Source organism: Thalassophryne amazonica, chromosome 7, assembly GCF_902500255.1.
Source record: "Thalassophryne amazonica chromosome 7, fThaAma1.1, whole genome shotgun sequence".
In the NCBI taxonomy this organism is placed as follows: Eukaryota; Metazoa; Chordata; class Actinopteri; order Batrachoidiformes; family Batrachoididae; genus Thalassophryne; species Thalassophryne amazonica.
Genome location: NC_047109.1, coordinates 50,847,444 through 50,991,622, shown reverse-complemented (window position 1 = coordinate 50,991,622; position 144,179 = coordinate 50,847,444).

The window sequence follows — 144,179 nt, the reverse complement described above, 5'->3', positions numbered from 1 at the left end:
TTTATAACACTTTGAAAATTATTATATAAGTAAATCATCTTTATAACAGCATGAAACTAAACTATTAAAGCAAAAGCAAATCTTGAAACAAAAGCAAACATAATCATAAACATAACATGCCTTTAATTTGGTACGCACAATACACAGTTCAAAAGCATACAAACATATATTTCAGAAGTATTTGAACATATAGATATCATGTAATTAAACTTAGCTATTGATTACATGTTTAATATGCATTGATAAATATTGATCACTATGAGCATATGAGTAATATACCCTTGAACAGCAACAAGCTCTATTAATATATAAATGATCACTTCCAAACATTAGAACACACTCATAAATGTAGCAATACGAGGTCTATTAGAAAAGTATCCGAACTTATTATTTTTTTCAAAAACCATATGGATTTGAATCACGTGTGATTACATCAGACATGCTTGAACCCTCGTGGGCATGCGAGAGTTTTTTCACGCCTGTCGGTTACATCATTCGCCTGTGGGCAGTCTTTGAGTGAGGAGTGGCCCACCCTCTTGTCGATTTTTTCATTGTTTATGAATGGCTCAGAGACTGCTGCTTTGTTTGATCAAATTTTTTTCAAAACTGTAAGGCACAACTGAGTGGACACCATTTGATAAATTCAGCTGGTTTTCGGTAAAAATTTTAATGGCTGATGAGAGCTTTTGGTCTAGTAGTGTCACCGTAAGGACGGCCCACGGCGCCTGACAGCGATCTGCGCTTCGAGGCGGCAGCGTCTCGCCATTTCAAGTTGAAAACTTCCACATTTCAGGCTCTGTTGACCCAGGAAGTCGTCAGAGAACAGAGAACTTTCAGAAGAAGTCGGCATGAGGAGTTTATTCAGACATTCCATTGTTAACGGACATTTTGTAATGAAAGAATGTGCGGGCAGAGTTGCATGTCGGGCTGGACCCGACCGCGGGGGGTCGCGACAGGAAAAACACCTCCGTTGGAAAACTTAAAGGGCAAGTTGGAACATACCCAAGCTGTTAAACAATTTCTCAGTTACTCACTTGTTGAAAGCCATCAAAAGCCGCCTGAATTTTACAAATGGTTTTCAACACGGAGGTGTTTTTCCTGTCGCGGTGCACACAGATTTGCCGAGTCGTCACGGAAACGACTCGGCAAATTTGCGCACACGTCTTTCATTACAAAATGTCCTTAAACAGTGGAATGTCTGCATAAAGTCCTCATGCCGGCCTCTTCTGAATCTTCTCTGTTCTCTCACGACGTCCTGGGTGAATTAAGCCTTAAATTAGGATGTTTTCAGGTCGAAACAGGCCGACGACGGCGCCTGGAAGCGCTGTGCGACGTCCCGCTCCGTGGGAAGTCCTTACACCGACAGAAACACCCCATAATCTCTCATCAGCCGTTAAACTTTTCACCGAAAACCAGCTTAATTTCTCGAATAGTGTCGACTCGGATATTCCTTACAGGTCCAGAAAAAATGTTGATAAAGCAACGTGCGCCGTCTCGAGCAGCGTGTGAAACAAAGGAATTCAGCCGAGAGGGCGGGACCACATCTCACTCAAGGCCTGCCCACAGGGAAATGACGTCACCGACATGCGTGAAAAAACTCACGCATGCGCACGAGGGTTCAAGCATGATTGGTGTAATCGCACGTCATTCAAATCCATATAGTTAAAAAAAAAAAAGGGTCGGTTTATTACCTAATAGACCTCGTATATTCTTGGCTCAATAAAAGATAAAGAATAATAGGATGATTCTGAATGGGGGGAAAAAGCACAAATGATTAATACATATTTAAGCACATTTAGGATATATTCCTTCAATTCCCCCTTTTGACCTCTGATACCAGAGGTCAACACCTTAAGGCATGGTTTCCAATTCAGGTCAATTTAATATGATAATTCAATTCCCGACAATGATCCAATACTCCAATCAAAGCAACACACTGCCAGACATATAGGCATACAGGCAAACATCAATTTTACCCCACCACAGTACCCCTATGCTGTACCTTCATAGCCAGTCCAAGTGAGTCAGAGTCTCACAGAGACAAGGTCGAGTAATCATGACTGTGCCTGCCTTAGGTTGTCCCAGGGTTTAAGATGGGATCTTACCCGTCATGGGCTATCCAGCCTTCCAAAACTCACCTGAAAAAAGGACACCTGATTCACACCTGTTTGTTCCACAAAATTGACAAACTCACTGACTGAATGCCACACTACTATTATTGTGAACACCCCCTTTTCTACTTTTTTTTACTAACAGCCCAATTTCATAGACTTAAAAGTGTGCATATCATGAATGCTTGGTCTTGTTGGATTTATGAAAATCTACTGAATCTACTGGTACCTTGTTTCCCATGTAACAATAAGAAATATAATCAAAACCTGGATTAATCTTTTTAGTCACATAGCACTACTATTATTCTGAACACTACTGTATATAGTAACAAAAATGGTGTAAGCAGTTCTTCGTTGCCAGATTTAAGAACAGCAAGCATTCTTCATTGCACAGTGCATCATGGAAAACATCTACAGTGTATATTAGTGACTCACTAAAAAGTAAAAGAAAAAATAAATAAATAAATAAAAATTGCTAGAAGAAGAGAGAAAAATAAAACATAGAACACTGTAATAGCAGTAAAAACATATCAGTCTTCTTGAAGGTCTGGTTACATTAGGAGCATGCTGTGACATTTAATAGGGGTGAGGGCCCCCCAATTTGTTATCTAAGGCAGTAGTGATGCATTTGAGAGACAAATGTCTTATACAACGGACCAGTACAGTTACTGATACAGTCAGAGAAATTAGAATTGAAACTACCAGTCCTTTCCACTTGACAAAATGTTTGTAAAACCAGTCAACTATTATGTTCTAAATTGCAGATTTTTCAGCCAGTTCCTCAGAGAGTGTCTGTTAGTCCTGTCAGGGCTCTGGTTACAGAACCGCCAAATACAACACTGTTTTAGGGATAAATGCACAGCACTTTGTGGCCAAACGTGTGGCATACCCCCCCTCAGCTGTAACAAAGTCCAAGCTAATCTCTTTGGGTAATCCATTAATGTAGCTTTTAGTTGTTCATATCATCCAGTCACAGTGTCTGGTCAGATTATTCAATTTTTGCACATTTAAGTCACTGTAAAACTCAATGAGTGAGTTACACTCAAACCATTTGAGGAAACCGATTGCCGTAAACCATTTGAGTTTGCCAACTTTGATAAAATAATTTTCAACAATTTAATTGTTAAAGTTTTAGTAGCTTAACAATTTATAGTTAATTAAATGTATTTAAATCTAATTTATGTTTTTCAATTAAAAAATGACAAATTTCTGCCTAAAAAATTGGAATTGCATTTTGGATTAGATCTTCTGATGCATTCCTTAGTTTACTTGTTGTCTCTGCGTTGTGTTGTTATGAGTCTGCCCATTCACTCCCCTCTGGATGCAAACTCACGATCTCTGGCATGGAAGTCAAACTCTTTAACCAAAAGGCCAAAACCCAGGGCTCTGGCCTTGTGACCAGAGAATCCTTTTGAGCTGTTGGGAGTGAGATTTATTAACTACATATGCACAGCGACACCTGGAATGCACTGGAAATACATCACCAACACTTAAATGCCCCAAACTTTAGATGCACTTAAAGGAACTGAATTGTTATGACAACAATTCATTTTTGAGTTAGTTTAATTAAATGAGTAACTATAACTTTTTTCATAATTTTTTTCCATTAACTTAATTATTGTATTAAAATGGAGTGTTCAGTTTAACAGTGAATGGTTATAATTAAATCTATCCACATTTTTTTGGTTATCCTGTACCCCTACCAGATGGTTGTGTTGTGTGGGCCGCCAGAAGAGGAGGTACTGCTGGCCCACCACCAGAGGGCGCCCTGCCTGAAGTGCGGGCTTCAGGCACGAGAGGGTGCTGCCGCCACGGACACAGCCGGGAGTGACAGCTGTTACTCATTATTTCCTGACAGCTGTCACTCATTCTTCATCATCTCACTCCATAAAACCCAGACGTCATCTCCACCTCATCGCCGAGATATCGTACTTCAATGGAGGTAATATCCTCAGCCATTTGTGTTTACCTATAATCTGTACATTGTGAGTGTTTGCAGGCGTACCGGTCCCTTGTTTTGTGGAGGCTGAGTGAGTGCAGGACGGCACTCTTTTCCTCTGAGGGATCACTGCAAACTCATCAGCATATTGAGTGAGAGGTGGAGGTGGCATTCCCACCGTTGTTGTTACTGGGTGTACACACACCCACACTTGACTGTCTTTGTTCTTCGCCAGCAGTACCAGATCCGACAGTCGGGGACGGTGATCACCTGGGAATTCGGGACTTGGCGGCTCCAGTATTCACCAGGTTTGGTGGCGGCGGAAATCGTGTGGTTCCGGCTCTTCTCAGGACAGACGTCTTCTATCCTCGAGCCTGCCCACACGTCACCTTTGTGGATTGACTGTAATCATATTCTGAGATTGTCTGTGTATTCGTTGTGCACCTTCACAACATTAAATTGTTACTTTTTGGCTCATCTATTGACCGTTCATTTGCACCCCCTGTTGTGGGTCCGTGTCACTACACTTTCACAACAGGTTGACTACAATTTGATCCACCAATTTATATCCATCATCCACCCCCTTTTTACCCCAGGAAACTACAGTCATCACAAGGGATACAACAATAGAAAAACACAGACATTGGATTCACTTAGTTATTTATATTTTTTTTTTTGTAGTTTCATATTCAGATTATCAAATAATAATATTCCTCTCAAGTTGTAACTGGAGTCCTTCATTTTAAACAGATTTGGAACATGTTGGAATCGTTTGTGTTTTTTTTTGTTGCTACGTATTGTACTGTGATAAACTAAGTCCATGAATTTTCAGAATGTTCCAGTAAATAAAATAATGGGTTAGATAAGGTTTTATTACTGATGGTTACCTTTTGCAATAACAATGTTGCATTAGTATTTTTTTATATATGTTCCCCAACCCTAAATGCAGTATGTCATAGATGGCGCTATTAATGAATAATATAAAGTGAATAATTAAGAATTGTAAATTCTTAATCATCACTTAAATGGATCTCCGGAAGAAGCTGAAATCATAATGGTAAGGGGACTTGGAAAGATTTAAGTCATGAGTATTTGTTTGTTAATGGTCATGCCTGCGCTGTCAAAGGAATTTGAGTATAATTTTTCCCATAGCATGCAAGTGTTTAAGTGTTTACATCATGTAGCCAGACTTAAGTTGACTGTTTTTTGTTTGTTTGTTTTTAGCCCTACTGCATATTGCTTTCTCCCAATTACATTTATTTATTTGTTCAACAAAGTCGCTTAAAGCTGCACAATTAGTTTGGGGAGGGAAGTAATTTGGAATAGTTAAAAAAAAAGCATAATCCTTTTTTTCTAAAGTGAGAGAGACTGTCTATGAATATCAGTTAAGAGCCCTGTGTCACTGGCGTTTAGGAGGATTTGCGTAAGGATTGCGCACAAAATTGGCTCATATTCGCTTAACTTCTACAATATGCGTGAAACATGCTTGTATGAGTCGGCCGACACCCGCACACGTCTGCATTTATCTGCAGAGGCACGTTTTTCCGTTACCAAGATTTTTGAGCTACACAAAATTTTGGCTGCGGATGACATCCGCCTTACATACTCCATACATACTCAATACATACACAAACATACTCAATCTATCCGCTGTATATTCGCCGTCATCTGCTGATATCCTCAACTGACAGGGATTTGCGGCTTGGCAGAGGACCAGTGTTGTATAAAGTACCGGAAAATCACACTTAAGTAAAAGTACAGATACCCATTAAAAAAATGACTTTGGTAGAAGTGCAAGTCACCAATTGAAATGCTACTCAAGTGAAAGTCTTAAAGTATCTAGTATTTATTGTACTTAAGTACGACAAGTAATGTACAACTAAATGTACTCAAGTATTGAAAGTAAAAGTACAAGTAAATATTAATAATCAAAAACAGACTGATTTTTTTTTATATTGCAAAGTTTATCTAGGCTTGTAAATGACTGGTAGTATTAGTCAAAGTACTGAAAATTTAGCAAATCACACAAAAACACTTCAGAAACAAGGTTTCAAAACCTAAACAAGAGTAGGCTACTCACTAGGTGTTCACAGGAAAGTTATTTATTTCTATATGTATTTATTTATTTTCATTGTTACATGGTTTTATCTTTTCTGTTTTGTTTCATCAGGTTCTTTTTGTATCTTTCTCTCAAACTGTATTGTAACATTATTAGTCTGTTATTATTAACTATTATTGTCTATTATGTAGACTATTATTGTTGTTGCTATTATTAATATATGAATAAAAAAAAAAAATACAATTTGACTCTTTTACAACAACGAACGCTGAGCCATTAATTATACAGAAAACAAATCAACACAAATGTGCTGATGCGAACAGCTTAATGCTAACTTTAACATTGAAAACGCCATAGACATGCTAACGCGTTAGCATTGGTCCCATTTTTAAGTTATAAAATACATCTATCAACCGTTTCAGAAGACCATAACAGGTCGGTTTAACATAAAAATATTAAATATTACTCACAGACATATGCTCTTCAGGGTTTTAGCAGGGAAAAATTAGGATAAAGCGACAATGAATCCACGAATCGTACATCGAAGCACTGCTTCGATCTGCGAATCACTGCTTCGATCTGCGAATCACTGCTTCGATTGGTTCAAGGTTCAAAGCAAAGCCACGCTGCAAAAAAGTTGATTACAGATCTGCTGCAGGTCTGTAATCAACCTGGGTACCAGCTTAATTAGTTAAAAGTGATTAAAATCGTTAAACCAATGCAATAAGTGTAGTTGATCAACTTTATTTATTTTCAACATTAGTCTGATCAAAATGTTTACGTTTTTTTTTCTTTTTATCCCCAAACCTACCCGTTAGACATACAAACCCTTTGCAAGTACAGGCTTGGGGTTTTCACACAGTAACCATTTAACAAGCTTTTTTTTTTCCTCAGAGCCCAACATAAATTCTCTCACTCACAAGCATATTTAAATAATGTATTAAAAATAACAAGCTTTAACTTCATAAAGACACAGTTAGTCAATATTATTTCCCTTTTGTATGTCTGAAACAATGTTTAGTTCGCAGGAATAAATGTGGATCCAGACGGACAGTAATTATGTGCAAAGTTGCCCAATAACCTCCATCATAGAAGGCCAAACTAAATTTGCATGCATCAGATAATAATCAATAAACGCTTCATTGTTCATTCATTCAATACAAAAGTCTGCAGCTTTTTGTTGAATTCACAGTGTGTGTGTGTGTGTGTGTGTGTGGGGGGGGGGGGGGGGGGTCAGTAACACCTCATGAACACTTACCAAAAAATAGTACTCATAAGTATATAAAAAGTAAACTGGAAGTATACTTGAAACATACTTGCATGTACTACTTTTTGGTAAGGGAAGGTTTATCTTGTACCAGGGAAAAACACAGGATGATCAAACTATTGGCTATTGGCAATGTAGAAGCAACATTTGTTGCTTCTACATTGCTCTCAATTCACCCTCAACAATATTAATGCTTCCACCAGGAGCTCTATAAACACATTATAATTGTCCACCCTTTTCTACTTCCGTCCACCTGCACACACACCCTCATGTAACCACACACTTTCCACCTACTCAAACTTGCACTTCCAACTTTCCAACATTCTTAATCCAACTTTCACCTGCACGTGCATTCTCAAAAACATTCTCATACCTTTCAGTCAGCTCCCTGTCCTTCAGCCTGACTTGAGTATTTTAATAGTTTATTCTTCACCCTCTCAAGTTTTTTTTTTTTCCTCACAGAGTCATGGTCTTTTGTGGAAACTCCTCTTAAATAAAAACTAGAAAAAGATGTCCACAGGTCAAAAAATGACCTGGGTCCTATTACACTCAACATACTCGCATAACAAATGTATACATGTAGAACTCAAAGGGACTATTTGTCGCAGGGCCCTGATAGGAGACCTGCCCCCCAACCTTCTACCAGACTTTTTAGGGCCCAGAGGACGGGAACTTGGTTAATTCACAGTCTCACAATCAGTTTTAAATAGTCCACAGAGGATCTACCCCAACCACCCACTCTATTCTATCTACCCGCACAGGCAATTCTGTCTGTTATTTCAGTCAAAAATAATTAGTTTATCAGTCAAATAAAAATGTATTTATTTATTATCGGTATTTAATATCTATACTGGGGAGTACGATTACTGAGGCAAAAATAAGCCAAATACTGCAGTGTTCAATTAAAACAGTCAATCTGAATTTTGTTCCAGACAGAAAAGAACCAACCCACACAAATTTCAATATCCCACAAGTACATTTACAGAGGACAAATACACAATCCAACACAACGTGAACATATTCACAATAATAAATCTAATCATTAATTGTTTTACCGGTATGTAATTTTGATTACCTTTTGCTTGAAATATATTGAGTAGGCTAAAGTAAGCAGCTTATCCACTAATCTGGTGCAAAAAAGTTATCCATATTTTAACCACTTTATCCAAGTTATTTGATCATTTGATATAGAAAGTAAGAAGGTAATGGTATTTATTGTTTTTGAGTCATCATCTTACCAACTGAATAAATTTATTTCATTAATAGGGTTATCTCAGAATTTTTCCCTTAAAGAATTTTTCTTTCACGTGACACACAGCCTCACACACATACACACATATGACAACAACAGACATCTGTGGTACATTTATCAAAGTCGTCAGTGATAACACCGATTCTTAAAGAGCCAGTGTTACAGTCTTTACTTATAAACAGCTGTTGGTCCATCATGTTGAGTTAGTCAAATTTACACCAAAACCCCACAATACACAATAACCACAGGCCAAGCAGATTCTTAATTCTCTCTCCTGTCTCTCTTTTTTAAATTCTTAACACAGTAAAATCACACAATTATATTTACAGCAACTACACACAATAATATTTTGTCAAATTATAAAGCTCAGCAATTTACGTCAGCTTATAAAGCTTAGCAAGGTACCAGTTGTTTTTTTTTTTAATCAATTTTTTTCACTATCTCTTATTACATACATTTTTGCCTTTGTTTCTTTCTTTTTTGGAATTTTTACTAAGAATAAGATTTATTACCAAAACCTTCATAAATCTCACTACTCTGAATTTGCACTAGGAGTATGAATTTATTACCAAAACCTTCATAAATCTCACTACACTGAATTTGCACTAGGAGTATGAATTTATTACCAAAACCTTCATAAATCTCACTACACTGAATTTGCACTAGAAGTATGAATTTATTACCAAAACCTTCATAAATCTCACTACACTGAACTTGTATTAGGAGTATGGATTTATTACCAAAACCTTCATAAATCTCACTACTCTGAATTTGCACTAGGAGTATGAATTTATTACCAAAACCTTCATAAATCTCACTACTCTGAATTTGCACTAGGAGTATGAATTTATTACCAAAACCTTCATAAATCTCACTACACTGAACTTGTATTAGGAGTATGGATTTATTACCAAAACCTTCATAAATCTCACTACTCTGAATTTGCACTAGGAGTATGAATTTATTACCAAAACCTTCATAAATCTCACTACTCTGAATTTGCACTAGGAGTATGAATTTATTACCAAAACCTTCATAAATCTCACTACACTGAACTTGTATTAGGAGTATGGATTTATTACCAAAACCTTCATAAATCTCACTACACTGAACTTGTATTAGGAGTATGGATTTATTACCAAAACCTTCATAAATCTTACAGCCTTTTATTCTCTTATCCCTATGCACATCTTTTGTTCAAGTACTTTTTAACCTTATGTACCTTTTAACCTTCTTAACCTTATGTGTGTCTTTCCCCAAATCTCACTCACTCTGTTTTAATGACAGGACATTTGCCTCACTTACAGACATCAGTTTTTTTAGAATGTCCAAAATCCACAATTTTATTAATAAGGCTTGTGCTTGCCTTTTACAGATAGTGCCCTTTTGATGTCTGAAGGGATTCAATGTCATTCACGCTGGCTCAGTCACTGTCGCTGAATCTTCATGGAATTATCTGTTGAAGCTCAATCATTGGAAACAGAGGATTTCAACAAATAATCATTACAACTTTAATTCATTAATTACCTTATTCAAATCATGTCAGGGTCACCAGTTCTTGGGATAATTCAGGGGTCTCCAGTGACCTCACCTGCCCCTGCCTCTCTTATCCCGCGCATACGTTGATTTGAAAGAAGACTTTGACCAGTTATTTAAATTTAAATTAAATTACATGCTTGACACTTTTACAGCATCCAAATGCAATTATGATGTTGACTCCAGGAAGTCATCAAAAGCCTGCAACTTAATCTTAATTGAGAACAACTGCAATCATCAATTGAGTCAAGGTCAGCAATCCTGGTGTTCCAAAGAGGTCTCCCATCCAAGTACAAACCAGATCCTGCCGGAATCAGGCTTACACAGAGCAGACCAGCTGCTGCACACACACATACATGTAAACATCCCTAATCATCCCCATCACTGTCAGAAACATCCTCCCATGTTGCTATACAGTAGTGTTCAGAATTATAGTAGTGCTATGTGACCAAAAAGATAAATCCAGGTTTTGAGTACATTTCTTATTGTTACATGGGAAACAAGGTACCAGAAGATTCAGTAGATTCTCACAAATCTAACAAGACCAAGCATTCATGATATGCACACTCTTAAGGCTATGAAATTGGGCTATTAGTAAAAAAAAAAGTAGAAAAGGGGGTGTTCACAATAATAGTAGCATCTGCTGTTGACGCTACAAACTCAAAACTATTATGTTCAAACTGCTTTTTTAGCAATCCTGTGAATCACTAAACTAGTATTTAGTTGTATAACCACAGTTTTTCAGTATTTTTTTACATCTGCAAGGCATTAATTTTGTTGGTTTGGAACCAAGATTGTGCTGGTTTACTTGTGTGCTTGGGGTCATTGTCTTGTTGAAACACCCATTTCAAGGGCATGTCCTCTTCAGCATAAGGCAACATGACCTCTTCAAGTATTCTGACATATCCAAACTGATCCATGATACCTGGTATGCGATATAGAGGCCCAACACCATAGTAGGAGAAACATGCCCATATCATGATGCTTGCACCACCATGCTTCACTGTCTTCACTGTGAACTGTGGCTTGAATTCAGAGTTTGGGGGTCGTCTCACAAACTGTCTGTGGCCCTCGGACCCAAAAAGAACAATTTTACTCTCATCAGTCCACAAAATATTCCTCCATTTCTCTTTAGGCCAGTTGATGTGTTCTTTGGCAAATTGTAACCTCTTCTGCACATGTCTTTTATTTAACAGAGGGACTTTGTGGGGGATTCTTGCAAATAAATTAGCTTCACACAGGCATCTTCTAACTGTCACAGCACTTACAGGTAACTCCAGACTGTCTTTGATCATCCTGGAGCTGATCAGTGGGTGAGCCTTTGCCATTCTGGTTATTCTTCTATCCATTTTGATGGTTGTTTTCTGTTTTCTTCCATGCGTCTGTCTTTTTTGTCCATTTTAAAGCATTGTAGATCATTGTAGATGAACAGCCTATAATGTTTTGCACCTGCGTATAAGTTTTCCCCTCTCCAATCAACTTTTTAATCAAAATACACTGTTCTTCTGAATAATGTCTTGAATGTCGCATTTTCTCAGGCTTTCAAAGAGAAAAGCATGTTCAGCAGGTGCTGGCTTCATCCTTACATAGGGGACACCTGATTCACACCTGTTTGTTCCACAAAATTGATGAACTAACTGACTGAATGCCACACTACTATTATTGTGAACACCCCCTTTTCTACTTTTTTTTTACTAATAGCCCAATTTCATAGTCTTAAGAGTGTGCATATCATGAATGCTTGGTCTTGTTGGATTTGTGAGAATCTACTGAAGCTACTGGTACCTTGTTTCCCCTGTAACAATACTCAAAACCTGGATTAATCTTTTTAGTCACATAGCACTACTATTATTCTGAACACTACTGTATATTCCATTTCCTTCTGAATGTTCACACAGTGCCTGCACCTACACACAATTCAGTATAAGACAGTTGTGCTGACATACAGGACATACATATAGCTGTTGGTCTTCACAACTCTATCAACCCTGCAGATCCATACAAGCATTGAACAAATTAGAAGCCAGAAACTCAATGAGAAGACATCAGAGATTCTGTCTCTGCTCCTCACAGCACTCAGTGTACTTGGATGTAGACCAGCTATGATGTACAGCAATGTGTTATGATTTTAGAATGCCAGGCTTTTCAGGAGAATGATCTGCTGAAATTGGTATAGACTGCAAGCAGCAGGGGTGGTGGTCAAGTGGTTAGTGCTATTTCACAGCTTTTGCCATTTCAAAAACAGTTGGTTCTTCAGTGCTGACTGAATAATCAGTCACCAGAACCCTGTCACTTGAGATGTCTATCATCCCAACAGGAGGATCAAACTTGCACAACTTCTCAACATAACAGGCCCAAAGTAACAGCACAGTAGACACATCTGTCAGGATAAATTCACTGCCTGCCTTGACTGTGGTGGGGAAGTGCTTTGACTCTTCTGTAAACAGGCTGAGAGTCACTAGACCATAGATGGTAAGTCACCCATTCACAGATTCATCTGACAAAACCCTTCTTGTGCTGGCTATGTTGGCATCAAGGCCAGCACAGCCTAGATTCTCAGCTTCCTACTCACCTTATTCAGTAAGTCAGGGTGGGTGGTTCCATTTTGGCAAGCAACCTCAGGTTTCATGATTAGCTATGTGGGAACACAATACGCTAGAAGTGTCCAAACATGAGCAACATTAATTGTTCAGTTCGTGGGTGCAACAACAACTGGACGAAGAGGAAACTATTGCTTTCAGAACGATGTTTTGGAACATGGAAAGGAGATATCTGAGTGCTTTGGACCAGCATTTAACTTGTTCACTCCTCCATGGAAAGATGAGGATCTCCAGTGCTCGCTAAAGGCGCTGAATTTGAAAAATCCACCCAAATGTTGCTATGGCCGTTCTTTTCATTTTGTGGAGAAAAAAATCCCACACCACTGGATCCTTACCCAGAGAAATGGTTGGGCTACAATGCTCCGTTGAAGAAGCCACAGCAGATCTAGTGAGACAAATGGGTAAGCTGTGTTTGTAGCATTAGCTGCTATCTAATTTACTAATTTTCTGGTGTTTGATACAATCCAGCACTGCATGAAATAACACCATACATATATTAATGTTACGTAATCCTGGCTTTATGGTGTTCTACTTGTTGGGTAGTATTTTAACTTGATTCAAGGAGATATAGATAGGCTTCGGTGCTTTTATACGAGCTGCACGTGACAAGCCCATAGTTCCTCACAGCCAAACCATCCACACTGAGTGACTACACAAAGTAGTTAAAAATATCAGCATACATAATCGAGGGCCACTTTTTCATGTCATCTTCCCACTCTGTTATGACCCGTGGGTGAGCCAGAGTCGTTCCCTTTGAGCTTTTCAAAAAGGTTTTTGTTTCTACCCATGTAATGACTTCTATTATTCTATAGTGAAAACACCGCTCACCAGAAGTGCTAAGACAAAACGGAAATGCCTCTGTTGTAAAAGTGGGCGGGGCTGAATAAGGTGAATACAGCTTGGAATTTCCCTCAAGCCATGCACCATGGCATAGCTTGATGATATTCAGAGTACCTAAACAGAATAAACACATTCTTCTGTGGACACATTTGACTCCAATACAATCCCCAGCAACAGTCAGGTTCTGTTTGTGGACAACCTCCCACATTATATTTGGATAGCCATTTGTTCAATTTCTACAAGTTTTCCAGGCAGATTACATGCGAACACTAGCAAAACAGTCTAATCACAAATTTTACCAGATTTTTCACAGATTTAATTTTGAACATTTTCAAAATTACAGTCTGAATCTGCAACTCAATCCTCGGATACAAGAAGCCTGCTATCAGAGTTCACAAACTGGGTACTTCTGTTGTTAGAAGGAAAGGTGATGTAACACAGTGGTAAACATACCACTGTCCCAGCTTTTTTGAAACGTGTTGCAGACATCCATTTCAAAATGAGCAAATATTTGCACAAAAACAATAAAGTCTATCAGTTTGAACATTAAATATCTTGTCTTTGTGGTGTATTCAATTGAATATAGGTTGAAGAGGATTTGCAAATCATTGTATTCTATTTTTATATGCATTTTCTCTAGTAATACTGTGAGAAATCTTGGAGTCATTTTTTATCAGGATATGTCATTCAAAGTGCATATTAAACAAATATGTAAGACTGCTTTTTTGCATTTACGCAATATCTCTAAAATTAGAAAGGTCTTGTCTCAGAGTGATGCTGAAAAACTAATTCATGCATTTATTTCCTCTAGGCTGGACTATTGTAATTCATTATTATCAGGTTGTCCTAAAAGTTCCCTGAAAAGCCTTCAGTTAATTCAAAATGCTGCAGCTAGAGTACTGACGGGGACTAGAAGGAGAGAGCATATCTCACCCATATTGGCCTCTCTTCATTGGCTTCCTGTTAATTCTAGAATAGAATTTAAAATTCTTCTTCTTACTTATAAGGTTTTGAATAATCAGGTCCCTTCTTATCTTAGGGACCTCATAGTACCATATCACCCCAATAGAGCGCTTCGCTCTCAGACTGCAGGCTTACTTGTAGTTCCTAGGGTTTGTAAGAGTAGAATGGGAGGCAGAGCCTTCAGCTTTCAGGCTCCTCTCCTGTGGAACCAGCTCCCAATTCGGATCAGGGAGACAGACACCCTCTCTACTTTTAAGATTAGGCTTAAAACTTTCCGTTTTGCTAAAGCTTATAGTTAGGGCTGGATCAGGTGACCCTGAACCATCCCTTAGTTATGCTGCTATAGACTTAGACTGCTGGGGGGTTCCCATAATGCACTGAGTGTTTCTTTCTCTTTTTGCTCTGTATGCACCACTCTGGATTTAATCATTAGTGATTGATCTCTACTCCCCTCCACAGCATGTCTTTTTCCTGGTTCTCTCCCTCAGCCCCAACCAGTCCCAGCAGAAGACTGCCCCTCCCTGAGCCTGGTTCTGCTGGAGGTTTCTTCCTGTTAAAAGGGAGTTTTTCCTTCCCACTGTCACCAAGTGCTTGCTCACAGGGGGTCGTTTTGACCTTTGGGGTTTTTACGTAATTATTGTATGGCCTTGCCTTACAATATAAAGCGCCTTGGGGCAACTGTTTGTTGTGATTTGGCGCTATATAAATAAAATTGAATTGAATTTTACACAACGTCCCAGCTTCATTGGAATTGGGGTTGTATATACCCTCCAGTTCTACAGAGGTCTTCAGAGTGTTCCTGCAACAACATGATCAATCAGCTTTGCAGCCCCACCAGTATTATAACACTGAACCCAAACCTGTGAGGTGTGGGTGTTGTACTCTGAGTGCCCTTTCTTGTTTTTGTTATATCTGATTTGTTCATTTGCAAAATTCATGATTCATATCAGAGTAACAAAGGGTCCACATCGAATCTGAAAAACTCTGACTTGGCAGCTTCTGTCATGGTGACTTTTGGACCGAAGTCCTCAGTCCTCAGACGTAGTTTCAGATTAAAGGTATTTGGTTCTCCAAAAAAGAATCTTCACAGGAGTCAAAATTCAGTGCAACCAAATAACAAATGTCTTTATTGTTGTAACAAGGAGAGCAGAGTTCTAACAGTAAAGAAAAAACTCTGTATGCTCTGAACTTATGATGACTTTCATACTGTTCTGCGTGCCATGCCCATAGTCAGCCCCAAACACAGTTGCTGGGCAAACCTTAATGCTAAGCCTAACCCTGGGGGTCGCACACTTGTGGTGTGTTGTGTGCTAATCGCTTAAGGCTAGGTACACAATTTACTGGTAGAAAACACTCAATGCCAAGGCCAACAGTTGTGTGCTTATATGACAAGTCAAGGCTATGCACAGACAAGATCAGACCTGTTCACCTCTCTGGGCACTGAGTACAGTTCATGTCAGGTCATACCTTTTTATAGCAATGTGGACTGTCTGTTTTTATATAAAAAAAAGTTTCATTCAAATTATTTACCTTTTTTGTTTTAGTTTTTCTTCATGCTTTTTAAAAACAATGTATTTGCCACACAGTCTCATGGTTTACATACAGTACTTTGACGAGTATAAACACTTTCTCATTTGGAAGCTCCAAATGATAAAGTTTTGCACCTTGGCACCCCTCAGGGGTGTATGCTCTCCCCACTGTTCTTCTACACAAATGCCAACACCTCAGGGAACCCCTCTGTTAAACTTCTGAAGTTTGCGGATAACGCCACCATCACTGGACTCATGAGGCTGCATACAGACAGGAGGTGGAACAGTTGGTCTTCTGGTGTGGACAGAACAACTTGGAGTTGAACCCAGTCAAGACTGTGGAGATGATAGTAGACTTCAGGAGGAACCTACCATCAGTCCACTACCTCTCGATCCTCAATACCACTATGCCTACTGTGGACACTTTCCGGTTCCTGGGATCCACCATCTCCCAAGATGTGAAGTGGACCTCCCAGATAGACTCCATCAGGAAAAAGACAGAGCAGAGGATGTACTACCTCAGACAGCTCAGGAAGTTCAACCTGCCCCAGGAACTGCTCATCATCTTTTACACATCCATCATCCAGTCTGCCCTGTGCATCTCCATTCAGTGTTTATTGTATATTTATACATGCTGTGGAGCTCAAACTGATGTCAAATTCCTTGTATTCTATGGATACTTGGTGAATTCTGATTATTTTGTGTGTAGCAGATGTTCTTTTTCCAAACAAGTGTCATCGATAATATTTCATCATTTTGCACATAAAAATCATGAGCTTGCATGTCTTAATACAACCCCTGGCAAAAATTATGGAATCACCGGCCTCGGAGGATGTTCATTCAGTTGTTTAATTTTGTAGAAAAAAAGCAGATCACAGACATGACACAAAACTAAAGTCATTTCAAAGGGCAACTTTCTGGCTTTAAGAAACACTATAAGAAATCAAGAAAAAAAGATTGTGGCAGTCAGTAACGGTTACTTTTTTAGACCAAGCAGAGGAAAAAAATATGGAATCACTCAATTCTGAGGAAAAAATTATGGAATCACTCTGTAAATTTTCATCCCCAAAACTAACACCTGCATCATATCAGATCTGCTCGTTAGTCTGCATCTAAAAAGGAGTGAACACACCTTGGAGAGCTGTTGCACCAAGTGGACTGACATGAATCATGGCTCCAACACGAGAGATGTCAATTGAAACAAAGGAGAGGATTATCAAACTCTTAAACGAGAGTAAATCATCACGCAATGTTGCAAAAGATGTTGGTTGTTCACAGTCAGCTGTGTCTAAACTCTGGACCAAATACAAACAACATGGGAAGGTTGTTAAAGGCAAACATACTGGTAGACCAAGGAAGACATCAAAGCGTCAAGACAGAAAACTTAAAGCAATATGTCTCAAAAATCGAAAAATGTACAACAAAACAAATGAGGAACGAATGGGAGGAAACTGGAGTCAACGTCTGTGACCGAACTGTAAGAAACCGCCTAAAGGAAATGGGATTTAAATACAGAAAAGCTAAACGAAAGGCATCATTAACACCTAAACAGAAAAAAACAAGGTTACAATGGGCTAAGGAAAAGCAATTGTGGACTGTGGATGACTGGATGAAAGTCATATTCAGTGATGAATCTCGAATCTGCATTGGGCAAGGTGATGATGCTGGAACTTTTGTTTGGTGCCTTTCCAATGAGATTTATAAAGATGACTGCCTGAAGAGAACATGTAAATTTCCACAGTCATTGATGATATGGGGCTGCATGTCAGGTAAAGGCACTGGGGAGATGACTGTCATTACATCATCAATAAATGCACAAGTTTATGTTGATATTTTGGACAATTGAAAGGATGTTTGGGGATGATGAAATCATTTTTCAAGATGATAATGCATCTTGCCATAGAGCAAAAACTGCAAAAACATTCCTTGCAAAAAGACACATAGGGTCAATGTCATGGCATAGGGTCAATGTCAATGAGCAGATCTGATTTGATGCAGGTGTTAATTTGGGGGATGAAAATTTACAGGGTGATTCCATAATTTTTTCCTCAGAATTGAGTGATTCCATATTTTTTTCCTCTGCTTGGTCTAAAAAAGTAACCGTTACTGACTGCCACAATCTTTTTTTCTTGATTTCTTATAGTGTTTCTTAAAGCCAGAAAGTTGCCATTTGAAATGACTTTAGTTTTGTGTCATGTCTGTGATCTGCTTTTTTTCTACAAAATTAAACAACTGAATGAACATCCTCTGAGGCCGGTGATTCCATAATTTTTTGCCAGGGGTTGTATATGCTTCTTCTTTAGTACACCACCAGTCTTATTGAAAAAATAAAATATACACAACACTTCAGCCTGCAAAGACAGATCTCTGTCACATGCAGGCAAAACAATCAGGTCCCTGTCATGTCAGTGGGTAATGTGAATAGCAGTATATCTCTGGTTGCAGATGCAAGTCTTACCCGATCTCTAGCAATATGAATGCTATGACAACAAAAGATGAAAATCATGTACAAACCTAAATACAAACAGTGCATACAAGTAATATCAGACTTGTAAATGAAAATCAGATTCAGCCTACTACAGGCAGTAATGTGAACATAGGATTAGTGACATTCATGACACATTTCTGCTGAAGTGAGAAGTTCCTCTATTTCTCCATGAGTACGAAATGATGCCTTCTGCATCCATATGACAGCAAAATGTCAAAACTGTCACTATATGCACTTCTTGCTGTCATCCTTTTGGTTTTGTGCAGCATTTCTTTGTCTTTTTTCCACTGCTGTTCTTGCTGTTTGGTCTTTTTCACTCCCAGTGATTTCACACTCATCTCTCTCAGTTTACTGTCTGGTTATCCTCCTGCCTGTTTTCTATTTTCTTATCAAGGTCGCAGTACATTTTCTCACTTCTTTCGCTCAGTAACTGATGGATCACTGTTGTTTATTCACCCCCAATAAAGTCCTTGATGTCAAATCTGTTGGGTTTTTATATAAAGTTTTCTGGACTTGGCATGTGTGCTGGAGTGTTTTCTTTCACCCTGTCAGTTGGTGAAGTTGTAGCAGGCTCTTATTGTTGACTTTTTGTCAGTACCTACAGTAAATCACGTCAGTGTTTCGCTCAGCTTACTACTCTTGGGCAGTCATTTGTTTTTTGTTTGTTTGATTTTATTTGGTGGTGGGGTTATTTGTTTTATTAGTTTGCAGTTATTTACAATTTTGTAGTAAGGCTCTAGTAATGGTAGTACTCTCTTCTCTCAATATAGTGCAGGTAAGTGCACTATATTACTGTTACTGATTTCAGATACACTAATAGGGAAGCGCAGTCTCACTTGAACCCTGTGTGATATCGTAGGATTTGACCACTTATGGGGGGACCTGTGCTGCCGTTGTACAATATATACACAGGATAACTTCACACGGACAAATGGTGTACTGTTTTGTTTTTGGCTGCAATCACCGAAGCAGTCACAAAAAGTGGGGGTTTTTCAGTACCCAGTGGAGAAAGGAACATGAGAAGCGTAGGAGACGTTGTGTCAGTAAGTTTTGGCCTACACATAAACAAACCGCAACACATGTCCACTTTCCCACCGCATCGTTACTTTTTCTTTGCATTTTCAATTTGTTTGCATGTAATTTGCCCAAAAACTCAGAGAATTTTTGGGCAATTTTTCCCCGGAATTAGAGAAATTACACCATATGCATCATATTTTACCCCTTTAGCACCCGCCTCCAAACAAGACTGCAGTGCACAATAAACACATCAGTAATAAGACAAGTGAAGTTAACCATGAATTAAGGGTTTAACAAACTGAAAATGAAAAAAAAATTAAGTTAGCGTTGATATCCACTAATGCGCTAACTGAAAAGCTAACTTTTATAACGCTAAATTGATAAACCCTTAAAAAATTTAGTGGACATTACAGCTAACCACTAACTGTTAGTACAGACAGTTGCCCAGTTCCGGATTACATTTTTTCCTTTCCTTTCCTTTATTGGGTATTGTTGTTTTGGGTATTTGGAGCTGAAAAAGTCAGGATGGGGTAGCCCTGCTACTTAAAGTGTGAAGCCACATTATGTGTGGTGCAAATATTTGCAGAAATGGATCACTTTGCCTGGTTTTGGATCACGACACTCTGTTTCACTTTGGGTTTATTTCTGGCATCTGGCTGGATCCCTTCTAATGCAGAATGATACACACTGTGCCCGAGAATGTGTTTTGAACACAAAATGATATAAATTATACTTATTAAATGAGAATTTACTTAGTTTCGAAAAGGCACTGTTATACGTTTTTACAAGCAAAAAATGAAGTGTGGAGGTGAGATAAATGAAAACTGCTTTGCCTTTTATATCACCTGCCACACGTCTGGGGCACTGTATGTTGAATGTAAATGACTTTTTTCCCCCTTTCTTTATAGCAGTCTGGTAGCCCTTCTGCTAGGGTAGAGTTGAGCTCAGCTCCTCACAGCTGCCTTACTGCTGCAAAACACACAACAGACAGGGACTAACGTATAATTTTAAGGTTTACAAATGTTTTTGACCTTTTGGTTTTACTAACTATGCCACCAAAGAAACATTAATGGAACTGAATTTAGCGGAAGCTGATTAGTCTGCTGATGGTTTTTGAATTTAGCTGAAAAGCTAATCTGCTAACAAAAAAGTTAGCTTTGCTAATTAGCGGTTAGCAGATTAGCGGAACTGTGCCCACCACTGTTTAAATGAAATACTCAATATTGAAACGGCATAATATTTACTGTTTCTCTTTTAGATGTGTTCTTGCTAGTTTAGAGGGCCACCCCACTAGAGCACTCCCAACCCAACTCATCTTCCCACGATCATGCCTGTTAACTCATTTCCATCATGCATGCGATGACTCCTGTAACAAGCCCAGGCATGTCCAGCAGGTGGCAGACAGGTACTGTATAATAGTATATTAGATATATAAAAACCCCTCACTTTTTGTATTCAACTGGTGCATCACAGTTAACCAACATCTTATCAGTTGTTCCTCATTATTTGTCAAAAAAGCCTTCGAGTAGCCATTGGAATAAAACATCCCCCCACGTTTTAATTACGTCAAGTACACGAGATAAAATTCTTTCTCACATTTTGATTAATTTGTGCACACATTTTGAATAATTCTTTGTGACATTTTAATTAATGCCTGCACATGAGATACAAATACAATTAATCAAAGTGCTGGAAAACATTTTGATAAATTATTCTAGAGTGAGATAAATAATTCAATAATTTTGTCAGTGCATTCTTTCATTCAGTCACAAATTCAATCGAAGCTCCTTACTTTCCATCCACTACCTTCTTTAAACACATGAGAGCTATGGATCGTTAAGGATAGACACTTTTTAATTAAACTTTTCATTAGTTTGGGGCAGGTGCAGTGAACTTCTTGTATTCTGGGGGAAAGTCTGGTACTGCAGTCAGATGTGTCATTAGTGCTACAGTCTTCATCAAACCAGCAGTTGTTTGAATTTTGTTGCATATCTCATTTACTGTATGGGTGCTGGAATTGGCCAAGAAGGAAACATACAGAGAGCTTATGTGTCCAGTGAAACAGTATGATTTTAAACATAGAAAACATTTAAAAAACAGCTGCTAAGTGAGAAACTGACTGCTATTATTTTTTTCTTATGAAAGTCGTTTTAGCATTGTATCCTCTTGCATTTTTATTTATTTATTGAAATTAAATTTAGTGAAATTAAATTACACTGTTAAAACAAAATTCACCAACTCTGTTGTTTTAAAACTAATTTCCTCAATACATTTGCTGAAACTTTCAGTAAATTCTGATGTTATGATGAAGGGTTTATATGGGCTCTTACAGTTTAATTAATTATTACACTCTGTAGTGTTTGGACAAGTTGAAAAAATAATAACAATAAAAAAAGACCCCTGAAATCAGAATGCATCTGAGTATTTAGATAACTGCTTCATGTTCAAACACTCATAAAAGTTTTTTCTTTATGGATTAGATGAAACTTTTTATGGGTGGTTCTTCAGAGACAAATAATACATTTTCATTTTGGTTGTGAATTTGAATTAAATATGTTATTAATCTCTATGGTAAAATGACATGAATGTCTCATAATAATAATAAAAAGGGCTTCTCTGAATGGAAATCTATTTCACCACCCATACTGGAGATGAGCAAGGAAATACACAACAACACTCAAATGATGGTTTGGTTCACACGGACTTTGGCATACAACCCCAATTCCAATGAAGTTGGGACGTTGTGTAAAATGTAAATAAAAACAGAATACAATGATTTGCAAATCCTCTTCAACCTATATTCAACTGAATACACCACAAAGACAAGATATTTAATGTTCAAAGTGATAATCTTTATTGTTTTTGTGCAAATATTTGCTCATTTTGAAATGGATACCTGCAACAACAACAATAACAAAAAAGTTGGGACAGTGGTATGTTTACCACTGTGTTACATCACCTTTCCTTCTAACAACACTCAGTAAGCTTTTGGGAACCGAGGACACTAATTGTGAGTGTCATGAATGTAAAAACATTCATTATTTGTTTTATATAACGGTTAAAATAGATCATTGTCATTTGATATTTTATTCATTCATAAACAACAGAAAAGGGACTTACATTTTGGTGTTCCACTGCTGCCAAAGTTCAAATTGTAACATGTAATCCAGTGATGCTGTGCACTGACTTCGGACTTCCACTAAAAAAAAAAAAAAGGCTGTGTAGTTCCTCAGTCCAGCCAAAAATCACATCAGCATTTCATGTGAACAGCTCTTCATGTATCCAGACAGCTTACAGCGGAGTGGATTTTGTGTGTGTGTGTGTGTGTAGCAGGGTGAGGTAGCTCAATCAAATCATCATGTCATTGGTGAGCGCGTGGGCACACACGCAGCCAGTTTGGTCGACTGTGTGCGAGGTCTGTCCGTAAAGTATAGGTCCTTTTTATTTTTTTCAAAAACTATATGGATTTCATTCATATGTTTTTACGTCAGACATGCTTGAACCCTCGTGCGCATGCGTGAGTTTTTCCACGCCTGTCGGTGACGTCATTCGCCTGTGAGCACTCCTTGTGGGAGGAGTCGTCCAGCCCCTCGTCGGAATTCCTTTGTCTGAGAAGTTGCTGAGAGACTGGCGCTTTGTTTGATCAAAATTTTTTCTAAACCTGTGAGACACATCGAAGTGGACATGGTTCGAAAAATTAAGCTGGTTTTCAGTGAAAATTTTAACAGCTGATGAGAGATTTTGAGGTGATTCTGTCGCTTTAAGGACTTTTCACGGTGTGAGACGTCGCGCAGCACTCTCAGGCAGCGTCATCAGCCTGTTTCAAGCTTAAAACCTCCACATTTCAGGCTCTGTTGATCCAGGACGTCGTGAGAGAACAGAGAAGTTTCAGAAGAAGTCGGTTTCAGCATTTTATCCGGATATTCCACTGTTAAAGGAGATTTTTTTAATGAAAGACGTGCGGGCGGATTGCAGCGTCGGCTCGCAGCCGCCGCGACGTTCCACCACAGGAAAAACACCTCTGCTGGAAGCCTTAAGGACAAGTTGGAACATCTCCAGCTGATAAACAATTTCTCATATACTCACTCCACTGAAAGCCATCAAAAGCCAAGTGGATTTTAACAAATGGTTATCAACACGGAGGTGTTTTTCCTGTGCCGCTGCGTCCCGACGCGCGGACCCGTCCGCACGTCGGAGTGTAATGGTACCAAAAGTATGGAACGAAATTTGCACTCTTCCAGAGCGTTCTTGACCTCAGACTGGGGTGATGGTTCCTCTGTCAGCAGGACAATGACCCTATGCACACAGTCAATATGTTATGTTTAACAATGTCAGAATGAACCATATATCCAGGCAGCAATGAGATGGGAGGTAACCAGGAATGAACAAAACACAAAAACTGCACACTGCAGCAAACAGGAGGTGACAATATATCTCATGGAACTTATGTACATGCGATTCCTTGGGTTGTTATTTTTAATGAACTTGCAAAAAAAAAAAACTTTTTTGTTGTCATTATGGGGTGTTGTGAGTAGAATTTCGAGGGAAAAAATTATTTACTCCATTTTAGAATAAGGTTGTAACAACAAAATGTAGATAAAGTGAACGCTGTGAATACTTTCCAGATGCACTGTATTTTGCTTTGCGTTATGTTTGTGCTAGCAAAGTGGAGGGGACAAACTCATTTATCTACCTCCATTCATTCACTGCGTTATGCAAGGGTTTTGCCAAAGCTTTGAAAAAAGTGATGCATGAGCTAGCTGAGTCAGTGCTCTCAGGCTAAAGTTGTTTCACACTGGCCAAGCCAGGCTGAGAAGGCGCAACTGGGTCAATAATGTAAGTAAAAAACAAAATAAAAAAGCATCTTTGTGGCTTTCTTTACACAGCGCAAGGTCAGTCACAGATTTATGGATTCTGAAATGGAGAAGATATGCACCATTTCCTTCACACCCACTGAGCAACAGCTACAAATGGAAGGTTATAAGGAAGCAAAGCATGTAAGAGGTGTAAAAAAAATGCCTGCTGCAACAAAAGTGTGACAAAGCACAGCAGACTGAATGTGAAACTGTCAAAAACATTGCATTCAAGGTGTTAACCTGTCATTTGCACAAATTAAGTGTAAGGAGCAGCAATGCGAAAGAGCATCAACTCTACTCCGAGCTCCCCACGGATGACCAAACTTCTCACCGTATCTCTAAGGGAGACATCAGCCATCCTCCTGAGGAAGCCCATTTTGGCAGCTTGTACTCACGATCTAGTTCTTTTGGTCATGACCCAACCCTCATGACCATAGGTCAGAGTAGGAACGATGATTGACCAGTAGATCGAGAGCTTCGCCTTTTGGGTCAGCTCCCTTTTCGTCACAACAGTACGGTAGAGTGAATGTAATACCGCCCCTGCTGCGCCGATTCTCCGGCCAATCTCATGCTCCAAAGTCCCCTCACTCGTGAACAAGACCCCGAGGTACTTGAACTCCTTCACTTGGGGCAAGGCCGTATTCCCTACCCGGAGTAGGCAATCCATCGGTTTCCTGCTGAGAACCATGGCCTCCTATGTAGAGGTGCTGATCCTCATCCCAGCCGCTTCACACTCGGCTGCGAACTGATCCAGTGAGTTTTGGAGGTCACCGGCCGATGAAGCCAACAGGACCACATCATCTGCAAAAAGCAATGATTTAATATTCATTGGGGGAAAATTCCCTGAAATCAAAATCACAAATTTACAAGAAGCAGTGTTTTCATCATGAAGCATCATCACACCATAGTTGTCTTCAGTAAACTGGCCATGCTGCGTACACGTGTTTGTGAGGAGGTGCAAAATCATGGAACATGGCTGTAGAATAATATCTGTATTATGATAAGTTGCAGGCTGTAATGTTGAGCCATCTAAACCTTGCAAACTGAATAGATGAAAATTCCCGATTTTCTTCACCCCCCCACCCCCCGTCTCTAGAAGGAGGCCACCAGTGTACCAATTCAGATTTGGCTGTATCTGCTATAGTGACCCCAAACATATTGGAATATCTGGAAGGACAATAACAACTAAGCTCAACAAACATTTTAGTATTTTATTTCCCTTTTATAAAGTCACCACTTTTGTCTATTCTGGAAAAATCCTAGTCCCTCCCACCTCTGTAGTTTTTAAAACTACAATGGACCTAACAACCATGACCAATCATGTTAACAACTGTCTTCATGAACACAATATAACAGTAAGAATGATTGTCACAAGAGCAACAATTACTACAATAATGGTCATAGTGTTAACAAACACTACGCCAGTATATTACAGTAAATACCTGTGGTATTTTAGTGTGAGTTAATGACAAATGAGCACATTATATATACATCAGTAATTGTTAGAACTTTATGACAACACACTGGTTTCCAACTGGAGTAATTGCTGACTGAACAGAAAAGACAGCATGGCTTAATCACTCCTTACACAGTATGGAAGAGTCTAATCACACAGAACTTGTACACTGAGGAAAGTAAGTATTTGAACACCCTGCGGTTTTCCAAGTTCTCCCACTTAGAAATCATGGAGGGGTTTGAAATTTTCATCTTAGGTGCATGTCCACTGTGAGAGACATAATCTAAAAAAAAAAAAAAATCAGAAATCACAATGTATAAATTTTTAATAATTTATTTGTATGTTACTGCTGCAAATATGTATTTGAACACCTGTGAAAATCAATGTTAATATTTGGTACAGTAGCCTTTGTTTGCATTTACAGAGGTCAAACGTTTGCACACACTGCAGCGGGGATTTTGGTACACTCCTCCATACAGATCTTCTCTAGATCTTTCAGGTTTGGAGTTTCAGCTCCCTCCAAAGATTTTCTATTGAGTTCAGGTCTGGAGACTGGCCAGGCCACTCCAGGACCTTGAAATGCTTCTTACGGAGCCCCTCCTTAGTTGCCCTGGCTGTGTGTTTGGGGTCATTGTCATGCTGGAAGACCCAGCCATGACCCATCTTCAGTGCTCTTACTGAGGGAAGGAGGTTGTTTGCCAAAATCTCGCAATACATGACCCCATCCATCCTCCCTTCAATACGGTGCAGTTGTCCTGTCCCCTTTGCAGAAGAGCACCCCCAGAGTATGATGTTTCCACCCCCATGCTTCATGGTTGGGATGGTTTTCTTGGGGTTGTTCTCATCCTCTAAACATGGTAAGTGGAGTTGATTCCAAAAAGCTCTATTTTGGTCTCATCTGACCACATGACCTTCTCCCATGCCTCCTCTGGATCATCCAGATGGTCACTGGCAAACTTCAAACGGGCCTGGACTTGTGCTGGCTTGAGCAGGGGGGACCTTGCTGCCCTGCAGGATTTTAGACGATGACAGCATCATGTGTTACTAATGTAATCTTTGTGACTGTGGTCCCAGCTCTCTTCAGGTAATTGACCAGGTCCTCCTGTGTAGTTCTGAGCTTTCTCACAATCATCCTTACCCCACAAAGTGAGATCTTGCATGGAATCCCAGACTGAGGGAGGTTTCAGTCATCTTGTGTTTCTTCCGCTTTCTAATAAATAATCATAACAGTTGTTGTCTTCTACCAAGCTGCTTGCCTGTTGTCCTGTAGTCCATCCCAGCCTTGTGCAGGTCTACAGTTTTGTCCCCGGTGTCCTTAGACAGCTCTTTGGTCTTGGTTATGGTGGACAGGTTGGAGTGTGATTGACTGAGTGTGTGAAAAGGTGTCTTTTATACAGGTAACAAGTTCAAACAGGTGCAATTAATACAGGTAAAGAGTTCACAATAAGAGGGCTTCTTAAAGAAAAATTAACAGGTCTGTGTGAGCCAGAATTCTTGCTGGTTGATAGGGGGTCAAATACTTATTTGCAGCTTTAACATACAAATAAATTATTAAAAAAAAAACATACATTGTGATTTCGGGGTTATTTTTTTTTAGATTATGTCTCTCACAGTGGACATGCACCTAAGATTAAATTTTCAGACCCCTCCATGATTTTTAAGTGGGAGAACTTGCAAAACCGCAGGGTGTTCAAATACTTATTTTCCTCACTGTATATAGAATACAAGGTCTGTCCAAAAAGTATTGGACCTTTTTATTTTTTGCAAAAACCATATGGATTTGAATCACGTGTGATAGCATCCGCCAAGCTTGAACCTTTGTGCGCATGCGTGAGTTTTTTCACGCCTGTCGGTTGCGTCATTCATGTTATGTGTGGGCCGCTGAAGAGGAGGTACTGCTGGCCCACCACCACCAGAGGGCGCCCTGCTTGGAGTGCGGGCTCCAAGCACGAGAGGGCGCCAGACCCAGAAGAAGTGACAGCTGTCACTCATCGCACCAGCTGTCACTCATCATCATCACCATAAAGGCCGGACTGCAACTCCACCTCCTCGCCGAGAAATCGACTACCATTGGAAAGGTAATTTCTCTGCTGACAGACACTTTGTGTGTAATAACCTGAACTTCTATTGCAGCCTTTTTCCTGGAGTGTTGCCTTATCTGGAGGATTGGCGTTTGGTGTGACAGCAACGGCTTCGCCTCACACCCCAACCCAGATAAGTGGTTGACCAGGAGCTGCACGAGTGTGTGTGATTGGAGGTGGAGGTGCTCCCTCCTAACTGTGTTTGGACTGTGGATTACTGAGTGTGCGGAGTCACACTCATACATCTTATCTCTGCTTTCTGCCAGCAGTACCAGGGTCGACAGCCGAAGACAGAGGCCACCTGGGGACTCGGGACATGGCGGCTCCGGTATTCTTCAGACCGTTGGTGGTGGAAGCCGTGTGGGACGTGGCTTCTCTCTCGTCGGGGGTCTTCTATCTTCGAGCCTGCCCACACGTCACCTGGTGTTAATTGACTGTGCAAATTCTGTGAATTTAGTTGTGTATTATCACAACATTAAATTGTTACGTTTTGGCTTACTCATTGTCCGTTCCTTTGTGCCCCCTGTTGTGGGTCCGTGCTACGACACCTTCACAACAATTCACCTGTGAGCAGGCTTTGGGTGAGCAGTGGTCCACCCCTCTCATCAGATTTTTATTGCAAATAAATGTCTGAACGATTTGGAACTTTGCTGCATCAATTTTTTCCAGAAACTGTGAGAGACCTCCAGGTGGTAACCATTCAGAAAATTAATATGGCTTTCAGGGACGATTTTATGGGGATTACACAGATTAAGGAGTGCTCCAGACAGTTTAAAGACCGCCCACAGCTGCTGAGAATGCACCGCGCTCCGAGCGCCGATCGACAGGCTCAAACCCCGCTGAAACAACCAGATCATTTCCAACGTGAAGGCTTTGTTGATCCGGGACATCGTCTGACTTTCACAAAAAGGCAGAAGACGTGGACATCAGCACTTTTTCGGCACATTCTACTGTTACAGGAGTTTTTTTCATGGAAAAAGAAGCGGAGGATTGCGCCACCGTGCCGATCTTGACGCGGGACAAAACCACCTCGGTGTTGGTCTCACAGGATGGCTTTCAGATGGCTTCCGGTTGCTTTTCAGTCGTGTGAATATCCGAGAAATTGAGCATGAGCTGGACATGCCAGGACATGTCCTGTGAGGCTTCATCACGGCGTTGCTTTGCGCCATGCGGCTCCGTCCTGACGCGCGGAATTCCTCCGCACATCTGTCTCAATGTGCCGAAAAAGTGCTGATGTCCATGTCTTCCGCAATTCCTGTGCTAGTCAGACAACATACCGGATCAAGACAGCGTCCAGTTTAGAAATGAACGGCACATTCCACTGTTACAGGAGTTTTTGTCATGGAAAGAGGAGTGGAGGAATTCCGCGCGTCGCGGCAGAGCCGCATGACGCAAAGCAACGCCATGATGAAGCCTCAAAGGACATGTTGGGGCATGTCCAGCTCGTGCACAATTTCTTGGATATTCACACGACTGAAAAGCAACCGGAAGCCATCTGAAAGCCATCCTGTGAGACCAACACCGAGGTGGTTTTGTCCCGCGTCAAGATCGGCACGGTGGCGCAATCCTCCGCTTCTTTTTACATGAAAAAAACTCCTGTAACAGTAGAATGTGCTGAAAAAGTGCTGATGTCCACGTCTTCTGCCTTTTTGTGAAAGTCAGACGATGTCCCGGATCAACAAAGCCTTCACGTTGGAAATGATCTGGTTGTTTCAGCGGGGTTTGAGCCTGTCGATCGGCGCTCGGAGCGCGGTGCATTCTCAGCAGCTGTGGGCGGTCTTTTAACCATCTGGAGCACTCCTTAATTTGTGTCCCTGAAAGCCATATTAATTTTCCGAATGGTGTCCACCTGGAGGTCTCTCACAGTTTCTGGAAAAAAATTGATGCAGCAAAGCTCCAAATCCTTCAGACATTTATTCGCAATAAAAATCCGACGAGGGGGGTGGACCAGTGCTCACACAAAGCCTGCTCACAGGCGAATGACGCAACCGACAGGCGTGAAAAAACTCACGCATGTGCACGAAGGTTCAAGCTTGGCTGATGCAATCACACGTGATTCAAATCCATATGGTTTTTGAAAAAAAATAAAAAGATTCGTTACTTTTTGGACAGACCTCGTATAATGCATATGAGGTCTGTTAGAAAAGTATCCGACCTTTTTGTTTTTTTTTTAAAAACCTGATGGATTTGAATCACGTGTGCTTGCATGAGCCAACCTTGAAGCTGCGTGCAAGGTTCACATGTTGTGACATGCTCACCTTGTCCACAATTTCTTGGACAGTCACACGACTGAAAAGCCACCAAAAGCCGTCTTGCTTGCCTCTACTGGTGGTTGGCTCTCACTGCGGTATTGTATCACTTCCTGTTCCGGAGCACAGCGGTGTTTTGCTGTATCTGTTAGCTATTTAATCTGCGCAGTTAGATTGATCTAGTTACCTAGATAACGATTTGTTTCACAGTGTAATCTTCACGTGCCTTAACTAAAGCACTCCCTCTGCTGAATCACCTCTAAATTATTTACACATTATTCACTTTGTGTGTTTGTAGGAATCCGCTAGCTTAGCGCAGCTACTAGCTCTTAGCCGGTTTAGCATGGCGGCTTCTCCTGTCTCTCCCGCACTTTTCTGCTCTGGGTGTGAAATGTTTAGTTATTCCTCGGCCTCCTTTAGCAGTAATGGTACTTGTAATAAGTGTAGCTTATTCGTAGCTTTGGAGGCCAGGCTGGGTGAATTGGAGACTCGGCTCCGCACCATGGAAAATTCTACAGCTAACCAGGCCCCTGTAGTTGGTGCGGACCAAGGTAGCTTAGCCACCATTAGTTCCCGAGCAGCCGGGAAAGCAGGCCGACTGGGTGACTGTGAGGAGGAAGCGTAGCCCTAAACAGAAGCCCCGTGTACACCGCCAACCCGTTCACATTTCTAACCGTTTTTCCCCACTCAACGACACACCCACTGAGGATCAAACTCTGGTTATTGGCGACTCTGTTTTGAGAAATGTGAAGTTAGCGACACCAGCAACCATAGTCAATTGTCTTCCGGGGGCCAGAGCAGGCGACATTGAAGGAAATTTGAAACTGCTGGCTAAGGCTAAGCGTAAATTTGGTAAGATTGTAATTCACGTCGGCAGCAATGACACCCGGTTACGCCAATCAGAGGTCACTAAAATTAACATTGAATCGGTGTGTAACTTTGCAAAAACAATGTCGGACTCTGTAGTTTTCTCTCGGCCCCTCCCCAATCGGACCGGGAGTGACATGTTTAGCCGCATGTTCTCCTTGAATTGCTGGCTGTCTGAGTCGTGTCCAAAAAATGAGGTGGGCTTCATAGATAATTGGCAAAGCTTCTGGGGAAAACCTGGTCTTGTTAGGAGAGACGGCATCCATCCCACTTTGGATGGAGCAGCTCTCATTTCTAGAAATCTGGCCAATTTTCTTAAATCCTCCAAACCGTGACTATCCAGGGTTGGGACCAGGAAGCAGAGTTGTAGTCTTACACACCTCTCTGCAGCTTCTCTCCCCCTGCCATCACCTCATTATCCCATCCCCGTAGAGACGGTGCCTGCTCCCAGACCACCAATAACGGGCAAAAATCTATTTAAGCATAAAAATTCAAAAAGAAAAAATAATATAGCACCTTCAACTGCACCACAGACTAAAACAGTTAAATGTGGTCTATTAAACATTAGGTCTCTCTCTTCTACGTTCCTGTTAGTAAATGATATAATAATTGATCAACATATTGATTTATTCTGCCTTACAGAAACCTGGTTACAGCAGGATGAATATGTTAGTTTAAATGAGTCAACACTCCCGAGTCATACTAACTGCCAGAATGCTCGTAGCACGGGCCGAGGCGGAGGATTAGCAGCAATCTTCCATTCCAGCTTATTAATTAATCAAAAACCCAGACAGAGCTTTAATTCATTTGAAAGCTTGACTCTTAGTCTTGTCCATCCAAATTGGAAGTCCGAAAAACCAGTTTTATTTGTTATTATCTATCGTCCACCTGGTTGTTACTGTGAGTTTCTCTGTGAATTTTCAGAACTTAGTATAGTATAGTATAGTGGCCGATTTTAACATCCACACAGATGCTGAGAATGACAGCCTCAACACTGCATTTAATCTATTATTAGACTCAATTGGCTTTGCTCAAAATGTAAATGAGTCCACCCACCACTTTAATCATATCTTAGATCTTGTTCTGACTTATGGTATGGAAATTGAAGACTTAACAGTATTCCCTGAAAACTCCCTTCTGTCTGATCATTTCTTAATAACATTTACATTTACTCTGATGGACTACCCAGCAGTGGGGAATAAGTTTCATTACACTAGAAGTCTTTCAGAAAGCGCTGTAACTAGGTTTAAGGATATGATTCCTTCTTTATGTTCTCTAATGCCATATACCAACACAGTGCAGAGTAGCTACCTAAACTCTGTAAGTGAGATAGAGTATCTCGTCAGTAGTTTTACATCCTCATTGAAGACAACTTTGGATGCTGTAGCTCCTCTGAAAAAGAGAGCTTTAAATCAGAAGTGCCTGACTCCGTGGTATAACTCACAAACTCGCAGCTTAAAGCAGATAACCCGTAAGTTGGAGAGGAAATGGCGTCTCACTAATTTAGAAGATCTTCACTTAGCCTGGAAAAAGAGTCTGTTGCTATATAAAATAGCCCTCCGTAAAGCTAGGACATCTTACTACTCATCACTAATTGAAGAAAATAAGAACAACCCCAGGTTTCTTTTCAGCACTGTAGCCAGGCTGACAAAGAGTCAGAGCTCTATTGAGCCAAGTATTCCTTTAACTTTAACTAGTAATGACTTCATGACTTTCTTTGCTAATAAAATTTTAACTATTAGAGAAAAAATTACTCATAACCATCCCAAAGACGTATCATTATCTTTGGCTGCTTTCAGTGATGCCGGTATTTGGTTAGACTCTTTCTCTCAGATTGTTCTGTCTGAGTTATTTTCATTAGTTACTTCATCCAAACCATCAACATGTCTATTAGACCCCATTCCTACCAGGCTGCTCAAGGAAGCCCTACCATTATTTAATGCTTCCATATTAAATATGATCAATCTATCTTTATTAGTTGGCTATGCACCACAGGCTTTTAAGGTGGCAGTAATTAAACCATTACTTAAAAAGCCATCACTTGACCCAGCTATCTTAGCTAATTAAAGACCAATCTCCAACCTTCCTTTTCTCTCAAAAATTCTTGAAAGGGTAGTTGTAAAACAGCTAACTGATCATCTGCAGAGGAATGGTCTATTTGAAGAGTTTCAGTCAGGTTTTAGAATTCATCATAGTACAGAAACAGCATTAGTGAAGGTTACAAATGATCTTCTTATGGCCTCAGACAGTGGACTCATCTCTGTGCTTGTTCTGTTAGACCTCAGTGCTGCTTTTGATACTGTTGACCATAAAATTTTATTACAGAGATTAGAGCATGCCATAGGTATTAAAGGCACTGCGCTGCGGTGGTTTGAATCATATTTATCTAATAGATTACAATTTGTTCATGTAAATGGGGAATCTTCTTCACAGACTAAGGTTAATTATGGAGTTCCACAAGGTTCTGTGCTAGGACCAATTTTATTCACTTTATACATGCTTCCCTTAGGCAGTATTATTAGATGGCATTGCTTAAATTTTCATTGTTATGCAGATGATACCCAGCTTTATCTATCCATGAAGCCAGAGGACACACACCAATTAGCTAAACTGCAGGATTGTCTTACAGACATAAAGACATGGATGACCTCTAATTTCCTGCTTTTAAACTCAGATAAAACTGAAGTTATTGTACTTGGCCCCATAAATTTTAGAAACATAGTGTCTAACCAGATCCTTACTCTGGATGGCATTACCCTGACCTCTAGTAATACTGTGAGAAATCTTGGAGTCATTTTTGATTAGGATATGTCATTCAAAGCGCATATTAATGAAATATGTAGGACTGCTTTTTTGCATTTACGCAATATCTCTAAAAGTAGAAAGGTCTTGTCTCAGAGTGATGCTGAAAAACTAACTCATGCATTTATTTCCTCTAGGCTGGACTATTGTAATTCATTATTATCAGGTTGTCCTAAAAGTTCCCTGAAAAGCCTTCAGTTAATTCAAAATGCTGCAGCTAGAGTACTAACGGGGACTAGAAGGAGAGAGCATATCTCACCCATATTGGCCTCTCTTCATTGGCTTCCTGTTAATTCTAGAATAGAATTTAAAATTCTTCTTCTTACTTATAAGGTTTTGAATAATCAGGTCCCATCTTATCTTAGGGACCTCGTAGTACCATATCACCCCAATAGAGCGCTTCGCTCTCAGACTGCAGGCTTACTTGTAGTTCCTAGGGTTTGTAAGAGTAGAATGGGAAGCAGAGCCTTCAGCTTTCAGGCTACTCTTCCTTTTTGCTAAAGCTTATAGTTAGGGCTGGATCAGGTGACCCTGAACCATCCCTTAGTTATGCTGCTATAGACTAAATTGCTGAGGGGTTCCCATGATGCACTGAGTGTTTCTTTCTCTTTTTGCTCTGTATGCAGCACTCTGCATTTAATCGTTAGTGATTGATCTCTGCTTCCCTCCACAGCATGTCTTTTTCCTGGTTCTCTCCCTCAGCCCCAACCAGTCCCAGCAGAAGACTGCCCCTCCCTGAGCCTGGTTCTGCTGGAGCTTTCTTCCTGTTAAAAGGGAGTTTTTCCTTCCCACTGTCGCCAAGTGCTTGCTCACAGGGGGTCGTTTTGACCGTTGGGGTTTTTACGTAATTATTGTATGGCCTTGCCTTACAATATAAGGCACCTTGGGGCAACTGTTTGTTGTGATTTGGCGCTATATAAATAAAACTGATTGATTAATTGATTGAATTGATTGAATCTTCCGAATGGTGAATGAGCTGGGCATGTCACAACATGTCCTGTGAGACTTCAACACAAAGGCGCTTTTGCTTCGCCATCAGCTTCGTGCCGATGAATTTCGCTGCAACTCTTTTCATGGCAAAATCTTCTGTCACAATGGAATGTGCCGAAAAAGTGCTGATGTCCACCTCTTCTGCAATTTCTTGGACAGTCACACAACTGTCCCGCATCACCACAGCGTTCACTATGGAAATGACCTGGTCATTTCAGCATGTTGATGGCCGCCCGGAGCGTGGCTTGCTCTCCACCATTGTGCGGACGTCTTTAAATTGGTTGTACCGCTCCTTAATCTGTGTGATGCCCATAGGATCGTCACCGAAAGCCGTGTGAATAATCCGAATGGTTTCCACCTGGCTGTCACCCAGTTTCTAGCAAAATTTGATTCAGTCGCGCTTCTCCAGTCGTTCCGCCATTTCCTTGCAAAGAAAAAATGACAAGAGACTCCACCCGTCCTCACACAAAGGCTGCTTACAAGCAAATGATGCAACCGACAGGCGTGAAAAAAATCATGCATGCGCACGAAGGTTCAAGGTTTGCTCATGCAAGCACACGTGATTCAAATCCATCAAGTTTTTGAAAAAAATAAAAAGGTCAGATACTTTTCTAACAGACCTCGTATATGGTAATTTTCGTGCCACCACTTTCATAAAACCGAGACACTGGATAAGTAGACATTCATGACTTAATGCACAACCTAAATTTCGTGAAATACCCCCTCAATCTCAAAAGCATACATGGACTTTCTACACACGGTCTTGGCTAACTTTGACCTCACTGTGAACTTTGCCACCGAGGTCCAGAGTTCTTGCATTCACCGAACTGTGTTTTGTTCTCTTTGCTAGTACTTTCATTGAACTCTGTTTATGAACTGTGTTGTGAAACCTAAAATAAGATGGTGATGGGTTTCTCAATACAATGCAAATTTGATTCTAAAACTGAGCCTCAATTGTCAGTTGAATACTTGAAGCTCACACATTGTATGAAGTGCATGTGCAGAAGAATGATGAAAATATTTTTTAAGGTTTGAACTATCTAAAAGAGCAAGTTGTGTGAGCAGTTGGTAGGGTTTGCAGAGGAGGTGATGTCTTCCTCAACATTTGACGATGTGCCCGCAAACCTGAATCCAGAATAAGTTGGAATAAAAGTGATTCTATTTTGCAAATGCATGATAATGATATTCATTCTGAGCAGCAAGTCTTCTTCAGAAATCTACTTCAGAAATGTCAGTGATCTGTGTTCCGACATCTGCTCTCCTGTCATGACAGGTGCACGGCCTTGGCGCCCGAGCGCTCATTTTGTTTGAGCTATAGTATGAAAATAACACACTGTGTCTGCATAATCATGACGAGCGTGCATTGCAGAGGTCAAATGAGAAGGAAGAATGAGCTGTGGGGAGGATGAGAGGGGCTCAGAGGAAGATGGATATCAACAGAGTGATTAAGACTGAGAGCTATACAGATGAAAAAACAAAAAGCTGCACAATGCGTTACTGATCATCGCTCTGTAGAGGCTGTGACAGTTCACATCACTGGTCAGGTATTTTTTTATTCAAAGTGTGTTGACAAATGTTCCTTTGTGGTCAAATGTTTTTAAGTAATACACAAGCAAAGGAATATATGTTCAGTAATGATGTGTGTCTCTCCCTTATAAATCGATACATTACATAACATACGTGGGCTTTAATACGATTCAGAGATTATACTTTTTACTGTGGAAAAATTTACAAGACCTTTAATGATTCACCCAGTTTAGTGCAATTCAATTCTTTGTTTGGTGAAGGCATTTATCTTTCATGATATATTAGAATACACCAAAAGAGGCATTGGTTACCTTTAAATACTTATTTTATGAAAGACCGGGGACCTGGGGGCAGCACCAAATAAAGTTAGAGAAAGTGCATCATAGAAGAACTGCACACTCTCACAAGCGCCATTAGCTTAGCTTATGGCAAGCGAACAGTGGACGCTCTCATTTTGGCCAAACAGCTGTCCAGTTTCTCAGTATTCTGTGTTAGTACACGTCCGCGGCTGACATGCTTGATGAATTCCTGTGCAAAAATGAGTATATCTCATCTAAATCAACTCTAAAATTTACCAGTAATAAAATTATAAAGGTAATGTTCATGGTTTTGTAAAGAAATTAGCAAACACGTTGTGTTGAATGCTACTCAGCACTGATTTGCACCAATATACTTTAAACAATGCTGTATTTGCGATTTGCGATGAGTGCGTTTTCATGGGTAACAAAAACATCAGGAATACAGTATATTTGGCACAAGAACTTGTGTATCTCGTGTGTTTTTTCACCTAAATGATCGTAATCCACTCATCCAGCAGCATCTTCTCATGTTGGCATGTCACGCTAGTGGCGCTCATGAGAGTGTGGCTAAAGTAGTCCAGCGAGTTCAATCTGTGGGTGCGAGCTGTGAACCTGCGTGTCGTTCGATGTGGGAGGAAGCTGGAGCACCCGGAGGGAACCCATGCAAACATGGGGAAAACATGCAAACTCCACACAGAAAGGCTACAGGTGGGAATCGATCTCATGACCTTGTTGCTGTGAGGCAACAGTGCTAACCACTAAGCCATCATGCTGCCCGGTTTAAAAAAATTATTTGATTTTCAATTTTGCATTAAAGCTTTAAATTTTCCAAAAGATGTGTTTTAAATGTTATCAGAAGTAAAAAAAAAAAAAAAAGTCATGGGATTTGAATTATGCATTGGCCTGTGGTAAAAGATTAAGTAGCAGAAGTATAAAACTTATGGCTCTTTCACATAAATTGCAGAAAAGCTGGCCAGTGACTGGAATCAATTCATTAATTAAAATGGTATATATGGTAATTGCATGAAGATGTTGATGACAGGCCCGCTTTGATTAATGATTTCACTGGGTGCTTTTCCAAGTGCAAAGCAAATGTGCCAGAACGGTGACATTAACAGTGTTGCATATTGGGCGTACGGCTGTTTAAACGTGTATTGATAGAGCATGGTAAAGACGCAGCCTGTAAAATCAATTGCATAAACAATCAAACATTTAATTTCACATTCCTCACAGTGCTGTTCTCGGCTGAAATAATCTGAATTCTCAAACGTGCTGTATTTACTCTCTGGAGGGCTGAGCCTGTTTATGGATCAATTTAATGTGCCGTAGACGTATCACCATATTGAAACCCTTAAGACTTCAGCTGTGCACAAAAGTGATTTCATTTCTAAAAGCTCCCACTGTGTCGCTCTTCACCTCTCAATTCCATCTCTTTCGTTGGCACCGAACCTTGTGAGAGTACGCAGTATGGCACAGATTGATTACGGGTCCTGTCTAATACACTGGAGACTGCTGCATTGTGTATGGATGTTGTTGAGCATTTTGGGGAAATGGATAAATCTACCAGCATACGCTTGCCTGATTGTATCGTACAAACAGCTGACTGCAGCCTATTTTCTGGAGCGCTTTTGTGAAAATATGAAATAAATAACAAAATAACTGAGTTTCAATCTAACAACTGACAAAATGTTAAAACTTGACAATGAGAGTACATGCTTTTGTGCATACATTGTCTTCACCCTCATGACAACTTATCATTTCTCTTTCATTTTTTTCATCAATCAAAAATCCCACATGGCACTCCTTCTTCTGGCAAGGCAACAGATTGCTGAGAGGCCCCTCACAGACTGAACAAGAGCAATCTGAGTTTCCTGACGTCTGCCAAGGATTGACGAGGCCGCAAAATAAAAGCTATGTGATTCACATTGTGAGTTGAATTTTACATGGATCTGGATTCCACAACAAAATGCAATAATTGCATGCTGATCTAGAATGGTCCAACTGATCAAAAATGTTGCAATCTGAAATGTAATTCACAAGATGAAACAAAACAGTGTCTTCCTGATCTTAGTTTTACATCATGATATCGTATCTTTCTTCTGCAGGACCTCCATATTGATCTGGATCACCTTCAAACTTCAGTGGAGTCTTCCATGGCCTAATATCTATTTGTGGTGAAAATTTCATCAAAATCTGTGCAGTAGTTTTGACGTAAAAACAGACAGACAGACAGACAAACAAATAAATGCCGTTGATGTTATTATGTCTGCCAAGCTTTGCAAAAATAATTTGAGGGTTACGGCTGAAGCGATCAATAATACATAATTGCTCCTTCTCACATTTGTGTGGATTGTGACGTAACATTGATGGTGCAAAACCAATTACCTTGCCTGGAAAAACCGTGGGCTCTATGTGGTCCATCAGTACCAGATCCCCCCAAGGCTGCATTCTTTCTCCTCTAGTCTTCACCCTGTACACCAGCAGCTGCACCTTCAGTCACTAGTCTGTGAAGCTCCTGAAGTTCGTGAATGATACGACCCTCATCTGACTCATCTCTGATGGGGACGAGTTTGCTGGCAGACATAAGATTGAACACCTGTTGTCCTGGTGCAGTCATAACAACCTGTAACTCAATGCCTTCAAGACAGTGGAGATGGTTGTTGACTTCAGAAAGAACCCAGTTCTGGCCAACCCCATCACCCTGTGTGACTCCCCAGTCACCATTTTGGAGTCCTTCCTTTAACTGGGGATCACCATCACCCAGGATCTCAAATTGAAGCTGAACATCAGCTCGATCACCAAGAGAGCACAACAGAGGATGTACTTTCTGCGGCAGCTGAGGAAGTTCAACCTGCCAAAAACAACGATGGTGAAATTCTAAACTGCCATCACTGAGTCCATCATCTCCTCTTCCATCAGCGTCTAGTATGCAGCTGACACTGCTAAGGACAGGAGCAGACTGCAGCATATCATCCACACAGCAGAGAAGGTGATCGACTGCGGTCTGCCATCCCTACAGGACCTGTACACCTCCAGGGTTCTGAGGTGAGCAAGGAAGATTGTTGCAGACCCCTCTCACATAGGACACAAACTCACCACCACCTTCCCCTCTGGCAGGTGGCTGAGGTCCATCAGGACCAAAACCTCAAGACACAAAACAGCTTCTTTCCATCCGCAGCTAGACTACTAAATAATGCCAGAGACCCCATTTACCCTGCCTTCCCCGCCCCCACTTCCACAAAATACAGGTTGCCCATCCCTGCACTGAAAGGTACTGTACACCTGTTTAACAGTTTAATTGTGAAACGGTTACGTTAGATTTATTTCACAGTGAATATAGTCTTGCCTATTTGACTCTTTTACTTCTTACAGAAGTGTTTTTTTTTCCTTTTCCCTTTTGTTGTTGTTTATGCACCAACAACAATCAAATTTGCTGTATGTGAGAACTTACTTTGGAATAAAATTGATTCTGATTGGCGGTCTGTTGCACAGGACACAAAGAGGTTGTATTTAGTCTCTTATTTAGTCATGCCATATTTGGGGAAGAGTGTTGCAGACCTGCCAACACTCCGAATTTACACCAGTGTCTCCCTATTTTTAACCCTTTCTCCTGCTCTGCTCCTGATGAGTAATTTCTCCCACTAATCCCCTGATTTCACAATGACATGACTGAGATGGGTGTTTCATAGTTTCTGTGATATGTCCAGAGTGTAGGGTGTGTATCACGATACCTGGCAACCCAACTCCAATGACTCTGCCTGACTCATCACTGCACATGTTCAAGTTCATGTTAAAGGCGGTGCAAATACAGTCACTCAGCGTTGTTAGCTTGCAATTGAAATGGGATGAAACAGTTCCCAAAAATAGAATATTAGTTTGAAGATTCTGTGCACTAAGTTTGAGACCTTCCCATTTGTAGCCCATAGCCACGTCAGCAAATACCAGCCGTTTTGCAAACTATGTTGTGCTGACCTCAGCCTAGAACAATGTGGGGAAAAACATGCAAGGAAGCATGTTAACTATAGCAAACACAAACAGGCTGTGGAACACAGAAGGGAACTGCTAACATCAGCTTATTACTCATGAGAGGTATGTCAGAGTCTCATTAATTCATTTACCTTACATCCATGTACAACCCCCCCCCCCCCAAAAAAAAATGGGGCAATGAGGAATATGCAAATAAAAAAAAACAAAAAAACAAAAAAAAACATTTGTTTGAATTCTGTTTCACTGTAGACTGTATGAAGCCAAGATCTTTGATGTTCAGTGTGGTCAACTTCATTCTGTTTGTTAATATATATCCATTCCTGCATTTCAGACCTGAAACACATTTCAAAAAAATTGGAAGAGAGGCAATTTATTCTAAATATAAGGATTAAATTACTTTTACAGTCAATTTTCTTGAGACCACTCAGGAGAGATGGATACATGAACATTTCCAAGACATAATCAGTGACTTGGAAATGTTCATGTATCCAACCCTGTTTTGTAATCTTGTATAAAAGTTTGCTTTTATTTATTTATTTTATAGTTATTCTAAATTTTGTGAACCCACTTTTGTAAGGTGTATTTAGATACTGCAGGATATAAATACCAAAACATCTCTGTACTGTGCCTCTTATCCTTTTACTTTGTAAAGTCATTTTATTAGCAACAGAACAGGTCTCGGCCTCAGCGTTGTCTAAATTTTGGGTCTGTGAGTGAAGCTTAGGGCTCGTGGCCGGTGGTCACTTTAGTAATTTCTGTTTTTCTGTTGATTTACTGCTAATGAATTATATCTTAGGTGTAGTTTTTTTCCGGCCAACTGATTCTGCTCTTTTTCTCTCTGTTCGAGGTACGAACGACAAACAGATCCAAACTGAAGGGACAAGATGAACTGTGAGGTGGAAGGCCTGAGGCGGTGCTGCATGATGCAGTCTGCATTTGAAAGTGACCCTGTTGCGGGGACAGGCCCACTGACGGCGTAGACGACTCCTGCCTGTGTTGTTGATGTCTGTGTGATATCTTCTCATATTATTATTATTATATTGTTTGATTTTCTGTTTCTTCAGCTTTGTAAAACTTTGCAAAACCTTGTAATTGTTAGAATAGCCTAAGCAGTGGGTCACCCTTTTGAGTCTGGTCTGCTTGAGCTTTCTTCCTCAATATCATCAGAGGGAGTTTTTCCTTAGCATGTCACCTGTGTGCTTGTTGTAGGGGTTGGTAAGGTTAGACCTTACTTGTGTGAAGTGCCTTGAGGCAGCTTTGTTGCGATTTGGCACTGTACAAATGAAATAAACTGAAGTGAATTGCATTGGACTTTACATAATGTTCTTGGTGATCTATGGCACAATCACTTTGACAGCAGCATCCCACCAGCACCCAGCTTAACCACACCTCATTTCAAGAGGAACACATGTGGGCTCACAGAGGACCATAATTCTTCAAGATGGGTGCTGGGTGTGAAAATGACAACTGTCACTTGTTTCCATTATGGCCACTTCCAGGTTGCTGTGCTACTTTATGTGGATGTCATAGTTTTCATTTCTGAACATGACTTCCAGTGTTCATTGGGGAGGTTTGGAGCTGAGTGTGAAGCAGCTGTGATGAACAGCATCATCTCCAAATGTAAAACTTAATTCTGTCAGAAAGCAGTGAAGGAGTTTAATTATCTTTGGATTTTTTCATTAGTAAAGTTAACATGGAGCATGGATTACATTTGACTGTGGTAATGAAAAATAAGATGGGCCAAAAAGTTTTACTCTCATTTTACCTGACGAGTCATATTAAAGTCCTCATCTATGGTCCTACACTTTGAGGTTTGACCCAAATAATGAGATTAAAGGCACAAGGAGCAGACATTATGATAATTTCTCAGTGTTGGCACTTACTCATAGATTTAGGATGAAGAGATTTTACATGTAATAGGAATTTCAAGTGGAACTGCACCTTCTTGGCATCAAAAGCAGCTAATCCTGGTGGTTAAGGATTTTTTTAATACATGCACCTCTAACTGCAAGGTCATCCCAGAGTAAAACCAGAATACAGTTAAGGGATTATTATACAAATTATTTTGTCAAGGTTCATGGTTAGGGTCCTATCTTACTGGGCATGTTGGAGATGTGACAGTGTTGCAGTTGGTATCTCACTGAAGTGGTCACTTGCAGCTGAACACGAATGACACGTTTGCACACAAAGTGTTCAGCCTTTATTATCCTGCTATTATTCATGTAAATAAACTGTGGAAATTCCCCCACTGTTTCTAATAATTGATAAATAAAAGAAATAATAAATTAACAATCAATATAATAATAATAATAATAATAATAATAATAATAATAATAATAATAATAATTAAAGCCTACAATGCACTCACTGATTTGCAGATTGATGTCCATGCTGGATCTAATGTCCATGTCCGATCTTCCATGTCCAGTATATAATCCATTCATTTTCTATATCTGCTTACTCCAATTAAAGGTCACATTGGCTCCAAGATTCGCACACAGCGATCAGGCTTTTCTCTGTGATGCAGTGATGTCCAGCAGCACTTCTTGGGTGCGCGTCTTATGATATGATTTGATTTATTCAGTATTAACATTGCAAGTCCATTCGGCTTTCCCTTGTATTTTTGACTTGAGGTATCCACAGTAGATCCAAGGTAGATCAACAAGTTGAACTGACACAGAAACGTCCTCCTCCATTCTCCTGCATTTTGGCTCTGATGGACATATGATGTCGCAGTACGGCATTTATCAGAAAGATTTTTCCAGTTTAAAGACACATATGTGCACTGTTGGAGCTAGTTATGAGCAGTGTGCAGTTTTATGAAAGCATGTTATCATATTTCCTCACTGATCATGCCTCCCTCACAATAAGCACATCAAAGGACTCTAACACACGACAGAAATGGGAGAGAGAGAGAGGAAGGGGGACTGAGAGAACACTCCAGACAAAGAAAGATTAAAAGTGGCACAGTGATGTGTGCTCCACTCGTGCAGAACTGTGTGCCTCAATAAAAAAAAAACAAAAAAAAACTTAAATGCATAAGTCCTGATCTCCACTGCAACTACGGCCATGTTGGCAGCAGCTTTGCCACTTCCAGAAGCAGCTGTTCCTTTCCAATCATCTCCACTATTGTGGCATGCTCCCCAGCAGCTTGTGTGTGAGGCCAAGCCCTCCCCCAACAACACCTCCACCCTTCCCACAGTTCTTTCATGAATCTCTCATGTTAGGAGTCCCAGCAAGTACATTCAGAGAATCACACAACACCAATGGTGCATGCTGGGAGGCAGGGGTGCTGAAAAGGTGAGAATAAGTAGAAGGATTCTAGGGGCCCATGATTGACAGGGGCCAAGAGAGGCCCCTAATGCAATTATAATACTGACAAAATAATATGGCACTCAATCATAAACTTATAACCACACATATATTGTATTTAAAATGTACAATGTACTAAAGTTTGTTTTTGAAACATTTCTCAATGCCCACCCCCCTCTCTATTTATGTAAAATGGTCCACCTGCTCCATCAGAGCCTAACTTTTCCCAAACAGTGAGCGGAGGAGCAGACAACAGGATGCCTCACAAGTCAGGAAGCAAAAAAAGGAAAGGAAATAAAGGTCAGACAAGAGAAAGAAGTGAAGGGTCGACATTATGTCATCCAGTTCTTTCATAGAACCATGTTTTGGACCATCAGCATGTTGTTGTTCCTAACTTTGTCCATAGTTTATAAGCTAGCTCACTTTTCTCCCCATATTAACTCATATTTCTGAAGAAAACTCTGGATTTATACATTTCACTGTTAGCAAGCTGCTCTGCCGAAGAAATGACGTATGTTCCAAACAGACACGTCAAGAGTTGCCTCCAGCTGAACAAGCAAATTAATCAATTATTATAGAGGAAAAACATTAAAGAATAAACAATTGTTCTAAAATAAAAAAAAGCCTGTAGTCTGTATTTATTTCAGAATGATTTTAATGGTTTAAAAAGCATCAGCTATTACTGAAGTGTAATGTTTGCACAGTAGTTTTGGACTGTCATCCCCCTGCTTTGCAGTAGGAACAGAGAACATTTTAATTGTTTGCTTGTTGCATCTTGTTCTATAGATGATAGCGTTTATTAGAATAAATTATAAAAGGCAATTGGCCATTTTGTTTTTAATGGTGTTTTTTGCTAATATTGCATTTGTTTCTCCACAGATAATAATTGTATAAAAATTTTAAATGAATTAAATTAAACTTTCATTTTAATGGAAGCGGTTATTTTTGTATATGTTTAGTATTTTCAGGTCATTTTAAGAGAATTTTATGTTCAAGTATTTAAATAAAGAGATGGGTTTTGGAATATATCACTCTTGCAGTAAATAACTGAATCAAAATTAATTTCATTGTATTTTCTGTGCTTCCCCTACCAAGCAACTATCATTACCATATTTGTGACAAGACAAACATGACAGTCAAAAAATATCATTAAAATGCATAGTTTTATGTAAAACAGTATCAAAATCTTTTCATGGGGCCCAAAATCAGTGACACCCCTGCTGCGAGGAGCCTTGTCGCCTCGCCAAATTTGAAAAATTCAAAATCCAGGTGTGACACTGGCAACGTGCTCCGAGTGATGTGAGGGAAGAGTGCGAAATCAAGCGATCTCCTTCACAATTGCTGTTCGTAGACTGTTGCAGCCCAATGAGATAGGACCCTTAGTAAATCTGGGTTGGAATTCACATGGGTTTTGGAACTTACTATGTGTGTGTGTGCATGTGTGTTACACCCTGCTTGTGTATTTGTGTGTTCTGTCACTCTCTGTTGTCTGTGTGTATGATGCTGGTGTTTTCTTCTATTCTTGTCTGCACCTACCTGCATTGAATTCTGTTAACTCACTCACCTGTCTCCCATTTCCCTCACCATCCCTGCAGTATACACCGATCAACCATACCATTGTGAACACCTGATTTATATTACATAGATCCCTGCTTTCACAATTGATGCAGTTCTGACTCCTTTAGGGATGGACTCTGCTAGACCTCTCAAGGTGTGCTGTGCTACCTAGCACCAAGACTACCAACAGATACTTGAGTTAGATCGGACCAGCCCAGCATGTGCTTCACTTGCACATTAATGAGTCATGTCTGCCCTTGACCCTGCCACTGGTTCATCAATTGTCCTTCCCTGGACCACTTTTGGTAGGTCCTGTCCATGATAGATGGACCATCCCACAAGAGCTGCAGTTTTGGATTTGATCTGGTCTAGTCATCGAGCCTTCACTTTGGACCTTGTCAAAGTCACATATGAGGTCTGTCAATAAAGTATAGGTCCTTTTTATTTTTTTCAAAAACTATATGGATTTCATTCATATGTTTTTACGTCAGACATGCTTGAACCCTCGTGCGCATGCGTGAGTTTTTCCACGCCTGTCGGTGACGTCATTTGCCTGTGAACACTCCTTGTGGGAGGAGTCGTCCAGCCCCTCGTCAGAATTCCTTTGTCTGAGAAGTTGCTGAGAGACTGGCGCTTTGTTTGATCAAAATTTTTTCTAAACCTGTGAGACACATCGAAGTGGACACGGTTCGAAAAATTAAGCTGGTTTTCGGTGAAAATTTTAACGGCTGATGAGAGATTTTGAGGTGATACTGTCGCTTTAAGGACTTCCCACGGAGCGAGACGTCGCGCAGCACTCCCAGGCGCCATCGTCAGCCTGTTTCAAACTGAAAACCTTCACATTTCAGGCTCTATTGATCCAGGACGTTGTGAGAGAACAGAGAAGTTTCAGAAGAAGTCGGTTTCAGCATTTTATCCGGATATTCCACTGTTAAAGGAGATTTTTTTAATGAAAGACGTGCGGGCAGATTGCAGCGTCGGCTCGCAGCCGCCGCGACGCTCCGCCACAGGAAAAACACCTCCGTTGGAAGCCTTAAGGACAAGTTGGAACATGTCCAGCTGTTAAACAATTTCTCATATACTCACTCCACTGAAAGCCATCAAAAGCCGCTTGGATTTTACAAATGGTTATCAACACGGAGGTGTTTTTCCTGTGCCTGACGATGGCGCCTGGGACCGCTGTGCGACGTCTCGCTCCGTGGGAAGTCCTTAAAGCGACAGAATCACCTCAAAATCTCTCATCAGCCGTTAAAATTTTCACCGAAAACCAGCTTAATTTTTCGAACTGTGTCCACTTCGATGTGTCTCACAGGTTTAGAAAAAATTTTGATCAAACAAAGCGCCAGTCTCTCAGCAACTTCTCAGACAAAGGAATTCCGACGAGGGGCTGGACGACTCCTCCCACAAGGAGTGCTCACAGGCGAATGACGTCACCGACAGGCGTGGAAAAACCCACGCAAGCGCACGAGGGTTCAAGCATGTCTGACGTAAAAACATATGAATGAAATCCATATAGTTTTTGAAAAAAATAAAAAGGACCTATACTTTATTGACATCCCTCGTAAATCTTAACATGCTCTCATTTTTCATACTTTCAACACATTATCTTCGAGGATGAAATGTAAACGTGCTGCCTAATATATCCCACCCACTGACAGGTGCCATTGTGTCGGGATTATCAATATTATACACTTCACCTGTTACCGGTCACAGTGTTATGGCTGGTCGGTGTATTTATTCAGTTTCAATTTATTATCATTCATATAGCGCCAAATCACAACAAAGTTGCCTCAAGGCGCTTCACACAAGTAAGGTCTAACCTTACCAACCCCCAGAGCAAGCACACAGGTGACACTGGAAAGGAAAAACTCCCTCTGATGATTTGAGGAAGAAACCTCAAGTAGACTAGGCTCAAAGGGGTGACCCTCTGCTTGGGCCATGCTTCCAACACAATTGACAAAACAATTTATAAAATGAATATACAGGAAATTTTACTGGTGCACAGGACGGGAGGGTTGCAGAAGTAGACACCACTCCCATCTTTGGAAGGAGCCGCATCTCAAAGAGAGAGAGAGAGAGAGAGAGAAAAACAGAATCAGGCATCAGAAAGACAACAAATACAGTATAATGTGTCAGCATTAAGCAACAAGAAAAACAGAAGAAATACTAAAGTGATCACCGGCCACCAGCCCTAAGCTTCACTAAAAGACCCAGACTTTAGATAAAGCTGAGGCTGCAACCCGCTCCGTTTCTTAATAAAATGAATTTAAAAGGGTATAAAGCATAGTAACATACGATGTCATCGTACTATGTCATTATGCTAGCCAAACAAAAGGGAAAATAAGTGTGTCTTAAGTCTGGACTTGAATGTCTCTTCAGAATCTGACTGTTGTATTGATGCAGGAAGATCTTTCCACAGAACATGGGCACGATAACAGAAAGCTCTGTGACCCGCAGACTTTTTATTCACCGTAGGGACACAAAGTAGTCCTGCACCTTGAGAATGCAGAGCCCGGGCCGGTACGTAGGGTTTAATTAGGTCAGCTAAGTACGGGGGTGCCAGTCCGTGAATAATTTTATAGGTAAGTAGCAGAACCTTACCCTGGGTTTTCACACAGTCCGCTGCTTGTATTACATCACATTGTTTTGTCTGTTTGCTTTGATATTCTTGGTCATTCTGCTGCTGCATCCTTCATTCATTCAGTCTGTGTGCCTGTTTGTCTGCCAGTTTCTGCTCCTCTAACCTTCATCTCTCTGATTGTCTCTTGCAGCCATCCTAATAAGTACCTCCATCACCTGGTCTGTCCATTTACCTGCCTGTCCACCTGTCTGTCCATCTGGTCTTCTTTACACCAAGCTGTCATTCTTTTTTACATCTTCTGTCTTCCTTGCCCTGTCAAACACCAGGATTCGCCTTTATCAGCCATGTACATCTCTGCTCTCGGTGTCTTCCTCATAGCGAGGCTAAGCAGCACCAACCTTGGCAGTAACTGGATGTGTAACCTGGCTGTTAGTCAGCCTTGTTATTGTCTGATACTACACACTGCACTACATCTCTGTTTTGCCTGAATACTCCTTTATGGAGAGATAATGGATATTACATTTTTCCTGGGAACATTGTAGGACCACTGAGGAGTAGTTGTTGAAAAGGGATGTAATTAATTTGTTGGCAGACATGGCTCACATCAAACTTAGATTTTTACACCGTATGACATATGAGCCCAAGACGTCAATTGGATGATGATGTCATGTGGGTAGGCCATGACTGGTTCCCATTTTCCCACAGCTCGTATCACCAGTACAGCCATTCATTACCGTGACAGGCAATGCATTTCCCTGCATCTTTGGGGAAGGTTACCTTCAAGTATGCATTGCCAAGGGCTCCAACAATGTACTGTGATTCAAGGCCTTGGAGATAAAACTGAACTCAAGATTTACAGACCAAGACATTGGTGCATCTCTTTAGAAATGTCCTTCATGTGCTGTTGCTAACAACTGATGGAACATTTGATTCAAGCCTTCTTCTTCACTCAGGTTTCTTTTATTCTCATCTTCATGGATCGAACCAGTGTTACAAAAGCTGATATCCAGTTTACAAAGTAAAATGTTTAACTTGAAGTTTACAGAAACATACTGTACAGCTTAACATCAATCAGACTACACTCAAATAAGAGTTATTCCAGCTGGATAATGTCAAATGTGCAAACACATGTGAGTCTGATAATGTTGTATCAATAAAAAGATATTCCCATAATTGTAGCATTTGTTAGAAAAAAGACAGTAGAAAAGGCCCAGGGATCACCCATGGATCACCTGGGTGCAGCAAGTATATGCTACTTAAGGAGGTAAGGATGGACCTGTTGTTTGCTTAGCTGGTTGCTAACAAGTTGCCATGGTGACTGACACTATAAAAAAGAGAGGCATCAGGAGGCTGATCACTGATCTCTATATATTACTGGATCGCTTATTGGCCCACACACTCCATACAATCTGCTGAAGCAAACTGGCAGCCATCTTGCCACTCCCAACTTATGCAGAACACACATAGACAGCTTATTAGAACATCAACAGTTTCAAGTAATAACTGAGCTGATTCTCCCATTTACTTATTTTTGTTCTTCGGATAATGTAAGATTGATCCCTCCTAATTCATGCTTGTCATGATTACCTATTTGAGTTATTTTCTTTCTTTCTTTTATTACTTTGATACTTTCTTCCCTTCTATTCTCACTTACTCATATCTCACTGGGGCAAATACTCAATTCTAAAAATTATCATTCTTTAATCAAAGTTTATGCAAGTGTTGTGGAATCATCAGCAAGCTTATATATATATATATATATATATATATATATATATATATATATATATATATATATGTGTGTGTGTGTGTGTGTGTGTGTGTGGGGGGGGGGGGGGGGGGTGTATATTGATACCATATGAACAAAAGTGGATGGATAACAAAAGTCGTGATGGATAATACAGAAAGAGTGGATTTTTTAAATAGCTGCACTAAAAGAATAAAACACCACTTAACTAGCTACAGGAGAGTTAGTTTTCCCTGCAATGACATTTATTACACACAGCTCTATGAGCTGCAGCCTATATGTAATAAAGCTCATAACAACAACACCCAAAGCTCCAAAACTGTGCACAAGTAGACCTAATAAATGTCTTAACATAGTTCGTCCAACACAAAATACAACGTGGCTACACATGTTGAATTAATAAGCCACTTATTATTATTATCTTTGCCTATATGCTGTAATAAGGGACAGAACTCTTCAAATTATTGTTCATTACTTCCCATTTCAGTCATACTTACAGGTGAAATGTTCGGCCACAGTCTTTGATCTGGCGACTTGCGCAGTTTATATCTGCACATGAAGGTATTTTTTAAAATTCAAAATTGCAGAGAATAAAGTTGCGTGCGCCTGATTAAAGATCAACAGAAAAGCGCGTTCAGGAGCGGGACATGGGAGTGGTAATATGGTGGCCAGTTTGCTTCAAACGTATTGGCCAATGAGCGATCTAGTATTATATAGAGATCAGTGGGGCTGAGGCATAGCTTTTGAGCTCTACACACAATGATATAAATGTCCAAGTAAAGATAGATACAAGTTGTGTTCAAAATAATATAATATGTTTAAAAAAGTGTCTAAAGCTCAAAATCCTTATACTAATAGTGTTTATTTCCATACATGCAAATGCATTGGAAACACTGCACATTCTATTCCAAATCAAAACATGAAGAAAAATTTATCAAACTTGTTACAACTTTACAGAAAATGAAGAAAAAGGAATTTTAGGTTGTTCAAAAAAACAGTTTCTGCATTTTTCTTTCTGTGACCCTTTATTACACCCTTACAGGTGGCTCTTATTTAAGGACAAAGACACAAAATGTTGTACATGCCGGTTGTCATGTATTTCTCTGAAAATCTAGTAAAATAGGTTGTTGCAGATATTATTCAGAAGAACAGCGTACTTTGATTAAAAAGTTGACTGGAGAGGGGAAAACATAAAGAAGTGCAGAAAATGATGGGCTGCTCAGGAAAAATGATCTCAAATGTTTTAATATAGAACGCAATGAAAGCGTGTGTAGACATAATGTGACCTATTGACCACTTAAAATAGGTCAAAGTTAGCCATCGTTCAACTTGTCCAAGGTCTGTGTCCCAATGTATTTGTACTGCCAGCGTCTTCGCATTCCCTGCGAATTTGAAGACCCTGGTAGTAATAGGACTGGACTTATGCTGAGCTCAGACAGACAGACAGCCATATGGACGGGCGGACAAATGCAAAGTCTTTGCAATACCCGATAGCCACATTTTGGTCTCGGGTAAAAATCTCAACAAAACCAGAAAGATGTGGAAGAAAGTGGAAAATCAACATTTAAAATGGATTGAAGAATAGTCAGAATGACAAAGACTCAGCCAATGATGCTCCAAAGTGATCAAAGAAGGTCTAAAGTTACCTGTGAGTACTGTAACAATTAGAACATGCCTATGTGAGGCCAAAAAACAACAACGTGCTGAAGAGGATGCAATTTGCCAAAGAACTCACTGACTGGCCTAAAGTGAAATGCAAAATTTTGTGGACTGATGAAAGCAAGATTGTTCTTTTTGGGTCTAGAGGCCACAGACAGTTTGTCAGATGACCTCCAAAAGCTGAATGCAAGCCACAGTACACTGTGAAGACAGTGAAGCATGGTGGAACACACATCATGACATGGGGATGTTTCTCATACTATGGTGCTGGGCCTATTTATCACATACCAGGGGTCATGGATCAGTTTGAATACATCAGAATACTTGAACAGGTCATGTTGACTAATGCCAAAGAGGAAATGCCTGTTTCAACAGGATGACTCCAAATACATTTTAAGTTCTATGTATATCATATTGACTGGCTGTACAATACTATATTGAATTACTTTCTTGAGACTAAAACACTGGTGCAAAAATGATGATGTAATGTTAAACGGGGTCATGAATCCATTAAAATTTTGGTGTCACTCTGATAAATGCAGACACATTACAAATGCAACATCACCAAAATTCTAGTCTTTATTCAGTAAAAGCTCACTGGTTCACAACAGACACATTACAAGCAGGTTTTGGTCTAGACCAAACTTAAATACTGTGTGGCGATGAACACTCCTGAGTTATTTTATGATATTATGTCTGACACATAATTTTTCTGCATCATCAGAGCCAGTACCCCAAGTACACTATGAACAGATGAATGAGTTTGCATTGCACAGTACTGTTTGCTGTCGTGATAACCTGTATTCAAGTCACTAAAGCTTGACACCACACAACGTCATGCAGGTGAGCCAGATTTAACGTTCTTACATAACATGACATAATATAATACACAGTAGAGGTAAGAGTATCCCAATAACATTGTTTATGATGCAAAGCTTAGCTAATCAGTAAGACAACAGGCTTGTAATTTACCCATTATATACCGTGATGTTACATGAATAAAATAACTAAAGGCAAACGTGTCAAAATAGTACATGTGTGATAAAGCTATGTCAGTGTACGAGTTGTGTGCTTGTCACCAATTTCCAATGTAGGTCCAAAGTTCCACTTCCTGTAACCGTAGGACTAGCCCATGGGACCAATGACCTGTATGATTATTGATCTATCTGCATTTATAATGGTGTTTTTGACTATGTATGTCTTCATCATATGAATTCTGTGTGACTTCATGAGCAATTCATTCATAACAATAAATCACAAATATTTTTCTGATCAATATATGCTGTAGATCATAGGCATCAACTGATTCCAGAAAGGGCCAAGGAGGTGCAGGTTTCTTTGTAATCACCAACTTCACCATGTAATTTCACTGATTAACATGACTTTGAGCAGATGGAAGGTATTACAAAAAAAAGAGTGATTGAGGCACTTTTGTTTGATATAATGTAAAATGTACACCAAATGGGCTTTTCAATATTAAATTCAAATTGCAACAAAATTCACAATCCAGATCAGATCCGGAGCAAAGTTTCTCAGGCGATAGTGAGTGTCAGTCTGCACCTCACTTTCAGATATGACAGTGATTGGGGCTTGTTTGGCTATGATATAATGTAAAAAAAAGTCCCTATCAGCAGCTCCTTTATTTTGCACTCAGGTCACCACAGCAGATCCACCGTGGCTCTGTATGTTGGATTGGCACAGGTTTTACACCAGATGCCTTTCCTGACACAACTCCACATTACATGGAGAAATGTGGCAGGGGTGGGGTTTCAACCACGGACCTTCCACACTGAAACCAAGTGCACTAACCTAGCTAGATTAAGATGTAATGTAAAATACACATTAAATGGGCTTTTTAATGTTAAATTTAAATGGCCACAACATCTGTAATCTGGATCAAACTTTGTTAGTCAATAAATGATGTCATCCTACATAACACTGCCAAATATGAAAGAAATTCTATATTTTTTTTGACAGTTATGAATTTTTGAAAATTTGTTTAATGTTAAAGGATAAGGATTTTTCCAAGATTTTTCCTGACTTTGACCTTTGACCTTGAAAACTGAATCAGTTCTTGCCTATCAGTATATGAATCTTCTTTAAAAAAAAAATAATTTCTTCATGATACATGGAAAATTGTGGGTTCCAGGCTATTCACAATCATACAGGAGCGAAAACATAACCTCTGCCAATAAAGATGACAGAGGTAATTAGTCTAAAAAGCAGTATGGTCAAGTTAAAAAGCAAGAAAAGACAATTTATTGGTTTAAAATTTTAAAATGCTGTTTATTGTCTATTACATCAGGTTTATACTGTTAACCTTAAATGATATTCTGTATTCACATTTTTATTTTTTACAGTGTTACTATGGCACAGTTACCAGGTTTCATCTCTATAAACACAGCAGAATGCTGTTGTTGTGTTGTTTTGTTTTAACATTGTTTCCTTTGATGACAGACACATTTGCACCTTTAGGCTTGTGGCTTTAAATGGTAAATGGACTGCAGTTATATATGCATATATATGAGATGTTCAAGGCACTTTACAATGATGCCTCACATTCATCCATTCACACAAACACACTCACACACCTTTAGTTATTTTATTCATGTAACTTCATGGTATATAATGGGTACATTACAAGCCTGTTGTCTCACACAAGGCGCTCACTATACACACTGGGAGCAACTCAGGGATTCAGGACCTTGCCTTAGTGATTTTCTGGTCAGGCTGGGATTTGAACTGAGGATCCTCTGGTCTGAAGCCCAATGCTTTAACCACTAGACCATCACCTCCCCTTTCTTTGATTTATAAATGTAAACTACACAGTGACTTCATAAATGTTTCCTCAACATTGACTGATTCCATACTTTTTTCCCTTTACTTGAACTGGACAAAGCTGTTCCAGTACACCTTTTTTTTTTAAACTTCTTAAGATCAAAGAAGCCTAGATGGATTAAATGTGGGGGGAATATTAGATAGACAAAATAAAATTTGCTTTGACAGACATTTGTAAATTTACTTGTACATTTATACTGTGGTGTGCTGAGTATGTATCAGCCCTCTGATGCCTTGCATTTATCCATATTGTCACTGACTGTATTCCTTCTAAAATGACATTTTCCATGTTTTTGCAAAGTTTATTATTATTATTATTACTATTATGTCTTCATATTACATAGAGCTATAGTGTTACATGGAACAAGATCTCCAAGTTATTCAGATGCTAAAAAATTTCCAAATATCACAATCATTGGAGTTAGCCAACCTCTTACATAAAAAAAAAAAAAAACAAAGGTCTCTTTTAAAAAGTTATTTTGGCAATAGTGGAATGGAATGTTAAATGATTCTGTTAAAAAATGAAACAGCGATGTCAGTGGAAAATAATGTCTTTGGACCTCAGGGTGTCACGTGACCACCTTCAAATTTGTCCTCGTGCACAAATCGCCACAGAGCAGCTTTGTCCCTCAGGGCTTGAATCTGTGGCTCTGCCAAGTCAACAAATGTGATTATTCTCTGCTGCTGGAGCTCTTCAGTCTTTGTTGAAAATCACAGTGTGCTGATTGTTACTGTTGCCTGTTAATGAGACAGTCTGTGCTGTCTGACAAGCTGCATGTGGTTTTAAGTGAGGTACCACAGTTGTGGACGATGCTGGGATTTTTTTTTTTTTTTTTGAGGAAATGCACCCACTGGCCACTTCATTAGGTACACCTTCTTCAAACCATGTTAGAGCTTCTTTTGCCTTTAAGCCTTTTCATTCACTGTAATTCTTCATGGCCAGTGGCGGTTCTACACTGAATTACTCCTTGGGCGAGACCCCTCTCCCTGAGCCCCCCCCCCCCAAAAAAAACTTGTGCACAAACAGCCATTTTTTAAATTATTGTTTTATTATTATTATTAATATTTAAGAAGTGCCCCTGAAATTTCAATTGAAATTGACATCAAAAGACCACAGGCTACAATATAAATCAGACATTTAGCATGTAGGGCATGTTTAGTCAAATGTGCAATTCATGGATGTTTTGTCATTAGACACTTTATTATCTGTTTTTCAGGGAGCAACAATAAGCTCTTTTATTAAGGTGCATATTTGTTGTCAGGGTTTGAATATTTGTCTTTTTTCCATTTTATTTTCTTTGGTTTGTTACCTTTCTGTTTTGCTTTGTTTTCTTTCTCTTGCTGTATTATTCTGCTTGGGTCTGTCTGTCACTATCTCTATTGTCTGATTCTTGGTATTGGGTGTTTCCCTCTCTCTGCTTTCCATGCACACCTGTTCCTGATTTGCTGACTATCACCTGGGGTTTTATAAGGTCACTGGGTGTGTTAGCTAGTTGCCAGTTTGTTGTGCCATGTGCCTTCATTCCAGCTCTGTATGTGTGTATTCCTGACCTCAAGCCTGTTGCCTGATGATTTTTGTACTGCTGCTTTTTCTTGACTGCCTACTCATGTACCATCCATTGCTATCCACTCAAGTAAACCCTTTTTACAACCAGAGCTGTCTGTTCAAGCCGTGCATTTGTGTCCACCAATTTCTGACCATCCAGCCTGATAATTTGTCTCAACATTTAGCTTAATATTTAGCTTGATGTTTGTAAATAATAGCCTAAATGTGTAAATACTTAGCATGAACTAATCTGCATAGGTTTTTGGTATGACAGAAATTTGATAATGTAGTGTTTTTGGTCTTCATCTGTGGATCGAAAGAAATCCTAATCTGGAATGTTACTAGGATTTGCATGGCAATGAAATCAAATGTAGTTCTTTTTCTCCATCAAATAATTATGTTAATTATGTTAAATTATAATTAAGTTAATTATGAAGATAATGTTATGTGTCAGACGCAGGACGGAGAACCGACCAGCGTTTGAAGGACCCAGTATGAAATAAGCAGAGCATGGTACAAAGGATAACTGAATTTAATAACATAACAGTGATGTGATAAATACAACAAATGAGTGCGCGGTCTGGTGAGGTGGTAATACGGTGCGCTCCAGGCAGCACAAACGGTCCGGAGCCAGAAATAGTTCGGACCCAAGGACCCCACCGACACCCCCCAGGTGGCCGCGACAAACCGAGTCTGTGAAAGAAGAAACCATCATGTGAGTCCACACTCCACACACAGAGAGACCACTCAAAGGTGTACATAAACAGCAAACACTTCCTGGCTTAATCACTAATCAGCTTCCCACCCTGCAGGCATGGAACACCCAGTTCACATTCTCAACTGCAGTGGAAGCTGATTAAACGACTAACATAACAGCTCAATATAATAAGGTGTGAGGGACACCACATTTACTGACTGTACTAATGTTAGTCACAAAACCTAACGTACCTCAGGAAGTGTGCTGACGAGCATGAGACCTCACCCCCTCCTCTTTCACAGACCATAGCATCAAACCTGGACGGTCTCTGCATCCATGATGATGAGATGGCTCTCAAGACGACGATCTCACCTGTCTGGTCACAAGGTCGAGTCTCTGGCAAATACACACTGTGTACGCCAGACTTAAATGCCACCATGCTCCAATCCATATAGATGCACCACAGCTGTGAGTCCTGATGAGCTGCACATGATCAGCCTCAGGTGATCAGGGTGAGGTCTTGATAACTCAGCCACACAGCCACTCAGTCCTAAACGCGTGCCACCTGGAAGGAAAAACAAAAGAGAGAAACAGAAGACAGCCAGGCACCCCCAGCCATACAACAGCACCCCACCCTCACAGGAAGCCTCCCGGCGACCACACAAACCTGGCCCAGGAGAAACACCCCCCTCCAGGGACCATGGCTGGAAACCGTATCTGCATTCATCTTCCAACAGAATCTTCATCTAACAGAACGGTTGACGTCTTCTCCTCTGACTGCATCTTTGCCTTTGTTTCTGTCAGTCAATTTGCACAGGTGTGGCCAGGAGTTCTTGAACCTGTGCGGTCAGCCTTTGTCCAACCATGTTTAAAGTCTGATTAGTCATAAAACAAAAAAGACAAACACAAACAACCAAACCACCCCCCCCCCCCTCCCCAGAGGACCGTCCCATCAAACCCCGGGAAGAGGAGAAAAGAAAAACAACCCAAACTTAAGCTTGCAAATAAAGACACTAACACCCCCCCCCCCCCCCCCGATGACATGTAGGGACCAACACCCCCCAGAGGACATCCCGCCAGCTCCAGGAGTAATAACCACAGCCGAGGTCCCTCTGGGATCCAAAGTCACCCACGGGGACTCCCAGCGCCTCCCAGAGGACCGTTCCATCAACCCCCAGGAGACGCCCCCCCTCATGACCAACGGACCCTGCCCCGGCCGTCTATGGCTAGATGGACCCACAGCCCTTTCCCCCCCAGAGGACACCACAGTCACACCCTGTGGGCGGAAACTGGGGGGAAAAACAAAAGGGAAAAAAAAAACATACAAACAAAACAACCCCAACCCCACCCCCCCGGCGCAGTGGAAACTGGAAGCACGTCCAGCATCGCCAACCATGACTATACCCCAGAAGTCAACCGGGAGGAGTGGAACAGCGGTAATGGCAGAAGGCACAAAACGGCGCCACCCCTCCAACTTCCAAACCAGCCACCAGCTGCGGGTATATTCCACTGCCCCAAACCTCAGCCACGCTGATGGCAGACGGCTCAAAGGCGCGCTGAAGCCGGAGGTGGAACAGGGAATCAACAAAAAAAAAACAACAACACCCCGAACCCCCCCCTCCCAGGTGCAGAGGTTACCTGGGAAACGCCCAGCATAGCCAAACTGCACCACTCCAGCAACGCCGACAACCTACAGCTCACACGGCTGGAGCCAGAGGAGAAGAGAGGGAATAAAAAGAAAATACCCCCCCCCCCCTCCCGGGTGCAGACGTTACCTGGGAAATGCCCAGCACAACCAAACTGCACCACTCCAGCAACGCCGACACGTACGGCTCACACGGCTGGAGCCAGAGGAGAAGAGAGGGCACAACAAAAACAAAAAAAAAGAAAAAAGAAAAAACAACCCAATTACCCCCCCCCCCCATCACCCCCCAGAGGACCGTCCCATCAACTCTGGGAGGTGAAACCAAAACAAATAAAAATAAAGACTAACAGACTAACATAAAGTTAACTGGGTCCTTTTGATGCTCCAGACAGCCTGCAAGGGCACGACCCCAGAACACTAATAGTGTAAAAAAAAATCTCACCCAAAAACCAACTCAAAAAACACCCACAAAAAATGAACCAACACAAAACTAATCAGTGACTTATACCGTTAAGCTCAAACAAATGGAACACACCTGTTCCACCTTAAGAGCATTAATGGTAATGTGTCTCAGTCACCAACAGAGGGAGCCAAAGTGCTGAAAATAAAACCCCTTTGGTAACAGAGAAAAACAACTCATGCTGCTTTTCCTGTGCGCAGCTGTGTGTAAGAAAACCAAAATGTGCTTCAACTAAATTACGCCGGAGCTGACACAACAGACGCAGTAGCTATCTTTACCCGGGGAAACGGGGCTACAACTGTAACAACAGGAAGCACAGCGACCCGTGTCACAGAGCTCCGCCGTGCGCGTTCACCCATTACAGACCCACTCATGCAGCTCCCGTTTAACCTCTTATCCGGTCGGAGTGTGACGCGAAGCCGTCGCTATTCACACTCCACCACGACCCACGGATAAGGCAACAACACAGGAAAACGGCTGCAAGAGAGCTCAAATCAGTATTCAATAATGGGTTCTCAGACACGCACCATCCGGGCGGAGAGCACCTGCAACTGATCCGGATAACTTCTGAACGTCTGCTGCCGCCTTACCGGCGCGGTACCGCCTCTGCTATCGCTGGGTCCGTGATGTATGGCCAGAGACTACTGTTATGTGTTGGACGCAGGACGGAGAACCGACCAGCGTTTGAAGGACCCAGTATGAAATAAGCAGAGCACGGTACAAAGGATAACTGAATTTAATAACATAACAGTGATGTGACAAATACAACAAATGAGTGCGCGGTCTGGTGAGGTGGTAATACGGTGCGCTCCAGGCAGCACAAACGGTCCGGAGCCAGAAATAGTTCGGACCCAAGGACCCCGCCGACACCCCCCAGGTGGCCGCGACAAACCGAGTCTGTGAAAGAAGAAACCATCATGTGAGTCCACACTCCACACACAGAGAGACCACTCAAAGGTGTACATAAACAGCAAACACTTCCTGGCTTAATCACTAATCAGCTTCCCACCCTGCAGGCATGGAACACCCAGTTCACATTCTCAACTGCAGTGGAAGCTGATTAAACGACTAACATAATCAATCAATTTTTTTATATAGCGCCAAATCACAACAAACAGTTGCCCCAAGGCACTTTATATTGTAAGGCAAGGCCATACAATAATTATGTAAAACCCCAACGGTCAAAACGACCCCCTGTGAGCAAGCACTTGGCTACAGTGGGAAGGAAAAACTCCCTTTTAACAGGAAGAAACCTCCAGCAGAACCAGGCTCAGGGAGGGGCAGTCTTCTGCTGGGACTGGTTGGGGCTGAGGGAGAGAACCAGGAAAAAGACATGCTGTGGAGGGGAGCAGAGATCGATCACTAATGATTAAATGCAGAGTGGTGCATACAGAGCAAAAAGAGAAAGAAACAGTGCATCATGGGAACCCCCCAGCAGTCTAAGTCTATAGCAGCATAACTAAGGGGATGGTTCAGGGTCACCTGATCCAGCCCTAACTATAAGCTTTAGCAAAAAGGAAAGTTTTAAGCCTAATCTTAAAAGTAGAGAGGGTGTCTGTCTCCCTGATCTGAATTGGGAGCTGGTTCCACAGGAGAGGAGCCTGAAAGCTGAAGGCTCTGCCTCCCATTCTACTCTTACAAACCCTAGGAACTACAAGTAAGCCTGCAGTCTGAGAGCGAAGCGCTCTATTGGGGTGATATGGTACTACGAGGTCCCTAAGATAAGATGGGACCTGATTATTCAAAACCTTATAAGTAAGAAGAAGAATTTTAAATTCTATTCTAGAATTAACAGGAAGCCAATGAAGAGAGGCCAATATGGGTGAGATATGCTCTCTCCTTCTAGTCCCCGTCAGTACTCTAGCTGCAGCATTTTGAATTAACTGAAGGCTTTTTAGGGAACTTTTAGGACAACCTGATAATAATGAATTACAATAGTCCAGCCTAGAGGAAATAAATGCATGAATTAGTCTTTCAGCATCACTCTGAGACAAGACCTTTCTGATTTTAGAGATATTGCGTAAATGCAAAAAAGCAATCCTACATATTTGTTTAATATGCGCTTTGAATGACATATCCTGATCAAAAATGACTCCAAGATTTCTCACAGTATTACTAGAGGTCAGGGTAATGCCATCCAGAGTAAGGATCTGGTTAGACACCATGTTTCTAAGATTTGTGGGGCCAAGTACAATAACTTCAGTTTTATCTGAGTTTAAAAGCAGGAAATTAGAGGTCATCCATGTCTTTATGTCTGTAAGACAATCCTGCAGTTTAGCTAATTGGTGTGTGTCCTCTGGCTTCATGGATAGATAAAGCTGGGTATCATCTGCGTAACAATGAAAATTTAAGCAATACCGTCTAATAATACTGCCTAAGGGAAGCATGTATAAAGTGAATAAAATTGGTCCTAGCACAGAACCTTGTGGAACTCCATAATTAACTTTAGTCTGTGAAGAAGATTCCCCATTTACATGAACAAATTGTAATCTATTAGACAAATATGATTCAAACCACCGCAGCGCAGTGCCTTTAATACCTATGGCATGCTCTAATCTCTGTAATAAAATGTTATGGTCAACAGTATCAAAAGCAGCACTGTGGTCTAACAGAACAAGCACAGAGATGAGTCCACTGTCCGAGGACATAAGAAGATCATTTGTAACCTTCACTAATGCTGTTTCTGTACTATGATGAATTCTAAAACCTGACTGAAACTCTTCAAATAGACCATTCCTCTGCAGATGATCAATTAGCTGTTTTACAACTACCCTTTCAAGAATTTTTGAGAGAAAAGGAAGGTTGGAGATTGGCCTATAATTAGCTAAGATAGCTGGGTCAAGTGATGGCTGTTTAAGTAATGGTTTAATTACTGCCACCTTAAAAGCCTGTGGTACATAGCCAACTAACAAAGATAGATTGATCATATTTAAGATCGAAGCATTAAATAATGGTAGGGCTTCCTTGAGCAGCCTGGTAGGAATGGGGTCTAATAAACATGTTGATGGTTTGGATGAAGTAACTAATGAAAATAACTCAGACAGAACAATCGGAGAGAAAGAGTCTAACCAAATACCGGCATAACAGCTCAATATAATAAGGTGTGAGGGACACCACATTTACTGACTGTACTAATGTTAGTCACAAAACCTAACGTACCTCAGGAAGTGTGCTGACGAGCGTGAGACCTCACCCTCCTCTTTCACAGACCATAGCATCAAACCTGGACGGTCTCTGCATCCATGATGATAGGTGGCTCTCAAGAAGACGATCTCACCCGTCTGGTCACAAGGTCGAGTCTCTGGCAATAACACACTGTGTACGCCAGACTTAAATGCCACCATGCTCCAATCCATATAGATGCACCACAGCTGTGAGTCCTGACGAGCTGCACATGATCAGCCTCAGGTGATCAGGGTGAGGTCCTGATAACTCAGCCACAGAGCCACTCAGTCCTAAACGCGTGCCACCTGGAAGGAAAAACAAAAGACAGAAACAGAAGACAGCCAGGCACCCCCAGCCATACAACAGATAAGTTACGTTTTATATTTCATTATTGATATGCATATGTCGCGGACATGAATGAGCGAAGCTCGTCAGCATCTCACCAGGTCATTTAGGTTCTTCAGACTTTATTTTGAGTAAAGGCTTCAGGGGAGCATTAGCATGGTAAAAACCTTTCAGCTTTCCCCACCTTTTTAAGCATTTTTCTTTTTTGCTTTTCAGCTGACCCCCCTAATTATAGCCCTCTTTACCACCTGCCACTTTAAGCATTTTTTTTTTTATGTAGATGTAAATTAATATTCAAAGTTTTCAGCTAGTTGACAGTAGGGCTGCACAATATGGCCAAATCATCATATCTCAATACTGTCATGTAAATGTAAATGTCACTTATATACATGCTGTCCATATTCTTGAGCCGCGTAGGTGGGTAAGGAGAGTTCCCATGGGATAAAAAAGCTTATCATCCTACCATCCCTGGTTCTCAAGACCAGGCACCTAAGTGGGTCTACTTTCTCTCTTTCTCTCTCTCTCACTCTCTCTTTTTTAAGATATTTAGGTGTACTTTAGTAAACACTAGTAGAGTTCCACCTTAGATTTGGAATGTATAATTGTCAAGGATTTTATATAGTTCATGCTTATATTATCATTTATTTGATATAGTTCATGCTTATATTATCATTTATTTCCTTTTTATGACTACGTGTACTTTTCCTCTTTGTGAGAAGAGGAGGTTTTAAAAAGAAAGACTTGTTGTCTGCATTCTTCATGATTGAGCAAACTATTTTTCATTTTGCATAAGTGCCTCATCCTGCTTTGGACGAGCCACAAGGCTCATGTCGCAGGAATGGAAGGTTCCAGCCATCACCTTGCCTTGATATCTCCCTCTTGCAGACATGACTCATGTGTAACCTCTCCCTGACTGTCCTTGTTTTTTTCTCATGTTGATGAACTAAATAAAAAGCTGGGCCAGAGGAGGGGATTTTAGGAGAGCTTTGGAGCTGAGCACTTACAAGCTGCTTCTTGTTCTCCTCCTCTGCGCAGAGTATAATATATATATATATATATATATATATATATATATATATATATATATATATATATATATATATATATATATATATATATATATATATATATATATATGTCTCTCTCTGACTGGTTTCTTTACAGTGTTTGTGCCTCTCATTTCTTTAAAAACAGGGTGCAAACCCAACAATAATAGATATACCTGACTGAATTTTCATATCAATATGATATATGATATGACTATGATTTGACACAAAGTGCAGCACCAGTGAAAATTAAACATTCTTAAACAAAACAGTAATAATACCACACTCATTTTGCACTCATCATAAGGTTAGGATACTGTGCCCTCCAAAAGTATTGGAACACTTTGGAATTTACAGTTTGTTTATGCTATCTAAATACAAGAAATACAAAAAATAAAGAATTAAAATTTATATAATGATCTTCCTCAAACTGAAAGCAAATCTAACACTTGATAAAAACCTGTAACTAATCATCAGTTTTATTGCCAGTTTTCTTTAGACAAATCAGGGGATGGAAACATGAACATTTCCAAGTCACTGAATGTGTCTGGGACTTTATTTACATCAATTAGGCCAGACATTTTTTATTATTTGGTTTATGGACATTTCCAATCAAAATTTGTCGGGATTCAGAATAAAAATAAATTTAAATTTCTCCCGTGTTTGTACACAGGTATTTCACAAATTCAAAATTCCTCAAAATAGGAGAAAAGTATCGTCATCAACAACAGAGGTCAAAGCTGCAGAAGAGACCTTCATCTGGTTCCGAGAATCCAGCATAACATCACCTGCTTCTAAATTAAAGGCTCTTTAAACAGCAACTATTTTGTTATTTTTTTTTAAAAAGCTGCTTCATTGTATATTTTAAGAATAAATGAATGGATCATTAAAAATGTCCATGAAATCAAAGTCAAAAGACATTTGCACAGGTAGAAGCTCTCACCTTACTGTGCATAATTTTAAAACATTTACAATCACTAGTCAAATTCATATTTTAGAAATTATTCTGTCCTGATCACATTAAAGGCAATCACCAATTTTGATGAAATTACAATTTGAAATGAGTCAAAAAATTTCATCATGAGGTTTATGTCACAGAAATCCTACTTTACAATCACACTGCAGTCATTCTTAAATTATCTCCTGTTGCATTTCTAATAAACATTTGTATGTTCCATGTTATTTTGTCTAAACATAAATCTCCAAGGTTACAGGTGGTTTTAATTTGCATTTATAATAAACATTTGTATTTATTTACAGTGTCTATTTTTCTGGTTGAAATGAGATCTGAATAATCTACCAAACTTAAAAAAATGTACAAATTTCCATGTTATTTTATTTGTCTAAAAATGAATCTCCAAGGTTACACGTGGTTTTAATTTACAGATGAAGAAAGGATTCTAAAGAACCTTTTTATTTATTTATTTAACTATTTTAATTACAAGTGTTCTAAACTTTTTTTTTTTAACAGTAATCAGAAATTTTGAGGTAAAAAAAAAATATATATTTCCAAGGATTTTTCTTCAGAAAACTGCTCTATAAATGTGCAGTCCTGTGACGTGTTTCTGTTTTGTACAGATTAGTGGTTACTGCACTGATCTGTTTTGTACAGATCAGTGGTTTCTGCCACTAGTCATCCGTATTTTGGCCCGAAGCGTCATTCCTATTGGACAGCGTGAAGCTACGTCACAGTGCAGAGCGGCGAAAGTTGGATTGGATTGAACTTTGACCGCGTCAGCCTGTCAACAAGCGGCAATGCGCGCTCCCGTCAGAAGTGTCGCTTTAGCTCGGCTTTTGATGCAACGCTTCTGGCGCCTCTAAAAGCAACGCGTCTCATTGAAAATAATGCTTTCCGGTGTGAAAGGCCCTAAAGTGAAAATGGCAAACGGAATTGATTTTTCATTTGTCACTGGCCATGACGGAGCATTTAATGTCGGCAGAAATTAAAAAAACCCAGAAAATCGGAATTTAAATTTATTCTAAAATGTTAAAAATTGTGTCGGCGGGTCCGTAAACCATAAAATAAAAAAGTCTGGCCTTATGAAGAAATACAAAAGTTTCTTTCACCAAAGCATCAAATCTAGGGTTTCATCTCAAGGGCACTTTCTGTTAAATTGTAGCTGAACATTCAGGTCTTCTTTTTAAAAAAAAAAAAATCCTTCTCTACACCACTTCATCAGGAAGCTGGATTTCATATTTTTAATTCATTCATATCAAGTTGTAGAGATATGCTTTCAGTTTGAGTTAAGGATGATAATTTTAGAAAAAAAAAATGTGTTTGAAATGGAATAAACAAATTAAAATGTGTGAAATACCAAGTGTTCCAATACTTTTGAGGACAATTGAGAAACACTGAGGAGCAGCATCTTACATCTCATATATAGTGCAGCACATAAGAGAATACTTAGAGTGGAATCCTGCAAATGGTGATACAAGCATCAAATTTGGCACAAATAATCCATAGACATAAACTCTTTAAAAAAAAAAAAACTGATTGGCCACTTGAATTTTCAACAGGCAGCCAGATAGGGGTCAATTGAAGAATTACACAGGGGTCTAAATCAGGGGTGGCCAACTTGTTCCAGAAAGGACCGAGAGGATGCAGTTTTTCTTTTGCAGCCACTGACTCCACCAGGTGATTTCACTGATTAATATCACTTTTAGCAGATGGAATCAGTTAATTAGTGAAATCACCTGGTGGAATCACTGGCTGCAAAGAAAACCTGCACCCTCTTGGCTCTTTCTGGAACAAGTTGCCCACTCCTGGTCTAAATTAAAAGATGCTCCAATCATATAGAAAACTATACCATATTATTTGCCTGATCATAAAGATTCCAAAAAAGGTATAGTTTGGACAATCTGTGACTGAATGTTATGGAGTTATGAGGTAAAAGCACCAAGAATGATGACAAAAGGTCATTTTCAGTTTGTACAGGGGTCAAAAGTTAAAGCTGCTCTATTAAATTTGCTCCAGCTGTATTTGTGCTCAATTTGATGCTTGTATCACCATTTGAAGGATTGTTTAGTTATCTGCTGCACTAATAAGCCAACAGAGCATGAAACAGCTGCTGTTAGTTTAAAAATGTGTACATAAGGCCACCCGAATTAAAGAAGTGCTGCTTTTAACAACCTGAACCTCATTTCCAACATAAAATACAGTCATTTACTCACCAGTATAAGTTTGGTGTGATTAGACGTCCATAGTTCAAATGACGTGTTCAGTTCAAATCTGAAGCAAACATTTTTCTTCTTCTACTAAGGTGGATTAGAACTTTTTGTGGTACACAGCACAAACTACTGGACAGGAGGAACCTAGCATCAGTGTGACTCACTGATTTGAAAATGCAGGTCTTTCAATCAGACATGTGGTGCCGTGGCATGTCGATCATCTGTGTCTGATTTGAACATTTCCTGTTTTACTGTGACTGATAAATTGGCACTTCCTGTTTGAGTGTGAGCTTGCCACTGAGTTCCCGTGAGATTCCATGGGATCTCGTCTGTCAATCCAGGAAATGTTTGAAATTTGAACATTTCCTATTTTACTGTTGATTTGAAAATTGGCACTTCCTGTTTAGGACACCCTGTACCATGAGTGAGCTTTGCGCCGCTGCACGACACTTCGCTCATATTATCATTATTATTATTTTGTCAGTGTACATGTCAACAAAGAGAGTTGCCAGCTGCTGGAAAATTATTGTAAAAAAATGGATAACACACACTCTCTCTTCTTTGAAAATCGCAGGTGATCACCAAAAAATATATATTATATTATTATATATATTTAGTATATATATACTAAAACAGTTTTGCATTTTTAAAGGTGAAAAGTGATCACACCATTTTCTTACTTATTTCTATCTGTTGTCAACTATCACTCATATGATTATGGTGTAGCACCAAAAGGATCATCTTGTTTGATTATGTGGACCATCTTAGGGCCCCTTCACATATAGTGCGATGTTTGACCGATGTCTGGTCGATTATGGCGAAACAGTTCGAAATTAACGCAGCATGAAACACTGCGCCGACAGGCAGGCATGCAAGCAGTTTGTGCAGGCACTGGTGTCTTTCGAGCAGGAACAGTGCCAGGTGCAGCACATGGTGCCGTTTATGTGGAAGAAATAAAAACCAGCTGGTACATGTGGAACCACATCACGCCGCTTATGCGGAATAAATAAAACAATAAAAACCAGCTAGTACCTGTGGGACCACACCCGGGACACGAACTTGCGCCTTTCAAAAGCTCTGATTCCCAGTCAGCATCTTTACCACTGAGCTACAGAACTGTTCTTTGAAAGCTGTGGGAAGCTGTCTCCTATCAGAAAGGTCAGCCTCGTGCGTGTCCTGCCCGACGCATGTCTTATGGATGGCACGGCGCAGCACAGACATTTTTGACATATTTATGTCCACATTAATACAGCAATCAGACTCACGCACCTCACAGTGGACAGTTGGTAGTCCATGTCTGTCCAAACACAGTAGGTGTTGTGTTGCTGGAATGTCCAGAATGACAGATCACCACAGCTGCTTCTGTCAGAAGCCACACCTCCTGTCAGTTCTCAGCACACACACCAAAGCCACAGTCGAGTGGAACTTAGACAAATTTCTCTGCCAGTACGACAGTGGTCATCTGCAATCTGCTGTTGTGTGAAGAGTGCAACTGACCACACATTTTCTAAGTGCCATGCGAGCTGTGTTGGATGTTCATGCGTGTCACCTGCTGCGAGAGGGTGCGGTGGGTTTGCACAGCATACACGCTCTCTTTCAGGCGCTTGTGTGCACAAATAGTTGTAGCAACAGGTGTATGAGGCGTTGGAGGCAGGGACATTACACGGTTTGCACATGATTCCTGCATCATGCGCGCTAAGTGTGCACTTTGTCCAAACTTTGCAAACTCTGTTATAGATGTGAGTGATTCTGCAGTGCGGACTTTCCCTCGTTTCATCGTTACAGTTTCTGATGACAGCCCACCCATTTCTGAGTCTTTTTATTTGTTCCTGAATATTTTTTTTTTCTTGTTTGTAAGTGACCATTATCTGATCTCACAGCAGTCATATCACCAGTGATGACATAGATAGCAGAATGAAATCAGAAGTGAACCTGATCTCTGAGCACATACATAAAGGAAGATCACAGGAAAATACATAAATTAAACCTGACACATTCAGACGGCTCAAATCTTACATCAAATAATTTAATTTGGCACACTCACACTCACTATATTCACTTAATCTAGCTCTGTCAACAGGTCCCACATACCTCAGTTGTTTAAATATTAAACTGAATATACTGTAAAATGCAATACAATTAATTGTATATTTTGTTAAATTAATTACATATTTTTTGAACAACCATATTATGTGGTGAGGATTAACAAAAAATTAGGTTAAGTACATATATCTTGTAATTTGTTAAGGGCACACATTGTACGAATGTGGTCAAATTGCGCATGAAGCAGGAATCATATACAATACGTGTAAAATCGTAGCTGCCTCCAGTGTCTCATACACCAACTATTTGTGCACACCAGCGGCTGAAAGACAGAGTGTTGCCTGTGAGAGCACATTGAACCCTCTCTCAGCAGGTGTCTGCCAAATTCCAGCTGACACACAAGAACATCTAACACCGCTCATTTGGCATGTAGAAAATGTGTGGCCATTCATGCTATTAGCACGAAAACAGTCAGCAGACAATCACTGTCGAGCTGGATGTGAAATTTGTCTAAGTGCCCCCATGAGTGTGGCTTTACGAAACAGCAACACATGAGGTACCAGAGTGTCAGCTCCCCCTGCACACACATGTACCATGTGTGTGAATTCCCTGCCCCCATCCCTAAACATGTGGCGTGCCGGGGGGGGGTGATGATGATATGGATGTACAGATGGCGTGTTGGTCTGTGCGCTGGACTGATGGGGTGTGTCCACTGACAGATGCAGGAGTTGAGATCTCTGGTTCTGGGCATCACAGTTGCAGAACATGTACCGTGTTTTGACAGATAAGCATGTGTGTGTGCTTGCTGTCCTCATGTGGAAATACATAAAAACATACATCGCTTTTGCAACAGTCTGGAGAAATGGATCATCAGTTCATGTGAACACACAGCAGGATATCTGAATGTCATGTCTGTCTGACAGGACACGTGTTGGGCCGGGCCCATGTGCGTGTCCAGCGTGACACGTGTGTCGTGTGAGCAGCGCAGGACTATATGATAAGCCAACAGTGCGACAAATACGGGACTTACAGTTACGTATCACCAGAAATACACCATAAAAAGGCTGTTTGGTCATTTATCACAGCGCTCTTTTTTAAAAATAACTTTATCTCCTTGTTGATTTTAGCCATTTCACGCTCCTGTTATAAGACAGTGATTGTAGCACAGTGGTAAAGTTTCTGTCTGGTAATCAGAACTTTTGTAAATTGCAGGTTCAAATCCCATGAGTGGCATTTATTTTTTGTTTAACCAGTGTTAGTTAACCGCAGGGTTCTGTATTGTGTCCCCTTTTATTTATTATTTATATCAACCCAGTGAGTGCCTGTCCCCGGGGACAATGCAGGAGACAACTGCTGAACCTCTCACACACTGCTTCTGTTCTGTGCACATCAGCAAGCAGGTGCGCCAGCAGCCGCAGGGAATGCCAATTTGCTAATTCCCCACACAGTGATATGATACCGCTTTGTGGTGAAGATGAATTTTCTTTTAAGTGCTGGTACCAGTCCACCCCGGTGTCATAAAAGATGCCGCCCCAGGTGGCTGCCTGCTTTGCCCATACCAAAAACCGTTACTGTTCATGACATTGATTTAACAAAGCACTGGATTAATTCTGCAGAGATTTTATTTGTTGACATGCTACCTTCAAGTAGCTGCCACACCATTACATCACCATAAGCCTGAATTATTGTCACAATACTGCGTCAATCTGCAGTATGTGTTCAAGTTGCTTATGTCAAAGTCTCACCCTGCTATATATGCTACAGAGTCCAAGACGCATTAAATCAGACAAGCTTTTTCCCCTCTTCTGTTGTCCAATTTTGGTGAGCCTGTGTACACTGTATCCTCAGATTTCTGTTCTTAGTTGACAGGAAGTAGCATAAGGTGGCTCTTCTGCATGTTATGCTTCTAAAGAGTAGTTACTGGAGTTACTGGAGCCTATCTCACAGATCGAATTGGCCATTCTTGTATGACCTCCTACATCGAGAATGTATGTTTGTTTGGACCATTCTCTGTAGATCGTACAGATAGTTGTGTGTGAAAATCCTGCTCGATCAACAGTCTCTGAAATTGGAGGATTACATAACCGCCATATTGGATTTTGGTCATGCAGGGGATTGTGGGAAATGTGTGCCTGCTGCTGACACACAGACACACTCAGAAAGTAAACAAAATGCTAAGAATGCTGGGGATTACTTGTTGTATGGATGCTTCAATAACAATCTCAAGGATAAACTTTGAACTTTGAACTCTGTTATTCCTAAGAATGTAGCACTTAGAAACAAGTGGATTCACAATATTGGAAGAACTGGAAATAAGAGAAAGTTTGTTAAGTTCATCAACAGTAACATCAACTCACCAAGTCTGCAGCAGCCAGAAGACTTGTGGCTCTGTCACACCTTGATGATTTAGCCAGCATGTGCCGTCCATATTAAAAACGCTGGCATACGCCGGCGTACATCTAATATGTTATGGGCAAGTTTTGTGTAATTTAAGAGCATGTTGAAACATGCTGTTATACGTTATAAGTTCATAGTGCACCTTGGGCATGCTTAAAATTTTCAGTATATGACATATGCAGGGGACAAGTTACAGGTTGGTTATGGAATTGTTGACACACTTTCTTGTAATTTACTCATGAGTCAAAATACATCCAATAATGCTGTCCATTGATTGGCTGAAAGCTGCAGTCCACATGCAAACACTGTTTCAAATTTAAAACTATTCACACACGGAGTAAATATAAAGTCTTAATCTTACCTGTTCATTTCAGTCAGATTCATCATGATATCTTGACAAAAACATATCCACGTAAGCCTCCTGATTTTGAAAACAACATCTGAAAGTGCTTTAATTCCTTGTGGTGGCTGAAAACGTAGTATTTTAAAGCAAGACCCTCTGTGTTTTTTTCTGCTCCAGGTGCATTTCTTAGCCAGAGGATGCCAGTGTCACGGTCTGATTGTCCCTTCATCTGACTGATCAGATGGGGGACCTATCTGGGGGGAGGGGGGTTGGGGGAGACTGAACTAACCGTGACTGGCGCTTTAAAAGTCTAAAGCGTCACAGTGCTTCATTTATTTATGGCAGCATTTACCACAGCCATCAGTCGACTCATCAGCATTCTGCATGTGATGAAAATAAATACGAGGACGGGTCCGCGCGTTGGGACGCAGCCGACGCGGCACGGCGGCACAGGAAAACACCTCCGTGTTGATAACCATTTGTTAAAATCCAGTTGGCTTTTGATGGCTTTCAGTGGAGTGAGTATATGAGAAATTGTTTATCAGCTGGAGATGTTCCAACTTGTCCTCAAGGCTTCCAACAGAGGTGTTTTTCCTGTGGCGGAGCGTCGCGGCGGCTTCGAGCTGACGCTGCAATCCGCCCGCACGTCTTTCATTAAAAAAATCTCCTTTAACAGTGGAATATCCGGATAAAATGCTGAAACCGACTTCTTCTGAAACTTCTCTGTTCTCTCACGACGTCCTGGATCAACAGAGCCTGAAATGTGGAGGTTTTAAGCTTGAAACAGGCTGATGACGCTGCCTGAGAGCGCTGCACGACGTCTCGCACTGTGAAAAGTCCTTAAAGCGACAGAATCACCTCAAAATCTCTCATCAGCTGTTAAAATTTTCACTGAAGACCAGCTTAATTTTTCGAACCATGTCCACTTCGATGTGTCTCACAGGTTTAGAAAAAATTTTGATCAAACAAAGCGCCAGTCTCTCAGCAACTTCTCAGACAAAGGAATTCTGACGAGGGGCTGGACGACTCCTCCCACAAGGAGTGCTCACAGGCGAATGACGTCACCGACAGGCGTGGAAAAACTCACGCATGCGCACGAGGGTTCAAGCATGTCTGACGTAAAAACATATGAATGAAATCCATATAGTTTTTGAAAAAATAAAAAGGACCGTTACTTTACGGACAGACCTCGTATGTGATCCACTAAGACAAAAACAAAAAATAACGTTAAATGACTTCGTTTTGCCTCAGTGTGGCGGGGAGACGCTGCATGACAGCATGTGCACACTCAATGATGTGATCGTCAATATTTAAGTGTTCCACTTGGCAAACAAAACGGTTCTGCCAACGGTAGAAACGCAAACCAAGCCAGACTTAACTCTTCTGACCCGCACTACCGACCTGAACCACTTGGTGGAAACGGGACCGTCAGCATATTGTGGATAAATCATCAAGGTGTGACAGTGACATAATTTATGAGACAGAGCCTACGCCAGCGTATGCCAGCATTTTTAATAAATCATCAAGGTGTTACAGGGCCTTTACATGGTAGACACGCCAATGGTTCTCCACTCAAACCACTTCCATCAAAACCACCATTATAGTAGTTGCGGCAAAATTATAGCCACCATTTGACACGTAATTTAGCAAATCCCTCCCAAAATTAAGTGTGCAGCAAGACAAAGGTAATGCTGACTGTTTTTTTTTACTCCCGTGGTGTGGTACACCACGAGTACGCTCCACAGGGTCAAACAATAACAAAAGAGTATTATAGGGATGTCTTCCGTCGTCTACGTGATGGTGTGCGGCGCAAGAGACCGGAGTTGTGGGCCAGAGGAAATTGGCGCCTCCACCACGACAACGCGCCAGCTCATTCCTCTCATTTAATTCAGACTTATTTGACCAAAAACCAGACTCCGGTGGTTCAACAGGCACCTTACTCACCTGACATGGCCCCTTGCGACTTCTGGCTCTTCCCAAAACTTAAAATACCATTAAAAGGAACCCGATTTGAGACAAGAGAGGACATCATGGCTGCGACGACGGCGGAGCTGCGCGCCATCCCGAAAAAGGCGTTTTTGGAATGCTTCCAACAGTGGCGACACCGCTGGGAGAAGTGTGTGGAGTCCCAAGGAGAGTACTTCGAGGGTGATTAGGTTTCCAACCCTCCAGGTAAGCCAGTTTTTTTTTCCCAGCCAATGGTCCGTTACTTTATTGACAGACCTCGTATATATATATATATATATGTGTGTGTGTGTGTGTGTGTGTGTGTGTGTGTGTGTGTGAGTGTGTGAAAATATATATATTTTCTACCTTGGAATGTACCTTATCAGAATATTAGAGGTCTGCACATGGCATCATTTTCACTGTTATTTTGTCATTGTAAAGCTTTTGTCACAGCCTCCTTTGAATTAAAGTCACCTTTTTTGTCATCTTTACATCTGTCTGTCTCACTCCTTCCTATTTCTCCACCTGTCACTATTTCCTTTGTTTCACTCCTAAATCAATCTTTCTCATTTTGTCCAGAATTGATTTTGCCATCTCTTATTGGCAATGCAATCCTGCGATCTGCTCTCTCTAACTTACCCACTCCTGTCATTTGCTCTTTTTCTTTCTCCGTTTTCTGCTGCAGCTCATTACAAATGGTGCTCCTATGCTTGGCACCAGTACTTGGTAACCTCCTCAGATTTGAGGAACATCTTGATTGGATGTGGCTGGCATCACTAAGCATCCTATATTGCAGAACCTGTGCCATGCATAACATATTTTACTGGCAGCCGAGATTGTATTATCCATCACTGCGCTGATATAAGGTGCTGTGACATCACCCATCAGCCAGCATGATTTCACGAATGTAGAGTGAAATATCCACTCAGTATTTGGGGTTTGTCCATGGTGGTGTCAATAAGTGTGCTATAGCTACCTTAATAAGGGCTTTTCAACAAATATGTGACCATTTTGTAACTTCTTTTCTATCTTTTAGGTTGTGACTGTCCAAGACTTAGACTAAAATACAGATTTTCATTGACATTCTGGACACCAGCAACATCTTTATAGAGTGACAGTATGAAATTCCTTCACAGATTCAGTTTCTGGCAGTGACATTCCTGTCTCTGGTGCCTAAACGCCACATCAGTCTCCATACTCATGTGGTTTCAAGCTGAGTAAATGGTTTTTACAGACACTTGAGTACCAAACCTTCAGTGTACACCACGGAGGGCTTTGGATACACTGGCATCTGGATATAGATTGATGATCATAACCAGGATTAGGGTCCTGTGTCCTGCTCTCAGACACTTCAGCATGTATAGAGGAATACCCTGAATTCCATGCTGTGGATAGATGAGCCACTCTTTCCCCTGAGCTGTGGTAAGGCACAACATACGGCATAGCAGAATGGGGGTGCAGGCTTTCATTTCTACCAACTGCATCAGCAGGTGTCTTCACTGATGAACTGTGTTCCAAGTGGTGTTAATCAGTGAAACCATCTGGTGGAGTGTGAGGGTACAGTTAAAACCTACACCCTTTCAGCACTTCTGGCACCAGCTCACTATACAGTCATGGCAGGTCTGGGAACGTGTACAGGTGGTACATCCACCCCCTCACAGAGCTGATTTGGTTCCTGACAAGTGATCGCCCAGGCAGACCTGCCGTCCATCCTGATCTCCTCACAGTAACCATCGATCTGCTGCAGCCAAGTGACACAGTACGTGGGTACCCTTATGCTTGCTTCAGTCACTGACATCCCCAATAGTGACACATCTGTATATTGATCACGCTTGGGAAAACACACCACCTAACTGCAATGCAGCAGCTGTCACTTTGTCAAGTAACCGGCCTTATCCAAGTCTGCTTATTGCTTTATGTCTGACGTGACCAACTAAATGACATGCCCACAAGTCAAAGCATATTGCTCTTGAACATATGAAAAGTAGTTATTTACTTTGGAACAACTAATAGAAAACGTATTTTTTAATTACAGCAAAATTAGTTTTTTTTTTTCTAATTTAGTCACTCTTGGGTTCAGAAGTGATAATTAAAAACTAAAACATTTCTGGAAACAGAGGATTTTATGTAACACTTTACTTGAAGGTATAGTCATAATTGTGACATAACACAGCCATGAACATGTCAAAAACATAATGTCAATGTCATAAAAGTTTAAAACTGCTGTCATTAAGTGTCATTCAGTTTTTGTAATGACAAGTACACAGATTGGCCTACAACTGAAGACCAAAAAGCCCAATGACAACTTCTGGTCATGTCACTTTGATTAGTGTCAACTTGTCATAATCAAGACAACCCAAAAAATGTCAACCTGTCACTAAAAAAACTGAATGACACTTAATGACAGCAGTTGCCATAGCTACTCAAAAGTTGACAGGGTCACCAAGCACAATTAAATCCTTTCTTAGTCTGCTTTTGAACGGAAGTGAAATACTTTAAAACTGAAACGTCTCCCAGAAGTGATAGCATATGTTATGATTAGACAGACTTTCCTCTGAAGCTCCTCAGCAGTAGGGAGTGCTGCATCCCCCTGCAACACCAATACTTCCAGTATCCCTATTATAAAACATTGCAATCACAATTTATACAGCCTCAGGGCCGTCCCTAGGCCCATTTGCCTTTTAGGGGTTTGACTATCTCTTCATTTGATACAAACTCATTCCAGGAGCACCCAAGGATTCTCCAACACAGCATATCCATTATTATAATATACAATTCATGCTGTTGGGCAGAATATTCCATGACGCTTGTTCTCGGACCAACTTGATGACACAGCGCACATACCTGATAAAACTGAAGGTCTACATGTCTGTGTCTGGGGCAGATAGCCGTCATGAAATATTCTGCTCTGTGCTAATGCTGACACAAACATTCATCACAAGGTCTTGAACACATAAATGGTAAAAGGACTGCATTTATATAGCGCTTCTCCATCTGCATCAGACATTCAAAGCGCTTTACAAATAATGCCTCACATTCACCCCGATGTCAGGGTGCTGCCATACAAGGTGCTCACTGCACACCGGGACCAACTAGGGGATTAAGGACCTTGCCCAAGGGCCCTTAGTGATTTTCCGGTCATGCTGGGATTTGATCCAAGGATCCTCTGGTCTCAAGCCCAACACTTTAACCACCTCCCCTGAATGAATGTTTATGAGTTCAATGGTAAGAATATTTCATGAGGTGAAAGATTTTCCCTTGTGTGTGCTTTTTATATGTGTTCATGTCCCGGGCTGGCTTATGTGTGTTGTGTGGTATGTGTGTGTCGTCTGTCGTCATGAGGCCGGTCACGGTTTGCTCAGTCCTGCTGTTGACCTAAGGCAGGATATTCATCTGGAGCTGGTCCCCGGGCGCCTAAGGGCGACTTCTGCTCCTAACTGGCAATTAGGATGGGTTAAATGCAGTAAACACATTTCATTGTGCAGGGAACATGTTCCTTTGTGCATATGACAATAAAATTCTTTTGAATCCTTGAATCCTTTGAATGAGGTGAAAGATGGAATGTTCATCTTTCACATTTCATCATTCACCTCATGAAATATTATTTCCATTGAAGAAATGAAAAAAACATTCATAATTAGTTTTATCAATCAATCAATCAATTTTTTTTTTATATAGCGCCAAATCACAACAAACAGTTGCCCCAAGGCGCTTTATATTGTAAGGCAAGGCCATACAATAATGATGTAAAACCCCAACGGTCAAAACGACCCCCTGTGAGCAAGCACTTGGCTACAGTGGGAAGGAAAAACTCCCTTTTAACAGGAAGAAACCTCCAGCAGAACCAGGCTCAGGGAGGGGCAGTCTTCTGCTGGGACTGGTTGGGGCTGAGGGAGAGAACCAGGAAAAAGACATGCTGTGGAGGGGAGCAGAGATCGATCACTAATGATTAAATGCAGAGTGGTGCATACAGAGCAAAAAGAGAAAGAAACAGTGCATCATGGGAACCCCCCAGCAGTCTACGTCTATAGCAGCATAACTAAGGGATGGTTCAGGGTCACCTGATCCAGCCCTAACTATAAGCTTTAGCAAAAAGGAAAGTTTTAAGCCTAATCTTAAAAGTAGAGAGGGTGTCTGTCTCCCTGATCTGAATTGGGAGCTGGTTCCACAGGAGAGGAGCCTGAAAGCTGAAGGCTCTGCCTCCCATTCTACTCTTACAAACCCTAGGAACTACAAGTAAGCCTGCAGTCTGAGAGCGAAGCGCTCTATTGGGGTGATATGGTACTACGAGGTCCCTAAGATAAGATGGGACCTGATTATTCAAAACCTATTTTATATACACCTATTAATTTAAAAACAAGAGAAAAGGGACTTACATTTTGGTGTGTGTGTGTGTGTGTGTGTGTGTGTCACTGGTCTTTTGACGTCAAGCAGGTCCAAACAATCCAACACAAATTATAAATAGCAGTTCAACCCAATCCAAAATTGTTCTCAATCAACTTGCAAAAACAGTCATATAGTTCAGAAACAATCATGACAATGTAGTCCTCTTTGTGTATTCGACTGCTGTCTGCTTTTCTCAGTCCTGCGAAAATTCATGACAGCAATTTGTTGAGCTCATCCGACAGCTTTTCTACTTTAGCTAGACACGTCCCATTGAATATTGCAGATACCTACAGGCGGCTTACTTTGTACTGGATCTGTTTTTTCTTTTGTGTTAGAACAATGAGCAGCATCATTAAGCTGCTAAACTCTGTCGCTGCTAGTGTGCGCTTGCGGTTGTTGCAGCATGCAATGGTACGAAACATATGGAACCAAAATTACACACTAAATGGAACACAATGTCAAATGAGACAAGTGATCAATATGACGTGAAATACAAACCACCAATCAAATGACAAGGATCTATTCTGGTGTTAAATAAAACTTTCTGTTAACTGGACATTCATGAGGTGAACGTGCTCAGCTACTGATTAAGGCAACTATCTAAGCAATTTCCATCAGGATTAATAAAGTCTTCTGATTCTGAAATATCTAAGCAGATGATCATATGGCAGGAACTCACTACATTTAGGTACATACACTCAACAAAAATATAAACGCAACACTTTTGGTTTTGCTCCCATTTTGTATGAGATGAACTCAAAGATCTAAAACTTTTTCCACATACACAATATCACCATTTCCCTCAAATATTGTTCACAAACCAGTCGAAATCTGTGATAGTGAGCACTTCTCCTTTGCTGAGATAATCCATCCCACCTCACAGGTGTGCCATATCAAGATGCTGATTAGACACCATGATTAGTGCACAGGTGTGCCTTAGACTGCCCACAATAAAGGCCACTCTGAAAGGTGCAGTTTTATCACACAGCACAATGCCACAGATGTTGCAAGATTTGAGGGAGCGTGCAATTGGCATGCTGACAGCAGGAATGTCAACCAGAGCTGTTGCTCGTGTATTGAATGTTCATTTCTCTACCATAAGCCGTCTCCAAAGGCGTTTCAGAGAATTTGGCAGTACATCCAACCAGCCTCACAACCGCAGACCACGTGTAACCACACCAGCCCAGGACCTCCACATCCAGCATGTTCATCTTCAAGATAGTCTGAGACCAGCCACTCGGACAGCTGCTGAAACAATCGGTTTGCATAACCAAAGAATTTCTGCACAAACTGTCAGAAACCGTCTCAGGGAAGCTCATCTGCATGCTCGTCGTCCTCATCGGGGTCTCGACCTGGCTCCAGTTCGTCGTCGTAACCGACTTGAGTGGGCAAATGCTCACATTTGCTGCCGTTTGGCACGTTGGAGAGGTGTTCTCTTCACGGATGATGTGAAGGAGATGTGTTGCACTGCATGAGGCAAATGGTGGTCACACCAGATACTGACTGGTATCTCCCCCCAATAAAACAAAACTGCACCTTTCAGAGTGGCCTTTTATTGTGGGCAGTCTAAGGCACACCTGTGCACTAATCATGGTGTCTAATCAGCATCTTGGTATGGCACACCTGTGAGGTGGGATGGATTATCTCAGCAAAGGAGAATTGCTCACTGTCACAGATTTCGACTGGTTTGTGAACAATATTTGAGGGAAATGGTGATATTGTGTATGTGGAAAAAGTTTTAGATCTTTGAGTTCATCTCATACAAAATGGGAGCAAAACCAAAAGTGTTGCGTTTATATTTTTGTTGAGTGTATATACAAATTTATTAAGTAAGATTTATTTATTTTTATTTTTAACATTTATTTGTGGATAAGTATTCACAGCCTTTGTCATGAAGCTCAAAACTGAGCTCAGGTGCATCCAGTTTCCACTGATCATCCTTGAAATGTTTTTACAGCTTAATTGCAGTCCACCTGGTGTAAATTCAGTTGACTGGACAGGATTTGGAAACACACCTGTCTACTAGGCATGTGAATCACATCACTGACAATGATTTATTACGTATCTTGATACACTACCAGCAATGCGATACATGATGATACTAACGATACAATGTGATACGATTCACCCCGTTCCCGATTTGATATGTATTTGATGACGATTCAATTCCTCAGAATGCGGTACGATGCAATTTGGTGTGATACGATGCGATTCAACATGATGCAAATAATTCTACCAAAAATTTAAAAAGAAAATAAGAGCTGCAATTCAGTATGGTACTATGGTGTTCTTCTTCTTCTTCTGATTCTACTAGAGGCAGAGGATTTGTTTTACTCCTTATAAGCAGCAAATTTACCAGATTCAACATTAAGGTTCCCTCATATGTGGAACCCATTTGATCACACTTAAGACCTTAAACAGTACAGTAAACATAAGATAACATTACTCTCAATGAGTGACTTAAAGTGAGTCACTCATTGACAGAGTACCACCTTGGCAAATGCATTTTAGGTGCGTCAAAAATCTCTTCCAACTGCTTGCTCCTGTTTTCGTGGACCTCTACTTTCTTCTGGTAGAAATGTGCTTTCAGGCTTCTGTCTGTGATGGTGCACTCAGTGTGCCTCAGAAAAAAATCGATGCAAAGTGATGCGCTGTGAATACTTTCCGGATGCACTGTAAGTGGACATGATGAGGTTTTACTTGCCTCACACACATCATGTGAGTCTTGACCAGATGCCACCCCTGGAGTTAGAGAGTGTTTGTCTTTTATTTGTACAGTCTATGGCTCCAACACATTGGAACATTTGTCACACCATGACAGAAAACACATTACTTGAGGCTAACTTCACTGTAAAAGCTGTCTTTTTGGAAACTGTCTGTTTTTCTGATGCAAAAAACCAACACAACTATATTACTGTACGTTCAAAGTGCCTGGCATTTCTTTTTACTTAAAATAGTATTCATTGTTCATCGAAGAAAAAAGTTTAATGAGTGGAACTGCTGTTGATGACATACATGGGTACTTCAATACGATCCTCTACCTCACACAGAAAACTTCACAGGAGAAAGATTATTCCATTATTTTTCAACATCTCCCTTAACATCAATGCACTTTGTTCACTGATATTCAGGTTTCACTATCCCTTCATGGAAGAAGGTCACATTTCTGAACATTTCTGAATGACCCTCATATATGCTGCTAAACACCAGTGGCATGTATGTGTCTACCGTCACCGGTCATGCTGCTGATGCCTGCCTACTATATGAAAATGCAGCTTTAAAGCTCTTTCCCCAACCTGTGGGTGTGTGTTCATATGCACATTTGACATAAAAAAAAAGTGAATAATTTACATGTGATAATCAGCAACACAAAAAACAGTTCATTTGTGTAACAGTTAGATAATGACAGTGGATCAAGAAGGGCATAAAACACATCTATTCCAACCTGACTTGATCAAAAGACCAAACTTCAGATTATGTGTCAGATCTATGTAGTCAAATATGTAATCTGACAGGATCATGGATCAAGGCGACTGGACTTGTGTGGTTGCTGACAGGAGATACGGATCCACCACCCACAGTGCTTTCATCATGTGACAGACATGGCAACAGCAGAATTAGCACGTCGACCTAACATAACCTGACAAAATCAGACATTTAATTCTTGGGATGTTGATCCGATCTGTGCTGTGCGAGCACATCCACAGAAACATTTGCCACAGTGGGCACTCAGAGTGTGCAACATTATTTTCCCACCTCCAGGGCGGCTGCACTGTGGGCTCCCTCACGTCTGCCGTGTCCTTCATTGATTATCCGCCACACCCCCACCCATCCGTAATAAACTGGTGAGCATAATTAATGGCTCACAGGGCTAAATAGTTTATCATTCTGAAATTTTAATTCATTCCACAATTTAATGAAAAGTATTTTCTGTTCATCATGCGAATTAAAAAGTCGTATGAGTCATCAGTTGTCTCTCTCCGCAGAGGTACGGTTTGTTCTTTAACCACTGTGCACTGGTATGACTTCGTGTCCGTGCATCAGCTTAATCACTGAGCACGTCTTCACCCCGTTTGTCTGTCTATCCCTGCCCTCTGCTCTCAGCCCTTCACTCATCCACTGACTCCCCGTTTTTCTACCTCGGGCAAAAAAGTGAGGTTGCTTTCCTCATTAACCTCCTCGCCTCGGCTCTTCTCACTCCAGGCTGGCCCCGGCACTCATTACTGCCGAATCAAGCTGAGGAGGCCGAAAGCGAAGGTTAGGGGGATGGCACGGGTAAGACGGAGAGACGTAGAGCGAGTCATAATGGGCGACATAAAGGGAAATAAAAGAAGAGAGCGATGACTGGAAATAAAAAAGGAGAGGAGTGATATGTTTTAATGTAGCTAAATGATAAAAGTGACAGAAGAGTAAAAGAAGCCCGGAGACGGACAGCGGGGGCAGACAATCCATTAAGGAGCACAGGAGCGGCTAAAATGATGTGTGAGCTAGTCATCAGCAGACAGGCTCAATGCTTAAAACGATAGCACCCGGCGTGGTTATCCGTGACAGATATTCACCTACGGAGACCAGCGATTCATCAACGCCATATTCCTCTTGGCTGGGACACTGCAAATTCATGCTCAGTGAAAAGTCTGTCAGGATTTTCTAAGCATTCCGATTTACCAATGCCAGCCAAACTGCTCTTACAGGCCCCCTCTGCTGCTGCTTCACGGCTCAGTCAGAGTCCAGCAACCTCGACAAATGCCTTGTTTGTTCATGAATCATTGTTTACAGTGCAACATTTACTGATGCAACAGGATGTTTCACAATAAAACATTCACAGTTCGGTTTTGTTGTTGCATGACAAACACAATTAATGACAAGGAATGTGCCCGAAGTCCTCTCATTAAGCAGTGGATGCAACACTTATTTGAGGATTGGAAGAAAATAATGTTCAGCAGCGTGGTGTCGTCATGACAATGAGGCTAACAGCAACTTACATTTGACACGAGTCTAGACTCGTCAGATAATTATGTTGATTATCTTAAAAACCCTCTCCAAGTGGCTGTGTGGCATAGGAACTGAACAACCAACTAGTAGACTGATGTTGTAGTCCAGGTGTGTGCTTCCAGATATCTGTCTCTGTCTTGGACAAGATGCATTGTCTTCATTTTCCCATCTACCCACCTGCAAATGTTAACCCGAAATGAACCGGCGTCCCATGCAGGGCCTATGTAGGACTTATTTTCTCTCTGTGTGCTTCTGCAAGGCATAATATCTGTGACATGCATCTCAACAGCAAACAAAAGAAATCCAGGATAAGACCCTCCTACAATGTCTCTCAGCTCACCGTCCTTATTTTTGCAAAATTATGGATAAATAGTAAATTGACTGCATTTAGCGCTTTTCCATCTGCAGCAGAAGCCCAAAACACTTTACAATTATGCCTCACATTCACCCATTCACACAGACACACACACCGATGTCAGGGTGCTGCCATGCAAGGCGCTCACTACACATCAGGAACAACTAGGGGATTAAGATACTTTCCCAAGGGCTGTCAGTGATTTTCTGGTCTGGCTGGGTTTTGAAATGGGGATCCTCTGGTCTGCCGCCCAACACTTAACCACTGGACCATCACCTCCCCATAATCAAAATGATTGTCATAAGATGTGGGTGTTGAAAACTGTGATATTTCAGATATTTAGAGCTTAGCCTGTTATAAAGAATCACAGTGCTGTGTTTATTAGGCTGTTGACCAATAAATAGCTGAACAGGGAAAAAACAGGAACTGAAAGAGTGGAGGTGATAAACCTAAATTTTACATGATGCAGGTTTAGAAATTAAGAGAAAACAGCTATAAATTAATTAACACAATTGAAAAGTGACAACAAATGTATATTCATATCATGTGTATGATATGAATATGAGTTTTTTGTGGTGTGCATAAAATGAAGTCAAGTTGTCTGATAAATGTTGGCCAAGAATCAGTGTGACGAGCTTAAACATGAAACCTGAGGAACTGTTTGAAGTTTAGCCAGACATTTGCTGATGGTGAAGAAATACAAATTTAGGAAGTGATGATGTCCCTGTGTTGGGGCCACTGAGCAACAGAGGCGGTTTCTCTAAGACTGCAAGGGAAGCTCAGCTTCCTCTAAAATGTCAAAAATGCGTTAGAACACGTTCATCTTGAAGACAAGTTCATTCAGAATCAGCTACTTATCACAAATCAATTGACTCTATTTTGTTAACTTCTCATAAATCTTTTTCTCATACAGCCTGTGGTCAATGCATTTTCCTGTAGAAACTGAGCGTCCATTCACATCAATGAGACTGCCCGGAAAGTTTTTTGTTCATTGCCATGAAACGCGATGACCATTGGATAAAGCCATGATTTTGTTCCGTTCCCGGACACTGAGCATCTCTGGGGGTGAATGAAGCTGTGGGCGGGCCTGCACTCTGGAGTTCTGCACAATGATTGGACAATCAGTCGAAAGGCTGAATCCCGTTTTAATTGACAGCTATAGGAAAGAGAATTAGTTTGCACGTTTTTGCGTATTTATGAATTTTTAAATTTATGCCAAAGTGTTTTGCATGTGCTATAAATCGGTCTGTTTTAAAGGCGCACATAGAAGCACACTAGATTAGACGATGTTATGTGAGAAGATCTCGGTGAGTTACTCTCTGCTTCGTTCTTCAGTTAGTGTTTAAAAGTCGTTGCACATTAATTAACGTCCCGGTTTGCAACACAACATCAAAGTATTCATAATTATAAAGTGGTTGCTGATGCATTTTATTCATGAAAATTAGTGATGGAGAAAACGAAGTGTTTTGAAACACTGAATTAATATGAAGCAATGGTTCAGTGTTTTGAAGCTTTGATACAATTACATATGGCGACATCTGCTGGCCAATCTTTAAAATAACATTTGCATGGAACAATGTCATGAAACAGTCAGGCTCTGTTATGTATGCTTAATAATAAAGGTTCTATGTGCTTCTTGAAATTTTTCATGATATTTTTGTTTAAAAACATTAATAATATACTTGTAAAAGTAAGTCCCTTCGGCTGCTCCCTTGTTTTTACTTGGGGTCGCCACAGCAGATCCAAGGTGGACCTGCAGGTTGATTCTGGCACATGTTTTATGCCCTTCCTGACACAACTCCACATTACATGGAGAAATGTGGCAGGGGTGGGGTTTGAACCGGGAACCTTCCGCACTGAAACCAAGCACACTAACCACTTGGTAATTGTACCATCATACAATACTGTATGTAATAGAGATATTTATTGTGAAATGCCTGTGTAAGTAGGGACTGTTATGACCATTTTACCTATCTAAATTTACATAGAAATAAATTGACACATTTTATGATGTAAGCCGACAATGAGCTTCCCCTCTGTGACAGACCAGCAGCTTCCGCTGTTTTTGAATAATACATTTATGTGCTGAACAAAGACAAAAGTAAGAAGTTAACAAGACCGTAAGCTCAGTATTTTATTTCTGAAATGTTGATTATTTACAGAAGGTACAGTAATCTACGTTTGTCACGATAACAAAGACAAAGAAAGGCATAAAACACGCCAGAGACATTAACAGCAGGAAATCATGTTACCATGTATCATTTTATATTAATCAAAGGTTTCAATTTTTACAAATAAGGTTTTTTAATTAAATGATTCAGGTTGGGTGTATGGTTACTTCAATGTACTACCAAATACGGTATTGTAAAATAAAAAAGAAAACTGCCTGGTGTAGAAAAAAAAAGAAAGAATATGAACACCTCCTTTATGGGAGAAAGAGATAAGGTTATTCACGGCATAGATTTCTGTCTGAACGGGAACTGAACCAAGAACCCTTTGGTCACAAGCCCAGCCACTTCAACCCTCATCAGTACATGTCATGGAACACATTAGCCTGTACACAAGAACTTCTTGTTTTGAATACTATTAACTTGTTTTATTTATGCTATTCTTATATCTTTAATATAACTGGATAGTGTCACCACATTTAGTTTTGAAAGACATTTGATAAAAATAGTTTCTCTTTTTTTGAACATGACTTTTCACTACAAAAATTCAAAACCTACCCCTATTTCCTGCAGTTTCTCTGATACAAATAACCTGGCAGCACAGTGACTTAGTGGTTAGCACTATTGCCTCACAGCAAGAAGGTCATGGGTTTGATTCCCACCTGTGGCTTTTCTGTGCTGAGTTTGCATGTTCTCCCTGTGTTTGTGTGGGTTTGCTCTGGCTGTTCCGGTTTCCTTCCACATTTAAATACATGCAGGTTAGGTGGATTGGAAACTTTCTAATTGTCCAGGTCTCCCTTGCAAAAGAGGTCTCAATATTAATGGGACTAACCTGGTTAAATAAAGGTTAAATTAATCCTGAATAAAACTGCTCTGACACTTCAGTTGTTATGAAAAATTGAGACTAAGCTCACAATTTTGCTATGGAGTCACATATTAGATCAACCTGGGGTCATCATGGGGGGGTGTTTGTGTTGTACTCTGTAATTGTGATGCCTATCACAAAGTGTTTCCTTTTTTTATGACATCATGGAAGTTTTATGAGTCTGCGGACACTGAACTGCGTGTTACAGATACAAATCTGTGTCCTCGGAACTTCATGGAGGAAAAATGCCACTCAAAGCATAGCTGTTATGGCAGTTGTTGTAAAGTGGGATTGGTTGGATCCTGTGGCAATGCTATGTGGCTCCTGTAAGACACTTAAGCTAAACGTAGCATGTGGACATCGCAAACTTGTAGAGCTCTCAAGTTTTTAAAAGAATTTTGCAGCATGTCTGTGTCAAGGAGCGACATCAGACAGAGCGAAGATGGCGAGAAAGATAGTTTGAAAAAGTTTGACAAGGACAAGAATCTGTGGAATTGTTGCTGGATTCATGAACACACCTGAAAGATAAAAGAAACAGGAGAAGCGAATTGTGCCATCAGGAAACACGGTAAGAATAGTTCTCTCCCTGGAAAATAAACATTGTGCTATTCAAACAGGAAACTTATTTTTATTATTAACCCTCTAGAGTCGAATTACGCGCCCTCACGTAAAAAGTCACATGACCTAATTAAGCGGATGTAACACTCAATCTGCTGCACTCTGAGCTCCCTTTAAATGTGTGTTGAATGTGGACACTTCAACCTTTATATCACTTTTTAAATTTTGTTAATAGGCCTAGTGTTATATGTCGACGCGGGTTGAGGAGCGGACCTGCGTCTGACGGAACCCAGCGCTAAAATAACCAGAAAGTGGTTCCAATAACAAAACAATTTATTTTTTCCACCCTCTGGTGCATAACAAAGTGTATGAACAAAAGATGCGTCAGTCTGGTGGAGTGAAGGCTGGCACGCTCTCCAGCGCCTAAAAGGATCGAAGCCCGGCGCTTCTGGACTCACTTTACCGCCAAACACCCCCCAGGTGGACATGACAAACCGACTCTCTGCGAAGGATAGAAAAGGTGGGGTAAGTCAGCAGCTACAACCAATATCCTTCAAAAGGCACACACTATCAGCAACACATTCAGGTCTGTATTTAAACTTTATGTAAATGAGCAGCTTCTCACAACAGGTGGAGGATTACCACTCCGCACGCCACGGCAGTGAGAAGCGAGCTGCACAATTCTCATCACAATTCAAATCTACTGCGTAACAAAATACCAAGTTACTATCAACAATTAGTCAAACAATTAATCACCTCAGATGTGTGCTGACAGCATGTGTCCCTCACCCTTCTTCCTTCACCGGCACGATGTGTCAAACCCAGGCGCGGTCCTCAGCATCTCACAAACGAACATCACAAGGTCGAGTTCCTGGCAATTCTGCTTGAATCACACATGGCTTAAATGCAGAACGCCATCTCATTATCTGCTTCAGCTGAAAGTCTTTAAGGTTGCACTTGAGCACCATCCACAGGTGCTGCACATAACGCTGATGAGGGTGAAGGACTCTTCAGCCAGCACCTTCTCCACAGACAAATCAGTTTTCATACCACCTGGAGAGCAAAGAAAAGAAAAGAACACCAAAATGTCCAGCCACACCCCCCCAACACACAACACCTAGTATAACTTGACTTACGAGCATTTTTCTACGACATGCGTTTTCATTAATATTATTGTCATTTTTCGCTGTGCGTTTATGTATACACAAGCAGCCAAAAGGATAATTTCCTTCTCTACTGCAGCAGCTACAGCGGTGGGAAGAAATATGCCTCCTTCTTCCTCTTGGTTGGCAGGCTCGTGAATTTTCCACCAATCAGAAGTCACTAACCCCACGTGTGTTTGATCACAGCCCACCCACCCCACATGGGTCTCATTGTGTGGTCACTTTCTCTTTATTACTGGTGGGAAGCGTGTGTGGTTAGTGTTTTGTTGTTGTTTGGGGTGCTTTTTTTTTGTAAAAATGAGGCGTTTTATGAATGTGGAGCAAGCGCTTCAGTTATTTTTGAAGTGGAGGAAGACGGAGCGTGCAGCGTCTGAAACAGACAGTGAGGATTCTGGTGCTGAAAGAGATTATCCCTCTTTTGTTCTGGAGGAGCAACCAAAGCAGGTGGATCCACCAACGTGCGCAAGGAGATCTGAACAGAGGGTCGGTTGCTTGGTACTGGGTACCACATTTACATAGACAATTTTTACACGAGTCCCAAACTGTTCATAGACCTGGCTAACATGAAGTTTGGGGCATGTGGCACATACAGGGAGAACAGACGAGGATGCCCCAGAGGGAGGGCAAATGCTCTCACAAAAAATCTGAAAGAGGATCTGTAAGATGGATAACAGAGTGGCCTCTGGTGTTTGTAAAGTGCATGGACACACGGGAGGTGTCTGCCTGCTCCACCACCCATCATGCATTTTTGGGTGAGACAGTGCGGAGAAGGATGGACACTGGATGGTGAAAGACATTCCCTGTTCTACCCCAGTGTTGGCTTATAATAAAGACATGGGGGAGTCGACCTAATAAAGACATGGGGGAGTCGACCTATCTGACCAGCTCATCCAGTACTACTCCACCCATTGGAAAAATGACAGTGTTGCTGCACTTCTTTGACATTGCAACCACAAATGCATTCATTTTGCATCATGATATCAGCAGTGTCAAGCAACTGCAGCCCATGACACACAAGGACTTTATGGTGGAGCTGGTGTATCAGCTGTGTGGCACAGACAATACCGGTGTCCCACAGAACAGGAGCCAGAACCACGTTCCTGTGCCAAATGTGACAGGTACAGATCCTCGCCAAAAACCCACAAAGGCTGATTGAGGTGCCGACGGTGCCTTCATGTGGACAACAAGACGGGTGACACACCGTGGAAGTGTCAGGCCTGCGATGTTCCCCTCTGTGTTGTGTTGGACAAGAATTGTTTTTTGAGTGGCACAAATAATATCTGTTTTCTTATTTTTACATCTGATTTTTTTGGTAAATAGTTTAGCATTAGCATTTCCTGCACAATATGTTTTTGAAATGGACAATTTATATTTACATTCTAAATCTTACTGTGATATCTGACTGTTTTGTAAATAACTGTACAAAAAACAAAAAACAAACAACAACAACAACAAAACGCCTGAAGCATTAACTGCATTTATGTTGTTGTCCATTCGGCTGCTCCCGGGTTTTGTTCGGGGTCGCCACAGCGAATACAGCCAGATCCGCATTGGTAATTGGCATAGGTTTTACGCCGGATGCCCGTCCTGACGCAACTCCAGCTTTACCCGGAGAAACACACACAGCCGCTGGTGTTCCAAAGAGGTCTCCCATCCAAGTACCAACCAGACCCTGCTCTGCTTAGCGTCTGAGATCTGACGGTATCAGGCTGACACAGAGCAGACCGGCTGCTCATTAACTGCATTTATGTAAACAGTTGTATTTAACTTTGTTTTTTTGCTACATTTGTACATATGTTTTTGAAATTTACAATTTATGTTTACATTTAAGTTATGAAAATGGTTCGTTAAACAAGTTTGTGGTTTTCAAAATCAAAAAAACCCAAACTTTTTTCTACTTAGATTTTATGTTTTTGTGTGATTTTATGTTCACTGTGTTAATACAGTAGGTCAGAATGAATGATGAACTGTAAAGTCACACAGGTGAGGTTGTGCTGGAAAAAATGACACCAAACAAGGCCAGGTAAATACTTTTTAAAGGTAAATTATAAATGTAAAACCAAAAGTAGTCAAAAATGGCCAATTATACCCTGGACTCCAGAGGGTTAATCAGAATCAGAATCAGAATTCCCTTTATTGTCATTGTAATTAGCATTGCAACGAGATTTGAGTGCAACTCCTAAAAGGTGCTTTCCGTGGTGTGAGTAATTTTTAGCCAAATAAAAGATAATAAAATTTAACAACAAATTATTCAGAGTATATGTACAACTAGATAAACATGAGATAAAATAAAATGTGGACCCAGTAAAATGTAAAACGAGAATTATATACAACTGTGGAATCATATCGAGATATCTCATAATCTAGACTTTCTTTCATTGGAAAAAATACATTGTGGCTTTGAACGGATTTACATGAATTTACACAAGAATGTAAATGAGTTTTTGTTAATGAAGACTTCTTGGGAAAAAAGACAATGTGGCTTTGAGTGGATTTATAGGAATTTATACAACAATATATGACTTTTTTTTACTACTATAAGGTGTGTTATTGATATTTTACCATGATTTTCAAAATATTCTTGTTGGGGAAAGTGAAATGCACGGACCCACACCAGGGGGCGTAAATGAACGGCCAATAGAGATTCCAATAAATACAATTTATTGCTGCAAATGTGCACAACAGTTCAAAATGCTTTTAGTCTGTCAATCAAGAAAACCAGATGACGCGTGGGCAGGCCCGAGGGTAGGAGACGCCTAACCAGAGAAGAGCCGGGACCCATGATGTTCCACCGCCAACGGAGACCTGCAATACGCCGGAGCCGCCAAGTCCTGAGTCCCCAGGTGGCCACCGCTTCCAGCTGTCAGATCCGGTACTGCTGGCAGGAACAGACACAGGTTAGGGTGGGTGTGTGTACACCCAGCAAACAGTCAGCAACAAACAGAAATCCTCCTGAAGGAATAAATCCAGATACTCCCAGAGTGCAGAGGAAAACTGGAGAACGTGCAGTGTCAATGGTTATACTCAGTAAGTCAGAAGTGAGGAGCGGAGACGCGAACTCCTCCAACTTCCACAAACTCGGCTACAAGCTGCAAGTATAAGTCACAACTGCAAAGACTTTAGAAACAATGAATGTGCGAACGGCACAAAACGGCTGAGAAAGTAGGGTAAGAGTAGGGTACGCTGATAACTCGGCAGAGTTATGGTGTCTCTTCCAGGCTTTTATGGAGTGGTGTGATGATGTGATGAGTGACAGCTGACAGCTCCGGTGCACCTGGTGATCCCCACAGGCAACGGCACCCTCTCGTGCCTGAAACCCGACAACAGGCAGGGCACCCTCTGGTGGTGAGCCAGCAGTACCTCCTCTTCGGGCTGCCCACACAATTCTACAAGCTTTAGCTGTGGTTTTTGAAATGCTTTAACAGTCTTTTCAGTCTTCATGAATTTCATGTAGTTTAAATGTTGTGAGTTAATGCATAATTTGGTTTACAATTAAAAGGAAAATTATTCCAGGTCCTACTTTCATGTGATATTCTGTTTTATCAACATTAACATTGACAGATCAAATGAAAGGTTGACTACAGGATCATTTAAATATGCATTTCTTTTGAGATTTTTTTCTTCAAGGAGATGCTGAAAATGTATTATTAGATACAAAATTAATTTGGTTTCTGGGGCCCCTAGGGACGCTAGACCCCTGCGAAATTTTACTCGGATTTCACAATTTTCATTTCACAGCCCTGATTTAATCAAATTGGATCAAAATAAGTGAACTTGAAGACAACTGCAGAGGTGACAATTGTATAAAATTTCAGCTGAATAAGTAGAATGGTTGAGAAAATATATCCCTAAGTACACCCCGGGGTTTGGTTGGACCCCAGGTTTATTGATTTAGGTTAAACTCTAAATCATGACCTCTTCAAGTGCAATGGTACACAAACTATGTGTACACATTCATCTCTATTAATGATATGAATCTGGATCTGAACCAAACAATATATTTCATATGTCTCTCATGAGTCACACTTCACAAGCTGACTGCCTGAAATACAACATCATGTATGTGATTTCTTTTAATACTGATATGCTCTAACACAGTGGTTGTGCCACTTCAGAAAATATTTGGCTCTTCAAGTACCACCATTGTGTGCAGCATTAAAACACAGTCATGTAAGCCTATTGGATTACATACATAGTTTAAACAGGAGGTAATTTTACTCCTAATATGAAAATTTATTTATTTCATTCACAGCCACAACTGTACTTGACTTAAACACCCATCAAATGACAGTATTAATAACTGAACTGCATTCAAAAATTCACAGCAAAGGGGAATATCAACTGTATTACACTGAAAGAGTAAGTGAGGTTATTCACTCTGTGTTGCATTAAAACATTCACAGCTCACTCACAGGCTACTGTCCAATGCTCACTAATGGGGCACGCATATTATCTTGATAAAAAATAAAAAAAATCTCAAAGACTCCCATTGTACCATCACTCCAAGGCTTTAATAGTCAGTTTTTTCATCTATTTCACTTGGGGTCACTGCAGTAGATCATTATAATCTGCATGATGAATTGACACAAGTTTTACACTGGACACCCTTTCTGATACAACTCCACATTACATGGAGAATGGGCAGGAGTGGTCTTGACCCAGCACTCCTATACTCTAAAAACAAGCAGACTAACTGCTTGGCCACCATGCTGCTCAGAACCAAGGGCCCAATAAATAACTAAAATTGTAAATCTTTGTTGTTTTCCAAATAATAATCCACATATGATGCCCCATTCATTCCTTTGTGTCAATACAAGAGTCAAACCAAGCATTTTCTAACAGACTGCATTGAATCTGTGCATTGTAATATATTTCTAATTCTGTAAAGGCCCTGAGGCCCATTAGTGCCTGTGCTTACCGTAGCCTACTGTACCATGAAGCAGATGAATCTACGACTCCCCTGGACAAGATGCAGGTTACTTCCCCAACCCCGTTCTGGTAAATGGCACAAAAACTGAAGCCTTCAGTGTTCAATTAAGAGTAATGCGGGTCTGTGTCATCGTCCTTATGCTCTTCATCATCTTCATGGCAACAATCTTTCACCTGATCATGGACAAGGTGCCACCATTAATTGACATCATACCCAGAACAGATGGAAAACTCTTCAGTCTGAGCCAACTGACAGCAAAGAAGAAATTTACCACTGCTTCACTCCTGGACTTTCAATATGCCGATGACAGCAACATGTCATCCTTTATGGAAAAGGCATCAGAAAATCCTTGAAAGCTTTCATGATGCCTAGATCAAGCTTGATCTTCACATCAACCTAAAGAAGACAGAGATCCTGTGTCACCTTCCACCCAGCATGGTCAAGCCAAAGCTTCCTGCTGTGAAACTGCATGAACAGGTCCTGGAGAACATGACCCACTTACCATACCTTGGCAGACGTGCCATCAAATGCTCACATCTCAATATAAGATCGAACACCAACTCAAGTGGACAGGAACCGCCTCTGGCTGGCTATACCCCCTTGTTTTCAACAACAGAGACCTTTGACACAAGTTGAAAATCCTCATCTACAAAGCCGTTTTTATACCATCCCTGCTGTGTGGATCTGAGACCTGGACCACTTGCCACTGTCACCTGGAAAGCCTCAAGTGATTTTGCTGTCTGAAGAGTATCCTCCACATCAGGTGGGAAGACTACTCTACCAACATCAGCATTCTGGTTGTGCCAACCTTTTGCGCATAGAGTGTGCCATCATCAAGAGCCAGCTTCGGTGGGTGGGTCACATTGTTAGGATGGATGATGGCTGACTTCCTAAGCAGATCTTCTACTCACAGGTGAGCAAAGGAAGATGGTCCAGAGGAGGGCAGAAGAAATGCTACAAGGTCCGCTTGAAGCACAACCTCAAGAACTGTTCCATAGAGTGGAAGACCTAGAAATAACAAGTGAGGGAATGAGCCAGCTGGCGACCAATGATCCACATGGGATTGGAAGTCTTTGAAAAAATGTTGATGTACAGCACATCGGACAAGAAGAGGAAGAAACAGCAAGATCCTGACTGGTAGAAACTTTCCACAGCAGCCATGAGCAGCTTCTGTCACAGTGGTGGGCACAGTTCCGCTAACCCGCTAACCACTGATTAGCAAAGCTACGTTTTTTGTTAACTGATTAGCTTTTCAGCTAACTTTGAAAACCATCAGCGGACCAATTAACACCGCTAATATCTTTTTGTGGGCATAGTGAATAAAGCTTAACAGTTAAAAGCTTTTGTAAAGCCTGAAATCATACATTTTAGTTCCTGCCTACCACGTGTTTTGTAGCAGACAGACAGCTACGTGAGGTAGAGCTCAATCCTATGCCAGCAGAGAGGTGCCTACCAGAGACTAGAGAAGAGAGAAGGAAAATATCATTTATTTTCACAGCTATATGGTTGTGCTGACATGTTGGAGAAGTCATGCACAGCAAGGCAGTTTTGACTTATGGTTAAAAATTTAAACAAACTAATTCCGGACAGGTTATCGACATTAACGTCACTTCTGTCATTTTTCAAAGTGAAAATATCAGCTATATGTTTTAGTTTTAAAGTAATGCACTAATTTTGAAGGTTTTAGCATTTAGAGACACACATGCCAAAAGGCATTATGGGATAATTGAGCTTCCTGTCATCAGTGGTTGGTCGGTTTATAAAAACCAACACACAAGTTACTCTAACGTGTTTTTTTTTTTTACAAATAAATCCATATTTATAAATATGTCATATTTTTCAATTTGTTTAAAAAAGGCAATTTGAAAACTGAAAATTCTGTTTTTGATTCCACACATATAGCAAATGTGTGGCAATTGGTATTCACACTGCCATCTACTGGATGGCAAAATTTGTGCATTATTTTTAAACTAAAACATATAGCTGATATTTTCACTTGATAAAAATGACAGACGTGACGTTAATTTGATAGCCTGTCCGGAATTATTCTATTTCAAATTTTAACCATAGGTCAAAGCTGCCTTGCTGTGCATGACTCCTCTGACACATCTACACGACTGTATGGCTGTGAAAATAAATGATCTTTTTTCTCTCTGTCTCCTTCCTTCCTTCCTTCCTTTCTGGTCACCAGGTCTCTTTGGCTGAGAGAAGGCTGATCTTACAGTTTTTTTAAATTGCAAAACACAAAACCCAATTCTCTAAACCAAATGACCAGTTCTGTATACACATTTAATAAAACTAGCCCCCATTTGCCAACACCATAAACACATTTCACATGAAGACACAATTCACAAAATGCAGTCCTCCTTTTCTCATAAATCTAAACACATTTTGCCTTGCTAAAACACAAGTTGCATAAAACTCTGCTCAGATTCTCAATTTAAAGATCAAGTGATGCAAACTGCTTGCCACAGTCAGCAAAACCTGAACAGAATGTACACACCTGGCTTCATTCATTACATAACGACTCAGAATTGTAGACTTGTTGCAAATGATGTGACCACACCTGTAGAAGCCAGTTCAGAGTGCACAGTTTTGCTGAAGGTTCCAAACGTGTACAGTACCACAATTAGTGCAGCGGATAACTGAAGACAGAGATCCTGTGTCACCTTCCACCCAGCATGGTCAAGCCAAAGCTTCCTGCTGTGAAACTGCATGAACAGGTCCTGGAGAACATGACCCACTTACCATACCTTGGCAGACGTGCCATCAAATGCTCACATCTCAATATAAGATCGAACACCAACTCAAGTGGAGTACAGTACCACAATTAGTGCAGCGGATAACTGAAGAAAATGCTTCAAATGGTGATGCAAGCACGAAATTTGGCACACATACTCCTTAGACATTACTCTTTTAAAAATGCTGGGTACCCACGTGAACTTTCAATAGGTGGCCAAGAAGGGGTCAATTGAAGTATTACACAGGGGTCAAAATTTAAAAATGCTCCAATCATATCCCATTCCATATTATTTGTCTGATCATAAAGATTCCAAAAAGGTATAGTTTGGACTATCTGTGAATGCATGGTTTGGAGTTATGGGGTAAAAACAGCAAGAACACTGAGAAAGGTCAATTTCAGTTTGTACAGGGGTCAAAAGTTAAAGTTGCTCCAATTTTGGCAAAAAGTGGTGCAAATTACTGGTTGAGCTAATAGGATTAATAAATGGAATAGTTTTGACTGTGTTGCATGCTTGGTTTGCAAAGTAAAGGTTAAACAAAATCAGCATCCATTGGATTCTATGACATGTGACATATGCTACCCTGTAACATGATAACTAAGCATGATACATGATGCAAACTATTCCTTTTTAAAACTGTATTCACCCAACTAATAATCCAGCATTAATTAATTAATATTTCTTATTGTTACATGGGAAACAGGGTACGAGTAGATTCTCACAAATCCAACAAGACCAAGCATTCATGATATGCACACTCTTAAGGCTATGAAATCAGGCTATTAGTAAAAAGAAGTAGAAAAGGGGGTGTTCACAATAATAGTAGCATCTGCTGTTGACGCTACAAACTCAAAACTATTATGTTCAAACTGCCTTTTTAGCAATCCTGTGAATCACTAAACTAGTATTTAGTTGTATAACCACAGTTTTTCATGATTTCTTCATATCTGTGAGGCATGGAGTCAACCAACTTGTGGCACCTTTCAACTGTTATTCCACTCCAAGATTCTTTAACAACATTCCACAATTCATTCACATTTCTTGGTTTTGCTTCAGAAACAGCTTTTTTGATGTCATCCCACAAGTTCTCAATTGGATTTAGGTCCGGGGATTGGGCAGGCCACTCCAAAACATTAATTTTGTTGGTTTGGAACCAAGATTTTGCTCGTTTACTAGTGTGCTTGGGGTCATTGTCTTGTTGAAACACCCATTTCAAGGGCATGTCCTCTTCAGCATAAGGCAACATGACCTCTTCAAGTATTTTGACATATCCAAACTGATCCATGATACCTGGTATGCGATATATATGCCCAACACCATAGTAGGAGAAACATGCCCATATCATGATGCTTGCACCACTATGCTTCACTGTCTTCACTGTGAACTGTGGCTTGAATTCAGAGTTTGGGGGTCGTCTCACAATCTGTCTGCGGCTCTTGGACCAAAAAGAACAATTTTACTCTCATCAGTCCACAAAATATTCCTCCATTTCTCTTTAGGCCATTTGATTGATGTGTTCTTTGGCAAATTGTAACCTCTTCTTTTATTTAACAGAGGGAATTTGCGGGGGATTCTTGCACATAAATTAGCTTCACACAGGTGTCTTCTAACTATCACAGCACTTACAGGTAACTCCAGACTGTCTTTGATCATCCTGGAGCTGATCAGTGGGTGAGCCTTTGCTATTCTCGTTATTCTTCTATCCATTTTGATGGTTGTTTACCATTTTCTTCCACGCGTCTGGGTTTTGTGTTCATTTTAAAGCATTGGAAATCATGGTAGACGAACAGCCTATAATTTTTTACACCTGCGTATAAGTTTTCCCCTCTCCAATCAACTTTTTAATCAAACTACACTGTTCTTCTGAGCAATGTCTTGAACGTCCCATTTTCCTCAGGCTTTCAAAGAAAAAAGCATGTTCAACAGGTGCTGGCTTCAACCTTAAATAGGGGACACCTGATTCACACCTGTTTGTTCCACAAAATTAACTAACTCACTGACTGAATGCCACACTACTATTATTGTAAACACCCTGTTTTCTACTTTTTTTTTTTTTGCTAATAGCCCAATTTCATAGCCTTAAGAGTGTGCATATCATGAATGCTTGGTCTTGTTGGATTTGTGAGAATCTGCTGAATCTACTGGTACCTTGTTTCTCATGTAACAATAAGAAATATACTCAAAACCTGGATTAATCTTTTTAGTCACATAGCACTACTATTATTCTGAACACTACTGTATCTGAAGTGAGACAATCCATATGAAGTCTCTAGTCAATGGACAGTGGTGGGCACAGTTCTGATAATCCGATAACCAATAATTATCAAAGATAATGTTCTCATTATCAGATTATCTTTTTAGATAACTTTGAAAACCATTATCGGACTAATTATCTTGCGATAAATTTTTGTCTGATAATTTTTAGACCGATAACGTGGTAAATAAAGCTGAACAGCTACAAACATTTATAAAACTTTAAATCAATTGAGCACCTACCTGTTAAATGTTTTGTAGCTGATGTGTAGTTCTACCCTTTGCAAAACAGAGAAGTGCTGCTTCAAGAAGAAACCACTCTATCCTCTACAGGCAAAGAACTGGTCCCAACATACATGCATACATACATACATACATACATACATACATAAACTCATTTCTTTTAACCCCATACTAATACGAGGGCAAAATCACCCAAGTCATCCAGAGGCATACATTTTTAACTTATGGTTCAACTTTTAACCAAACTAATTTCGGACAAATTATTTAAATTAATGTCATGTCTGAAGTTTTATAAAGTGAAAATATAAGATATATGTTTTAGTTTTAAAGTAATGCACTAATTTTTAAGGTTTTAGTGTGGATATATGCTGTGCCCAGCAGTGCAATATGGGTAGGATAGGGTAATCTCAGTACAGTTTCACGACATGAGAAATGCATTTGAAACACTCTGATCAGGCTCTACGGACAACAGCATTAAACTCTAATGCCTAAAACTCTCCTGAATATATTCTCTGGGTTTATAGATGTCATTGTGTCTGCGTTTATTAAATTCCACGCATCTTAAATGTAGCAGACACGGATTATCTGGAATTTTGTTTTGGCAAGTTGTCAAGGTCTCTACTGCCATATACTGGCCAGTAGTATTCATGGCAGTATTGGTCCTGAAGCTGGGCTGATATATCTTCAATCACAGTACTTGGCTACAGCTCAAAATGTACCACAGAACCGCACGGTGTAAAAGTTCAGAGCGCACAATTTATGTTCTCACACACATTCTACATTCAAAAACCACACGTCGGACTTGTGTTTCCAGAAGCAAAATGTAAACAGAAGCTTTTTTTCAAACTGAATTTACAAAAACTCTTGATGGGTGTACGGAACCCGGGAGAGGTCACTTAAAGTGATATTTTTTCTGGCCATGATAATTTGTGCGCATGTTTTCCTTTAATTGAGCCCACAAATTAATAAAACGTGCTCTCAAATTAATAAAACGTGGGCACATTTTCCTGGCTGTGATCATTCGTGCGGATGTCTTCCTTTAATTGAGCCCTCTAATTAATAAAACATGCGCACGTTTTCCTTTCGTTCAAAATGAACTTCATAAGATGACCTAAATTGTCATCCTCATAACGGGGAGACGCTTCGCCCTCAGCATCCATTTTAATGTGCTTAAACTCCAGATGATGCCTCTTGTGTGTTTCATCATTCATATCTATCATTCTGTACCTATGGGAAAACCATCCGCATCCATGTACATGTCCACGTACACTTACCAACACACTCATCTACTGGTTAAAGCAATTAGTAGCCTTGACTGAGATGGAGTACAACATTTAGACGTAGGTCCCCGCAGGGAGAAACCTTCTGTTTTTGTCCTTTCTTCTTTTTCACTTATCATTTTCTCTCTCTTTTAACATTGATTTATTTCTTCATCTCCTGGCAGACCCAATTTGTCACCACCTTTTCAAATTCTCATGCAGTTCCTCAATTTCAAGGTACTTTACAAGCGTGGCGTGTTGGGGAAGTAGCAATCAGAAGGGAAAACAATTGTGTGCTTAATGTGGATGTAACAACATCAAATTGTGAGTCGCAAACAGCAAATTAATAGGTTCAGCCTAATAAATCAGTTTTTATGAATTGTAAATGCAAGGCACATCCCCCTCCCCACCACCATCCACTCCCCCGTCGACATTTCAGAAAGTTTACAGAGGATGAACATCATGAAAAGCAACAATGTTAATTCATCTGCATCAGCTTTTTTTTTTTTTTTTTTTTTTTTTTGGAGTACCTGCTCCCACATTTTCTCCCACTTCTCATATATTTGTCAATGATTCTCACCTCCCTCCTCCTCCTCCTCCTTGAGTCCAAGCATCAGTCTGTGTCTATAATCCCTTTCACCAAACCTGGGCTCTTGTCTGGAGCCAGCACGCCATATCCAGTGCTGTTTTTACTTTTACTCCTATTTTTATGTCTTCCTTCACGCTTCCCTCCTCTTTCTGCTCCTGTGCACATCTCGGGATAACATAATTCACAGGGCAAGCCTTTTGAGACCAAAGGCACCATGGCTCATCTTCAGACCCTCTCAGTGGGTTTCTCTGAGGGGCAGTGATTACTACAACGTGGCTGCCGCTTCTGTCATGCCAATTAAGGTGGGGGTTTAATGACTGAGCAAGGAGGAGTAAGAGTGAACACATGCATATGACTGCTGCCCCATACATTACCATACTAATCAGGCTGGTGGAGCATGTCGACAGCTGACACTTCAGGGACAGGTTCACAAATTCAACCACATTATGAGCTTGACATGTTTGCAAAAATCTGCACTGTGCTCCAAACGAACTTGGTCGGGTCCCTTACTGTGTTTTGTCCTCACAGCCAAGGTGCCAGCTTCTGATTGGCTTTATTTGTCTTACAGCTGCTCCTGTTTGGGGATCACCGCAGTCAACCAGTCATCTCCATTTCACACAGTCCTCTGCATATTCCTCTGTCACACCAACCACCTGAATGTACTCCATCACTACATCCATAAACCACCAGGTGGTAATCCTTAGCATCCTTCTGCCTGTGTGTACAATGGGTCCCTCCTCTACACATCCAAACTATCTCAGCCTTGCCGCTGATTTTGTCACCAAACAATTCTACCAGTGATCATTCATAATCATGTCCACACACTCATAACTCTCAACGAAAACTGCAGCATCTTTAGCTCTGCCACTGCCAGAAACTATGCTCTTCCAATGCGCTCCCTCTCATTTACACAAACACACTCAGTCTTGCTCATGCTGAATTCCATTCCCCTTCTCCCCAGAACATATCTACACCCCCTAGACATGCCTAAGGGCCCCTTCACACATAGTGCGAATATGTACAACTCAGGGCAACGCTCGTTGGAACAGCTCGTATGAGCACACCACAAAAGATCGTGCTGATGGGCAGGCGTGTACGATGCGACGGTTCATGCACGCGGGAACATGCAGCTGCTGTGAAGAAAAAAAATACACGTTGCAGTGGTTTCGTGCACGCAGGGATACAGTGCGAGCAGCTGCGACGCTGTGAAAATAAAAAAAATAAAACATACGTGTCACTCACAGGATTCAAACCCACACTTTCCAAAAGCTCTGACTGCCAGTCAGAAACTTTACCACTAAGCTACCATCACTGTTGTGTGAAAGGTGCAGGAAAATGCCTGATATCAGGAAGGACATGGATGGATTATAAAAAACACACACCATATAAAAACATTGCATTATATGGAATCCCACTTATAGGGTTGCGTATCGAGAACCAGTTCTTTTCTCGTATCGTTAAGAATTGATTCGATCCACCAACATCAATAGCCTTTTTGCTTAACAATTCCCTTATCAGTCCTTCAGAGCAGCCGTTGTTTTTGAGTGTGTTTTTCGGGAAAATTATTTTTATATGTTGTTACAGACCCTGCAACGGCTCTGTATTCAACTGTTTTGGCAGCGTAACTTCAGTTTGAAGCATGAACCAATGAAGCAATGCTACGATTCGCCGCTCTTCAGAAGCGGCAAGTCCGCTTCTTAACCCCTCTCAAAACCATTAAAATATATCAATGTGAGTCACTTTTGTGTGGATTAAAGTCACTAACTGGGACTCTTGTATTGTTGCAGTCAAAAAAGGAGAATCGTACTCCATTTCATTGGCATTGCTCCAAATGCTGCGACGCTCTCTGCTGAGGCAGAGTCCGGTTGGAATTAATAACTTCAAAACGAATTGCCGCTTTAAATAAAATGACACCTCTTTCCAAATACTGTAATACAGACAAACTACAATCCACTAAAACATTTTTTCCTCCCTAAATGAGATGTCCTACATTCTTTATAAATAACATCCTCATGTGCAGCACAGCCAACTGCAAGAGCTCAGTTCAGATGTATAGAAAGACATTCATGCCAATAATGTCTGCAAGGAAATGCTTTTGACAACAACTACAGATTTTGTTTATTTGTATTTATGTCCAGAGATCAAGGATCCACCATGTAGAGTTTATTATGTCCAGAGTTTATCAATCCAGTGACCAATTTCATATTTATTTACTTTAAGACTCAATCAGATGTTGACATAGAAAACCTATACAGCCTACCTTTAGTACACAGAAAATTCACAAGAGGTATTGATAAGGAATCGGGTCAATAAGCAGAATCGATAATGGCATCGATATCGATAAATTCTTATCAATACCCAGTGGTGGGCACAACTAACCAAAAAGTTAGCTTCAGTAACAGATAATCAGCTAACTGAAAAGTTATCTTTTATAACAAACTGATAAACCACCCAAAAATTTATCGGAAGCTACAGCTAACTGATAACTGATAACTTCCAGTATTGTCTCCAGTACACTTGCAACTACTAACAAGCTGAGTTTGAGTTTTAACACCACATTCACTTTGGTAGCATCAAAGGTGACTACAGACCCAAACAATGAGTCAGCACTTCTGTCTTTGTGCATCCTGCCCACTGCTGGAAGCTACATAGCTTCCAGCAGTGAAGTAGTTGAGAGGAGCAGCGAAGCTCAACTGATTTTAGACTTCATAATTGCTTGTAACTCTTAAGCTTAGTTTACTACGTCTGCAAAAATGTTAGCGGTCTAATAATTTTCGGACAAAAATTTAGATAATTAGTCCGATGATGGTTTTCAAAGTTATCTGAAAAGCTAATCTGATAATGAAAACATTATCTTCGATAATTAGCGGATTAGTGGAACTGTGCCCACCACTGTCAATACCCATCCCTACTCTATCAAGCAGGCAATACAAATATGATCCATCTGTTCCTCTGTAGATGACCCATGGTCACAGAGGTACAGTCATGAAATGACATGAATGGGAAGGAAGCAGTTCGCTCATTTCATCACGCCCACATCTGCTGGCGCGTATCCAGCCGGCCTGTGCGCGTGTCCTGCCCAACCCATGTGCCTTGTGGACGACACGCTGCAGGACTGACACTGCATCATATGGACCAGAGCTCACATGGGTGACGTAAAAGTCAGATTGCCCACTGCCAGAGGCGGTTTCTCTAAGACTGCAAAGGAAGCTCAGCTTCCCGTAAAATGTCAAAAAATTAAATGGTCAAATGTGTACAGTTCGTTATCATTTCATTGACAACAAATATGTTAGAACATGTTCATCTTGAAGATGAATTTGTTCAGAATCAGCTTCTTATCACAAATCGATTGACTCTATTTTGTTAACTTCTCATAAATCTTTTTTCTCATTCTGTCTTTGGTCAGTGCATTTTCCTGTAGAAGTCGAGCGTCCTTCCACTTCAATACGACTGCCTGGAAAGGTTTTTTCATTGCCCTGAAACATGACAGTCATTGGATAAAGCGATGATTTTGTCCCGCCCCCGGACGCTGAGTGTCTCTGTGAGCAAGCCTGGATGCTGGAGTTCTGCACAGTGAGTGGACGACCAGTCAAAAGGCTGAATCCCGTTTTTATTGACAGCTATAGGAATGTGAGAATTAGTTTGCACATTTTTGCGTATTTCTGCATTTTAATTTATGCCAAAGTGTTTTGTGTGCGCGATAAATCAGTCTGTTTTAAAGGTGCACAGAGAAGCAGACTGGATTAGACAATGTTATGTGAGGAGATCTCGGTGAGTTACTCTCCGCTTCGTTCTTCAGTAAGTGTTTAAAAGTCCTCACACGTTAATTAACGTCCTGCTTCGCAACACAACATCAAAGTACGAGGTCTGTCAATAAAGTAACGGTCCTTTTTATTTTTTTCAAAAACTATATGGATTTCATTCATATGTTTTTACGTCAGACATGCTTGAACCCTCGTGCGCATGCGTGAGTTTTTCCACGCCTGTCGGTTATGTCATTCGCCTGTGAGCACGCCTTGGGAAGGAGTGGTCCCGCCCCCTCGTCGGATTTTCATTGTTTGGAAATGGCGGAATGAAAAGGACTTTTTTTCCATCAGAATTTTTTCAGAAGCTGTTAGAGACAGGCACCTGGAAACCATTCGAAAAATTTATCTGGCTTTCAGTGAAAATTTTACGGGCTTCACAGAGAATAAGGACTGTTACTACAGCTTTAAGGACACCTTTAAGGACGCTCGGCGCGCTGCGCTCCAAGCTGCAATGACGCGGCACAAGCCACCGGACCATTTCTAAACGGATGGCTCTGTGGATATGAGACCGTCGTGTGCTCTTTCTCTGGTTATCACAAGAGCTGGACATCAGCCATTTTCCGGCAGATTTCACTTTTAACAAGAGATTTTGTCATGGAAAGCCGTGCGGAGGCTTTGTGCGTAAAGACCGATTCGATTTGGAAGCGAGACAACGGAACACCTCCATTTCGGCGTGTCAGAGGACAAGTTTGGACATGCCTATCTCGGCTTTCAATGCTTACTAGTCCAGTAAGTATCAGAGAAATTGTGGAGAGCTGGACATGTCCAAACTTGTCCTCTGACATGCCGAAACGGAGGTGTTCCCTTGTCTCGCTTCCAAATCGAATCGGAAAAGCAAAAGGGTTCGATGGGCTCTCACAACACAGACTCTGTCTTCCAGCCGCTGGTGTGTGCAAATAGTTGTAGCAACAGGTGTACGAGGCGTTAGAAGCAGCTATGATTCTACACGTTTTGCATACAATTCCTGCTTCATGCGCACTTTATGCACAAATCGACCAAATCTGTGAAGGGGCCCTAACCTTTCTATTTGGACTTTGCATGTTCTTCCCATATTTGCGCGGGTTTCCTCCAGGTGCTCCGGTTTTCTCAGTTCAGGAAGCTTCTGTCTGTCAAGATCTTGCTTTCTCTCCTTCCTCTGTCTCCTGTTCTCTGTGTTGTTTGTCTGCATTTTTTCAAAGACTTCCATTAATGTATGAATCATTGCTCACCAGCTGGCTCCATCATTTGCTTGTTCTTCACAGGTTTTCCAGTCAATGGAGCAGCTCTTGAGGCTGTGCTTCAGGAGGTGCTTGTAGCATTTCTTCTGCCCTCATCTGGACTGTTTTGCTTTCGCTCAGCTGGGAGTAGAAGATCAACTTTGGAAGTCGGCTGTCATCCATCCTAACAACGTGACCCACCCACCGAAGCTGGTTCATGATGATGACATCCTTGATGCTGTGGAGCTTGGCTTGGCAGCCTGATGTTGGTACAGTAGTCTTCCCAACTGATGTGGAGGATACTCAGGTAGTGTTGGTGGGATTGCTCGAGGGTCTTCAGGTAGCAGCGGTAGGTGGTTCAGGTCTCAGATCTATACAGCAGGGTTGGCAGCGCAAACGCTTTGAGGATTTCATCTCATGAAAATTCAGTAAGGTATATCTTATATATTATATTCCAATTCTAAGGTGGAACTATACCAGTATACAAGGGTATATCTGTCATGTTTTAGCCCTGGACCTGTTCAGAATCTGCTTTTGTTCCCCAGTCTTCGTCCGTTTCCCTGTCTTGGTCCTTCTGTCCGCCCCTGAGTGTTCATTTTCTGTTTCTTGTACTTTAGTCTTGGTTTTATGATCTGTTACACTTCACCCACGTTAAGTTTGGTTCTAGTTTAGTCTTTGTTTCTTATTTAGTCATTCTGTGTTATCAAGTTAGGTTCTGAGGATTATCTGTTACACTTCAGCCACTTATTGAGTTCTGTTCTAGTTTAGTCTTCATCCGTTACTTTCTGGTTATTCAGTCACTCTGTCCTGAGCACATTTGTCCCTTAGGTTTTTCTGTACACTCCTGTTGTGTGGGCCGCCAGAAGAGGAGGTACTGCTGGCCCACCACCAGAGGGCGCCCTGTCTGGAGTGCGGGCTCCAGGCACCAGAGGGCGCAGCCGCCTCACAGGAGCAGCCAGGGTGACAGCTGTCACGCATCACCTGCAACAGCTGTTACCAATCATCTGATGGCAGGAGTATATCAGCAGGACGATGTCTCCACCTCTTTGCCGAGATATCGTTTCTACCGAGAAGGTAATAATCTCAGCTGACTGCTTGACAGTAACTTTTGTGATTTTTGTGAGTGATTGCAGAACTTTCCAACGAGAGGTGGAGGCAGCTTACCTGCCGTTCGGATTCCTGGGTGCGAACGCGCCCTCCTTTAATTGTTCTTTATTCCTCGCCAGCAGTACCAGGTCCGACACGCGGAGGCAGTGGCCACCTGGGAATTCGGGACTTGGCGGCTCCAGTATTCCCGGGGTCTGGTGGCGGAGGAAACCGTGTGGTTCCGGTTCTACTTTGGAGAGGCGTCTCCTATCTTCGAGCCTGCCCACACGACACCTGTGTGAATTTGACTTTGTCCATTATTGTAATCTGTTGTACTTGTTGTGCATATTCACAACAGTAAAGTGTGTTATTTGACCTATTCCATTGTCCGTTCATTTGCGCCCCCTGTTGTGGGTCCGTGTACTTACACTTTCACAACAACTCCGTTGAGTTCTCATCTAGTTTAAATCCAGCCTTTAATTTTCTGTTCTGTTTCTGTTTTTTCATTTGTTTATTCTGTTTCCCTCACATTCATATTTTAGGTATCATTATTTCCTAATTGTTTTAACATTTGTGTTGTCACTGTCACGTTCCACTTTTTGCTGCTTTGGTCTGACACGTCCACCTGTCACTCCACTCGTCTCAATCAGCCACGCCTTCTTTCCTGCACCTGCATCTCATCTCGCCGTGATTATCCTCTGCTTTTAAACCCCTTGTCTTCCACCACTCACTGCTAGTTCGTTGTGCGTATTGCCTCGTTCCAAGCCTCTCGTTCTGCCATAGTCTGTTTTCTTGCGGTGTATGACCCTCACCTGTCTTGTTCTTGTCTTTTGCCTGAGCCACTTAACCTGCTTCTCTGCGCCTGAACCCTGCTTGTTTTTGACTCCGTTTTTTGCCTCCTCCGATACACCTGTTTGCCCGTGCTGGAACTCTGCTTGTTACTGACCACGCCGCCGCCTCACGACTGTCTGTACCTCCACCTGCCTGCTTGTCACCCTGTACTGACCTGAGCCAGATTTTGATTAAACCTTTTTCTAAATCCCACCTCTGAGCAATGAGTCTGCATTTGTGTCGACCCGCCTGTCGCGCCATGTCCTCACAGTTCCTGACAATATCTAAATATCTAAAAAGGAAGAGTAAAATAGGAGAGTAGAAAAGAGGAGAGTAGAGCCACTTAGGTGCCTGGTCTTAAGAAACAGGGATGGTAGGTCATGTCAAAGGTCTCTATTGTTTAAAACGTGTGCGAAGCCTGCGAAAGGTAGTTCCTGCCCATTTGAGTCTGTGTTGGATTTCATCATTGATATTGGCATTTGTTGACACATGCTGCCCAGGTATAGAATGTAGGTCACATTCTCCAGGACCTGTCCATGCAGTTTCACAGCAGGAAGTATTGGATCAACCATACTGAGAATCTGTGTCTGCTTCAGGTTGATGTGCAGGCCAAGCTTGGTGTCGGCTTTGTTGAAAGGACATTTATGAGGTAACTACTATTTTGAAATTTGTTTATGGAAGTGGTCGCAACAGAATGTATTTAATTAAAAATGTGGTTTGACACCAAAAATTATCGTGACATCTGTATAAAACAAAACTCATGCTGTTTGGAAATCATACAATAAATTCACAAGTACAGATCAAGATAAACAATGCTGTCACAGAAAAGGAAATGAAAACAGATTTCTGAGTGTGGTACTGGACCACAAAATCTGATAGAAACTTCATATATGTGTAAACAAAGTTAGCACAGAGCTTTGGAGTATTGGGAAAAGCTGGACATGCTGGATCACAAGACATTACACACTCTGTAATGTTTGCTTGTATTCCCACATTTGAATTATTGTTTGGAGGAATGTGGCAACACCTACAAAACAACACTACAATCATTATGCTTACTACAAATAAAAGAAAGAAGAGGGAAAAAAATATTGGATATTGTGAGCATAAAGTCACACGGATCTAGTGGAATTTAAGACTGCACAAACAATGTACAAAGCAATAAATAATTTGCTTCTTGGCATCATAGAAAAACTGTTTTGTTTTTTTGGAGTGGGGAGCAATGGTTCAGCCCAGTCTCACATTTTTTTTTCGTGCTCCTGTGACGACATGAGTCAAATTTTTGTGAACCAATAGATTAATGTATATTTCGTGCTGCTGAAGCACGACTTGCCGTGAGACCAGGTTGAGTGGTTACAAGTTAAGAGGGACATTTAACATCTGTGGGGTGATTTTTGTCTAATGTCTGTTGGAAGAAATCAAACAAAGTAAGAATTTCAGCTCATTTATAAAGATGTGCAATGGCCAAGTGGTTAACCCTCTGGGGTATGAGAATATTTTTTGGACAGTTCACTCGCCTGGCATAAATGTTTTATTCTTGCTGTTAACAGCTCTCCCTGCATCCCACAATCAAGTTTTATGTCTCTTTTTTTCAGGACAACCTGTACTTTCAGAATATATACGCTATAGTTGTGTTTTATAAGTGTACTAAAGGTTTACAATCAGAAATAAGAAAGGAAAATGTAAAGCGGGAAATAATTTTGCACACACATTTATTCAAAACACACAGTAAACTAGAATAAACAACTGTTTTGACACTTTATAAAGGTAATTTGGGCTCTTCTGTGAAAGACTGTACAACAAAAAGGTTCAAACAATAAACACAAATGCACATTTTGAACAATAAATACAAAATGGTCTATGCGCTTTGTTTGTCTTCATCTCAGAGCAATTTCTGTCTGCTATTACACAAAGGTCACATAACAAACTTCTACTTCTAATGTGTTTTGGAGTGTTCTGTCCTGCTCTGAAAGCAGCTTTCACACTTTGGCCCACTTTGGCTCCTTACACTCTGAGGAGCGGCCCCTCCCCCCTTGCTCCATTGATATGGTAAACAGTGCTTTACCATAGCTGTGGCAAGCTCTCTCGCCGGAGTGAGAGAGCTTGCCACAGGCTTATTCAATAACATTTACAGGTAATGAGGAGTGGAGTATCTTTGAAACTCCCACACTCAGTGTTTGAGCACACTGATCGCTAATGTGCCCTGCGTAATGGCCCAGGGGACATTGGAGCCAACAGCTGGTGGCTATTCAAACGGGCCAACTAGTAACACATTACTCCTAAAAACGATCTTTGGTTTATCACATGAAGTAAATCTGCCCTACGATTGGATTTTGGAAAACCATGTGACGGTGAACCAATTCCGATTGGACACTCACATTGTGCACATCATCACACAGCTTCTATGAGGAGTACAAAGATGGTGGACGGTGGCTCGAAGGTCCGCGGAGTTAACTTTTCTGCAAAAAAAAAAAGTAAGTTTCTATCTCATATCATTAAAAACTTATTTATAATTTAGCAAAGCTTGGTCTCAGCTGTCATATACAATGGCGTCGGCCCCAGAGGGTTAAGGCACTTGGTTTCCATGTGGAAGGTTCCGAGTTCAAACCCCACCCCTGCAACATTTCTCTATGTAACGGGGGAGTTGTGTCAGAAATGGCAACTGGTGCCATTTCAACCTGCAGATCCACCTTGGATTTGCTGTGGTGACCTTGAGTGCAAGACAAGGGAGCATCTGAAAGGACTTACTTCATGAAGATGTAGAAAAAGGAACACAAGAGAAGAAAGGGTAGGTAAAGGATGTAAAGGTTCATTCATTCTTTAATTAATTTTCAATACCTGCTTTTGCCAGTTACAGGTCACGGAGGAGCTAGAGCCCATCATTGGGCGATAGGTGGGTACACCCTGGACAGGTTTCCAGTCTGTCACAGGGTCAACAACACATACAGACAGAGAAACAGTTTTACTCACGGCCAATTTAAAGTTTCCAATTCACCTAACCTGCAAGTTTCTGGAAGTGGGAGGAAGCTGGAACACCCGAAGGGAATGCATGCAAGCAATTGGAGAACATGCAGAAAAGACTAGGTTAATGATGATAATCATAAATGATAACAAAGCACTGGTTGATTAAGTAAGAAGAGGATTACAATGGTTTAGTGGGGATGAATACCAGGGGAATGAGTGGATTATATAATTGTTTGATTATTGATGATTCAGTGTAGCATAGGGATACAACAAAGGAAAGCATGTGATTATTTCCTACTCCATTTTGGACAGAAAAAAAGAAAATATTCACATTTACTAAATTAAAACCAGGTGCCTCTCTGTACTTAAATAGTCCTTGATGTCTGTCTTTTCTCATTAAAATTAAAACAAACACTCACACACTCATCTTCAGCCACTAAGTCCAATAAAGGGTTGCGGGGGGCTGCAGCCTATCCTAGCAACCATAGAGCGTGAGGCGGTGTACGCCCTGGACAGGACGCCAGTCTGTCTCAGAGTCACATATAGACAAACAAACACATTCACACCTGCATGCACACCTACAGAAAATTTAAAGTTTCCAATCCACCTAACCTGCGTCTTTGGATGTGGGAGGAAGCCGGAGCACCTGGAGAGAACCCACGCAAACACAGGGAGAACACGCAAACTCCACAGAGAAAGGCCACAGGTGGGAATCGAACCCATGACCTTCTCCCTGTAAGGCAACAGTGCTAAGCACTAAGCTATTGTGCCACCCTAAAACAAACAAACAATCCATGCAAACAAAACAACTGGTCCTTGTCTTTGTGGAAAGTGTTAAATGTTGAAAATTTTAAACTTTTGATGGCAAGTGTCATTGGGGTTTGTTCTTATCATCCTTGCTTTGCAACTACAAAGCAAACCACTGCTGGGCTTGGCCATTTAACCTCTCCCAGTAGGATCCCTTTTCTTTTTCTTTCCTTCATCCCTTTATTTTTCCATCCCAAATCCAACTCTTCATCTGCAAGACAACTTTTCGTGGAGCCCTCGATACATTCTCACTCACAACTCATCATATTTTTACACTTGTGACACGTTCAGTAGCATCCTTTGTGTGGTTTAGTGACGATGTGGAGATGTGATTTTTTTGACAGCCGCCTCACTCCTCTTTAACAGCGGACGGAACTATCAGCTTCACTTCCACGTCATCACGGAACATCCATGTTTTGGTTATGGTGATGGTCAGGTTTAAGGTTAAGGTAAGGGTACATATTGCCTTTCCATCAAAATGAGCCATTTGAATAAAAATGTGATGGCTTGGGTCTAAGACTGGGTTGGGTCACTACTTGTCGCTACACCACTGTCTGAGTCACACATCACTATGGCAACAGATCAGTATACCGCTATAAGTGGCAGCGCCTTCCATTCACACAACACGGTGTAGAAAAAAGTGAAGTAATGCTGCAAGTTTAACCTTTTAAGTTTAACCTTCTACCAAGAGAGCTTGAAGTGATGATGAAAGTTTGTAGTTGCATCTATCAGTGGTGCTTCGAAATAAAACCTCCATTTTCAGACAATACCACAGCACGACTAATGCCTGTATTTTGAATACTGAGTCGATCAAAAAGCATTTTGAGCACTTAGTTCCGTCCTCAGAGACACTGCAAGTTCTATGCCTTAATATTACTCAGAAAGTTTTCAGCATATGTAAAAATAGTTTGAAATAGGAGTGCTACTTGACTTTTTTGTTTCAAAATGTCAACCAAACCCCTCTTGAATTTAGTGATTTCATAATGACAAAATAATGATAAGAAGCAGTGGCCTTGGTGGCCACTATGTTGTTTCAAGATAAATGTTACTTTGACCGTACCTGCTCCTAATATCCATTGTACATGTGATAAGATTACTCCCAAGAACATAAGCAAGAAAAAAGTAATGCACATTTAGGCTCCATGTGAATCTTTAATAGCTTTTTAGCCCTTAAGCCTTCTTAGAGAGCCACCTTGACTAAATTTAGAGGTCTGGAAAATGGATATGTGATACCAGTATATGTTTTCATTCTTAATTTTAGCCTTTTTAGTGTCAAATGAAAGGAAAAGCCTCTGAATTAGCCCTAACGCTGGACCAAAAACTTGGATAACTGGGATTAATATTGGAGATAAACCAAAAGTGTGCAGATAGCACAGAGATACCACACCCACATTTCAAAGTATCATGTATGGAGAGAAAATGTTACTTAACTTTTAAATAGACAAGTGCATTAACTCTCACTTCCATAAAATTAGCCATTTTCCTGTATATTAGCATGAGCCAGAAATTCCATGTTGATCTCTGACCTTGATTGTTGACTATTCTAACAAAAATCAAATCATAGTCCCATTGTACCTTCCCAGTATGAACAAAATCAAATTAGGTATTCCTATTATCACTTGCTAATATTCACACATACAAACATGCATTTACACTAAATTACACTGAGACATTATCAAGAGTGAACACCTCCAGTGGTGTCATCTAGAGGTGGGCAGATCGATCCTAATATCCATAATATCGATACCAACGCTGGTATTGATACTGAACGATCATCGTGTAAAAAGATTGAAACTCATGCTTTTTTCTCTCCTGAATGCACTGACTGCTGCACACGCAGATTCATCAAAGTCTACTCTCTGTCTATAAGAGCAGCACTGCGCTGTGTCACACAACATGGAGCAGCACACCCTTGTATTGTATTGTGGATTGTCAGCCCTCTACCTCAGGAGATTTTGTTTTAAGTTATGTTGACTGATATTTTTTTAAACAAAAATGTTGATTGTGATAATAAAGTATTTTGTTGTCACGTACAATGTTTGGCAAAATTCTATCCTAGGTCTTTTGGATCCTTTGGATCTATGAAGCATAAATATGAAAAAGTATCAGTATCGGCGATACTAGGCCTGTATTTACTTGGTATCGGATCAATACCAAAATTCCCGGTATCGCCCACCTCTAGTGTCATCACCTATAATGAAAAGGCCAAAGTACAAGGTACATGTAAATTAATTTAGCACAAATGTAACCCCAGAGTGAAGAACAACAACGGCAGGTAAAAACAGTCTTTATGTGTAGCTGTAGCACAGGATTACATCTGTTGGCAACAGAATAGCTGTCCACAACAACAGTACCTTTGATGGAGTCTGCAAAAAAAAGAATCTGGGAAAACAAAAACTGAGATCAGTCCACATGGCAAAAGTATCTGTGTGGGAATGAGAAAAAAGGCAAACCAGGAAACAATGCAGAGAGTCAAAACACAGTCAAGCAGCCACCTACAACGATGGTGGGCAAAACTCAACAAACACAAGGAGATTGTTTGGGTCAGCAACTGGTGCTCAGACATGGAGGATCAACACGCGAAGGGCAGCATGAATGCTAAGTTGTTCTGGCCCTAGAGGGAGGAGCTGTAAACACTTAAGTAGTGCATGATTCAGTCAACTAGGAAGTGAGCGTATAGATGAATCAGATGCCCGGGTGTGTGTGAACAGAATGTAAAGTTGAGCAAAAACACACGAAACAGAGGATTCCCAATAAAAGTACCACAGAGAAGATTTCAATAGAAAATAGAATAACCACAAGTAGCAAACTAGAAACACCAGGGATGTTATCTGAGCATGAACTGGGACAGTATGTGTGGTTTGGTCATGGCCTGGATTTTTGAAGAACAGTAAGTTACATGTACATAGTTATGTTGCTGTGGCAAAGCATTGTTGTGCACATGCTTCTATATTTCTAAACATGCACAGATGTATGCCATTGTAAAAAAAAAAACAGTAAAATTTTACACATGATCAATCCTTTCCCGAAATTTGTATATTTTAGTTTATTGGTACTCTCATTGGCCCTATTTATAAGACAGCCGATATTAGTGAATCGATGACCTCCTTGATGCATCTGTGTGTGCTACTCTATCCTGTATTTAGGCGCAACTAACCTTGTTGTCCTCATACAAAATCCACCTACAGTAAACATATGTAACAGCAGCTTCAATCATTTCTGAATCGCCATATTTTCTTAACTCAGTACAAATGTTGAAGAAAATGTTCACTTACTAAAAAAAAAAATCATGCATGGAGATGATGAACATGCACAATTTAGCAAAAATGAGTGGCAATTTGAAAAGTCAAAATTAGTAACAATAACTGTCTACTGCAGGTATAAGAACACTTACTTTAAAAGACATTCAATGCTGAAGTTTAAAAGAGAGACTCTACAAAAGGTCAGAGTACGATGATAACTACTGCAATTAATACTGCCTACGCTGAAGACGAGGACTTCCTCTTCAGCAGAAAGATGTCCTCATTAGCTAAGAAGTTTGGAAAGAAAAAAGTTATTTTTAATAGTTCTTTTTCAATTTACAGTACCTAACTACTTTCTACTTGCAGAAATTTTAACATTATGGTTTTGTTTGACCTAATAACACATCTTGATCTATAAGAATCAATGTCTGAACTGTGCCCCCCCCCCCCCCCCCCCCCCACACACACACACACTTTAATATTTTAACTTCCTGAGCAAACACCTATAGTCATTACTATCATAAACATCTGGATCCTCTACATATAATTAAAATAATTGACTAACCCACATAATGAAACAGTTAAACTTTTCAAAATGACTTTGTTCCTCTGCATACAAAACATCGGCATTCGATTTTTACTGACTTGGTGTAAACTTGTGCTGCAGAGTGGGAAGGACACTAAAGATAGTGACAAGCTATAATCAGTCATTTTAAAATATTTATTTACCTTTACTGATATCAACATATGCACATGTGACTTTTTATACCTTCTAATAGCATTTTAACCTCTTAAGCAGCAACAAGAAGCAGTTTATGGAGTGCTTTTGGCTTGCCTCCTGCAGTTACCTTCTGTAGTTGTTCATCCCTTGATGGTCTTAGAATTCCACACCAATACTGTACAGACTGAAATAATTTTTGTCCCAAGTGAAAACATGAACCTAAAAACCTCTAAAAATAGAGTCCAGGTTGAACAACTCTGGAGCTCCCTTTTAATGCAGATGAGCAAGTACATTGTTGTGTTTTTATGCCTTGGTCAAGACCAAATGCGGTGAAGCCATGATATTTTCTCCTGTGGCCTCCTTCTGTTAATCTGTCAAACCTACACCCTGTTTGTGACTGATGTGCGATTGAAAAATGGTCTCTGCTCGCCGTCACTCTCATTGACTTTCACTGTGGTTGCAGGCTGGTCACAATGGAGTCTCCATGGTCTGGTCCCCATCACTCTTCATCGGTCTCCAACAGGGGCGTGAGTGTCCTGATCCGTTTAAAACACTCTAAGCAGTTCTACAACCGGTTAAACAATACATGGGTCTCATAATCTGAAGTGTCTGACTCCGTGGTATAACTCACAAACTCGTAGCTTAAAGCAGATAACCCGTAAGTTGGAGAGGAAATGGCGTCTCACTAATTTAGAAGATCTTCACTTAGCCTGGAAAAAGAGTCTGTTGCTCTATAAAAAAAGCCCTCCGTAAAGCTAGGACATCTTTCTACTCATCACTAATTGAAGAAAATAAGAACAACCCCAGGTTTCTTTTCAGCACTGTAGCCAGGCTGACAAAGAGTCAGAGCTCTATTGAGCTGAGTATTCCATTAACTTTAACTAGTAATGACTTCATGACTTTCTTTGCTAACAAAATTTTAACTATTAGAGAAAAAATTACTCATAACCATCCCAAAGATGTATCGTTATCTTTGGCTGCTTTCAGTGATGCCGGTATTTGGTTAGACTCTTTCTCTCCGATTGTTCTGTCTGAGTTATTTTCATTAGTTACTTCATCCAAACCATCAACATGTTTATTAGACCCCATTCCTACCAGGCTGCTCAAGGAAGCCCTACCATTGTTTAATGCTTCGATCTTAGATATGATCAATCTATCTTTGTTAGTTGGCTATGTACTATGTAAGATTAGGCTTAAAACTTTCCTTTTTGCTAAAGCTTATAGTTAGGGCTGGATCAGGTGACCCTGAACCATCCCTTAGTTATGCTGCTATAGACGTAGACTGCTGGGGGGTTCCCATGATGCACTGTTTCTTTCTCTTTTTGCTCTGTATGCACCACTCTGCATTTAATCATTAGTGATCGATCTCTGCTCCCCTCCACAGCATGTCTTTTTCCTGGTTCTCTCCCTCAGCCCCAACCAGTCCCAGCAGAAGACTGCCCCTCCCTGAGCCTGGTTCTGCTGGAGGTTTCTTCCTGTTAAAAGGGAGTTTTTCCTTCCCACTGTAGCCAAGTGCTTGCTCACAGGGGGTCGTTTTGACCGTTGGGGTTTTACATAATTATTGTATGGCCTTGCCTTACAATATAAAGCGCCTTGGGGCAACTGTTTGTTGTGATTTGGCGCTATATAAAAAAATTGATTGATTGATTGATAATCTGTCTCGTTAACTCTCACCGGTTCCAACTCACTCCCAACCTGATCCTATTGGTCGCAATGGATGCTCAATTGACTCTGCAGTGGGGTTGCATCATTGATCTCAGATATTAACATATACGAGGTCTGTGAGAAAAGTATCCGACCTTTTTATTTTATGCAAAAAATATATGGATTTGATTCATATGTTTTTACGTCAGCCAAGCTTGAACGTTCGTGCGCATGCGTGAGTTTTTTCACGCCTGTCGGTTGCATCATTCACCTGTGGGCAGGCTTTGAGTGAGCACTGGTCCACCCCTCTCGTCGTTTTTTCATTGCAAGGAAATGGTGGAATGATTTGGGCTTTGTTCCATCAGAATTTTTTCAGAAACTGTTAGAGACGGAAAATTCACATGGCTTTCGGTGAAAATTTTATGGGCTTCACAGAGATTAACGAGTGTTACTACCGCTTTAAGGACGGCCCACAATGGCGCACGGCGCGCCGTGCTCTGAGCCGCGATCGACAGGCAGAAACCACCAGATCATTTCTAAACGGATCGCTGTGTGGATCCAGGACCATCGTGTGCAATTTCTCTGGTTATCACAAGAGCTGGACATCAGCCATTTTCCGGCAGATTTCACTTTTTTTCAGTGGCTTACCAGTCGAGTGAGTATAAGAGAAATTGTGGAGAGCTGTGCGCCATTGTGGGCCGTCCTTAAAGCTGTAGTAACACTCGTTAATCTCTGTGAAGCCCATAAAATTTTCACCGAAAGCCATGTGAATTTTCCGAATGGTTTCCAGCTGCCTGTCTCTAACAGTTTCTGAAAAAATTCTGATGGAAAAAAAGCCCAAATCATTCCGCCATTTCCTCGCAATGAAAAAACGACGAGAGGGGTGGACCAGTGCTCACTCAAAGCCTGCCCACAGGCGAATGACGCAACCAACAGGAGTGAAAAAACTCACGCATGCGTACGAAGGTTCAAGCTTGGCTGACATAAAAACATATGAATCAAATCCATATATTTTTAGCATAAAACAAAAAGGTCGGATACTTTTCTCACAGACCTCGTATTTCACTCGCACAATTCAGTCACAATGCATGCTTGGTGTAAACACAAATAACAGCTCAAACTGGAGACCAGCCAAGACCGGTGAGAGTTGTCAACATGTCATGATCTTGTATGTCTTATATAGATCTCAGTGTGATGTAAATGGGGCATTACGTTCTGGCTCTATCTTAAAGGAAATCATGAAATGCTTTTTAAATTACCTGAATTTTATTTGATGTCTTTTTGCTGCTTCTGACCTCCTTATTTTTATAGGTCAAATAACATCGGAACTGAGTAAAAAAGAAATCTGGAGTGTTAAACCTCAAGCTGTTAGTCATGTTTCTGAGACAGTATATAATAATAATAATAATAATATTAATAATCATCATCCATGTAATTCATAAAGCACTTCACATTTAAAGACAAATCTCAAAGTGCAACACAAACAAATTTTAAACGAACTAATAAAACATACATTCGAAGATACAATACAGTGCACCCGAAAAGTATTCACAATACTTAAGTTTTTCTTTTTTTTAATGTTACAGCCTTATTCCAAAATGTCCTTATTCTCGTCCTGGGTGTGAAGCACTGCACTTCCCTCTGGTTGTCACCTGCTTGTGTGAGTGTGGAGTGGGCACGTCATGCACTATCCTGGATGTCTTTGTCCTCACCACCCGTCCTCCGTCCCTGCTCTGTCCTTCGATTCTGTGCCACATGCATCCCCAGGCTTCTGCCTTGGGGTTGTGTGTGGTGGTGGTTTATTCTTTCTCTTCCTAAGGCTCCGTTCTTCACGGGTTGTCACGCTTTCGTTCAGTCCACTATGTAGGTCATGGTTTGTCGCTCTCTTGTGTTCAATATTTGTTACTACATTCATGATTAAGAGCACCAGTAATTCATCGGTGTCTATTTAAGTCACGCCTGTTTATTTTTCCTGGTCTGTCATTAAAATTTATCTCCCACTGTTGGCACATGTTTTCTGTTCCAACTTTGTATCCATCGGTTCCCGTCATCATCCTGTTGTAAGTCCCTGTTCGCTGTCAGTTTTTGTGACAGTTGTTTTTTGTTACCTCTGTTTGATGTTGTAAAGACTCCTTGTTTCTGTTGGGATTTTTGTCACTCACTTGTCCCATTCCTCTGTTGGTCACTGGTCCTGTTGGGAACATTTCACTCAACCTTCCTGTGTCTGGCTACTCTGCATTTTTGGGGTCCCACCATCCTCTTAGTGGACTAATCCATAAAGCCCCGTTTACACAGAGATGGTAAGAGCTCCCGGAAGCGTCCCAGAAAGGTTTTTGGCCGTCTTAAGGATCAAACGCCGTTGTTAACGCTGGCACGAGGGGGCGTGGCTTAGTTCTGGCTTTACAGGGAATTGTCGAAAAAATTATTCAACGTCGAATAATTCCGGGAGCGCATGACGATGGAGACAACGCGAACAACGGCATTTGATACTTTTTAATCGCTGTTTCATCCTGCCCCTTCCTGTAGTGCTGTGATGATGTTCAGCATAAAATAAGGATGGTGAAGGAGCAATCAGGAGTCAGACATACTGATGCATTGAGATTTATTTTTGGTTGAAGCAGAAACAGATGCGTCTGGAGAAGTCCCCAAAAGATACAGCATGCATCAACATGAACTGATTAGCAGCAAAATCGTGCAGCAACCTGACCTTATCTTTGTTACTGCCCAGATGACATTATTGTAAGTTAGAAAAAGGCCTTTAAAGCCAACAAGCCAGTGCTACATGATAGGTTATGACCCAGATACATATGGTATTTCAGCTTTGCAACACTGTTTCACAACTGACTACAAATTACAATGTAGGTTGTTCGAAGAATTAGCGTCATATTGTGACCAGTGTTTTGGATAAAAGCTAAAGTTATAGTTTCCAATGGCTAGTTCATGACAGCCTCTGATTAGACATTGGTACAAATTAACATATAGGGTGTGACACAATAGTCCTCTTTTTACTGCACACAACCTTTATAAATGACCTGTTTCCAAAGTATCAGTGTTAACTTGTGTACTGCATCAAGTAGTAAGAGTGAACATAGGAAGTCAAACAAAGATTTAGTTTCCTTTGAACAATTATGAAAGAGTATTGCAGTTTGTATGAATAGTTTTCCAACTTCAGTTACAAAACAACTCATCACTCTCCATATTAACAAACTTTTTTTTCTTGTTTCAGCTTTTGCTCAACACCACTTCCAGTATGCACAGAATCCTGTCAGTGAGGAGGTTTGAGGGTAATTGCCTTTGTAAAATGTGTCAAAATGCAAAATTATGTCAACTTTTTTTCAGGTGTTTCTGCTTTTATCACATAACGCAGCGCGCAAACAAACTCCAACATATGACAGGTGTATAAATAATATCTGTGAGTACACGGATCCTCTGCAGAATTACTGATGGCAATCGGGAAGATTTACAAATGACATAAAGCATATCTGTTTGATCACAATTTAGACTTGTCAAACATTATTGTTGCAGTGTGGCAGCAGCTGGCCTGCATCACTTCAGTGTATGTCCAAAGGATGAGTGGAAGAAAGATGTACTGATTAGAAGAACACAATGCCATACTGTACCAGACAAACAATAGAATATTAACTTTATCTGATGTGTGGGCCAAAGGTTGGACTCATGCTTTGCTGCTGTCCAAAATTACAAAGGAGTAAAACAAATACAAATAAGGATTTTCCTATGAATAGGCATGTGTCTGTAAAAGCACATAATACAGTATATATTGAATTAAATGGAATCATACCTTTCTTGGTGCACTGTACTGAATGTGCATCAAATGAAATATTATTCAGTAATACATTATAACTAATAGACCCTCTGTATGTGTTTGTAAATAAAAAAGAACCAACATTATTGGTTTATATTTTTGATTTTGTTGAACCAAGACAATATTTTCAGTTAACAGGATTGGGCATAAATAAATGGTAAATGGACTGCAGTTATATAGCGCTTATCCATCTGCATCAGGCGCTCAAAGTGCTTTACAATAATGCCTCACATTCACTCCGTTGTGAGAGTACTGCCATACAAAGTGCTCACTACACACCAGGAGCAACTAGGGGATTAAGGACCTTGCCCAAGGGCCCTTAGTGATTTTCCAGTCAGGCTGGGATTTGAACCGAGGATCCTCTGGTCTCAAGCCCAGTGCTTTAACCACTAGACCAACTCCCTTGGGAAGGAGTTGTTTTGGTCTGAAAATGCTATTTTGACATGTACTGATGCTCAATCATTTATATTACCTTTAATCCATCCATCCATTTTCTATACCCACTTACTCCAATTAAGGGTCATGGGTGATTGGAGCCTGTCCCAGCAGTCATAGGACGTGAGGCAGGGTATACCCAGGACAGGGCACCACAGGGCCACATATAGCTACAGCTCTTGGACTCTTGGCTACACCCCAGTGTCGCACCCAAGCTATCACATTTGATGCAAACAACTCCTTTTGACAAAGGTCAACCAATATGTGATGAGTTGACTTCAGTTGTCACAGTGTGACATGTGGTGAAACGCTAAGCCTAACCTTAACCATGACCATAATCAAACCCAAAACATAGATAAATGTTCCCTAATGACACAGAAGAGAAGCCACCCTTCACTAAATTATGCAATGGGCTCCCTAGCTTGTCACACTGTGACAGAAATCGACAGTGACCAGTTGTAAAAATGTCATCGGTTGCTGTCTGTGGTTAATGGATATCAAAAAATGACACTGTAACAGCTCATTTACAACAGTTTTGGGTACAGTTATACACACCTGATACATGGCCACCCATACAACATTAGGAACTTAAGAAGGTGGGTCTGCACTGTCATTTCAAAGAGGACTTCTTTGCAAAATCCAGCACATTGCACAATCTTGGCCAACTGGGGTTCCATACGGTTGTGTTCAAAATAACAGCAGTGTGTTCAAAAAAAGTGTGTAAAATTTAAAATCCCTATAATAGCTTTTATTGCCATACACGCAAATGCATTGGGAACACTGCACATTCTATTCCAAATCAAAACATGAAGAAAAATGTATTGTATTTGTTATTACTTTACAGAATGTGAAGAAAAAGGAATACCGGTACTATGCTGTTCAACAAAAAAAGCAGTGTCTGCATTTTTCTATACAAACTCAAACATTTCCTGCATAAAATGGAAAAGGCTTGAAGATTTAGCTTTCCTGTGAATCACTGAACTAATATTTAGTTGTGTAACCACTGTTTCTGAGAACTGCTTCACACCTATATTGCATGGAGCTGACCAATCTTTGGTACCTATGAATAGGTATTCCAGCCCAGGACGGTTGGACTACATTCCACAGTTTCTTTGTTTTGCCTCAGAAACAGCATTTTTGATGTCACCCCACAAGGTCTCGGTGTTGGGCTGGCCACTCCATAACGTTAATGTTGTTGGTCTGGAACCAAGATGCTGTTCACTTACTGCTGTGTTTGGGGTTGTTGTTGTGTTGAAACACCCATTTCAAGGGCATTTCCTTTTTGGCATTGACAGCATAACCTCCTCTTGTATTTTGATGTATTCAAATGGATCCATGATTCCTGGTACAGGAAAAATAGGCCTGCCACCATAGTATGAGAAACATCCACATATCGTGATGCTTGCTCCACCATGCTTCATTGTCTTCACAGTGTACTGTGGCTTGAATTCAGTTTTAGGGGTCATCTGTTATAGTGTCTGTGGCCCCTAGATCCATAACAAACTAGAAGCACTCAGAGAGTGCAAACCTCCGCCAAGGCCATGGGGTCACTGACGCCATAACATCTACACGCCGTGGAATCACTGAACCTAAAACAGTCTAACAATGATGTTTGCTCACTAGTAAAAAAAAGTTTCATCTGCTGTGACTGGATAGCATGTATCCTTAGCGCTTGGCATCACAGTTTATTGCAACTTGCACCTTTCCCAGAAGCTACTGTCATCTGAGCACTGATACTGATATTGCATGTTCTTATAGACAAAAACAAATAAGCGACAAAATTCAATTTATTATTCAACTAAACTGCAAATATATGAATTTTTTAACATTTATGAAACACTTCTCTAAACAAGGCCATAGGGTCACTGACCCTAAAGAGATTCCCTCCTTGGCACAGTGATCTATTCAACAATTCAGTGTTACAACCAAAACTATGATGCATACACTTTTCTTTCCTTTATATTTGACATCCTTGACCATGAAAACATACCACTAGAACTTGGAATCACTTTTATGTCTTTATTAGTTCAAAAGTTATTGTATAAAAAAGATTTTTCAGTAATGGCGGTTTCCTTCTGGCTCTGGCTCCATAACATTTGAAGCTACATCAAATCTGATGACACCTTACTGAATCAGTACAGATTCAGCTACAATTTGGTGTTAGTTGTGCATCTCTAGCTTCATTTGTCACCTCACACTGACACATTTTCTATTTTCCCTATATTTTTGCATATTCTGGATCACCAGATCCGGGATCCGGAATCCGGATCCGATCATCACCAAACTTTGTTGTTTGATAGAAAATTTGACTATGTTACACCCTAATTTTTTTCAAGCCTTTCTGCCTTGTTTTTGTGGAGTTAGAAACTAGAATGTCAAAATTCCCCCTATCCCGCAATGGTGAAGAATCCTTTAAAAAATTGCTGGATCCGGATCGTGATCCGGATCACCACTTAAATTGAATAACTTGTTCCTCTTGTCATTTCCAACCACTCCACAAAATTTCATCAAAATCTGTTCAAAACCTTTTGAGTTATCCTGCTGACAAACAGACAGACAGACAAACAAACAAACGCGACCGAAAACATAACCTCCTTGGTGGAGGAAACAATCTTGGTTTCATCAGTCCACAAAATGTTGTGCAAGGAAGACCTGAAAGTTCAGCTACAATTTACTAGAATGTACATCTGAGATGTAAGCCTAGATTTGATGTTTTGGTGAAAGAAAATCCTCCTCCATGCCACTTCATCATGAAACTGTATAACCTGGGATATAAAATGCAAAACATGCACACTGCACAATTTCTCCAGTTACAGCCACATAAGCCTATAACTTCTTCTGGGTTGTCTGGCTGTCTTGGTGGCTTTCCTCACTCTTCTCCTTCTTGCACAGTCACTCAGTTTTTTAGAGCTGTCTACTCCATGCAGATTTATCATAGAGTGTCATAGTGTATTTCTTCATAATTGATGTAAATAAAGTCCAAGACATATTCAGTGACTTGGAAATGTTCATGTATCCATCCCCTGATATGTCTGAAGAAAACTGGCAAACAAACAGGTTATTTACAGGTATTATACCAAAGTCTTCCATTACTTATGCATCTCATCATCTTGGCTTTTATATTTTTAATTATTTTATATTAGGTTGTACAGATTTATTTCCCGTTTGAGTTTAAGAATGAATAACCTGCATTTACAACCAATTTGGACACTAGAAGCAGCCAAAGTTAGGCTTTGGTTTTTTAACTCATTATTCAGTGTTGGCTTTTCTTTTTCTTCATCTGCCTTTATCTTCCACCACAAGGAGATAAGTAGAGCTTCAAGAAAATGTGGCAGTCATTCCCTGAAGGGAGGTGAAGCTGACCTCAGGGGTCCCCTGATTTGACATCACCCCTGTGTGAGTGAGAAGGTTGATCCATGTATCTGCCTACATCTCTGCGTGCGTGCTTGGCTGTGTCAGGAAAAGCAGCAGCCAAGCAGTTCAGAGTTCTCGGATGAACATCAAATTCTTGATAAATTTGTCTGTTTTTAGCTCAGCTGCAGTCATTTGAAAGAGCTCCTTTCAAAGTTTCTAACATTTTTACTGTGCAGTATTATGCAACTTTTCAGCAACTTAATACACGTGACTCAGTGTCTCAAAATCAGATGTTAACATTTCTAGCCAAAATTATGATATACTGTACAGATGGAGCTGCTCCATCGTAAGAAGCCAAACTGAAATGACCAATTTGTACTCTTGTCACTTTAAACAAAAAGGAGCTTATGTTTGCGATACCCCCTTAAGAGTCATGATGTCAGTGCATGCACAGGTTCAGATGTGGACTAACTGACTAATGCAGTCTCACCCCAGTTCGTGATAGCATCATGAAAACTGATTTAATCTATTAGTTGTGATACCGTTAAGAAATATAGTAGATTTTCATGACGGTATCAATACCTAATTTTGTGACGGTATCACAAAATAATTGATCACAAACAGGGGTGTTTTCTAGACCTAGTTTATGAATGAATTCTAATTTTGTATTTGTTTTGGTACTGTCCACAGCCACCACCACGTCCACTAGCCCACCTGGCTTCCCGCACCTGCAGCCCGTCCTCTAGTGTCTTCACCTCCTGGTCTCCATCACTTACAGTATTATTATCATTATTATTATTTTTTGCCCAGCATTATTATAATAAACTGTTTTCCCTTAACTCCTGCCTCATGGCATTTTGAGTCCCTTTTCAGTTCCTGGTACTGCCACAGCAGATTAATCTGGCCATCATGGACTCACATGGGGTAGGTAAGATCCACCACGCACTTTCATCTCAGGGCAGCTTACTTGGTCAACACAATCAACAAATCCAGGAACTCCATGACAGCAATCAACATCTATCAGCTCAGGTTTCTCAACTCTGCACACAGTTCACCACACTCTCTGACCGACTCACAAGTTTGATTCCTACACTCAATACTGATCTAACCCCAGGCACTATCTAGACCCCGTAACAGTTAATGACCACTAACACACCAGTCACACCAACACATGATTCATTAGTGAATGACCCGGAACCATTCTCTGGCCAATTCATCAACTGCTCATCATTGTTTTTTGTTTTTTATCTCAGAGATCCTCCATATTCAATACAGATAAATAGTAAGGTTGCCTACCTTACAAACTTGCACCAGAGGGAAGCACTAATGTGGATCATTACTCTGTGGAAGGGCAAGCCCTTGATCCTCAAGATGTATGAGGGGTTATGCACTGAACTATGTAAGGTTTTCAACCATCCCATGGGGGGGGGGGGGGGGGGTGAGTAGACAGCCTCTTAAAGGTTATTTAGCATCCATCAGGGCACTTGCAGCACAGCGGAATATTCAGTAGAATTCCACATTTTAGCAGCCGAGGTGCACTGGGAAGTCATGGTGTTGCGGGCTGCATTTACCAATGACCTGACAGAGAAATTACGTGACGAGCTGGCGACTAGAGACGAACCACAGTTGTCGGTTGACCTTATCATGATGTGCATTCATGTGGATAACCGTTTGCGGGAGTGTCACAGGAGATGCGACTGAGGGGTTCAGTCAGTGCTGCCCTCTCTCTCTCTCTCTGCTCATGAGCGTGACCTGTCTCTCCATGGGGGTGGCACTTCTGCTGACGAACCAATGCAGGTCAGCAGATCTAAGTGAACAGCAGAAGAGAGGACTCAATACATTTAGGCAGGAGAATGCATTTATTGTACTTTGAGCGGTCGCGTACTGAGAAATTGCCAAATCGGACAAAAGACGTGGCTGACTAGTTGCTCCTGGATTACTGGTGAGTGGTAGTTGAAAACAGGTCTTCCAGCTACTAAGACCCTGTTGGAGGTTTTCCCACCTCCTGGTCATTTGGGAGCAAACTTAGAAGACAAGACTTAAAGACTGACAGGAAACGGACTTCAAGTTTAGATTTCATATTAAAAGATGCCTTCAATGAAGAGAGAGTTGCTACGACAGCTTGCAAGCTACCCTCACCCCGTGCTCCTCCTGCCTCTTCCGCCTGCCCTCGGCTCCACACCCAGGTGGGCGGGCTGTTGCCCTGCGTGGATCAGTAAAGTTATGTGATTAGTTGAAAAATGTTGTATTTAACATTTATATGCAGTGACTGCTCACATTGTCTGTCTGAACCAGTATGTGTAAAAGTAAATCTGTGTTTTGTCTGTGTAGCATGGTAAGCAAAAGAACAGTATCCATCATGGTGTCCCAGAGGAGATATGAAGTCATCAAATAGACCAAGGACATGGCCATGAGACATATTGTCCAACAACCCATATCCTGGCCATAATCCAATTCTACCAGGACAATTATTCCACAGTTGTGTTAATTGACTCCAGGGCTGAGACCAGTTTTATTGACACAAAAACAATAAGCAGACTTGGTATTCCTTTTGAGGAATTAACCACCATTACACACGTATCATTCCCCTTCATTTAATAACATATTGTAACCATCATGAAAATATACAATGATATATATTCTCCTCTTCCTCTGCCAGATTCTTCTTTGTAGGCAAGAAGGACGGCACTCTCCACCCCTGTATTGATTATAGGTGTTTAAATTCCATCATCATCAAAAATAAATTGTTATGTGTCGACGCGGATTGAGGAGCGAACCTGCGTCAGACAGAACCCAGCGCTAAAAATAACCAGAAAGCGGTTCCAACAACAAAAACAATTTATTTTTCACCTGTGCCTAAATAAAATGTACAAAACCAAAACCAACGTCCTTCTGGAGGAGTGACTGTTGGCACGCTCTCCAGCGCCCGCAAGGAGAGAAGTCCGGCGTTCCTGGACCCACTACCACCAGACAAACACCCCCCAGGTGGACACGACAAACTGACTCTCTGTGAAGCAAAGAAGATGTGAGGTAAGTCAGCAGTTACAACAATGTCTTTCAAAAGACACACGCTATCAGCAACACATTCAGGTCTGTACTTTTTGTCTTTATGCAAATGAGCAGCTTCTCACAACAAGTGGAGGATCACTTATCCTGCACGCCACAGCAGTGAGAAGCAAACTGCACAATTCTCATCACAATTCAAGTATACTGTGTAACAAAACACCAAGTTACTATCAACAATTAGTCAAATACTTAATTACCTTTAATGTGTGCTGACAGCATGTGTCCTCACCCTTCCCTGCTTCACGGCTCGATGTGTCAAACCCAGGTGCGGTCCTCAGCGTCTCACAAACGAACATCACAAGGTAGAGTTCCCGGCAGTTCTGCTTGAATCACACATGCCTTAAAAGCAGAACGCCATCCAATTATCTGCTTCAGCTGAAAGTCTTTAAGGTTGCATGTGAGCACCAGTCACAGGTGCTTCACATGATGTTGGTGAGGGTGAGGATTCTTCAGCCAGCACCTTCTCCACAGACAAATCAGTTTCCATGCCACCTGAAGAGCAAAGAAAAGAAAAGAACACCAAAACATCCAGCCACACCCCCCAACACACAACATAAATATCCCATCCCATTACTCAGTTCCACATTTGAAACCCTGCACAGAGCTTCAGTGTTCACTAAATTAGATCTAGGCAATGCTTACCAATTGGTCTGTAGGAAAGAGGGTAACGAATGGAAGACTGTGCTTAAAAGAACACCCCCTAGGTCATAATGAGTACCTGGTGATGCCCTTCAGTCTAACTAATGCCCCTGCGACATTCCAAGCACTAGTTAATGATGTGCTGCATGATTTTCTCAAAGGGTTTCAGATAATCTACTTGGACAATATCCTTATTTTTTCCAGAAACCTTAAAGAACACCAGGCGGACGTCCGTTGCATACTCAAGTGGCTGTAGTTAAAGGTAAGAAGTGTCATTCCACTATACTTAGTTACTTTCCTGGGTTTCATCATTGAACAAATACATCCACACCCAGATCACATCCATGCAGTTCAGGAATGGCTGACTCTCACTACACTCAAGCAGGTACAATGATTTTTAGCGTTCACTATCTTCTACCGCAAATTCATTTGCAATTATACTCAGGTCCCTTGCCACTTACTGCTCTTCCCTCTCCGATAACACCATTCAGCTGGTCATCCACAGCTGAACACGCCTTTACCTATCTCAAACGCCGGTTCACCTCAGTGCCAGTTCTCATTCAGCCAGCTCCTAGCCACCAGTTTACGGTGGAGGTTGATGCCTCTAATAGCGGAATCAGGGCTGTACTTTCCCAGAGTGGGTCCGGTTACAAATTTACACTTGTGCACGTTCTTTTGTCATCGGCTGTCTCCAGGTGAGGTTAGCTACGATGTTGGTAACTGGGAACTGCTAGTCATTAAGCACACCCTGGAGGAATGGAGACACTGGTTGGAGGTGTCCACACATCCATTCATTGTCTGGACTGATCATAAGAATCTAACCTACATTCAAAATGCCAAGAGATTCAATGCCGTTAAGCCAGGTGGGCCCCATTTTTTGGTGGGTTAAATTTCTCTATCACCTACAGACCTGGTTCCAAGAATGCCAAACCAGATGCCTTATCTCGACAGTTCACCCTGGACACAGACTCAAGCACCCCCGAAAATATCATCCACTTCTCAGTTATCATAGGGAACCTCATTGGGGATGTTAAACAACACATCTGAGATGCACAGAGGCAACACTCGGACTCAGGTGGGGGACCACCAGGTTGTCTATTCATTCCACCACCCGTCATCTCTCAGGTAGTACAATTCTGTCACTCTACCAAACTCACCTGTCACCCAGGAATAAACCACTGACTGGATATTGCCAAATGACCATTTCAATGGCCTTCAATGGCTGTGGAATGCAGAGCATTTGTGTTTTCCTGTTCTGTTTGTGCAAGAGGAAAATTATCACTCCAACCCACCACTGGTTTTCTCCATCCACTGCCAATCCCACATCATCCCTGATCACACATCTGTCTCGATACTGGTCTTCCAGCCTCCCACGGCCATACCGTCATTCTTACCATCATAGACTGGTTCTCCAAGGCTGCCCATTTCATCCCTTCTAGAAGCTCCCAAAGGCCTGAGAAACTGCTGATCTCATGCCTCCATCTGCATGGCATACCCCTGGAGGTGGTTTTGGTCTGGGGACCCCAGTTTACATCACAGGTATGGAGAGCTTTTTGTTCTGCCTTGGGAGCTAGGGTCAGTCTGACATCTGGGTTTCATCTGCAGTCCAACGGCCAGGCGGACTGGATCCCTCTGACCCCCCCCCCCCCCACCTTCTACCCCCCGGTCACCTCCACTGCACCTGGACCTTGTCCCTCCTCCCCCAGGACTGTATTCAGCACCAGCCCACCTCAGCTCACACCTCAGCTTCCCCCTCCTTCCCCCCTCACTGTAACTCCAACTGAGGTGAGAGGCCAGCTCCTGCAGCTGAAGCAGAGGAAAGCAGCAGTACCTGATGGGATCTCCCCGAGGCTGCTGAGGACCTGTGCAGATGAGCTCTGTGAGGTCCTCAGCCACATCTTCAACATGAGCTTCAACTTGGGGGTGGTCCCCACCCTGTGGAAGATCTCCTGTGTGGTCCCAGTTCCCAAAACACCGCACACCAAAGAACCAGCCCACTACAAACCAGTTGCCCTGGCCTCCCACCTCATGAAGACCATGGAACGGCTTGTCCTGTCTCACCTCCGTACCATGGTGAGCGACATCCTGGACCCACTGCAGTTCGCCTACAGGCCCAACATCGGGGTAGATGACGCTGTTATCTACATACTGCAGCGAGTGCTCACCCACCTGGAGACCGGTGGGAGTGCTGTGAGAGAAATGTTCTTTGATTTCTCCAACGCTTTCAACACCATCAGACCGGCGCTGCTGCGGGGGAAGCTGGAAGACGCAGGTGAGGATGGACATCTCGCCGCCTGGACCATCAACTACCTCACTGACTGCCCGCAGTACGTGCGGCTGCGCGGCTGTCAGTCTGAGGTGGTAAGGTGCAGCACCGGGGCACCCCAGGGCACCGTCCTCTCACCTTTCCTCTTCACCCTCTACACCTTGGACTTCACCTACAACATGGACAGCTGCCACCTCCAGACGTTCTCTGATGACTCTGCCATTGTGGGAGGGGAACCAGCTGGAGTACCTGTCAGTCATCACAGACTTTCTGGACTGGTGTGAGCGCAACCACTTGTGTCTCAACACCAGTAAGACAAAGGAGATGGTGATCGACTTCAGGAGGAAACCACCACCTCACCCACCGGTGAACATCCAGGGGGAGGACATAAAGACTGTGGACAGTTTCAAATACCTGGGTGTTCACCTCAACAGCAAAATGGACTGGACTCACAACACCGACGCCCTGTACAAAAAAGGCCAGAGACGCCTCCACCTCCTGAGGAGACTGAGATCCTTTGGAGTGAGCAGGCCTCTGCTTAAGACCTTCTACGACTCTGTTGTAGCCTCTGCTCTCCTCTCTGCTCTCCAGCTCTTCCACCATTCGGAAGATTCAGACGGCTTTCGGTGGCTTTTCAGTCGTGTGACTATCCAAGAAATTGTGGACGAGGTGAGCATGTCACAACATGTCCTGTGAGGCTTCAACATGGTGGCGCTTTTGCTGCGCCATCAGCTTCGTGCCGATGAATTTCGCTGCAACTCTTTTCATGGCAAAATCTTCTGTCACAGTGGAATATGACGAAAAAGTGCTGATGTCCACCTCTTCTGCAATTTCTCGGATAGTCACATGACGGTCTCACATCACCACAGCATTCACTTTGGAAATGATCTGGTCATTTCAGCATGTTGATGAAGGTTCAAGGTTGGCTGATGCAAGCACACGTGATTCAAATCCATCAGGTTTTTGAAAAAAATAAAAAGGTCGGATACTTTTCTAACAGACCTCGTATATATATTCTATTTTTACCTCATTTTCTTATGTCTTGTACTGTTACAAGTATTATTATTATTGCTTATCCTTGCACATGCTGTTTGATGAACATTTTCCTCTACTTGCACCCATCTTGTGTGTTTTTAAGAGCTGACGTAACATGTGGATTTCTCCTCTGTGAGATCAATAAAGTTTATCTTAATATTATTCTTAATCTTAATAAAGCAAGATCTGGAGTCTGAAATCTGCTGTGGCACTGCCAGGGACCCTGCGGCTTGGAATAACCACCTACTCTGGATCAAGTATACCCACTACTCACAGGTGAGCACTTCTACTGGACTGACCCCATTTTGAGTGTTTCCGAGGTTTGCAACCCCCTTTGTTCCCGGATCACGAGGAGAAGTTGGCTATGCCATCCAACCAGGCGCACCTCCACCATTGCCACAGGGTCTGGACTGCTGCCTGTTCTGCCTTGCTCAGCTCCAGGAACTGAGTGCACTGCCACGCAGACCACCATTAGACCGCCATCAGACCCCAACCTGCTCTTTTTTCCAGAGGGAGGAGGGGTGGTTCTCCTTGGCTGTCATCCCATTGCAGGTGGAGATTCACATGCTGGCCACATGGTTTCCGGGGCCTTTTGTGGTGGACCACATCATTAACTCAGTGGCGTTCCCCTGCACCTGCCACAATCTCTCCACATCCATCTGGTGTTCCATGTCTCCTGCCTGCAACCGGTCCAGACCAGCCCTTTGTGCCCTCCAGCTAATGCCCCTTATCTCGCTTGGATGAGGGGCATGGCCATCTGGCCTGAATCATATGGCACCTGCTTGATGTGCGCTGTCGAGGTTTCCAATATCTAATGGACGGTTATGGGCTTGAGGAGCACTCTTGGGTGTTCTGCTCTCTCATTTTGGATCCTGCTCATGTCCAAGCCTTCCATCGGGCTCACCCACACAGGCCTGGTGAGTCGCTTGGGGGCTCTCCTTGGGGAGAGCGGTCCTGTTGTGGTCTGGAGAATTGGTCTGGATCCTGTTTGGTTTTTTCTCTCCTCCTTCCTGTGTTTCCCTGTCAGCAGAGCTGGTCTTCACCAACACCTGTGGCTGCAGCACACCTGCATCAAATCTGCGGCACCTATTTAAGCCTTGCCTGAACAAAAGGATGCTGCCACATTATTCCATTCCCTAGAGTGGTAATACTGGCCTCCAGTGATGTCTTTTGTCTTGGAAAAGCTCTTGTGCTGTAATTTTTCTAGCTGGTGAATGAATTCTAATTTTGTATTTGTTTTTGTGCAGTCTGCAGCCACTACCAGTTCCACATGCCTGCCTGGATTCCTACACATACAGCCTGTCCTCCAGTGTCTTCACCTCCTGGTCTCCATCACGAGGAGTATTACATTTTTGTCCAGCATTATTCTAATAAACCGTTTTCCCTTAACTCCTGCTGCACAGCATTTTGAGTCCGTTTCCATTTTCCGTTACTGCCACAACAAATTATTTTAAATTTGACATGGATTTTGCTGGTACAAAAGGAAATCTGAATATTCATGTAGCCAGTGAAGACTATGAAAGATAAACAAGTTTTCAGCTGCCATTCATTTTTCTTTCCTTTGGAAAGTCTTGATGTGTTGTGTGGGCCGCTGAAGAGGAGGTACTGCTGGCCCACTACCACCAGATGGCGCCCTGCTTGGAGTGTGGGCTTCAAGCACGAGAGGGCGTCGGAGCCGCTGGGAGTGACAGCTGTCACTTATCAGCACCAGCTGTCACTCGTTCAACTCATCACCATATAAGCCGGACTGCAACTCCACCTCCTCGCCGAGAAATCAGCTACCGTTCCAGGTAATCTTTCTCTGCTGTGATTTTCTGAGTGTTTGAACATTGTTCTGTGTGCAGCCGTGTATCCTGTGGACTCAGTCTGTAACTGGATTGGCGGATAGTGTGACTTGCGACGTCTTCGCCTCACACTGACTGACAGGAGCTGCACGGGTGATTCTGTGTCTGGAGGTGGAGGTTCTCCCTCCCGGAGGAACTAAGCTTTACACGATTGCTGGGTGTGTATTCACACACCCACCATTAACTGTTTCTGTTTTCTGCCAGGAGTACCGGGTCTGACTGCTGAAGACAGTGGCCACCTGGGGCGCAGGGCTTGGCGGCTCCGGTGTTCTTCAGATCCGTTGGTGGTGGAAGCTGTGTGGGATCCGGCTCTTCTCTCGCCAGACATCTTCTATCTTCGAGCCTGCCCACACGTCACCTTGTGTATAATTGACAATCGACATTATTGTTATTGTCTGTATTTCGTTGTGCGATTCACAACATTAAATTGTTACTTTTGGCTTATCCATTGTCCATTCATTAACGCCCCCTGTTGTGGGTCCGTGTCACGACACCTTCCCAACATGATGGAAGTTTAGCATGAAATCACAGCTGCATTTAACTGTTAAAGGTCAATAAAATCTGATTTTGCAGAGAAAAGCCCTTTTTAAGTATGCCTGTTCCATTAAAAAGATATTAATTATGCATGAAATACAGTGTTAATAAATCAAATTAATGCCCGATTTGATTGTGTATTCACACTTTCATTAGCTTGGCAGCAGAATCTGGATGTTTATAGAGCTTTGGCTTCATCTTCAGTGGACACTAATGTTCATATTCCACGAATCTGGATGTTTATAGAGCTTTAGCTTCATCTTCAGTGGACACTAATGTTCATATTACACTCAAAGCGTCACTCCAGTTTAACCCCTCTTGTAATCGAATGCATTCTTTCGTTTCTTAACACCTGAACTCGGACATTAAGGCATTCCTAAAAAGCTTTAAACCAATATTTTCAACCACTAATGTTTTTCTTGGTGCAAGGTGCAAGATCGTAACTCTGCTCTGCTGTGGCAAACAGACACACGTAGCGTGCATTTCTTAACACAAAGAATCAAAACGTTGTGTAAACCAAGTTAATAAGAAATACTAAGCCCATGCGTTGTGATGGTTTCACTGGGAAGTGTTTATATTAAATCAAAATAACTGCAGGAGAAAATACACAGAGTGGAAAGTGAATGAATACCTTTAAGGCACGCTGTTGGTATTCTGTCACTGGATGTGTCTGTGAATTTTGACTGTACTGATTATTGATTCCTGTGTCCTAATTGAGAGACTTACAAGATTTGTGGATATATCCAGGTCAGCCATGGAGTGGTTATCATGTCGCACACAGACATTCTTCAGTCGGTGCTCCCTATTGTGTCATTTTCTGCTCTTCTGTCCTGTGGTAAACCCCAAGGCTCTATCCAGGGATGTATTTTGTTTTTGTTTTTTCTACACTCAACAAAAATATAAACGCAACACTTTTGGTTTTGCTCCCATTTTGTATGAGATGAACTCAAAGATCTAAAACTTTTTCCACATACACAATATCACCATTTCCCTCAAATATTGTTCACAAACCAGTCTAAATCTGTGATAGTGAGCACTTCTCCTTTGCTGAGATAATCCATCCCACCTCACAGGTGTGCCATATCAAGATGCTGATTAGACACCATGATTAGTGCACAGGTGTGCCATAGACTGCCCACAATAAAAGGCCACTCAGAAAGGTGCAGTTTTATCACACAGCACAATGCCGCAGATGTCGCAAGATTTGAGGGAGCGTGCAATTGGCATGCTGACAGCAGGAATGTCAACCAGAGCTGTTGCTCGTGTATTGAATGTTCATTTCTCTACCATAAGCCGTCTCCAAAGGCGTTTCAGAGAATTTGGCAGTACATCCAACCAGCCTCACAACCGCAGACCACGTGTAACCACACCAGCCCAGGACCTCCACATCCAGCATGTTCACCTCCAAGATCGTCTGAGACCAGCCACTCGGACAGCTGCTGAAACAATCGGTTTGCATAACCAAAGAATTTCTGCACAAACTGTCAGAAACCGTCTCAGGGAAGCTCATCTGCATGCTCGTCATCCTCATCGGGGTCTCGACCTGACTCCAGTTCGTCGTCGTAACCGACTTGAGTGGGCAAATGCTCACATTCGCTGGCGTTTGGCACATTGGAGAGGTGTTCTCTTCAACTCTATGCGAAGGAGATGTGTTGCACTGCATGAGGCAAATGGTGGTCACACCAGATACTGACTGGTATCCCCCCCAATAAAACAAAACTGCACCTTTCAGAGTGGCCTTTTATTGTGGACAGTCTAAGGCACACCTGTGCACTAATCATGGTGTCTAATCAGCATCTTGATATGGCACACCTGTGAGGTGGGATGGATTATCTCAGCAAAGGAGAAGTGCTCACTATCACAGATTTAGACTGGTTTGTGAACAATATTTGAGGGAAATGGTGATATTGTGTATGTGGAATAAGTTTTAGATTTTTTAGTTCATCTCATACAAAATGGGAGCAAAACCAAAAGTGTTGCGTTTATATTTTTGTTGAGTGTATGTTGTGAGGCAATAGTACCCGTGGCCATGAAGATACTAAAGGTGATGGCAAATTATACAATAAACAAGTATGTCATCATTAGACAATAATTTTTGGTAAATGGCACAATTTATTGTGCAGGGTAATTTAACCTGTAACCCCCAATGGCCATGATGTTTGCAGAAATGATTCACCCCCCAGGTGGCCGCGACAAACCGAGTCTGTGAAGAAAGAAAACATGAGGTGAGTCCAACTCCACACAGAGAGACACAGCTCAAAGGTGCACGCAATCAGCAAACACTTCCTGGCTTAAATTTATACATCAGCTTCTTACCCTGCAGGCACGGAACAACTCAGTTCAAATCTCCACTGCAGCAGAAGCTGATTAGACAATTAGCATAACGTGACAGCTCACTAACACAAGGTGTGAGGGACACCAAATCCACTGTCATTACTTCACAAAAGTCACCAAAACCAAATTACCTCAGGAAGTGTGCTGAAGAGCGTAAGACCTCACCCAATCCTCCTTCACAGACTGTGGCGTCAAACCTGGAGCGGTCTCTGCGTCCGTGATGGTGAGATTGTTCTCCTGACGTCGATCTCACACGTCTGCTCACAAGGTCGAGTCTCTGGCAATCACACACTGTGCATTCAAGGTTTAAATGCAGCAATCTCTGATTAAGACAAAATACACCACAGCTGTGAGTCCTGATGACCTGCACGTGATAACAAGCCTCAGGTGTTCAGGGTGAGGTCCTGATGCTCAGCCACTCAGTCCTGAATGCATACCACCTGGCGGGAGAAACAGAAAACAAAAACCAAGCCAGCCAAACACCCCAGCCCACAACAGTACCCCACCCTCACGGGAAGCCTCCCGGCGACCACACGGACCTGGGCCAGGAAAAACAAAGCCCCCCTCCAGGGACCATGGCTGGAATGTTGGCTGGGAACAAAAAACACCTCCTGCAGCTTCAGCTCCTTGTGCTGACGATCCAGCTGGGAAAGGCCCGTCTCCAGGAGCTGTGCGTTACTGTGCTCTGATGACAGCTCCATCATCAGCTGCTCCACCTGCAACGTTAATCTCTTCATGCATTCATTGATCATCTCAATGTTGAGCCTCTCCAGCTCTTCCCTCAGCTGGATAACGCACGCTCCCAGCCGCCTCTTCTGTCGACAGGGAACTCCGTGCCGAGACCATCACTCTCATCCTGGAGCCCATCCTTTCCCATCCTGAGCCTGTCTGCAGCAGACTGCTCTGCAGCTGACACTCCAGTGCAGAGACATCCTTTGTTGACTTGAATGGTCTTGCCCTCTGTTTCGTTTAGCAAACCTGTTAGAGTCTCCACCTTTGCGTTCATTCCTGTCGACTCTTGCTTTAGGTGTTCACTTTGCATAAGTTTGGCCAGGAGTTCTTAAACCTGTGCACTCAGCCTTCTTCCGACTATGTGTTAAAGTCTGCTTAGTCATAAACAAAAAAAAAAAAGACAAACACAAACAACCATACCAACCCCCCCTCCCCAGAGGACCATTCCATCAAACCCCGGGAAGAGGAGAAAAGAAAAAACACAACCCAAACTTAAGCTTGCAAACAAAAAAAACGCTAACACCCCCCCCCCCCCCCCGGATGACATGTAGGGACCAACACCCCCCAGAGGACATACCGCCAGCTCCAGGAGTAATAACCACAGCCGAGGTCCCTCTAGGACCCAAAGTCACCCACGGGGACTCCCAGTGCCTCCCAGAGGACCGTTCCATCAAACCCCAGGAGACGCCCCCCCTCATGACTAACAGACCCAGCCCCGGCCGTCCACGGCTCGATGGACCCACAGTCCTTTCCCCCTCAGAGGACACCACAGTCACATCCTGAGTGCGGAAACTGGGGGAAAAACAAAAAAAACATACAAACAAAACAACAACCCCAACCCCACCCCCTCAGCACAGTGGAAACTGGAAGTACGTCCAGTGTCACCAACCACGACTATACCCCAAAAGTCAACCGGGAGGAGTGGAACAGCGGTAATGGCATACGGCACAACACGGCGCCACCCCTCCGACTTTTAAACCAGCCACCAGCTGCGGGTATATTCCACCGCCCCAAACCTCAGCTACGCCGATGGTGTACGGCTCAAAGGCGCGCTGAAGCCGGAGGTGGAACAGGGAAGTAACAAAAAAAAACCCTAAAACCCCCCCCCCACCCGGGTGCAGAGGTTACCTGGGAAACGGCCAGCATAACCGAACTGCACCACCCCAGCAACGCCGACAACGTACGGCTCAAACGGCTGGGGCCGGAGGAGAAGACAGGGAATAAAAAAAAATCAGCTCCAACATCTGCTGCAGCCCTCCCGGCAAAAATACCGTCTCTGCTTCCGCTGGTCCATTGTTAAATGGCCAGAGACTACTGTTATGTTTCGGACACGGTCGGAGTACCGACCCAGCGTTTGAAAGGAGCCAGCATAAAATAAGCAGAGCACGGTTCAAAAGATAACAGAATTTAATAAACATAACAGTGTAGTGCTAAACAACCAAAAATGTCCGCGGTCTGGTGAGGTGAAAACACGGTGCGCTCTCAACAGTGGAAACGGTCCGGAGCCACAGCAGTTGGACCCAGGTACCCCGCCGACACCCCCCAGGTGGCCGTGACAAACCGAGTCTGTGAAGAAAGAAAACATGAGGTGAGTCCAACTCCACACAGAGAGACACAGCTCAAAGGTGCACGCAATCAGCAAACACTTCCTGGCTTAAATTTTTACATCAGCTTCTTACCCTGCAGGCACGGAACAACTCAGTTCAAATCTCCACTGCAGCAGAAGCTGATTAGACAATTAGCATAACGTGACAGCTCACTAACACAAGGTGTGAGGGACACCAAATCCACTGTCATTACTTCACAAAAGTCACCAAAACCAAATTACCTCAGGAAGTGTGCTGAAGAGCGTAAGACCTCACCCAATCCTCCTTCACAGATTGTGGCGTCAAACCTGGAGCGGTCTCTGCGTCCGTGATGGTGAGATTGTTCTCCTGACGTCGATCTCACACGTCTGCTCACAAGGTCGAAATTCTGGCAATCACACACTGTGCATTCAAGGTTTAAATGCAGCAATCTCTGATTAAGACAAAATACACCACAGCTGTGAGTCCTGATGACCTGCACGTGAAAACAAGCCTCAGGTGTTCAGGGTGAGGTCCTGATGCTCAGCCACTCAGTCCTGAATGCATACCACCTGGCGGGAGAAACAGAAAACAAAAACCAAGCCAGCCAAACACCCCAGCCCAACACTACTAGATTATTGCAAGTTATACGTAGGTGTTCTGCCTCTTGTCCGTGGGTCAATTTTGTTATTACAAAGTTAGCTACGGCCTCTTGTTAAAATTAACATTACATTAATACAGAGCTGTTACAGATGTGTCCTAGGTACGTTATCATCTATGGGGCTATTATTGTAGCAAAAGTATTTGCAAATGTCTATTTTGATCTGTGTGTGTGTGTGTGTCTGTGTGTGTGTGTGTGTGTGTAACCAGATCAACTTTGTATTTGTGTGTATATGATGGGTTGCATAAGTAATGGGCCCTTTTGGTGTATTACCTGTAGGGGCCCATTACTTATGCAACCCATCATCTTGGCATTTACAGTTTTAATTAAGTTATATCAAGTTGTAGAGATTTGCTTTCAGTTTGAGTTAAAAAAATAATAATTTTAGACATTTTTATTTTTTGCATGCGAGAGAACACAGCAATTAGCAAAACCTTACATGCAAGTAGCAAAACACTGGCCCAGATTTGCACAACTGTAAGGACATTGTCAGCTTCACAGTTTTTGCCAAACACTAAACACACTTGTGTACATTTGACATAGAAATCTATCACGATGACATGTCTTTGTAATTGCAAAGCAAAGGCTGTCAAATGAAAACAACCATGAACCAACTGGTTAAACACAGCCAACAAGTGTAGACACACACACACACACCGGTGCTTAATTGTAGACATACAAATCAGTTTTAAGCACTAAATCAAATCAAATAAAATCAACTTTATTTATAAAGCACTTTAAAAAAACAGCTGCAGCTGAAACAAAGTGCTGTACACAAGGGGACATACGCGGTCTGTCCAAAAAGTATCGTACCTTTTTATTTTTTTCAAAAACTATATGGATTTGAATCACATGTGATTACATCAGCCAAGCTTGAACCTTCATGCGCATGCGTGAGTTTTTCCACGCCTGTCGGTTGCGTCATTCGCCTGTGGGCATGCTTTGAGTGAGCACTGGTCCACCCCTCCCATCGGATTTCTTTTGTCTGAGAGACCCGCTTTGCTCCATGAATTTTTTTTCAGAAACTGTTAGAGACAGGCAGTTGGAAACCATTCAAAAGATTCAGTTGGATATTGGTGAAGATTCTGTCGGCGTCACGCAGATTATGGACTGTTAAAACCTTTTTAAAGACGGCCCACAGCGGCGGAGGGCGAATGGCGCGCCGAGTGGCCATTCGACAGGCTGAATCGACCAGATCATTTCTAAACTGAATGCTGTGTTGATCCGGGACATCATGTGACTACCACAGAAATGGCAAGAGAGCTGGACATAGCACTTTTGCGGCACATTCCACTGTTACAGGAGATTTTGTAATGAAAGACGTGCGGAGGATTTCGCGCGTTGGCACGAAGCAGCTCAGGACGCGCAGCAAAAATACACCTCCGTCTTGGAAGTCTCACAGGACATGTTGAGGCATGCCCAGCTGTTACACAATTTCTCGGATACTCACCCGACTGAAAGCCATCGAAAGCCGTCTGAATCTTCTGAATGGTTTCCAACACGGAGGTGTTTTTTTTCTTTTTTTGCTGCGCGTCCTGAGCTGCACTGTGCCGAAGCGCGAAATCACACGTGAATCACACGTGATTCAAATCCATATAGTTTTTGAAAAAAATAAAAAAGGTCTGTTACTTTTTGGACAGATCTCGTAAAAGGCAACAAACCACAAAGTACAAATAAAAAACAACCCCCCCCCCCCCCCCCCAAAAAAAAAATTAAAACTAAAACAAGTAAAAACAGTTAAAACAACTAAAACAAATCGAGAATCTCATTCTGGGTTAAAAACCAGTACATAAAAGTGGGTTTTAAGATTAGTTTTAAAAACAGAAAGTGAAGAGGCCTGCCTGATGTGGAGCGGTAACTCGTTCCACATCTTTGGAGCCACAACAGAAAAAGCTCGGTTCCCTCTGAGCATACGCTTGCACCTCGGCACCTCCAGGAGGAGCTGATCAGCTGACCAGAGGTGGCGAGCAGGGGGGTAAGATGAAGCAGCTCAGAGAGGTAGGGCAGGGCAAGGCCATTTAAAGATTTAAAAACAAATAAAAGTATCTTAAAATGAATTCTAAAATGTACAGACAGCCAGTGGAGGGAGGCCAGGATAGATGTAATGTGCTCCCTCTTACATGCACCAGTTAGCAGACGGGCAGCAGCATTCTAAACTAGCTGGAGACGTGCAAGGGAGGACTAGCTAATTCCGTAATAAAGAACATTACAGTAATCCAGCCAAGAGGTAATAAAAGCATGGATTGCTGTTTCACAGTGTTGCTGTGCAAGACAAGGCTTAACCTTAGCAAGCTGCCTTAAGTGAAAGAAACTCGATCTGACTACTGCACTGATTTGGTGGTCCAGTTTAAAATCGTTGTCCATCTTAAAACCCAAGTTTGTGACAGTAGATTTCGAAAAGGCTGACAAAGGCCCCAGATCGCCAGGTGAGGAAGAACAGGAGCTGCTAAGGCTAAAAACAATCCCCTCCGTTTTCATTCAAATTAAGAAAATTCAGTGCCATCCAGGCTTTAACATCCTCAAGACAGGACAAAAGGGGCTGAAGAGAAGAGGCATCATTTTTCTTTAGGGGGACATATAGCTGGCTGTCATCAGCATAGCAATGGAAGCTGATGCCGTGCTTTCTGAGAATGGACCCCAGGGGAAGAAAATACAGGGAGAAGAGTAGGGATCCAAGAATTGAACCCTGTGGGAAGTTGTGTGGGCCGCCAGAAGAGGAGGTACTGCTGGCCCACCACCAGTGGGCGCCCTGCCTGAAGTGCGGGCTTCAGGCACGAGAGGGCGCTGCCGCCACGGACACAGCCGGGGGTGACAGCTGTCACTCATTATCTCTTGACAGCTGTCACCCATCTACTCTACATCATCTCACTCCATAAAGACCAGACGTCATCTCCACCTCGTTGCCAAGATATCGTACTTCTTTGGAGGTAATAGACTCAGCCGTTTGTGTTTTGCAATATATCTGTATATTGTGAGTGTTTGCAGGAGTACCGGTCCCTCTTTCTGTGGAAGCTGAGTGAGTGCAGGACGGCACTCTTTTCCCCTGAGGAATCACTGCGGTACTCTGCAGAATATTGAGTGAGAGGTGGAGGTGGCATTCCCACCGCTGTTGTTACGGGGTGTACACACACCCACACTTGACTGTCTTTGTTCTTCGCCAGCAGTACCAGATCCGACAGTCGGGGACGGTGATCACCTGGGAATTCGGGACTTGGCGGCTCCAGTATTCACCAGGTTCGGTGGCGGCGGAAATCGTGTGGTTCCGGTTCTTCTCAGGACAGACGTCTTCTATCCTCGAGCCTGCCCACACGTCACCTTTGTGGATTGACTGTAATCATATTCTGAGATTGTCTGTATGTTCGTTGTGCACCTTCACAACATTAAATTGTTATTTTTTGGCTCATCTATTGACCGTTCATTTGCGCCCCCTGTTGTGGGTCCGTGTCACTACACTTTCACAACATGGGACCCATATAAAATTGGAGCGGAGGACGACTCACAAACCCCGAGGCCAATGCACATAGTCTTACCAGTTAAGTAGGACCTGAACCAGTCCAGGACACTACCACTAATGCCCACCAAGCTGCTGCAAACGATTTATCAGTGTGTTGTGGTCAATTGTATCAAAAGCAGCACTCAGGTCAAGCAGGACAAGAATGACATGGTTGCCTCTATCATTTGCCATTAAAATGTCATTAAAAACCTTTAAAAGTGCAGTTTCTGTGCTATGCAACATTTTAAAACCAGACTGAAAAACCTCTGAAATGTTATGTTCATCAAGGTAAGTTAAAAGTTGTGCATAGACAATTTTGTCCAGGATCTTGGAGGCAAATGGTAACTTGGAGATAGGCCTAAAGTTTGATAGTTCAGTGTTGTCGAGGCCAGGCTTCTCCAGCAAAGGCTGAACGACTGCATGTTTAAAACTAACAGGGACAACACCGGAGGATAGGCTGCTGTTTATAATGGTCAGAACAGACTGCCCTAGGGTAGGAAAAAGTTCTTTAAAAAAGTGGGGGGGGGGGGGGGGGGGGGGCGAACCATATCACGAGGGGAACCTGATGGTTTCAAATGAGACACCACATCCTCTAACTGTGACAGAGTCACAGGTTCAAATCTCTTAAAAAGCGCAGGGCAGGGAGCAGAGACAGAGGGGTCAAAGGTAGGTGGAGAAATGAGAGCTCTTGCAGAAGCAAGCTTGTCAATAAAAAAATGTAGAAAACTGTTACATAAGACAGTGGATGTTTCTGGACATACAGGCTGTGGTACATTCAGGACAGGGTCAAATGTTCTGAACAGTACACGGGGGTTCTTGTAGTTTTCCATTACAATGTGTGACAAATACTCTCTTTTGGACTCTTTGACAGTGCTTTGATAGTGGCCCCAACGGTTCTTTAAAATTAGAAATGAAACCTGCAACTTGTCCTTCTTCCACCTGCGTTCAGCTCTGCGACATTCCCATCTGGCAGCACGGGTTCTCTCATTAAGCCAGGGTTCAAAAAGGCAACAGGTAAATCCACAACAGGTAAGTCTTCAACAAAACTGGATGGTGTCAGAGGAAGAGGGAGAGTGCAGATGAGCAGGCGAATCTGGAGAGAATAAGGTGGAGGAAGAGGTCGAGGGTGCAGAAGACCTGGAGGAGGGGTAGGACGTGTGCAGAGATAAAGATGACCAAATCTGTCTAATGAAGTACAAGGTAAACTAATGGACCATGTACTAAACCATGGACTAACACTGAGGGAGGCTGGACTGAGAGTAGAGCCTAACCTAAGCAGGTACATGGTGGTATCAGTAGTTCAGACATTTCGTCAAGAGCACAGGTGAGAAACTGTATCCTCAACAAATATTCCGTAGCTTGCTGCATGTATTATATCAAAGGTTTTGGTATGTATTCCTGTATCATTTCACAGTAAGTTGCATGTATTTTGTTTTGCCAACATAGGATTGAATGTCGAGAACACCAAGGAGGGAGGAGCTCCATATTCACACAGGAGCAAACCAAAGGGACCAGATGCAATATGTTGTCATCTGGGACAATGTATCTTTCCACCATTCTGCTCTGGTCCAGAACTGGTTTCATTGTCACCCACAATTTAAAGTTCAATGCCTTCCACCATACTCCCCTTCCTAAACCCCATTGAGGAGTTCTTCTCTGCATAGTGATGGAAGGATTATGATCTCCAGCTCTATGTTCAGTTGCCCCTAGTTCAAGCTATGAAGGAAGCATGTGATCAAATTAATGCAACATCAATACAAGGGTAGATTCATCACTCAAGGAGATCCTTCCCATGTTGCCTTGCAAATGAAAATGTAGCCTGTGATGTTGATGAGGCCCTGTGGCCAGATCCAGCTAGGCAGAGAGATGATGTTTAGCTGTCTAAGTTTTCGGTTTCTTTGTCAGTACTGCATTGGATACAGCCCCTTCACACTTAGTGCAACGTTTGGTCGAATACTGCAAAACAGCGTGAAACAGTTTGAATTAGCACACCACAAAACATCACGCCGACGGGCAGGCGTGCATGATCCCGGTGCGAGGGTTCTTGCACACGATGGTGTCTTTTGAGCAGGAACACAGTGCGAGGTGCACCACATCGCGCCGCTGATGTGGAATTAAGGTCACCCCTGACCTCGCCTGTGTGACCCCTGGTTTACTACCAGATCCCTGCATGCAGGGGTGTGCTGAGAACATTTTTCAGCCCAGGAGTTTCATATCCAACCGGCCCACAAACCGCCAGCGCACAGGGATAATAAGAGTTCTGCTGTGGCATTTAAAACCAGCATTTATGTGCTGACTGACTGTGAAAATTGAGTGGCTTATAATAGAAAGAAAAAGTTAAGGCGGGCTTACACTGTGCGAGTTTTGACCCTTTTTCAGCCAATTTTT